Genomic DNA, 144,179 nt, shown 5'->3' with positions numbered 1-144,179 from the left:
TCCGTTGTACTTTCCCATTCGCTTAGTACAGTACTCTGCACAGAGTAAGTGTTGGGTAAATACCGGTGATTAACTGAAGTTGGCTCTTGCATTTGGCAAAAAGGGATCATGGAAATGGTGTCTGATTCGACTGTCCTGTATTTTATGTCACCTTAAAGCATCATGCTTTAGTTAAATAAATTACCACTAAAGATAACTTGCCTGCCCTGGAAGACGTTTGGAATCAAATAATTCAAAACTTTGCCGAGTTGATGTCATTCAAAGGATGAGCAGTGTAGTCTAATGGAAAGAACAAGGGCCTGGGAATCGGAGGACCTGGGTTCTAATCCCCACTCTACCACTTGCTTATTTTGTGACCTGGGGCAGACCACTTAATTTCTCTGTGCTGCAGTTTCCTCACCTGTAAAATGGGGATTCAATATGAGCTCTCCCTCCTTAGTAGACCGTGAGCCCCCGTTTGGATAGGGAATATGTTCATTCAGCACCTATATTCAGTTCATTCAGTAACTGTACTACTGCTTGGTCTACGATATAAGCTCCTCTACACTGTAAACTTGCTGCGGGCGGGGAATGTGTCTGTTTATTGTCATATTGTACTCTCCCAAGTGCTTGGATTGAAGGTTGAATGACTGAATGAATAAGCACTGAATACATTTCACAATTACCATTATTATCCAGAGGCTCCTAATAGGGCTTGCAAAGACCCCTGAATCTATCTTACTTTTTCTATTGGTTCCCCAACTCAGCTCTGAAAGCTGGTAAGGATTTCTGCTCCTTATGAGTCTCCATTTAGCCAGTTTTTTGTTTTTTTAAATGGCATTTGTTAAGTGCTCACTATGTGCCAAGCACTGCTCTAAGCTCTGGGGTAGATACAAGTTAATTAGGTCGGACACGGTCCCCGTCCCACACGGTGCTCCCAGTCTCAATCCCCATTTTACGGATGAAGTAACTGAAGCACGAAAAAGGGAAGTGACTGGCTCAAGGTCACCCAGCAGACAAGTGGCAGGGGTGGGATTAGAATCCAGGTCCTTCTGACGTCCAGGCGGGTGCTCTATCCACTGGACCATGCTGCTTCTCCAGTTAACGCTGGTATGATGCTCCAAGGAAGGTACTGTCGAAAAGGCGGTTTGCAGTCGAGTTCTCCAGCCCAGCAATGAGCTAAAATGCCCTTGCATGTATCAACAAGACTCTCTGTTACATTCACGCAGTTGCACCTGGCCACAATTATTTACCCCAGGAGCAGGCAGGACGCCTTCGGCGCGAGTCCTCCGCAGGGGTGGGATTTGCAAAAGAGACTTAGGAAGTTCCCCGGATGACCCATCGACTCCACCAATTCGACGTCACTTTCAGCCACAAGGGCAGCACTGGGACACGGCCTAGTGGGTAGAGCACGGGCCTGGGAGTCAGGAGTCTCCGTCACGCGGCTGCTGCATGATCTTGAGCAAGTCTCTTAACATCTCGGTGCCTCAGTTATCTCATCTATAAAATGGGGATAATGACTGTGAGCCCTGTGTGGGACAAGGATTATGTCCAACCTGATTATCTTGTGTCTACCCCAGCTCTTAGTACAGTGCCTGGTACCGAGTAAGCGTTTTGCAAACGCCATTAAAAAGGTAAAATAAATTCTGCTCCCCCCTTCAGGCACGTTATCAGATCCTGACCTTCACTAGTTCCAAATAAGAATGTATTTGTGCAAATTAGCAAGTAACAGGTGATATTTCACCCAGGGCTGTCATGCCAGAACACCCACAGAAAATTCTTAGGATTCTAATATTTGCATAATGCAATTGTTAGGTTTCCTAATTAGTTAATGATGGGGAACTTGCATTAGGACTTTGAAACAGCCCCTCAAGGCACACTTGATTTTGTTCCTAACAGCAAATTTCATCCAACAGGCACTGATCAAGCAGAAAACCTGCCGGGGATTCTGCAAACCTCCACAGATGGGTCTTCCCTAATGGGAGCCTCCCAAGCACCCTGAATTCGGCCAGATGTGGTGGTCTACAGTAAGCCCCATCGCCCCAGTACCCAAGCCCTGAAAAGGGGAGGGGTTGGAGAGACAGAGTAACGGGATGACGATGATGATTTATTGCTATTACTGTTGCTATACTTAGCGGGTCATGCTGCTTCTCTATATCACAGCCAATGTATGTCTGTTGCTCCTGGGTTGGAAAAAGTCCCTGGTCTTTGAGTTCTGGCCCTGGCTTTGGTCTAGCAAGATAAGGGTGGAGAAAGCAGAGTGAAGTCCATGGTTAAAAGCCCTCCGTAATTTTAATCCAGAGATTTAGTATTTAACAATCTACCAGGAAAGAGAGAAAAGATGTAAACGTGGACATTGCCATAATTACATAGTCTTCGAAACACAAACTTCCACAATTACACAAGCAAACTTTCACGAATGCACAAAGTTCTGTAAACGCCCCCACAGACTTTCCTAGGCCTGAGCAAGCCTAAATCTGTCACACGGTTAGAGAAACTGCAGAGGATATGAGGTCTCGGGGTAGCTAAAGCAGACGGGAGAGAGGTTAGGAAGAGAGACAGACGGACGGAGAGAGATGGGGGGGAGGAGGGAGAGAGAGAGAGAGGAAGAGTGAAAAGGGGAGGGATAGGAGGGGAATGAGGGAGGGGGAAGGGAGGAAGTGGAGGAAGAGAGAGAGTGAGAAAGAGAAAGCAAGAGAGAGAGGGAAAGGAGAGGAAAGGGAGAGATACAGGGAGAAAGGCAGAGAGAAAAGCAGAGAAAGAGAGTGGGGGAAATAAGAGGAAGGGAGAGAGATAGAGAGAATGGCAGAGAGATAGAGAGAGAGATCTCTTCCCCTCCTGAACATAAAATCTATTCTTGCCTTGGAGTTTGGGAACAAGAATATTCCAATCTCCCAGAGCTCAATGATGAAAAATGTCACTGAAACTCTGGGAAATGTAGTTCCCAAAAGTAGGGAGCTGTCAGCGTAGGCTTTCTGTTCTCCCTGTAGTTTCCCCTGACTTTAAATCGGTCTCTAACCAGGTTCTCTTAAGTCATTCTTTATTAAAATAATTTATTTCATTCTCCTGATGCTACCCTGGAAAAAGTCCATCTGCAAAGCACTAAACTGTTTTAAACAAAATTCCCTTACTAATCTACCTAACAGGAAATTCTTCTTTGGAATTGGATAAAACTTTCTGAAATGGGGATCCTAAGGCAATTCAAGCTGTGAATGAGAGCAAAATCCTGGTTTTCTAGGGGGATTTGTCACTTCTACGGGATGAGAATTCAGTATGTTTGGAAGTGAAGGTGACCATCATTATGTCCCCAAAGTTATTTTAGACTCAGATCGTAATCAGGTTGACTGCACATTTTCACATGTTCTTCACAGTGTCACTGTTCGAATGAGAACGAAAGTCGGGGTAAAAATCCACGCTAAATCTCTCTTATTCGACCAAAGTCACTTTGTCATTTTTAGCTGCAGGATTGTAATTCAATTTTTTCTATTCTCTACTTTTATAAAGCAAAATGAAGCTGGATCTGGCACAGTGTTCTCCGCTGTAAAGTGCTACTGGATATTCTGCACGAATTCTGAAAACAAGACCAGCTGTTTGGTTTATACTCGTTACTTGTTGATATGAATGTTTCAGTGACATCGTCACCAAACAGTTGAAGGCTTTATAGTACTTGGCAGCTCATATGCCTCTGTGTAAATATTTCATTTTTTCAAGATGCTTCAACTCTGTAATTAACCTTTATGCTTCGTGAACTATCAGACCTCGAGTTTTCAAATAAAAAGCCAAAATCGCTGCAGTCAGTTTACTGTACTCTCAGCCCATCACAAGTTGAATTAATTCATAAACGTATTACACTGGGTACAAGAGAACATTCCTAAAATTGTCATCTCATTAAACCTCTCACGGCACGTCTCATAAGAAGCAGCGTGACCTAACGGATACAGCACCGGCACGAGAGTCAGAAGGGGCTGGGTTCTAATTCCGGCTCTATCACTTGCCTTCTGTGTGACCTTGGGCAAGTAACTTCACTTTCTGTGCCTCGGTTACCTCATCTGTAAAATGGGGATTAATGTTGTGAGCCCCATGTGCGACATGGGCTGTGTCCAACTTGATTGCTTTGTATCTACCCCAGTGTTTAGAACAATGCCAGGCACATAGTAAGTGCTTAACAACTACCATAAAAAAGGTAGAATGTTTCATCTTGAAATGTTATGATGGCAAAAAGGCAAAGCCTTGAGTGAGAAGCGTAAAAGTGTGTCCACTGAACACTGACTGCCATGTTCACCCAAAGACGTAATTTGGAATTCATCAATAAGCCCACGAGACCCTTTTTACACCATAGGGAAGCAGTGTGGCCCTGGAGACCTGGGTTCTAATCCCAGCTCTGCCAACTGCTTGCTGTTTGACCTTGGGAAAGTAACTTAACTTCTCTGTGCCTCAGTTTCTTCAACTTTAAAATGATGACTAAATATCTGTTCTCCCTCCTACTTAGACTGTGAGCCCCCTACGGAGCAGGGTCTGTGTCCGACATGATTAACTCGTATCGGCCCTAGTGTTTAGAACAGTGCTTGACACAGAGTAAGCGCTTGACAAATACCATAACAAATACTTTTTCAGGAGCCGAGAAAGAGTTCAAAGAAGCGAATTCTTCCTGGAAATATTAGAGTTCTGGGAAAGCAGATGGTTCTCCAAGAACCCTAGCAAAAAATACAAACTAACTGTGCCATAGGGAGATATCGACTTCAAATATCTGTAGGTTGCACAGTTAACGGTTTAGACAGAAGTACCACCAAAGAGTTCCTTCTCTCTAGACTTCCTGCTTTATTCAAGGATTTAAATCCCTTCATTGCAACCATCTTATTCAGTCACCCCTTAATGCTCTCTTCATGCTACAGAACTAACCCAATGCAGGGTAACATGCCCCAGCTTGGAATCTGTAAGGGAGGCAGGTATCTTTCACTAATACTCCCTTATCCCTACTTTTCTCTCTCTCTGTCACTCTCCCCCCCCCCCGCACACACACACAAAGGTGTTTCATTTGAGATGAAAAAGGATGACATTCCTGACAGAGTAAGGTTTTTCTTATCAACATGGGCAGGTGGGATTAAAACCAATATATTAAGTGACAGTTCTTCCCACATCAGTTAAAGAAGCATCATGGCTTAGTGGATAGAGCGCGGACCTGGTCCTCAGAAGGACCTGGGTTCTAATCCCGGCTCTGCCACCTGTCTGCTGTGTGACTTTGGGCCAGTCATTTAATTTCTCCGTGCCTCAGTTACTTCAACTGTAAAATAAGGATTAAAACTGTGAGCCCCACGTGGGACGGGGGCTATGTCCCACCTGATAAGCTTGTATCTACCCCAGTGCTCAGAACTGTGCTTGACACATAGTAAGTGCTTAATGAAAACCATCATCGATATTATTGTTACTATTGGAAGAACAGCAAATGGATGTCTGATTCCTGTTTCTTGGTAATCCAGCACACTATTCACTCAACTCCTGCCTTTTCCACTCTCCTCCCCACCAAGTAAGCATAGGGCCAATAGCAGATACCCAAAAGTAGAAATGTCACATGGAGGAATTTCAGGTACGACTGCCCTGATACTTAAAACAAAAATGCCCTTTGTAAATAAGATATAAAGCGTTTGTCGGGAATAATTTTACCACCCAGAATACTTTTTGGTTTTAATTCAGAACCACCAATCGATCCTACCATCGATTTTTCCCTAAAAATGTAGGAGGAAGCTTGTGAAGCCTTATTAGAGGAACAACCATGTTAAAACTAAATATATAGTGCATAAACGAAAGGAGAGAAATTCCACTCCCTTTTATGAGACTAAATATTTATGTCAGAAAACGTTTACGTTTTGCTAGCTTTCCATATCAGAAGGGAATTAAATGATACACATGTAGACACATAATGTGTTTATGGGCATGCTCCAGACACTAGACTTGTAGACATTTGGTGATAACTAAATTTTGGCTCAGAAGGACGATTTATCGTCCAGTGAGCTATTGCAGTGTTTGGTCGATGGAGCTTTGGATTCTAAGCCTTGTTCAGAATTCTGGGCCTTGTTGAAATCTCTTCTACCATTGACCTCTTGCTCCCACCCTCCCGCTTGCTCGGAATTCGCTTCCCTTCTTGTCTGCTGGACTCCCCAGATTGAACGAATGAAAAGACTGCAAACTCTCTGTGGGCAGAGAACATGTCTACTCTTTAGCACAGGACTGTGTCTTTGAAGACTTCTATATTCTCCCAACTGCTTAGTACGGTTCCCCCCACTATAGAATCACAGAATAAATGCCACACAACTTCAAAGATGCCACAATAATCATGATCTTCAAGAAGAAAGAAGGGAGTTGTCCGTGTGGAAGCTCCATGGAAATTTCCCCGCTTGTCATTCGCAAACAAGATTGTTTGCCCAGATCTTTCTGAAAAGACTCTAGAAGAACAGTTCACCGTCCCTTACCTGAACCACAGTATGGGTTCAGATCACGGTACCGCAGATGTAACCTTTACAACACAACAGATCAAAATAATTGCGGTATCTGTGAAGTGCTTACTAGTCCTCGGCACTGGGGTAGGTACGCTAAAAGCAGATCGGAAACAGTTCCCGGGCCATTTAAGGTTCACAGTCCAAGAGGGAGGGAGAACAGGCATTTGATCCCATTTTACAGGTGAGGAAACTTGAGTCACAGAAAAGGTAAGTGATTCACCCCAGGCCACGAGGCCCACAAACGGGGCAGCCAGGATTTGAACCCGAGTCTGTGTTCTCTCCACGGGACTATGCTGCTTCTAGATCCAGGAATAGGGCAGAAATAAGCCCATGACCTTTATAGTGTGCTTGTTGATCTTACAGAGGTCGATGTGCTGTCTCAGTAGGATGAAAAGGGCAAAATTCAGATTGCAGGGGGTTAAGAGAGCTGGCAGAAAGGAAACTAAGTCAGTGGGTGTACCCCGATTCACCGAAGGGGTTTGGGGTGGGATGGGAACGGGGAGATAGGGTGATAAATGAACATTGTATTCCTCATATAAAACAATGCGAATAAATGCATGGCTTGGCTATTTTTGCTTGTGTGGAATGACTCATGAGATATTTATCTAACATCTAGGATGATATCAAAGACGGCTGTGACATAACTTTAGTCAGACCGACTTCAATTCAATCCAAACAATGTAACACAGAACACTTGGTTTTAAAATAGAAGGCTGTAACAATGAGCAGCGTGCAAATTCAATCCGTTTTTCGTTGACCAAGTTAAAATAAGATATGAAAGGGACTCTGAAACCAAATCGGGAACCTGTCGACTTCAGAAGGACGGGGAGAGGAGGCACTGTACGGACACGTGGAAGTTAGGTCACAGTTGGTTATACGCTCACTGTTGGGAAACTTTGGGTTATTCTGTTTTCTTCACTAGATGGTAAGCTAGCAAAACAGCCGTGGTCTAGGGGAAAGAGCATTGGCCTGTGAATCGGAAGAACCTGGGTACTAATCCCAGTGACTTGGGCAAGTTACTTCACTTCCATGCGCCTCAGTTACTTCATCTGTAAAATGGGGATTAGGACGTGAGCCCTCTGTGGGACAGGGACTGTGTCCAACACAACTCAGTCACCTCGCTCCCTCCCACATCACCTCACCACTCTCCTACTACAACATCGTCCACACACTTTGCTCCTCTAATGCTAACATTCTCACTGTACCTCAGTCTGGGCTATCTCGCCGCCGCCGTCTTGCCCACGTCCTGCCCGGGGCCTGGAATGCCACCCCTCCTCAAATCCAACAGACGATTACTCTTCCCCCTCTTCAAAGCCTTAATGAAGGCACTTCTCCGCTTCTCCGTCTCTTCACCAAATCCCTCCTGCACCAACCGACTCATATCCTCTTCCAAGCCCCACAGCACTTATGTATATATCTGTAATTTGTTTACTTAGATTAATATCTGTCTCCCGCCTAGACTGTAAACTCACTGTGGGCAGGGAATGTGCCTGTTTATTGTTGTACTCTCCCAAGAGCTTAGTACAATGCTCTGTATACAATAAGCGCTCGATAAATACGATTGACTGAATCGGATTAACTTGTATCTTCCCTAGCGCTTAATACAGTGTCTGACACATAGTACGCACTCGATGAATATCATTTAACAAAAAAAGCTTTTAGAGTGCAAAGATTGTATCTTTTCTCCTTTATAGTTCCTCACGATTCTCAGTGCTTAATAAATACTACTTTCAGCTGAATTAATAATCAATTCATTTCTCCCGGTGACCTCTTACTCATCCTTTCCTTTCTGCCTGGAATTCCCCTCCCTCTTTACATCCAGCAGTCAGATGATCGAAGTTATCATCTATTTATTATTTAGCTATGCATTTATTCTTTCTTCATGAAATTTATTTATGATTTATTAAATCTATCCCTTTATTGCACATTGAATCTGTTGAGTTTTTTTAATTCGCTATTTATTTTTTGAGCACTTACTGTGCGTAGCCCCTCTCAGGGTCACACCTGGAGAGTTTCCAGTACTCTACCAGTCTCAGATACTGGAGGGAGAGTCAAGCAGAGGACTACCCGTTCCTAGCTCGGTCAGTGGCTAGAGAGTGGAAGACAATCTGCTACAAGTCAAAACTCAGCCATGCTGGGCAGCAGTGGCATGGGAGAGAGTTTACTGCGCGGAAGGAGGCAATGGTAAACCAGTTCCGTATTTTTAGCAGGAAAACTCTACGGGTCCACTACCGGAAAGATTGCAGATGTAGAGTTGGGGGGGTCTGGGAGACATGCGTCCGTGGTGTCTCTATGGGTCGGAAATGACTCGACAGCATAAGACAAGACAAAACTATGCGTAGAACACCGTATGACAGAGTTGGCAGATGAGAACCCTGAACACAAGGAGCTTATGATCTACAGGAGGTGAGGGACATTGAAATAAATTACAGGTAGGGGCAATGGAAGAGTAAAAGGATATATTCAAATGTACTGTTGAGTGGGGTGAATATCAAGTGCTTAAAGGGAACAGATCCAAGTTATTCGGAAGAGGGAGAGTAGAGGAAACGATGGCTTCGATCAAGAAGGCCTCTTGGAGGAGGTGGGATTTAGGATGACCTAGAGGGTAGGGAGAGTTGCGGACTATCCTATATGAAGAGGGAGGCAGTTGCGGTTCAGGGAGTGAGGATGTTGCTGTCAAGATAGACGAGAGCGAGGTCCAGGGAGTAGGTTGGCATTTGATGAACCAAGTGTGCGGTTTGGGTCGTTGTAGGTCACCAAAGTAAAGCAGAAGGGTAAGAGCTGATCGGGCGCTCTACCAATCTTCCAAGTTCTTCTGAAATCACACCTCCTCCAGAGACCTTCCCTGAGGTCATCTCCCCACCCACTTTCCCCCACTCACTTCCAGTTTAGAACTTCTGAGTCAGCCCGGAACTTGAGTATTTACCTTCCAGCCCCCCACAGACTATACCACTTATGCACATATCTTTTAAAGATTCCCAATTTGTGGGCAGGGAATGTATCTGTTTACTGTTGTATCGTACTCTCCCGAGTACTTAGTACAGTGGTCTGCACCCATTAAGGGCTCAATAAATATGACCGACTGACACACTTCAGCCCCCATCTCTCTGCCGTCTCACATTTCCTCTTGCCTTCAGGACACCTCTCCTTGGATGTCCCGCCCGACACCTCAAATTTAACATATCCAAAACAGAGCTCCTTATCTTCCCTCCCAAACCCTGTCTTCCCCCTGACTTTCCCATCACTGTAGACTAAACCACCATCCTCCCTCTTTCACAAGTCCACAACCTTAGCATTGTCCTTGACTCATAATCATGATGGGATTTATTAGGTCCTAACTGTGTGTCAAGTACTGTTCTAAGCACTGGGGTAGATAGAAGCTAATCAGGTTGGACATAGTTTCTGTCCCACATGAGGCTTCTGTCTTAATGCCCATTTTTACAGATGAGGTAACAGGCACAGAGAAGTGAGGTGACTTGCCCAAGGTCACACAGCAAACGATGGAGGCAGGATTAGAACCCAGATCCTTCTGACTCCCAAGCCCGTGCCTAGGACGTGCCACTTCCCTAAGAGACTCATCTCTCTCATTCAACTCTCATGCTCAGTCAATCACCTAATCCATTTCTACCTTCACACCATTTCTAGAATCCTCCTCTTCCTCTCCATCCAACCTGCTGCTGTGTCGGTTCAAGCGCTTGACATATCCCATCTCATTCATTCATTCAGTCGTATTTATCGAGCACTTGCTGTGTGCAGAGCACTGTACTAAGTGCTCGGGAGAGCTCTCCACTACTACATCAGCTTCCTCGCTGATTTTCCTGTCTCCTGACTCTCCCCTCTCCAGGCTACGCTTCACTTTGCTCTCCAGATGAATTTTCTAAAAAAAAATCAGTCTGCATAAATAAAAATAAATGGTGGCATTTGTTAAGCGCTTTACTATGTGCAAAGCACCGTTCTAAGCGCTGGGGGATACAAGGTGATCGGGTTGTCCCACGTGGGGCTCACAGTTTTAATCTCCATTTTACAGATGGGGTAAATGAGGCACCGAGAAGTTAAGTGACTTGCCCGAAGTCACACAGCTGGCAAGCGGCAGAGCCGGGATTAGAACTCACGACCTCTGACTCCCAAGCCCAGGCTCTTCTGACTGAGCCACGCATCTCCCCGCTCCTTAAATACATCTAATAGTTGCCCAAACATCTTCTCATCAACCAGAAATTCCTCGCCATCGGTTTGAAAGCACTCAGTCAGCTCTTGCCTCACTCCGCTGTCATTATAACCCAGTTCACGCACTTAGCACTTCCCCAAACTATTTTCTCTATCTCATCTCACTGCCAGCCCCTTTGTATCTGTCAGACACCCCTCTCCATCGTCAATACCCTACTGAAATCATATCTCCTCCAGGAAGCCTTCCCTGATTAACCTCTCATCTCCCCACTGTATTCTCCCTCCCTTCTGTCTCACCTACGCACTTGAGTTTATACCTCACGCACTTTTCTACTCACCTCATCTCCATTCCCACAGCAGCTATTTACATATCCTTATAATCTATTGTTTCCTCTTTGTGTATTTTATTTTATTGTCTGCCTCCTCCACTAGAACGGAAGCTCTCTGAGGGCGGGGATCATGTTTAACCAGTGTACTGAACTTTTCCGAATACTTAGTACAGTGCTCTGCACACAGTAAGTGCTCAGTAAATACCACTAACTAATTGATTGTCGCTTCCTGTATCTGTAATTTATTTCAGCATCTGCCTCTCCTGCTAGAGAGTAAACCCTCGAGAGGGCAGTCACCATGTCTACCGATTCTACTGCATTCTCCTAAATGCTTAGTTCAGTGCTCTGCACAGAGTGAGAGTTCAATAAATACTACTGACTGATTGATTCAACTTGAATTTATTTCTATCATGATCAGTCAATCACACATATTTATTGAGTTTCTAGACCGTGAGCTTGTTATGGCAGGGAAAGTCTGTTTATTATTGTATTCCTGCTGCACTGTTGTCTTAATGATACAATAGTATTGTTGTATTCATAGTAATAATAATGATGGTATTTGTTAAATTCACATTTCTAAGCACTGGGGTAGATACAAGGTAATTGGGTTGTTCCACCTGGGGCTCAAAGTCTTCATCCCCATTTTACAGATGATGTAACTGAGGCACAGAGAAGTTAAGTGGATCGCCCAAGATCACACAGCAGACAAGTGGCGGAACCGGGATTGGAACCCATGTCTTCTGACTCCCAAGCCCGTGCTCTTTCCGCTAAGCCCTCCCAAGCGCTTAGAACAGTGTTTGGCACACAGTAAGCACTCAATAAATACCACTGAATGAGTGAATGGAGTGCTTGCCGTGTGCAGAGCACCGTACTAAGAGCTCGGGAGAGGATGATAGAACAGAATTGGCAGATACGTTCCCTGCCCACGGGGAGTTTACAGTCTAGGGTTATTCAACACATAGGACTTCTAACTTTTACTACTGAAAGAACAATATTTACTTCGATGTATTTCCTTCAAGAGATACTTTCCATGTTGAAACAAATTGCGTTAGACAGTAAGGCACTACCGGAGCGAGGCACTCGTGCTGATCTATTTTCCAACAACTCAAACTTGAAAGCACATAGGGAAAACATGGTGCACTGGTGCTATCTTGGGTGTCTGTTTTCTGTTAACGGAAAGAAGGATTTAAGAACATTTTCCTTCTGGCATCTCCCATTGCAATTCATCTACTTGTGAAAGGGTCTTGATCTTCCGCAAATAAAACAGGGACCTTTTCAGCACTCCTGTTAGAGCTATAAGCAGGAAAACAAAAACAGCCCTCAGAGACCATATTGAGTGTGAATCTCTGGAGGTTGGAAAAGAAGACATTGCCCGTTTTCCTTAAGGCAGAAACGCTCTCAGAGCCCAGGACTGAATTTGCCGAGAATTTTATTGCTTTCTGGAATTATAATCTTTGGCGCTCATATCCGTTCTTATTGAAGAAAGGAAATATAAAAGCCCTGAATTCTACTCAGCATTTCTGGGAAGAATAGTGCTAAACTCATTTGGTCATGCCCACTTCCTGTTTTCCTGCAAAATGCACAGAAATGGTTTCCTGGTGCCTTGAGACTATTCTTTTGAAAGCACCAACTAAATAAAAAAGTCAAATAAAGAAAAATAAATAAGTAAGTAAATCCTTGAATCCACTCAAATCTTTATTTTATGTGGCATCCTAGGCACTGGTCCCAAATTATGACAGCTAAGATACATAAAAAAGGGAAGAGAACGTATGTCTAGTCGCTCGTAACCAAGTACATCAAAACATTTCTCTGCACTGCAAGCGGCAACCCCACTTTGAAATTTGAATTAGTGTCATAGCCTTATATCCAAAACAATTTGTGGCTGGGGTATCAATTTCCAAGGTTTTACCTAGTTTCATGCAATTCTTCCCCCACTTTAAAAAAAGCTCCTCATTTAATATTGTTATACAAAAAGTAACAATAATTGTTATTGTTATACAATATTTGTTAAGCACTTAGTACGTACCAAACACCGTACTAAGCGGTGGGGTAGATGCAAGATAATCAGGTCCCACATGCGGCCTGCAGTCTAAATAGCAGGGAGTACAGGAATTGAATCCCCATTTTGCAGATGAGGAAACTGAGGCACAGAAAAATGAAGTCACTTGCCCAAGGTCAACACAGCAGACAGGTGACAGAGGTGGGATTAGAACCTAGATCTTCTGATTCTCAGGCCTGTGCTCTTTCCTCTAGGCCGCCTGGTTTTTATATCCAATTTATCTTAACATTTTCATTGACAAAGGGAATTTAAACCTATTTTCTAATTCCTCCTACTAATTACAGTATTTGTCAAAAGTTTTTTATGTGCCAAACACGGAACTAAGCACTGGGGTAGATACAAGACAATCAGATCGGACACGATCCCTGCCTGTGCCACATGAAGTCTAAAGAGAAGGGAGAAGAGATATTGGTTTCCCGTTTTACAGATATTGAGCTCTCTGGGAGGTGGTTGAAACTTTAGACAAAGCCAGAGAAATCAGAATTATAAAAGTTATGCCAATTTATGACTTTGAAACTTGGGCCATTTTGAAGCTGGATTTCACTTCTTTCCATCTGTCTTCTCAGTGATGAGGCTAATGCAGTAGACGCTCCCAGATTCTCTTCGTAAAAAGGACCGTGGGCTTAAGATTCCCGCTGGCGTTTCTCCCCTGGTCATGTTTGATCCTCCCTGCCCTGTCTTTCGGTCTCTTTTTAGATATTTAGGACTCGAATCCAGGGGACAGGAATGCACTACCTGGATCCCGCCCTGGATCCCCAGGTCAGGATTTTCCCAGTTTGGGCCAGTTTGGCCCTGGGTCCACCCTCAGAGTTGCAATGCTGCCACCCAAAATTCAACCAGGCTTCATTCTTATGTTCTCCACCGCCTTCCATTGTTGTCCAAGAAACACAAGCCTACGGCAGGCTAAGAAAACCCAAGACCACAGCAAAGTGTCAGGATTTCCCTGAAAATCAAAGGGAAAAAGAAACCCCTTTCTCAACAGCATTTACTAGCCACCTACTGTGTGAAGAGCACACTGCTCCACCTCGGGAACAAGAAGCACTCGACCCCTGTTTGGAAAATAAAAAGAAGGGGTGTGTGTTTTACAGTAGGTATCTGATTCTCTTTCCCATTTTGATCTCATTTCTTATCCGTACATTTGGGCCCAGGTTTACCATAAATGATAGCGTGGTTTGAAAAGGAGATTACGATGCAGAAGAAATATGGAAACGTAAGCTCCTTGTGACCAGAGAACGTTATATGCTACTCACCCAAGAGCTTAGTACAGTGCCGTGTCCAGAGTAGGTGCTCAATAAATACCGATGACTTATTGACTGAGTGAAACAGCGTTGGGGTTGAAAGAAAACTTCAGACTTAATACTCTGTAAACATTCGGAGAGGAAATAGGTGCTTCAGGGGAGAAGTGCTGGACCCCAAGTTACTTTTCCTTTTCTGCTAAATGAACCAGCTTAAAGGTTTGACGGAAAAGATTTTCAGAAGCATTAGGCCCAGCGATGTGATACTAATGAGGGATACCATACCAAGCAGTTATTTGGTCAGATGCCATGGTTAATGTTCTGATTTCATTTTAAATCAATACCACTCACTTTGCTTTCTTCAGGACAATGCCTTCCAGTAAAACAGCAGGCAGAGATGGGGAGCGGTAGCGGGGAGATGAATCAGCCATTTCCTGCCTCAATTATTTCCATCTTATTTTGCTCTTGAAGAAATCCACCAAGGAACGAGATCGTTGCCTTTAAGTCACGGGATAGCCTACCGCATAGACACGCTAGAAATGAGTTTGGGGCTCAGCAGTCAGTTCCTGAGGAAATCTGTCTCTCTCTCCTTTTGGAATCATCAGGATCTAAAATAGGGGGCTTAGGCCAGGGGCCAGAGGGGTGCTTTTGGGAGAGGGGAGGTAAACTCATGAGCTTCAAAACCTCCCAGGCCGATGCGTGATTTGAGGCATGCTCCATTACTATTCCAACTAGTCTTCTCCTTCATGAAATGCATAACTAATTTTATTTTCTACTTAAGCGCTTACTATGTGCCAGGCACTGTTCAAGACACTGGGGAAGATACATGCTAATCAGGTTGGACACAATCCATTTCCCACAGGGGGTTCACAGTCTTCATCCCCATTATTGGGATGTGGCAACTGAGGACCAGAAAAGCAAAGTGACTGGCCCAAGGTCACACAATTGATAAGTGGCACAGCTGGGATAAGAACCCAGGTCCTCCCAGGTCAGTGCTCTATTCACTAAGCAACAGTGCTTCTCTAGTTCCAAGAAGGATGTCAAATCCATCCTCTAAAGGACCCAAGCCAGTGGCCAATCTGGCTATCGCTGACTTCAGCTCCTTTGCCTTAAATGGTTCTAGAAACTGGTCTTGGAACAATTTTCCCTGAAAGTAGAATCTTACGTTTAATTTTGAGGTCAGCACACGTGCAGCCACAAAGTCCTAAATCTAGTTTAATTTTAACTGAACCATTTAAATCAGAGCGTGCTCAAACAATATCATTTTCCCCGCTTTATGCCCTATAATTCCTCCACTGATATCCCTTTTCCAAATTTTGAAATGTCAGGATTTGTGGCGGGAAGATCATTTTGATGGCCTAATGGGATCTGATGAATGAAATCAACAGAGGCGACACTGCGATGTGCAGAATCGTGCAATTCAGAGCCAAGCTTTCACAATTCCCTGCATCCCAATTCCATTTTCCCATTTCCATTTATTATTGTCTTCATAATTGAGGCCCTGCACTGATGCAAAATGTTCCAACTGCTGCTTATTCTTTTGTCTTTAAAAGCTAGCCTCCGGCTCTGAAGTAAGGTAGGTGGTGTTTGTATGTGTGTGTGGTTTTTTTTCCTCACAACAGATAGCACCAGCACATTTCTCTTTCACTAAGTGCCCTATTAGGAGGGCTTAAGACAGGTACAATTTCATTGCTGGCCTTCATGTTCCAAGATCCTGCTACTGACTGGCGAAGGGAAATGATTTAGGCACGAGGTTGAGATCTTGGATTCCCTTATCTGAATATTGTCCTCGCACCACTTAACTGTGAAGTATCAGTCACCAGAAAAATCTGCCGGAAGGCTCTTTGTGAAAATGCATCCTCTTTTTTTAACAGTCACGCCCACAGAATAGAAGTCATCTAAGTTATAGGGAACATCAGGGTTGAGGGGGAAAAAAGGGAAGAATCTGAATTTGAAGGTTTCTATCTAGAAATACACCCACTGTACTCTGAAGCCTGTAAATCCAGTGATGTTTTCTGGAGAAAATTCATTCATTCATTCAGTTCAATTGTATTTACTGAGCACCTACTGCATGCGGACCACTGTACCAAGCGCTTGGGAGGGTACAATAGAACATTAAAGAGATACAGTCCCTGCCCACAATGAGTTTACAGTCTATAGAAATGGAAAACAGACTCCATGTTTTCAAAGCAGATGACTTTTCTCTCACTGTGGCTCATTTTGGCTAACATCATCCTTCACTAAGGGACACGTCTTCTGAGGAACAGTGATAGTTGTCTGTATTCCCAGCGTTTAGTGGCGTTCAGTAGGTTGTACCAGAATAAAAAAAGGTCATAATAATGGTGATGAGGGCAAGGATCCCAAGCACTTAGTGCCGTGCTCTGCACAAAATAAACGTTCGATAAATGCCATCGATCGATACTGTTTTAGTGCTTGGCACTGGGGTTGATGCCACGTTAAGTAGACGAGAAACAGTCCTTCTCCCACAGTCCGAGAAGGGGGCAACCGGTGTTCTAGCCTGATTTTACAGATGAGGTAACTGAGGCATAGAGAATTTAAGTAACTGGCCCAACATCACACAGCAGACAAGTGGCAGAGGCTGGATTAGACCGCAGCTCCTTCTGACTCCCAGGCCCATTCTCTAACCACGAGACCACCCTGTCTCTTACGCATTTGCCCTTTTCATCCACTTCGGCCTAGTTGGTTCTTTTTGTTCCTCTAAAAGTAATCTAACTCTGCCTCCATCTCAGTTCTTCTGCATCTCTCTGTAAGCGCCCTTTAGACTGTAAGTTTGATATGGGCAGGGAATGGGTCTGTTAATTCTGTTGCGTCGTACTCTCCCCAGTGCTTAGTACAGTGCTGTGCACGTAGTAAATGTTTAATAAATGCCATCGATTGATTGATCTGAGTATTTTCTCATGCCTAAACCAAAACTTCCAAGGAAAGATGCTTGCACCCTGAAGCTTTTTTAAGGTCACACCTCTTCCCAGAGGCCTTCTCCAATTAAACCCTCTTTTCCCCAGCTCCTTTCCTTTCTACGTCGTCTCTGCACTTGGATCTTTGTCCTCTGAATATTTACCATTCACCACCCCCCTCAGCCCCGCACCACTTAATCCATAAGTTATATAATCATAAATTCCGTATTCATAGTAATTTGTCTCCTCCTCTAGACTGCAAGCTCCCTGTAGGCGGGGAACGTGTCTACTATCGTATTGTACTCGCCCACGTGTTTAGTACAGTGCTCGGCGCACGGCACAGCACCCGGCACCCCATTGATACCGATGATGATGAAATAGGGCAGATAGTAGGGACTTGGGAGAAGCTTTCCTCAAATGCACAGGGTGAGAATTGATTGAGAATCTGAGTAAGTAGACACTCGAACAAAATGCCTCTGGCTACTTACCGGCCTTTGCTTCTGAAAGTATCTATTCAGCTTTCATTTCAGACCTTTCGCTGGGGTCAGAGGGGAAAACACACAGTTGTGTAGCACCAAACAGTACCTTTCACTGAAGGAGGAGTGTACACACTCTGCTTCCTCTGTTTAGGCGATGCATTCTGGGACTGAGAAAAGAAAACGGAAAAGGACGCCACAGTCATTCATTCATTCAATCTTATTTACTGAGCGCTTACTGTGTACAAGAGCACCATACTAGGTTCTTGGGAGGGTACAATAAAAAATAAACAGACACATTCCCTACCCACAGTGAGCTCACAATCTAGAGGGGGAGACAGACGTTAATATCCATACCTAAAAAAGTGGTAGGTTTATGCGTAAGTGCCATGGGGACTCAATATACCTGTTTAGCTTCTAATTCCAGGAGGCAGTGGGGAAAAGTGAACGATCGATGATTTCACAGAGCTTTGATTTCCCTCTGTCTGGACCTAGGGAAAGTATTGGCTAGTGGCCAGAGAAGTGGGTCATCCCAGATGCCACTTGGAAACGTCCTTCCAGCGCTTGGAACAGTGCTCGGCACATAGTAAGCGCTTAACAAATACCAACATTATTATTATTATTATCCCTCATATCTGCGAGGGAGACGGTCCCTTATAATGTGTTAACTAGGTCGCAGGCGGGGAAGCATCTACCCTACTGAGATTATGCAAGCTGGCTTTCTAATAACGATAATGATGATATTTGTTAAGCGCTTACTATGTGCCAGGCATTGTACTAAGCACTGGGGTGGATACAGGCAATTAACCCCGGTTCCACCACTTATCAGCTGTGTGACTTTGGGCAAGTCACTTCACTTCTCGGTGTCTGGGTTACCTCATCTGTAAAATGGGGATTAAGACCATGAGCCCCACGGGACAACCTAATTGCCTTGTATCTATCCCAGAGCTTAAAACAGCGCTTGGCACATAGTAAGCGCTTAACAAATACCATTATTATTATTATTATTATGTGGCACAGGGACTGTATCCAACTTGATTATCTTGCATCTACCGCAGTGTTTAGAAGTGTGCTTGGCACATAGTAAGTGGTTAACAAGTACCATAATTATCATTATTATTACTGGTAGACTTCCGTCGAGGGAACCGGAGAACTTGAGTTCTAATTCTGTATTGCCCACTTGTATGCTGTGTGAGTTTGGGTAATAATAATAATAATAATAATGTTGGTATTTGTTAAGCGCTTACTATGTGCCGAGCACTGTTCTAAGCGCTGGGTTAGACATAGGGGAATCAGGTTGTCCCACGTGGGGCTCACAGTCTTAATCCCCATTTTACAGATGAGGGAACTGAGGCACAGAGAAGTTAAGTGATTTGCCCACAGTCACACAGCCGACAAGTGGCAGAGCTGGGATTCGAACTCATGAGCCCTGACTCCAAAGCCCGTGCTCTTTCCACTGAGCCACGCTGCTTCTGTGCCTCAGTTCCCTCATCTGCAAAATGAGGATTCAATCCTTTTACTCGCTCCTCCTTAGGCTGTGAGTCCCATGTGGGACCTGACTGTCTGATATCTATCCTAAGAGTACATTGTTTGGCACATAATAAGAGCTTAACAAATAACGCAATTATAATTATTACTATTTCAGAATCTAACCCCTCCACCTGTGCCTCTGATTCCTTCACCTTCTAAAGAACAGTTATTTCCAATCTTCTCTCCCTGACTGCCATCTTAAGCTCTCTCATGGCTCATTCCCCTCTTGCCTTCAAACACCCCCATCCTAACTTCTCTGGATCCCATCTGACCCTCCAGCTAGGCATTTCTAACTACAGATATAAAACATTTATTTCATATTCACTTTCATGGGATTCAAAGTGAGTTTTACTCCAAATAAAATGAATGTCAAACAGAGATCAAATGCTAGCAAAAATTGTATTGTTCCCCTACTTACTTCTCCTTGTGAGCTGGTGACTATCTTCTCATCGATTTCTATAAGAGGAGGAAAAGGTAAAATTAGAAAGGAAGAGTTTTTTTTAAAGAATACATTAAATAATTGAAGGTTCGCCTCTCTCATGCCTCCAAAACAAATAACAACTCTCCTGGCAGTTATCAGGCAATCAATCCATAGCATTTGCTGAGTACTTACTGCGTGAAGCATCCTGTATTAAGTTTTGAGGAACGTACAATAGTAGAAGACAGTCTTTCCCTACAAGGAGTCTACAAATACCCTCATTATTATTATTATTACAATAAAACAGAGTTGGTGGGCACATTCTCTGCCCACAATGAGTGTATACGCTAGAGGAGGAGACACACATTACTAGGAATAAATTATGGATACGTACATATGTGCTCTCATCTTAGAAACATATTTAAACTGTACAATTTCAATGACTAGTCACTAGATTGGGTTTTAAAACCAGATACTTGGTTCCGACACCTAGAGTTCAACGCAGTGCAACAGAAAATCATTCCACGGGCGTAGAAAAATCCACCGAGAAATGAGCACAATCTAGGGCCAAGGCTACAGAAGACCAAGCCACTTTAGTACTCAAAAACACATTGGTTTCTTATTTTTTTAAATTTAATTTACTTAAAATATTCAGTCCGCATCTCAAGAATCTCCAGGGGTTGCACATTCACTTCTGGATCCAACAGAAATTCCTTTCCATCAGCTTTAAACACTCAGTCAGCTCCATCCTGTCCTACTTTACTTCGCTGATTTCCTACCGCGACCTCACCGCACAAGTTATTCTTCTAGCACCAACTTACTCACCGTTTCTTGATCTCGTCTACCTTTTCGCTCACCCCTTGACCACATCCTCCCTCCGGCCTGAAACTCCCCCCTCTCTTAGGACAGACCACCCTTTTCTCCACCTTCACAGTCTTAATGAAATCACAGGAGGCCTTCCCTGATTAACCCTTCCTCCTCCCCCTGACTTCTGTGTTATCCATGTACTTGGCTCTGTCCTCTTAAAGCATCTGTTATTCACCCCATCCTCAGTCCCACAGCATTTATGCACATATCGGTACTGTATTTATGATAATGGTATTTATTTTAATGTCTGACTCCCCCTTCAGACTGTGAGCTCCTTGGGAGCGGGGAGCATGTCCACCAACTCTGTTATACTGTACTCTCTCGAGCACTTAGTACCGCAGTCTGCGCACTGTAAGCTCTCAATAAATACTATTGCTTGATCAGATAGGACACAGTCCCTGTCTCACATGGGGCTCCCACCTGAGTAATCCGCTCCAATCCCAACCAATCCAGTCCTCATCTAGACTGCAAACTTTCTGTGGGCAGGCAACTTGTTTCTTGTTATATTGTACTTTCCCAAGCTTTTACTATAGTGCTCTGCACACAGAAAGCACTCAATCAATATGATGGAATGAATGAAGTAGGAGGGAGAACAGGTAGTGAATGCCCATTATATAGCTGAAAAAACTGGGGTACAGAGAAATAAAGGGACTTGCCCAAAGTGACACAGCAGCCAAGTAACAGAGCTGGGATTAAAAGCCAGGTCCTCTCTCTCCCAAGCCTGCGCTCTTTCCAACGAGCTGCTTCCCAATACTCGCAGGTGAGATTGATTACAAAATTCTCAATTAGCATTTCTGCCACCGGATTCTGCCACCCTTCTCCTTAGCCAGCAGTCTTTTCTGGGAAACGATGCTGTGTTTTGCTTCACTTCTCAGGCTCCGGACACCCTTAAAAACTCATTTTCTGGGATTCCAACTGTGTGAGCATTTATGCTCTAGATGTGTTCTAAATCCAGATCCAAGCAGAAGCCTCAAATTCATGAACTCATGAAGTAAAGAGAGGAAAAACGCAGGGCAGAGTTAATTACGGCTAGTGATCACAGCTGTATCGTTAAAGTATCGATACTGAAAGTTTCCATGCCTGATTGATGACCCTGGGGGATATTGTCCTAATTATCCCATAGTTTCATCTCTCCCTGTTCCCTTCAAATATTTGTTGGGTTTTTTTTGTGGGGGCAGCCAATACCAGGTGCAAAGTAATATATCTAGAAATAATTAAAAGAGGAAGGAGCAAAAGGCCGCGCCATTCAAGACAGATCATGTTTACCTACTGAGAGAGAGAACTCTCAAATGCAAACTCTTCTTGAGGAACTCTACTAAAAAGCAGCAGGGCCGAGCGAATAGAGCATGGGCCTGGGAGTTAGAAGTCCTGGCTTCTAATCCCGGCTCTGCCAGCTGCCTGCTGTGTGACCTTGGTTAAGTCACTTCTCGGTGCCTCAGTAGCCTCATCTGTAAAATAAGGATGGAATACTTATGCTCCTTACTACTGTGAGTCCCATGCGGGACACGGACTGTGTCACACCTGACTGACTCATCGCTACCCCAGGGCTTAGAACACATAGCAGCTTGGCTCAGTGGAAAGAGCCAGGGCTTGGGAGGCAGAGGTCGTGGGTTCGAATCCCGGCTCTGCCACTCGTCAGCTGTGTGACTGTGGGCGAGTCACTTAACTTCTCTGTGCCTCAGTGACCTCATCTGTAAAAGGGGGATTAACCGTGAGCCTCACGTGGGACAACCCGATTACCCTGTATCTACCCCAGCGCTTAGAACAGTGCTCGGCACATAGTGGGCGCTTAACAAACATTATTATTAATAGCTACAGCCCGGGCTTGGGAGTCAGAAGGTCATGGCTTCTAATCCCGGCTCTGCCACTCGTCTGCTGTGCAGCCTTGGGCAAGTCACTTCACCTCTCTGGGCCTCAGTTACTTCAACTGTAAAATGGGGATCGAGACTCTGTATATCTCAAGCCCCCGTGGTATATGGGCATCTAGATAATTTCCATTCAGAAGTAACTCTCGATAATTCTGGTTACTACGGTGTGCTTTCCTACAGTAAATGTTTTCCCATTTTGACTGGTATGCCGAAAGTAACTATCCATTCAATAATATTTATTGAGCACTTGTGCAAGGCACTGTACTAAGCGCTTGGAATGTACAATCCGGAATGGACACGGAGGAAGCAAGTGTGATATTCAAAGGGACTTTATTTTAAAAATAATGTAGTGGACAGCTTGCTCTCTGTTTAAGATCTGTGCATTCGCATGTGTATGTGATCTACATATGATGTACATATTGCATATATTCTATATAATTCAGCTACTGTAGAAAACAAATAGATAGGGAGAGAATGTTGCCTTTCAAATATTTTGGAAATCGATATTAATGATGGTGGGAGCCTGGCCATTTGATGAAGATGATGATGGCATTTGTTAAGTGTTTACCATGTGTCAAGCGCTGTCCCAAGTGCCGGGGTAGATACGAGACAATCAGGTTGGACACGGTTCCTGTCCCACATAAGGCTCACGATCTTAATTCTCATTTTACAAACGAGGTGACTGAGGCACAGAGAAGTGAAGTGACTTGCCCACGGTCACCCAGCAGACAAGTGGCAGAGGTGGGATTGGAATCCGGGTCCTTCTGACTTCCCGGCCCGTGTTCTACCCCCTGGGCCGTACTGGTTCCCAATACGGTGAAACGAAAAATATGGTGTTCTACTGACACTCGCTACCTCATAGTTTGTGCATCAGGATAGATTCTTGCAGCACCAACAAACTTGTCCCACACATAGCCTGGGTCTATTTTCGGCCTGCTTCATGCTACGTGATCTTTGAGACAGTTTTGCTTAAGGAGAGCTGGCTGCCAAACTGGTCTGTCAGCGGTTCCGACTTACACCTGCCCCCCCTCGCCCCCCCATTGAGCCGATAGTACACTGGCATCCCTTCGGTGCTTCTATTTCCCTCACATTTCCTTCCGTGCAAAGCTGTGGATATTGTTCCAATGCTAATGAGCTGGATGCATTCCACGACCTCGTTAGAGATAATCTTGTCTCTCCATCTGATATTATTATGACTCATAACTGACCCCGGTGAAACCCCTCAAGAAGACGGATGTGTCTTTTGTAGCATCTCCAGGTCTCACAGGCATCGTTGAGACTGTGAGCCCGTCACTGGGCAGGGCTCGTCTCTATCTGTTGCCCAATTGTACATTCCAAGCGCTTAGTACAGCGCTCCGCACGTCGTAAGCGCTCAATAAATACTATTGAATGAATATAGTAGGAGTTAGGACACCACAAAAGCTTCGACTTTGAATGGAACTTGATGACTATTGCCACCCTCTGCTTCGCAGCCTGCTGAAAGCCGTGTTGACCTCTCTGGGTTTTTTCTTCTCGCTTCTCTGTTCACCGCACATCGTTGACTGATAGACTGCCTAAGTAGCAGAATCGGGGGATAACGTGACATTCTGCATTGCCATTGAAAGTTTAATCTCTTTCATTCATTCGTTCGATAGTATTTATCGAGCGCTTACTAGGTGCAGAGCACTGTACTAAGCGCTTGGCGTGAACAAGTCGGCCACAGAGACAGTCCCTGCCGTTTGACGGGCTTACGGTCTAATCTCTCTTCAGTTAGGACTCTTTTGGATGAAGGGCAGGGAATGGGCCTTTTTATTGTTATGTTATATTCTCCCAAGCGCTCAGTGCAGTGCTTTGCACACAGTAAGAGCACAATAAGTACAATTGAATGCACGAGTGAAACAAGGCACACCCTTCTCTAGGTTTGAGCTTCGCTAACAATCTGTTTATTCAAAAACCACAAGGTGTCACTCTATACAGCAAATATATTTTGGGGCCGTCATTATTTTTAATAGCTTTATCTCCTGAAAACAGATGCTCACCTTCGAGGCGTGGTATTTTTCCTAAAGTGAACAGAAGGAGAAGTCAACTGAACCATCTCCTCTGAGATCACTACCCAGTCCTGGCAGGCCTCTTCACCATCCCGGCTCTGCCACTTGTCAGCCGTGTGACTGTAGGCAGGTCACTTCACTTCTCTGTGCCTCGGTGACCTCATCTGGAAAATGGGGATTAAGACTGTGAGCCTCACGTGGGACAACCTGATGACCCTGTATCTCCCCCAGCGCTTAGAACAGTGCTCCGCACGTAGGAAGCGCTTAACAAATACCAACATCATCACTGCCGACACTTCCCTTAAAAGAAGGGAAGAAACCCGGTTCTACGCGAGGGAAAACCACCAGCGTAGCAAGGATCTACCCTTGCAGGTGAACGAGGCAAGAGGGAGTGGTAATCTATTTTTTTTAATGGTATTTGTTAAGCGCCTACTATGTGCAGGCACTGTTCTAAGCACTGGGGTAGATAAAAAGTAATCCGGTTGGACACGGTCTATGTCCCACATGGGGCTCACCGTCTTAATTTCCATGAATAATAATGATGATGTTGGTATTTGTTAAGCGCTTACTATGTGCCGAGCACTGTTCTAAGCGCTGGGGTAGACACAGGGGAATCAGGACGTCCCCCGTGGGGCTCGCGGTCTTAATCCCCATTTTGCAGATGAGGGAACTGAGGCCCAGAGAAGTGAAGTGACTTGCCCACAGTCCCACGGCTGACAAGTGGCAGAGCTGGGATTCGAACCCGTGACCTCTGTCTCCAAAGCCCGCGCTCTTTCCACTGAGCCACGCTGCTTCTCTGAAGGATTAAGGAACTGCGGAACGGAGAGTGAAGTGACTTGCCCAAGGTCACACAGCCGATAAGTGGCGGAGTCAAGAATAGAACACAGGTCCTTCGGACTCCCAGGCCAGTGCTCGATGCACTAGGCCACGCTGCTTCTCTACGTCCATCATTAAAGCCACACTCACACGCAGGAATTTGTCCCCGATAAATTCGTCTTCCAGAATAAAGGCTAGCCGTGTTTATGTGCCTGAAGGTAGATTGAATTGTTAATCGGGGACTGAATTCCACCTGATATCTACCCCAACGTTTAATACAGTGATTGGCACATAGCACATGCTTAATAAATACCATCATCGATTAATTCATTAATTGCCTCAACACTACTGGATTACCTTCAACCCGGAATAAGGGAAGTGGATGGTTCGGTTGTTTCCGACAGTTCAAACGATTCCTCTAGCTAGAGCTCCATCCCACTGACAAGGAAGAATCCTTTGGATTATTTCATTGACTACTCCACGTTCCTCTTGATCCCGAGGCAGCGCAGGGCTGACACCGCATCTGCCAGGAAACTGAGGACTCAGAGGGCCGACCGCGGGCTCCCCGAAAGATATGAAACTCGGTGACGCTTGTGTAAGCAAGCCCATTTTTTTTGCCTAAACTAAACTGAAACGTGAGATTTAACCAACCACCAGAAAAACCACAAATCATTAACCTGAGAAGGCCCTGGCCCAGTTCTGATCTTTGTAAGTAATCTTCGCTTGGTTCCAACACACACAAGGATAACGGTTAAACGTCGGTAGAAAAGGCAAAAACTTTCTGAACCCCTCTATATTACGGGGAGGATTGGATTGCCGGCTCCTAGCGGGGAGACTTAACCCGTCCCCAGAGGGAACGGCTTCAGGACGTGGCGTCGACAAGGCAGGGCTTTGTGGGAATTGCCCTCTGGAGAAGCGGCACGGTCTGGTGGATGGAGCTCAGGCCCGGGAGCCAGAAGGACCTGGGTTCTTATCCTGGCTCCGCCACTTGTCTGCTGTATGACCTTGGGCAAGTCATTTCACTTCCTCTGAGCCTCCGTTACCTCAGCTGGAAAATAGGGATGAAGAAATGAATAGGGAAAACGGGGCATAGGAAGACAGCAACTCAACCCGGGGCAGAGGCCTAGAGATAGGCTTCAGGGACTGGCAGGTTGACTATTTGTGACACGCAGGAAAGTGAACCCTCCTTAATCCACGTGGGACAGCGATCTGTTCAAGCCGATTTGCTCGTAATAACAACGATAACAATGTTGGTATTTGTTAAGCGCTTACTATGTGCCAAGCATTGTTCTAGGCTCTGGGGTAGATACCCGGGAATCAGGTTGTCCCACGAAGGGCTCGCGGTCTTCATCCTCATTTTACAGGTGAGGTAACTGAGGCAACTGAGAAATGAAGTGACTTGCCCAGGGTCACACAGCTGACAAGCGGCGGAGTGGGGATTAGAACCCATAACCTCTGACTCCCAAGCCCGGGCTCTTTCCACTAAACCACGCTGCTTCTCTAGCAGCACGTATCGGGCTTCGGAGTCAGAGGTCATGGGATCGAATCCCCGCTCGGCCACTTGTCAGCCGTGTGACTTTGGGCGAGTCACTTCACTTCTCGGTGCCTCAGTGACCTCATCTGTAAAATGGGGATTAAGACTGTGAGCCCCACGTGGGACAACCCGATTCCCCTGTGTCTACCCCAGCGCTTAGAACAGTGCTGGGCACATAGTAAGCGCTTAACAAATACCAACATTGTATCCACCTCACCCCGGCGCTTAGTACAGGGTCCGGCACGTAGTAAGTGCCGAATAAATACCACAGTTATTATTATGAGCCCACGGTCGCCATTCTCCCCTGGCACCCGACCCCTTCCGGGCTTAGTCTTCCCCAGTAGCCACCTCCTCCTCCCTTACTCCACTTTTCTTCCTTCGGCCCTCCCCTAACTCAGTCTGTCGCTCCTACGGTTTTTGGAGACAGTAGCCCGTTTCTGAGCTGAAGCGCTACGAAGCAGTCTGGCCTAGGGTAAAGCGCATGGGTCTGGGAGTCAGAGGACCTGGGTTCTCATCCTGGCTCTGCCCACTGTCTGCTGTGTGACCTTGGGCAAGTCACTTCAGTTCTCTGGGCCTCAGTCACTTCATCTGGAAAATGGGAGTTAAGACTGTGAGCCCCTCGTAGGACAGGGACTGTGTCCAACCTGATAATGTCGTATCTACCCCGGGATTACACCTCCAACAGTAACACCTACCATTATTATGATTACTATTATTATTATCATTATTAATACATTCTCTGGGCCTCAGTTTCCTCATTGGTACAATGGGGATCAAATGCTACTGCTGCTCCTTCCAACCCAGTGCTTAAAACAGTGCCTGCCTTGCTAGGATTACATCTCCTACACTCAGAGAAGCAGCGTGGCTCAGTGGCAAGAGCCCGGGCTTGGGAGTCAGAGGTCAAAGGTTCGAGTCCCGGCTCTGCCACTTGTCAGCTGTGTGACTGTGGGCAAGTCACTTCACTTCTCTGGGCCTCAGTTACCTCATCTGTAAAATGGCGATTAAGACTGTGAGCCTCACGTGGGACAACCTGATGACCCTGTATCTACCCCAGTGCTTAGAACAGTGCTCTGCACATAGTAAGCGCTTAACAAATGCCAACTTTATTATTATTATCTCCAACAGTGGCCAACCATTGGTGCAGAGGTAAGCTAGAGGCAGAATTTGTTTTTTCATTTGTTTTTTAGTGGTATTTTTTAAGCCTCTATTATGCGTCAGGTTCTGCAGTAAGCACTGGGGTAGATACAAGCTAATCGGTTTGAACACAGTCCATGCCCCACATGGGGCTCACTGTCTTAATCTCCACTTTCCAGATGAGGTAGCTGAAGCACAGAGAAGTGAAGTGACTTGCCCAGGGTCACACGGCAGACAAGTGGCAGAGCTGGGATTAGAACCCCGGTCCTTCTGACTCCCAGGCCCTGTGCTCTTTCCATTAGGCCTTGCTGCTTCTCTTGGTAGTTGAAGCCACGGTGGGTGAGGTGAGGGCTTGGCAACAGTGGAAACTGGGAATCCACCACTCTTCAACTGGACATCTCCCCAACCACCCAGATCTGAACGTCCGTTTGATTCAGGACTTAGGCCCAAATGGCCAGCCGGCAAATCCAAATCTGACTCTTTTAGGGCGGGCACTTCGGGGCGCTTGGACTGCTCCAGTTAGTGTTCAAAGGTTTGAGCCTTCGCCAAACACGAAATGCATTTTGTCAACCACTTTACGTTCAAAGCCCTGAGGGTTTGGAAGAAAATGCGATCCATGTGTTCGTGAATCATTTATCCTACACCCATCCAGATGTCTTCAATAAGAACTCTTGAGTGTACAAGGAGTTTCATGAGAGAACCCAAAAAGAAATCACCATTTTTTTTCCCGGGCACCTCACCCCCAAATTGGAAATATCTTTTTTTTTTTTTTTTGGTAATGATATTTGTTCAAGCTTTTACTATGTTCTCAGCTCTGGGTTAGATTCAAGATAATCAGAGATTTGCCCAAGGTCACACAGAAGCCAAGATTTAGAGCTGGGATTAGAACCCAGTTTCTCCGACTCCCAGGCCCATGATCTAACCACTAGACCATGCTGCTTCTCGGTCATTACAAACAAATCTAAGCCTAGAGAGGCTTTGCTTAACCAGACCATTCAATCAATCGGTCAGTGGTATTCATTGAGCGTTTACTCTGTGCAGAGCCCTGTGCTAAGAGCATGGGAGAGTACAATATGGCAGCTCATAAATGAGTACAGTTTTCTATCCCTTCCAGTGTTGGTTCATTCATTTGTATTTATTGAGCGCTTACTGCGTGCAGAGCACTGTACTAAGCACTTGGGAAGTGCAATTCAGCAACAAATAGAGACAATCCTTGCCCTCAGTGGGTTCACAGCAAACTCTTTGGGCCAATTTAGCTCTCAATTTCACTTTGAAAACTGGAATTGGATCACCTCAGGTACACTTAGGCTCTTTCCTTTTGGGAAATAAGTGGAAACTTGTCATGTAATTAGCCAGTTAAAACTGTAGCAAAGTGTCCAAAAACCTGCTGTTAGTAAAGTACAGGCATAAAAAGTGGCATCAAAATACAGATCTGCAATCTTCAGCCTTAAAAGATTATGACAGTAAACAAGTTAAAGTGCATTTCAATAATACCTGAACGGGTATTTGCTCACGCAGTAATGTGAAGCAATTTCTTGGCCAGACATTTGTATCCGATTCACCCTCTTGGAGGCAATGTGGGAATGGCAAATGTCATTATATTGGGCATCAATTTCATGTCACAAAAATGTCCCATGTTGGCGTTGGAACAATAAAACACCTAGAGCTGAAACTTCCCAGACAGAATTATCTCACAGATCAAGTAGGAGGGAGAAGAGGCTTTGAATTTCTATTCTACAGTGGAGGAAATTGAGGCCAAGAGAAGTTAAGTGACTTTCCTGAGGTCACACAGCAGGCAACTGGCAGAGCCAGATTAGAATTCAAATCCTCTGACCCCCCAAACCATGGTCTTTCCACTGAGCCGCACTGCTCAAGTAAATGAGAAACTTCCTTTTTTCCCAGTCTTATCACTTTAGTCCACCTTGACCACACCTGACTGAAAAGTTTGGTGAAACTCAAATTTCTCCACCTTTTATGTTGACACATAAATTCAGAAGAAGCTGAATTTATCGAAGAAGCTGAATTTATCTCAGTTCTGAGTTTGAGATATAAGCATAGACATTTCTCATATTTCCAGAGGGATAGAAATTATTCCTTATTATGGGATTATGGGATAGAAATATTTCTTGAGAAATAGATAGGAGCTGTTTTTCAGTTTTATTAACATCAGTCTCTGGGTACATCGTACTTGGAAAGTCTTCCTTGTCATTATCATTATCTTGGTTTCAGGAGTAATTAGGCTTCTTACCAGGATATTTTCCCTAAAATTCTCACCCTGAGAAACTTGAATATTCATATAGATATCAGCTGGAGAGGCCTCTCTTCCATCTTGAGACATCAATTTTTCCCATGCCATTCTCTGGAATTTCTGATGTTCTGACTTCCCAAGATCATCTGGACGATATTTGGGTACGTGATTTTCATCACTTATTTCTGTAGTCAAAAATCCCACCCTGAGTCATAGCTAGCACTGATCTATTCTTAGATTTATCTTAGACTACGAACCCCTTATGGGACAAGGATTGTGTCCAATCCGACTAATTTGTATCTTGCATCTACTCCAGGGCTTAGAACAGAACCCGTAGTAAGCACTGAACAATTATACCAATAATAATAATGATAATAATCGTCATTGCTAAGAAGAAAAAGTACTGATGCAAAATTCCATCACAATGTGGATTCTGATAGGTAATGACTTTCCATCTGGAGACAAAGCTTTTTGCCTCGAAGAAATTGCCCTGAAGAAGTGGGATTATCCAGGGAGACACACGCATTTTCAAATTTCCTAAGCATTCCATTCATGAGGTGATATTTTACTAGCGAGAGGGTATGATAATAAAAATTTATTACTCACTAGGCAACAATTCGCAATCTAAACACCTCTCTAGCAAGAAGTAAGAATCAGTCCATCAGTGGTATTTATTGAGTGCTTACTGTGTGCAGAGCACTGTACTAAGCGCCCGGGAGAGTACAATACAACCGAGTTGGTAGACAAGCTTCCTGCCCACAAAGAATTTCCAGTAGGACTAATGTAAACATGCAGACATCTCCTTGGCTTTTTCATCAAGTATTTGCTAGACATAATAAAAACGATTGTAATCACATTGATTCATTAAGCGCACTGAGATGTTTAGCTTTTTAGAGGAAATTTCTGGATCCATGACAGGAGAGAGTGAGTTTAGAGAAAGGTTGTGACTCAAGGTGTGAAGAAGCAAGAATCCAGATTCTGCCTTTTCAATCTAGCATATTCATTGAGTTCTTACTGCAATGAAAGCATTGTACTAAGTGCTTGGGAGAGTACAAAGTAACAATATAATAATAATAATCTCGATTCTACTATCTCGATTCTATTTATTGCTATTGTTCTTGTCTTTCCGTCTGCCCCGATTAGACTGTAAGCCCGTCAAAAGGCAGGGACTGTCTCTGTTACCGATTTGTACAGTCCAAGCGCTTAGTACAGTGCTCTGCACATAGTAAGCGCTCAATAAATACTATCGAATGAATAATAATAATATCTGTTAAGCGCTTACTATGTTCCAGGAACTTTTCTAAGCACTGGGGTAGAGACAAGGTAATGAGGTTGTCCCACATAGGGCTCACAGTCTTAATCCCCACTTCTACAGATGAGGTAACTGAGGCACAGAGAAGTTAAGTGACTTGTCCAAAGTCACACAGCAGACAAGTGGAGGAGCCGGGATGCAAACCCACGTCTTCTGACTCCCAATCCCATGCTCTTGCCACTAGGCCAAGCTGCTTCTCTAACAGAGTTGAGGATACTTTCCCGGGCCACAGTGAGTTTGCAGTCAAGGAAGTTCTTCCATTTCCTGTGGCCAACTAGAATTTTGCATCTTAGTTAGTTACAGTAGTAGTTTTTAAGGAGAGCACTGTGCTGAGCACTGGGAAAGAGACCAGATGATCAGATCAGACACAACCCCCTGTGGGACTCACAGTCTAAATTTTTTAACTGAGCTCCTTGTCTCTCCACTTTAATTCTACCACGCTCCCATAATAAAAATATTAATAAATCATCATATTCACATCTTTCTAATTTCATTTTAAAGAGATTTGATTGCTATTTAAAATTTAGAGCTTCATTTTAGAGAAGCAGCGTGGCTTAGTGGAAAGAGCGTGGGCTTGGGAGTCAGAGGTCATGGGTTCTAATTCCGACTCCAGCACTTATCAGTTGTGTGACTTTGGGCAAGTCACTTCACTTCTCTGTGCCTCAGTCATCTGTAAAATGGGGACGAAGATTGTGAGCCCCACGTGGGACAACCTGATTAACTTGTATCTAACCCAGTGCTTAGAACAGTGCTTGGCGCGTAGTAAGAGCTTAACAAATACCATTATAAAAAACATAAATTAAAGAGTCTTTGTCCCAAAATGCTTGCTGGGTTTAAGTTTAGTTGAGACGATAGAGATTTCATTTTCAAAGATTTCCACTGGCAGTGAAATCCTAGGTGTGTATGTGACTGTTGTGTTGTATAACTGGGATTCCATTCCCTTTTAGGAGCCCATACAATACTTTTCGCGTTGACGTTTTTGCTCCATCCGCTCCCCGTTTTTAAACTTTCCTTTCGGTCTGCCAATCTTCCCCAGATTCTGATCGCAAAGACCAATCCCCATCTACTGAGGCTGCCCCTCAGCGTGGCCTTTTTAATGCAACGGAGCCCCAGGAAGCATTGTTAGAGAATGTGCTCCTCTGAGTCTCTCCAGACATTTTTTTTCTGCCTCTCTAAATCATCGTCTTCCGCTTCAGGGTAGATTTGGTTGGTCCGATTGGAAATCTACTGCCTGCAAAATAGAATCTTTTCGTATTAAGATGGATGCCTGTAGTAAACAAATTAAAAACAAAGTTTTATATCTGTCTCTTTCTTTTAGAGATGCTGATGACTGTGGCATTTGTTAAGCCTTTACTCTATGCCAAATGCTGTGGTAGTGACAAGATAATCAGGCTAGTACCAGTCCCCGTCCCACAAGTTACCTACTTCCCACTAGATCATGCTGCTTCCCACTCTTCTCTGCTCCTTGCTTTCCCATTCCTAAATGAGGAATCATAATATGCCATCTACTTGCTCAGAAATGTCATATGAGGATTGATGATCCGCTTTAAAAAATCCTCTAAATAGCTACCAAAAGACAACATAACATTATTTCCATCCAACGAAGCCGGTAAGTGGGATTTACCTTGATGTCACAAAATCTGCTTTCTACTCTGTTTTAGCTTGCACTGTATTTTAGCGAAGATGTTTTCTAGTGAGATTTCTACCTGAAACATCAAGCATCTACCTTACTTCAGCTAGTTTCAACATGCGCTTATGTCCAGGGAACCGATTTCTTCACTGTTCTCATTAACTCTATTTTTATCTTGCGATCTCAATTTGCCACCAGAGACATGGATTTCTATTCCTCTGCCCACTTTCCAGAAAAGAACTCCATCAAATTTGAGTTTTAGTTCCAAGAATGAACTCTGTGAGTAGCTGTCTTGAAAGGTAATGTTATCTGGTGGCTTTTCGACTTAAACCGCTGAATATTTATTATTCTTCTACTAAGGAAATAAATCTACTGTAGGTATATCGCTCTTCTAATACCGACCAACTGTCTGTACTTTGATCCCATCTGTGTCACCACCAGCACCTTGCCGACGTTTTCCTGCGGGGCTACAATTCTCCTCCTGAAATCCCATCTCCTCCAAGAGAACATTCCAGTCAAAAACTTATATTTACCCTATCTGCCCTCCCCTTGTGTTGACTATGAACCTGACTGTCACCCTGTCCAATATAAACTCCATCTACCAGTTCTCTTACATTGTACTTTCCCAAAAGCTTAGTACAGTGCTCTGCACCCAGCAAGTTCTCAGTAAATGCTACTGACTGACTGAAACGCATACTGACACAGAAACAAGTCTCAAGTTCTTCCCTAGTTAAAAGAGGGGTTATAGTTCATTCTTATGATAAATTTAATGTCTCAGTTTATCGTCAGCTTGCTCTTGTGGGGATCTACAATGGAGAATGTAGATAAGTCACTTAACTTCTCTGTGCCTCAGTTCCCTCATCTATAAAATGGGGATTAAGACTGTGAGCCCCACGTGGGACAACCTGATTCCCCTATGTTTACCCCAGCGCTTAGAACAGTGCTCTGCACATAGTAAGCGCTCAACAAATACCAACATTATTATTATTATTATATGAAACTATCGCTTTTTTCCACTGATGTTTATTTAACTTTAGATCGGCATAATTGCATCCTCTAATGACGGAGTTCAAAGAACTCAGTACCGGGGGTGCAGACTGATCCGTCTAACTCTGATCTGTCTAACGTTTTGTTTCAAAATTAGAGTAGCCAGGTCACCGAAACTCCTGTGCTCTCACCATCCATTAGTGAAGGGTAAGGATCCTTCGCTGACATCAAGGGTACTGTTCTTTTGTACAGAGAAGCAAATGAGCCTGAGCTGGATTTTGCCTTGTTGACTGGCTTGTTTCAGAAATCTAAACCCACAGTGGGAGCTCCATTTTTGAGGATGGAAAGGCTTACAGTGAATAATTACGGAACGGCTTCTATAGAAATCCAGCTGGTCTATAAGGCAATAAATGGGACAGATGAAAGCTTATTGTCCAAGAGAGCTCCTTGAACTCATGAGCTTCTACTCTGCCCTTTGTTTTCGGAAGGCACTTGGATTTACCAGTTGCAGGAAATGATTAATCTCTTTAGATTGGCTGAACAAAGCTGCTTAAAACCCAGGCTGAAACACTGTGTAGCCCCTTAATTTACTTGTTGGCCTAATCCCTTACTAGACAAACAATCAAACTGCTATTTGACTCATGAAGTACTGCTAAAGGAGACACGGGACAGTTCCTGATACCACAGTCCTAAATTCCAGATCTGAATGATCATATTTTATTGATTGGGATGGATCTGAGGGTTTCAGTCAAAAGTACTTCCTCAGCTAATGCCATGGGTGCTTGGAAGAATGGATGGGAGATTTGATTATCCATCTTTTGATCCATTCTCCTTTGGACCTTCAGTGCAAACTGACTGGAGTTGGAGAAGCTGAGTTGTTTGTCAATGTGAAGAGTCGTGCCTTGGATCTCTATCTTTATGGAATCAATACCCTGTGCTTAAATTAGTCAGTTGTATTCACTGAGTGCTTACTGGGTGCAGAGTGCTATACTAAGCTCTTGGGAGAGCACGATACACAAATATAACGGTCACAATCCCTGCCCAGAACAAACTTACAGCCTAGAGGGGGAGAGAGACATTAATATAAATAAATACATAAATATATATATATATATATATATATATATATATATATATATATAAGTGCTGTGGGGTTGGAAAGGGGATGAATACAAGGAGCAATTAAGTCAAGGTGACACAGAAGGGAGTGGGAGAAGAGGAAAGGAGAGCTTAGTCAGGGAAGACCTCTTGGAGGAGATGGGCCTTCAGTAAGGCTTTGAAGTGGGAGAGAGGAATTGTCAGATATGAAGAGGGAGGGTGTTTCAGGCCAGAGGGTGTGAGGTCGGCAGACAAGATTGAGATACAGTGAGAAGGTTGGCATTAAAGGAGCGAAGTGCGCAGGCTGCGTTGGAGTAGGAGAGTAGTAAGGTGAGATAGGAGGGGTGAAGGCGATTGAATGCTTTAAAGGAGTTTTCATTTGATGCAGAGGTGGACGGGCAACAACTGGAGGTTCTTGAGATGTGGGGAAACATGGCCTGAATGTTTCTGTAGAAAAATGATCCCAGCAGCGGAGTGAGGTTTGGACTGGAGCGGGGAGAGACAGGAGTCAGGGAGATCAGCGCAAAGACCTCCGCAAGGGTCTCTCCACTAGTTTGTTCCTGACTTCCATTGAATTTCTCTCTTAAATACAATATTTTTTCTCATTTTCATGTATGTGAAACAACTATACTCATGAAAAGCAATAACTCCAAAAAAGGGTCTGTTGATCCTTTTAAAACCACTAACTTCAGTGGAAAATTTGACATTAAATGGTCCTGAAGGGTCATTGACCATGATTTCCAACAAAGCTTCCTACTTGACTCAAACCCGCCGGGCTTCTGAAATGGCAGAAAGTTATTCTGTTTAGAGGAGAGATAAAGGTAGGATTAAAACTTCAGTTCTATAATTGGAAGTTTGGCGATGAATCACACGGCATAATTGTATGAGGGTTTTCACCTCAAATCACCGATGAGATAAGAATTTAGTAGATGCCAGTAAAACAGGAAAATAGCAGCAAAAAAATGTAGTGTGTAATCTGACTAGCTCTAGATGACTGATGATTTAATACAGGGGTATATAAACTGGGTCGGATATTCATTTATCCATTCGTTCGATCTTATTTACTGAGGGCTTGCTGTGTGCAAAGCATTGTTCTAAGCACTTGGCCCTTCAAGCTTATTTTCAGGAACAACAATTTAGATGTGTTTTAGTCTTCATTTTTCTCTATTCTTTGGGGAAAAATTGAAAAATCATTTGGATCAGACCCTAGGACCATGGTCGATTCCTCCACTAGTTTTCGGTACCGTGGACTGATTGGAAACCCCTCAGGCCTGGGAGCCAGAGGACCTGGGTTTTAATCACAGCTCTGTCACTTACCTGCTGCTGGACTTTGGGCAGATCACCTAGTTTCCTCATCTCTAAAATGGAGATTCGATATCTGTCTGCTCTCCACCTTACACTGTGAACTCCAAGAGGGACAGGGAAAGTGTCCCACCTACCTATCTTGTATCTGGCTCAGTGGGAAGAGCACGGGCTTGGGAATCGGAGGTCACGGGTTCAAATCCCGGCTCTGCCACTTGGCAGCTGTGTGACTGTGGGCAAGTCGCCAGCTTCTCTGTGCCTCAGTGACCTCATCTGTAAAATGGGGATTAAAACTGTGAGCCTCATGTGGGACAACCTGATTACCCTGTATACCCCAGTGCTTAGAGCAGTGCTCTGCACGTTGTAAGTGCTTAACATATACTATCATTATTGAGAAGCAGCGTGGCTCAGTGGAAAGAGCACGGGCTTTGGAATCAGAGGTCGTGGGTTCGAATCCCCGCTCGGCCACTTGTCAGCTGGGTGACTTTGGGAAAGTCACTTAACTTCTCGGTGCCTCAGTCACCTCATCTGTAAAATGGGGATGAAGACTGTGAGCCCCACGTGGGACAACCTGATTCCCCTGTGTCTACCCCAGCGCTTAGAACAATGCTCGGCACATAGTAAGCGCTTAACAAATACCAACATTATTATTATTATTATTATTATTACTCTTCTAGTCTGTAAACTTGTTGTGGGCAGGGAATGTGTCTATTTATTGTTGTATTTTACTCTCCAAAGCCCTTAGTACAGTGCCACCCCTGTGCTTGGCACCTAATAAATACTTAACGAACACCACAATTATCACTTAGCCTCTCAGCCTCAATTTCTCCCCATTTTAAATGCTTAAAATGGTAAGAGAAATGTCAAAGCCAAGCCAGGCAACTCCAGTTTCAGTGTTTTCACTCTAAGACAGAACCTTTTTTCATGGTCTTTTTTATGGTCTTAGTATGTGCCGGGCACTATTCTAAGTGCTGGGGTAGATACAAAGTAATCAGGTTGGACACAGTCCCTTTCCCGCATGGGACTCAGAGTCTTCATCCCCATTTTACAGATGAGGTAACTGAGGCACAGAGAAGCGACGTCCAAGGTCACATAGCAGACGAGTGCCAGAGTCAGCTTTCGAACCCACATCCTCTGACACTCAGGCCTGTGATCTGTCCATAAAGCCCTGGGCAAAGCCCCTGTTGAATCCCTGCTCAATACTGGAATTGAATCAATTACTGCCTTCAATGTGCAGTCACTTTAAATATTCTCAAGAACCTTTCCAGTAATCTCAATTTAACCTCAAAACAGCTTTGAGAGAGAACCCAATATTACCCCCCCCCCCCCCCATTTTCAGAAGCAAAGGAAGCTGCACATCCTGCCTCTGCCCTGGAACCCTCCCCCCACACTTCATATCCCAAAGACTATTACTCTCCCCACCTTCAAAGCCTTATTTATGGAGGGCACATCTCCTCCACGATGCCTTCCCTGACTTCTGTGTCACTCTGATTTGCCCTCTTTATCACCACCCCTCCACCCATCGCCCCACAACGCTTATGTAATAGCCATAATTTATGTATTTATTTGTTTATTTATTTATATTAACATCTGTCTCCCCCTCTAGATTGTAAACTCATTGCGGGCGGGGAATGTGTCTGTTTTATTGTCATATTGTACACTCCAAAGTGTTTATTACAGTGCTTTGCACACAGTAAGTCCACAATAAACACGACCTATTGATTGGCTAAAAATATTGCAAACCTGGTGTGGGCAGGGATTGTCTCTTTAGCTGAATTGTAGTTCCCAAGCACTTAGTACAGTGCTCTGCACACAGTAAATGCTCAAGAAATACGATTGAATGAATTGCATTTAAGATATGCGATTCCAATCTAGCGGCAGTGGAGAAACAATTATAGATATAGCCGTAACTTAGTTTACAGCTAGTCCAAGATGTAACCACACCAGGGATTCAATTTATGTGGTTTAGTGAATCCCCAACCAACCTCAAAACTCACAACCGAGGGCTACAGATAAGAAAATCCCTCCTCAACCCTCTCCCACTTGGGCCGAGATGAAATAATCAACCGCAAATAGATTTCAGATGAAACTCTGCTCTCTGTCTGTGCCAGATTTTCGAGGTATTGAAGAAAACCCCTGAGTGGATAACGAAGGAAGCTTTGGCAATAGTCAACCTTATTTAGAAATGAATGATGCCGACATCGATGAGATAATTACACGTCGTTCAGACGGATCATTTTCCAACGGGGAGTGTATCGGATTTCACCGATTTAATTCATGATCGCCGGATTCTGAAAATGAGGAAGAAGTTATGACTACTCTAATCTCATTCTGTGATCTTTGGTTTAAAAATTGCCGTAATTTCAAGAAAGCAGCTGAGTTTATAAATATGACTGGAGATAAGACCTTACCGGAGAGAAGAGGTCAAAAGTCTACAGAGGTGTTCAGAAGCAGCAGGGGATCCTGTCCACCAGCTGTAGACCTCGCTGTACCTTGATCTCGTCTATTTTGCCGCAGACCTCTCGCCCACGTCCTGCCTCTGGCCTGGAACGTCCTCCCTCCTCATATCCGACAGACTCTCCCCACCCTCAAAGCCTTATTGAAGGCACATCTCTTCCGAGAGGTCTTCCCGGACTAAGCCTTCCTTTCCTCTTCTCCCATTCCCTTCTGTGTCCCCCTGAATTGCTCCCTTTATTCATCCCCCGTCCCAGCTCCACCGCACTTAGGTACATATCCGTAATTTATTTATTTATATTCATGTCTGTCTCTCCCTCTAGAATGTACGTTCACTGTAGGTAGGGAATGAGTCTGTTGTTGTAGGGTACTCTCTCAGAACTCAGTACAGTGCTCCGCACTCAGTAAGAGCTCAATAAAAAGATTGGCTGACTAAATGACAAGCCATCAGAGGTCACCACGTGTTGGCCATTCATTCAATAGTATTTATTGAGCGCTTACTATGTGCAGAGTACTGTACTAAGCGATTGGAATATACAAATCGGTAACAGATAGAGACAGTACACCCCTTCAACCACAGCCCAGAGCCCCCAGACCAAGTCTTCCACCCCCGTCAGGGCGGATTAGTGGGATGGAGTGGATCCTTCCTAAGCACCTGAGGACCTCTAAACTGTAAGTTTCTCAAGGGCAGGGAACATGCCTCCCAACTCTGTTACACTGTACCAGTAATAATAATAATAATGATTGTGACATTTGTTAAGCGCTTACTCTGTGCCAGGCACTGTACTTCCTTTCCTCTTCTCCCATTCCCTTCTGTGTCCCCCTGAATTGCTCCCTTTATTCATCCCCCGCCCCAGCTCCACCGCACTTATGTACATATCCGTAATTTATTTATTTATATTCACGTCTGTCTCTCCCTCTTATATCCCTAGGTGGATATAAGCAAATCAGGTGGGACAGAGTCCCTGTCTCATGAGGATCACAGTTTGAATCCTCATTTTCCAGATGAGGTAACTGAGGCCCAGAGAAGTGAAGTGACTCACCCAGGGTCACCCAGGGTATTCTTTCATTCAGTAGTATTTATTGAGCACTTACTGTGTGCCAAGCACTGTAGTAAGTGCCGGGGAGAGTACAATATAACAATAAACAGGTACGTTCTCTGCCCGCGAGAAGCAGCGTGGCCTAGTTGATAGAGCCCAGGCCGGAGAGTCAGAAGGACCCAGCGTCTGATCGTGGCTCCTCCACAAAGTCTGCTGTGTGACTTTGGTCAAGTCGCTTCACTGCTCTGTGCCTCAGTTATCTCGTCTGTAAAATAATGATATTGTCGGTATTTGTTAAGCGCTTCCTATGTGCAGAGCACTGTTCTAAGCGCTGGGGTAGATATAGGGTAATCAGGTTGTCCCACGGGAGGCTCACAGTTAATCCCCCTTTTACAGACGAGGTAACTGAGGCACAGAGAAGTGAAGTGACTCGCCCACAGTCACACAGCTGACAAGTGGCAGAGCCGGGAGTCGAACCCATGCCCTCTGCCTCCCAAGCCCAGGCTCTTTTCACTGAGCCACGCTGCTTAATGGAGGTTAAGACTGTGAGTCCTGTGTAGGACAGGGGCTGCGTCCAACCTGATTAACTTGTATCTATCTCGGCACTTAGGAAAGAGCCTGGCACACAGTAAGCACTAAAGAAGTACCATAAAAAATAAAGAAAAGAGGGAGGAGGGTCAAGGTGCAGGATTCAACCATCCTCCATTCTCCTTCCTCCTGGCCTGAGGGGTCCAACCTCACGGGAAGGATGCAGAACTTCCCCCGTGGCACGGAGCTCCCATCAACGCCAGCTCCAGCCCAGGGAAGGATTGGACCGGCGGCAGCGTGAGGACTTGGCAACCTCTTGACGTAGAAAAGGTCACCCCTGAAGTCAGACCAGTGACTCCTGGAGCTGTTGATCCGAGAGTAATAATGTTGGTATTTGTTAAGCGCTTACTATGTGCAGGGCACCGTTCTAAGCGCTGGGGTAGATACAGGGGAATCAGGTCGTCCCACGTGAGGCTCACAGTTGATCCCCATTTTACAGATGAGGTAACAGCATGACCTAACAGAATAGATCACAAGACCTGGGTTCTAATCTCAACTCTGTCACTTACCTCCTGTGTGACCTTGGGCAAGTCTTTTTCTTCTCTGTTCCTCAGAGTCCTCATCTGTGAGGTGAGGATTCAACACGGATTTTCCCGCCTTTCACTGTGAACTCCATGTGGAATAGGGACTGCATCTGATCTAATTATTTTGTATCTACCCCAGTGGTTAGCACATAGCACTTGAAAAAGTCCACAATTATTGAACTGTGAGGAGCTGAAATCTGGCTGCTCCTTTTATATTTGTGGTCATTTATGTCTTGCATTTTTGTTTGCTTTTCATTCATTCATTCAATGATATTTATGGAGCACTTACTCTGTGCAAAGCACTGTACCCAGTGCTTGGGAGAACATCATACAACAATAAACAGACACATTCCCTGCCCACAAAAATCTCACAGTCTAGACTGGTCTGTCACCACCCTAGTGCCCCTCTTCTCCCTTAGATTGCGAGCCACGATCGGGTTCTACCTCATCGTTGTACTTTTTTCCTCTGGTATTTGCTAAGCACTTACTACATGCGAGGTACTATAGTAAGCACTGGGGTATCTACAAGCTTATCAGGTAGGACATGGTTCCTGTCCCACATGGGGCTCACAGTCTTCATCCCCATTTTACAGATGAGGTAAATGAGGCACAGTAAGTGAAGTGACTTGCCCAAAGTCACACACAGCAGACAAGTGGCAAAACTGTGATTGGAACCCAGGTCCTCTGACTTAATAATAATAATAATGTTGGTATCTGTTAAGCGCTTACTATGTGCCGAGCACTGTTCTAAGCGCTGGGGTAGACACAGGGGAATCAGGTTGTCCCACGTGGGGCTCACGGTCTTCATCCCCATTTTACAGATGAGGGAACCGAGGCGCAGAGAAGTTAAGTAACTTGCCCAAGGTCACACAGCAGACGAGGGGCGGAGCTGGGATTCGAACTCATGACCTCGGACTCCAAAGCCCGTGCTCTTTCCACTGAGCCACGCTGCTTCTCCAGCTGCTTTTCCAACTTCTGACCCCCAGGCCCGCGCTGTTAGTACGATGCTCTGCTCACAGTCCAGGCTCGGTAAATACTATTCATCGATCGACAGACCAGTGCACGGTGGCTTAATGACGTGGCTTGTCACATCAAATAATCCTCGAGTCATACAGACCATGAGATTCTTGATCTGGCCCCGGTTACATAGCAGGTAAAATAATTCTTATGCTTCTAGAGGTTCTGTAACAGTACCTCATTTAATAGCTTGCAAATCTCTGAGGAAACATGCCTTAGGTTACAACCATGCATGCTACGACTTCATTTTCCGGGAACATACACTAGTTATATTGTGGGATGTCTTGGAAGAGACTAGGCACGGCCTTATCAATTATCTGACCGTGCAGTAATGCCAAAAAAAAAAGCCATTTATATAATTGAGGCTCATAAACTACTTTTCTCTAAAATAAAAGTGCTGATGACTGATTATGGTTTGACTGAAGGTAGACTCTAGACCTCGCAGGTTACCACAGAGCGACGACGCGTGGTTCCCGCTGGAAGCAGAGAGCTCATTGTGGGAGTGCAAGCTAGCAAACTAAACCCCTGACATAACAACTTTTATTTGGCCAAGGATTTGGGCTTTGATCATTCCTCAAGCCTTTAAGCTCCTCGCTTTTTCATAATACCGCAGATATTTCGGTTGAAGGTTCCCCGCCAGCTTGTATCTCCCTTTATATGGCAGCTGGCTTCTATGCATGTTTCAACACATCTGGCTGGGATGATCTGCCCTATTCAGGTCTGGAGGCCTGCTGAATCAAAAGGAGAGAAGTGGCCAAGAGCTAAGGCTATCGCTCATGAGTCAAATGACCTGGGTAGCCTGGGCGAATTTACACCCAAATCCTGACTTCTCCATCGGTCACACGACTTCTAAGCGGCCCGCTTCGCTCTTCTTTGGGGAGCCCACACGTATATGAGAGGGGAGGCTAGGGCTAGAGTCGGATGGCTTCCCGGGGGAGAGAAAACACACAAAGAGGCAGGTGGGTAAGAAGCGATCCCCCAAACTACAACTGGGTCTAAACCAGCTCAACGGCGAGCAAAACCCCGCCTATAAAAGCTGATGTTTAACGGTGGTCTGAAAGTGATTTCTACTGGTCAAAAAGGATGTTAAAACGGTGGACACTGAGGTCAAGGCCACACCAACCAGATGAGATTTTTTTACAGCAAACTGCTGAGGGGTTTTCGCAGCCCACACTGCTTATCCGCCTGGAAGCGGTATAATGGAAATATCTCGGGCCAAACTAGACAGTTAGGAAACAAATATCCTCATTCTCCCCTGGTGCCGCCGTCCTGGGGAGACAGCTGTGTGGCCGAGGCAAGAGAGGGACCCAGAGAGAGCCTCCAGCTGTCCCGGATGCTGGTTGCGGTCCTGGGGTGGATGCTTAGCATCAAATTCGGTCACCTTGGCGACGGTTGCTTCCCGGAATCCCTAGAACAGGACTGAGGCACGAGGATGTAGCCCCGACAGCCGGCCGACAGATCGTCTTGTCTGGAAACGGTACGTAAAGGAACAGTTTGACTGGAAATCCACGGTTCTGGCAGAGGCGGCCAGGAGGAAAGAACACTTTGTTTCACTCACTCGAGAGGCACCAGTTGAATCTAATGGAGGGGTTATTCAATATTCTTTCTCCCCCTCACTTAGGCTGTGAGTCCCGTGTGAGACAGGGACTGTGTCTGATTATCCTGTATCTACCCTACTGCTTCGTGCAAGCGCTTGCTGCATGGTAAGCACTTAGCAATTATTATGATTAGTAGCAGTTGTAATACGATGTTTGAAAATACACAACGGCTAGATATATAAAATTACAGAGTACAATGACTACAACATTTCTATTTGAAGGGTCAGGTTCAACTCGTATGTAGAAAAAGCCTAGAATAATAATAGCCATCATAATAATGGCTATTAATCATGATAATCATAATAATAGAGAAGCAGCGTGGCTTGGTGGAAAGAGCCCGGGCTTGGGAGTCAGAGGTCATGAGTTCGAATCCCAGCTCTGCCAACTTGTCAGCTGTGTGACTGCGGGCAAGTCACCTAACTTCTCTGTGCCTCAGTTACCTCATCTGTAAAATGAGGATTAACTGTGAGCCTCACGTGGGACAACCTCATTACCCTGTATCTACCCCAGCGCTTAGAACAGTGCTCTGCACATAGTAAGCGCTTAACAAATAACAAAATTATTAAAATTATTAATAATAGTGGTGTCCGTTAAGCTTGAATGTGCCATTCACTGCGCCGAGCGCTGGGATAGATACAATACCATCAGATCTGACCGGATTCCTGTTCTACATAGAACTTAAGGCTATGGAGAGCGAGAACAGGTATGCAATCCCCATTTTACAGTTGAGGAAACTGAGGCTCAGAGAAGTTAGTTAAGTGATTTACCCAAGGTCCCCCAACAGGCAAGTGGCAGAGCTGGGATTAGAACCCAGGCCTGCTCACTCCCAATCCTGAACTCTTTCCACTAGGGCTTGTTGTTTCTCTTTACAAGCATTTAAACTGTAAGCCCGTCAAAGGGCAGGGACCGTCTCTATCTGTTGCCGACTTGTTCATTCCAAGCGCTTAGTACAGTGCTCTGCACATAGTAAGCGCTCAATAAATACTACTGAATGAATTTAAAGAGGAACTATTCAGATGGTTTACCTAAGGTAACAGGCTTAAAGACAATTAGATCCAAACTCAGCGTCAGACTTTGCCAAATTTGCAAAACAAAGGGTTTCCTTGGCTTGCTCTTCCACTCGTGAATCTTAGCAGAAATGTTGCAACTCGGTGTCGACTGATCCAGAAACATGGCAAATTAGACTGATGGTTTATCAGTGACTTAATTTACACTACTAACGTCAGCATTGCACAATGGCCGTGAGCAACACTGTGATTATCCAACCAGATTATCCCTGCCATCCTTTAGGTTCATTCATTCATTCAATCGTATTTATTGAGCGCTTACTACGTGCAGAGCACTGTACTAAGCGTTTGGAATGTACAAATCGGCAACAGATAGAGACAGTCCCCGCCCTTTTATGGGTTTACAGTCTATTCGGGGGAATAAGCACCTAAAGAATAACAGAAATAAATAGATCTCAAGCCTCTCGAGCAAACAAAATCGTGGAGCAGTTGGACTGTTGTAATGCAAAACCAGATATATTAATAATGGAATTTGTTAAGCGCTTACTAAGAGCCAGGGGTGGATACAAACAAATCAGGTAGGACCCAGTTCCTGTCCCACCTGGGGCTCACGGTCTCAACCTCCATTTTACAGATGAGGTAACTGAGGCACAGAGGAAGTGAAGTGACTTGCCCAAGTTAACACAGCAGACAAGTGGCGGAGCAGAGATTAGAACCCGTGACCTTCTGACTCTTAGACCTGTTCTCTGTCACTACTCCCTGTTGGGAGACAGGTAAATAAATGTTCCTGTAAGGTAGTTTCTATGGTGTCCCGGGATAGGATTAAGGAAAACATGGAGGGAGAACAAGGTTCACATCTAAAATTATTTTCTCCACATTCACGGTCACCCTGTTTACACATGCCACCAATCAGACGCAATACATTAGACCATGGCATTGTTTAACTGGAAACGTTTGTCCTTTATGTTGCTATTTGTTAAGCGCTTACTATGTGCCGAGCACTGTTCTAAGCGCTGGTGTAGACACAGGGGAATCAGGTTATCCCACGTGGGGCTCACAGTCTTAATCCCCATTTTTTCCAGATGAGGTAACTGAGGCACCGAGAAGTTAAGTGACTTGCCCAAAGTCACACAGCTGACAAGTGGCAGAGCCGGGGTTCGAACTCATGACCTCTGACTCCAAAGCCCGTGCTCTTTCCAGTGAGCCACGCTTTGTGGGGAGTGGTCGATATATGATCTCGATGGCAAAGTTTCTAACTAGCCCCAGATAGTTGATTGCTTTATAGAAGGAAGCAAGCTAAAGATGTGTTCCTACTGGATAAACTTTTCTTTTAAAACCCAAAGGAAAGTAAATATGGAAATATGGTCCCCACTTAGATTCTGAGCCCCATGTGGGAGAAGAACTACCCGTTACTCCAATCTGATTAATTTGTGTCTACTCCAGAGTTTAGAACAGTGCTTGACACAAAGTAAGCTCTTAACAGATACCGTTAAAAATATAATGGTGACAATAATAATGATAATAATAAGTTCACCATAACGATATATAGTTATTGCTAATTGAGAATTTTGAATGGAAGAACTGAACCTCTATTTTTCAGTTAAGAAAGCAATGAAATCAATCATATGATCTCCTGTGGTGCCAAATCCACCGTTTGACTGACTTTTTAGGCCAGGGAGTCAGAAGGACCTGGGTTCTAATCCCAACTCCACCACTTGTCTGCTGGATGACTTTGGGAAAGTCACTTCACTTCTCTGTGCCTCAGTTACCTCATTCATAAAATGGGGATTAATATTACGAGCCTTATGTGGGACAGGGACTGATTAGCTTGAATCTTCTCCAGCACTTAGGACAGTCCCTGAACATAGTAAGTGCTTAACAAATACCACCATTATTAAATACCCCAATCATTTTAACTGACTTGTACTGCTGCATTTGATGTTAATCATATTATTATTATTATTAATTGTTATGCAGTCCTCTAGACCGTAAGCTTACTGTGGGTAGGGTCCAGGTTTTCCAACTCTGTTGTATGGTACTCACCCAAGCAGTATAGTGCTCCACACACGGTAAGTGATCAATAAATGTCATTGACTGATTGAATATTGCATTTGTTAAGAGCTTACTATGTGCCAAGCACTGTCCTACACATTGGAACACGGTCCCTGCCCCATATGGGCTCATAATCTGTGCTTCTGCTGTTGTTTTTATTCATTTTTGTAATACGTTCTTCTCTTGTATATGTTTCTAGTTCTCCCAATTTTAGACTGTGAGCATCTAATGGCCAGGGAGGATCATTATCCTTGTTTCTCCCGCCCTCCTCGTGATCGTATGGCCCTGAGGCCAAGCCACCTGAGTGCTACAGCAAGGAGTGAACAAGGGAAATGTATAGATGTCCTGGGAGCTATTGGTACCCAGCAGAGCCTCAATAACTTGGATTCTTTTTCTTTAGTGATCTGGATAATCACTTTAATTCTTCAAGGATCTCTGGTAGAGTTGAATTCATCCAGGCATAGTGAGGTTGCCTTGAATTTCTACCAGAACCCGACAAGTTCTTCAAGTGGGAAAATTCCCAATGGAAGTATAAAAAGAGTGGTATATTTAAATTTGCCCGGGGTCGTCATCTTCCAAAAGAGAACCAATGGAGGAGAAAATATCAACTGATAAGGTGGACAAATATTTTCTCTCATTTATGCTCCTCCCTTCCTTCAGTGACTGATTAATGTCCTTTCAAATATTTTAAGTAAATAATGAGTGAGAGCAGATCTTGGGCAGTACTCATATAGGGGTAACTGGGAAGGCAATGAATTGTTATAAAATGGAATCAGAGACGGCGGATTTAATTAAAATCCAGATTTTGATCAAATATATTAGGGGTCTATGTAGGATCACCTTATCTAGAAGTAGATTACGGGTTTGGAATTAAGATCTAAGATAATCACTTAGAAGTATTCAACTTCTACATTTAATTAGCAGCTGTATAATTACATTATATAAAATCTACTAATCAAATAAGAGAGGGAAAATCTTGTCTTAGACCAGTCAGTTAAATTACCTTAATGTCAAAGCTCACTTGCAATACCTGTTCCGATTAACTCTCCAAACTGGATCCTATCAGAAATCTGCTCTTTCATCTACTCAGCAACTGCACTCTGTTCATTTTTGGCTTCTCTTCTTGTAAATAGTTTTAAGCTGACCTCCCCCTAAGAATGCAATAATAAGGATGATGATGATGGTATTTGTTAAGCGCTTACTATGTGCCAGGCAATGTCCTAAGCCCTGGGGTGGATACAAGCAAATCAGACTGGACACAGTTTCTGACCCATGAGGGGCTCACAGTCTCACTCCCCATTTTACAGATGAGGTAACAGAGGCCCGAAGAAGTAAAGTGACTTGTCCGAGGTCACACAGCAGACAAGCGGTAGAGTGGGGATTATTAGAACCCGTGACTTTCTGACTCCCAGGCCCGTGCTCTATCCACTATGCTATGCTGTTTCTCATTGTAAGACCCTTGTGGGAAAGGGAGTGTGCTTTTATTGTAATGTACTTTCCAAGATGCTTGTACATTGAGATAATTCCTGCTATTACTTTTACTAATATCGCTATAGTTAGGTAACTGATTTCAAAATGTATTTAGGGACTTGCCTAAATGATCCTGATGGTTGACCTGACCCTGTCTGTAGATATCTGTGAGGACTACTATCCAAACGGCTTTCTGCTAGAGAAGCAGTCTAACTTACACATTTCTAGAGAGACCAACCCAAGGGAACATGCAATTTTTGTTACCCCCAAAGAAACTGAAATTTCTTCAAAGTTACTTAAAAACCGAAGGAAGAAAGATAAAGTAACTTCTAAATCTTCCTCCTGTGATGGCAGCGCTCCAGCCTCTTGATCAAACACTCAGAGTGCTTTGCTAATTATTTCTCTGGAATAGGGGGAATGCAATTTCCTCTCTTCCGTGATTGGCCATAATAAAGGCTCGTTTCCAGTGAATTGCTCTTTAAGTAGCAGACCATAGCAGACAATTCCAAGAACAAATTATTGACCGTGCAATTTCAGGTGAATTAAAGAGATTATTTTTATCTGAATTTAATTCTGCAGCTAAAAGACACGTAACGATTATCCTTAGTAACCAGTAAAGACCAACTTCCTAGGAGAGTTCGTTGAAGCCTATTTATCCCTGTAACGATGAATGCTACTGTGTGTATATGTGTGTGAGATCATATCTATCTGGACCAGATTTGACTGCATTGAACGTATTTTTTACATTTATCTCTCCCATTAGAGAATAAGCACCTTCTGGTTAGGGAAAATGTGACTTTATTCTGTAGTTCCCAAGTGCCTTGTGTAAAATGCACCACACCATTACGAAAATATTACTACTGTGTTGAAGTGAAGAAATGATGCCCAGGCAGAATTTGTTCCCCTCACGCATCCTAATAGCTAATAATAATGATGATAGTATGTGTTAAGTACTTACTATGTGCCAAGCACTATTCAAATCACCAGGGTAGACACCCGATAATCAGGTCGGACACAATGCCTGGCCCCATTTCACAGATGAGGAAACTGCAGCCCATAGAAGGTAAGTGACTTGCCCACGGTCACACAGAGGGAGAGGCAGAGGCAGGATTAGAACTCAGGGCCTCTGATTCTCAGACTACGTTGCCTCCCAGTCTAATCCTGCCCAGCCTATTTAAGGTTTTACTGGGCTGGTTGTGGTTCCTTTAATGGTAAAGAAAACCTCACTTCCTCTCCCTCGTTCCCTTCCCAGGGGCTCTGACAATCCTGCAAGCGTATCTGTCCAAAACGTCAGGGTGTGACATAGCACCTTCCCCTTCCTCTTGGGACTTCTGTGGTAATCAGCAGAACTATTATTATTAATAATTAGATTAAGAACAATTAATTAAAATAATTAAGAAGTAAAATAATTTTTGAACTTGTTGAGCGCTTACTATGTGCCAAGCATACCTCTAAGAGGTGGGGTAGATACAAGTTAAACAGATCAGACACAGTCCCTGTCCCACGTGGGGCTCACAGTCTTCATCCCCACTTTACAGATGAGGCAACTGAGGCACAAAGGTCACACCACAGACAAGTGACAGAGCCTGGATTAAGACCCGGGTCCTTCTGACTCCCAGGTGCGGGCCCTCTCTGCTAGGTCACTCTGCTTGTCTATTCTAAATTCTAAATGGTTACAATTTTAAAATACACGAGATCAATCAGTGGTATTTACTGAGCGCTTACTGTACAGGGCACCGTACTAAGATCAACCAGAGCGGCAAGCTACGGAATAGCATCGTAGTAATCCTAACAGTGATATTTGCGCCATTTGTTAAATACTTAATATATGCCAACCACCGGAGTAGGATGCAAGGGAATTAGTCTGGACACAGTCTCTGTCTCACACAGAGCTCACAGTCTAACGGGGAGGGACAACAGCGATCGAATCCCCATTTTTCAGGGGAGGGAATTTAGGCACAGAGTTTAAATGACTTGACCAAGGTCACCCAGCAAGCATGTGGTGGAGCTGGGATTAGAACCCAAGTCCTCGGACTCCAGATGATAATGTTACAGTACCATAGAGTCGTGTAGACACGTTCCCTGCCCAAAATGAGCTCACGGTCTAGTCAGTCAGTCCATCTCCCAAGCACTTGGGAGAGTACAATATAACAATTTACACACATTCTCTGCCCATAATTAGCTTACAGTCTAGAGGGAGCTTACAGTCTATCTAATCTTCAAAGATCACAGATCCATATGAATCTCAGTTACCCACCCCACAGTCTATTTTCTTGTGTCAGCCCGAAATGACAGCCACCGCTAAAATATTGCCTTCCTCTTTTCCTTCTGCATCTGATTGGACAAATCCACCAAAAATATGTCCGAAGGGAGAACCATTCAACATTTCAGGACCGCGTCGAGTATCGTGTGCTGTTTCAGACCCCTGATTCACCTTCCTGCCCACTTGCCCACACGCAGCCTCATTGAAAACGTAAAGTTCAGTCAGAATTTTACAGAATTTACGGTTAGTGCTGAGACTTTGTAGTCCAAATTGCTACATTTAAACACACTAATTGCTTCTCCAGGCCCACAGCACTTAACGTATATATCCTCTTTCTGAATTTTATTTTAATGTCTGTCTTCCCTACTAAGCTGCAATCTCCTTGAGGGCAGGGGTCATGTCTACCAGTTCTGCTATAGTGTACTCCCAAGTGCGTAGTTCAGTGCTCTGAACCCGGTAAGTGCTAAATAAATACTGTTGACTGATTGATCGACAGGCACTGGCTTTACAGAAATGGCGGATTAAAACGTGAAATCCCAATTTCCCTCATGCACGGCCCTCAGAAATTTTATTTTCCGGGGCACACACCTGCTAGAAATTATGGTTCTTCTCACCAGAACCCCGAGGGATTTCAGTATTTTATCTGCATCTGCCCCATGAAAATTCACCGAATCCTTTTCGGTAAAACGCCGACTCAAGCATAAAAGAGAGACTTTCTTCCTTTAAGATTAGGTGAGAGAATACATCTGAGCTAATTGGATAAACAGAGAAGGGTAGTGAAGGGCAGCTATCACCATAATCTATCAGCAGGAGTAATGCAGCATTACATTTTACAGGAAATGGAAGGTAAAAACCTCAACAAATGGCACGGGCTTTGTGAGAGGGCTTTGAAACGGGCCGGTGCTGAAAATTGATCTGGTTGCTTGTCAATTGCATTATGGGGCTGTGACGTCAACGGATAGATGCAGCCGATCTTGGCCCCTTGCCCGACTCTTGGACGGGCGGTTTTAAGCGCGAGGCCTGCCCTGTGAAGCTATAGATCTCTCTGGGGCATACGGCTCAGCTCTGAAACCTCATTAAACAGCTCTCTGCCGGCCCTTGTTCATCAGCATTGAATCAAACCCACTTGGTCACCTGAATTTGTGACAGTAGGAGTTCATATGTTCCATTTCCCAGCAGATAATAATAAATAATGACATTTGTTAAGCGCTTACTATATGCCAGACACTGTACTAAGATCTGGCGTAGACCTCTCCTCCCTTCTCTCTTTCCACCGCCCACCCCGCACACTCACTCCACTCCTCCGCCGCCCACCTCCTCGCCGTCCCTCGGTCTCGCCCATCCCGCCGTCGACCCCCGGGCCACGTCCTCCCGCGGTCCTGGAACGCCCTCCCTCCTCACCTCCGTCAATCTAATTCTCTTCCCCTCTTCAAAACCCTACTTAAAGCTCACCTCCTCCAAGAGGCCTTCCCACACTGAGCTCCCCCCTTTTTCCCTCTGCTCCCTCTCCCCCCTTTCCCTCTCCTCCTCCCCCTCTCCCGACTCATCCCCTCAGCACTGTACTCGTCCGCTCAGCAGCGTGGCTCAGTGGAAAGAGCACGGGCTTTGGAGTCAGGGCTCATGAGTTCGAATCCCAGCTCTGCCACTTGTCGGCTGTGTGACTGTGGGCGAGTCACTTAACTTCTCTGTGCCTCAGTTCCCTCATCTGTAAAATGGGGATTAAGACTGTGAGCCCCATGTGGGACAACCTGATTCCCCTATGTCTACCCCAGCGCTTAGAACAGTGCTCGGCACATAGTAAGCGCTTAACAAATACCAACATTATTATTATTATTATTATTATATCTTCATCACCCTATTTATTTTGTTTATTTTGTTTAATGAGATGTACATCACCATGATTCTATTTATTTACCATTGTTTTTATGAGATGTTCTTCCCCTTGACTCTATTTATTGCCATTGTTCTTGTCTGCCCGTCTCCCCCGATTAGACTGCGCGCCCGTCAGAGGGCAGGGACTGTCTCTATCTGTTGCCGATTTGTACATTCCAAGCTCTTAGTACAGTGCTCTGCACATAGTAAGCGCTCAATAAATACTATTGAATGAATAAATGAATACAAGCTAATTGGGTTGGACACAGTCCCATCCCACATAGGGTTCACAGTCTTCATCTCTATTTTACAGATGAGGTAACTGAGGCACGGAGAAATGAAATGACTTGCCCATGGTCACACAGCAGATGGAGCCGAGATTAGAACCCAGGTCCTTCTGGCTCCCAGGCTGGTGCTCTAACCACTAGGCACACTGCTTCTCACAGGCCACACTGGTGCCTATAAACCCTTGCCAAATAATCTGCCTCACATGAAACTTTTCCAGCACTACCTTCCTTCAGTGCTTTATACAGATTACTCCAAAGAGCAGTTATTAATTCCCTTCTCCTTAATCCATTTATGAGGGTCACCAAGGTCTCTGGACCCGACTGAGTAATTTCACTCAGTTTTGACGGTTTGGCAGGCATGGAGTATGGTCTAGTGGGTAAAGCACGGGCCTGGGAGTCAGAAGGACCTGGTTTCTAATCCCGGCTCCGCCAGTCGTCTGCCGTGTGACCTCGGGTAAGTCATTTCACTTCTCTGTGCCTCTGTTCCCTCATCTGCAAAATGGGGATTAAGACTGTGAGCCCCATGTGGGACAGGGACCGTGTCCAACCTCACTACCTTCTACCTACCGAGCGCTTAGAACAGTGCTTGACACATAGTAAGTGCCGAACAAATACCAACACTTGGAATTTCTTACCTGGGGAAGAGTGTTCGTTCAGAATCACCAGGGAGGCCGGGGTGGGCCTACGTTTCCGGATCTGTGGAGAGCAAAGACCCGCCATTATCACTGAGCTTTCGGAAATGGGAATGCGTAGGCCCAGCTGCTTGGTGGCAGCTGGCTGAGCTCTGGAGATGACTGGATGTGGGGAGTTTCCAGACCGTGGGTGGACGGGAGTGGTCTTGGGGGGCACTGAGGCTGTGTTCATTGAAGGGAGGGCCCCAGACTTCTAAAGGACTATGAGAAATTGGTATCCCTTGTAACTCCCCAAATTCACAGACACGGGACCAGCCCGGAATGTCCTCCCTCCTCGTATCCAACAGACAATTACTCTTCCCTCTCATCAAAGCCGTATTGAAGACACATCTCCTCCAAGACGTCTTCCCTGACTAAGTCCTCTTTTCCTCTTCTCGCTCTCCCTTCTGCGTTGTCCTGATTTGCTCCCTTCATTCATCCTTCCTCCCATCCCCACAGCACATATATATATTTATATATATTATTGTCTGTGCTTCATTCATGTATATTAATTATTGTATATTGTGGGAGCACTTAGAACAGTACCTGACACATAGCGTGCATTTACCAAATACTACAATTATTACTATTGTACTTTCCCAAGTGCTTAGTAAAGTGCTCCAACAATAACCACTCAATAAATACGATGAATCGATTAGCATGAGCACAGTCTGTCAAGCAATAGTCTAAGCCTTGGAGAATATACAAGTTAATCAGGTCAGACACAGTCCCTGCCCCCCATGGGGATGACAGTCTAACTAAGAGGGAGAATTACTAGCAACTGTTGGAATATCACCCCAGTTCATTATTATAATTATTAATTGTATTCTTATTTCTATCAGTATCCTTTCTTCTTCCTCCCCATGCACTTCCCTCAAACCTGAAGCAAATTTAAAAAGAATTTAATGCAATTTGAAAAGAGCTGGACCATAAGGACATATGTATATCTTAGTTGAAATTTGGATTCTTTTTTTTAGGCACTGTACTAAGCACTTGGGTAAATAAAGGTAGTCAGGTTTGACACAGTCCATGTCCCATATGGGGCTCATAGTCTCGGTCTCCATTTTACAGATGAGCTAACAGAACCAGAGGAATTAAGTGACTTGCCCAAGGTCAGACAACGGACAAGTGGCATTTGGTTGATTCTTGAAGCACCAGCTGATTAAAGTCTCTTAGCAAAATCCACCTTTTTAAACCTGTTTAAACTTGTCAGTGCTTGGGTTTCACTAAAGGTTTTTGGAATATTTATCTAACAACAGATAAGTCAAGGGGGAAAGCACGATAAGAAATAAAAGATGTGCTACACTGTAACGGCTGCGATTTAACCTGCCTAGACAGACCTGTTCAAGATTCGTCTAGCAAACTAGAAATCGTACTGAACTGCAAGTTCAAAATGAAAGGTCAAATGGATCAGGCTAAAGCTTCACGGGGTCCTAAATTTTGAAAAGTTTTCCTGGGAAATAAAATTTTAACAGCATCTGAGATCCTGATAGACTCCTCACTTCCATTTTTCTCCCTTCTCCATTTTAGATTTTATAGCACAGTCAATGTCTTCTCGAAGGGAAGATGGTATCAGAAAGATGGATGAAACAAAATATCATTGACAAACTGCTTTGAGTGACACGCCTGCTAATGACTTGGATGACAGACTGTGGCTGAGGAAGAGGGATAGATGCGGAGAGAAAAACGAGGCGTAAATAACATGGAGTTTCTACAATGGAACAAAAAAGGTTCTCTTGGCCCCTAGAGTCATGTGCATAATTTATGAGATTAGAAGTTCCATCTAGTTTTTATTTCATAGACGTAGGGCTTATTAGGGATGGTTCTAAATATTAAATTCTGATTACAACATTAAACGTGCACTTACAGAGGGCTTTGGGCAAGTCAGTCCTGGGGCAAGGGGGTGGTGCGGGGAGATGCTCATTTAAAAAATCTCAAATTTCCAGGATTTTAAAGAGTCTTTAAAAACCTTTCCCCCTGCTCAGTAGTAAAAGTAAAAGCAGAAACACCCTAGTGTTCCCCCGAGGGAACTAGGGATAGAGCTGCGACCTGCATTTTTCTAACAGATACGACTTTTTCTCTTGGTCTATACAATATGAGTGATCCGTTGACCCCCCCTCCAATGAAAATTACAAAGCCAACGGATGTGAGAAGAAACGTTGGATCCTGACAGCCACACCGTGAAAAGAATAAAGGCAGGCAGTGGTCTCCAGTTCCCGGTAGGTTCCGTAAACCAGACCCACCCTTCACGCCCGACCCTCGCCCCAGGGGCTCACCTCCCACCCTTACCTGTTCGGCCGCCTCAGGTGCTATCTGACTCTGAAATAAGGGCACCGCGAACTGTATCTTTTTGGGGCTGTTGGGCTCCATGATGGCCGAGGTGATAGCGAGAGCAGGGAAGAGCCGGGCCGAGGCGAGGCCGGGGAGAAAAGATCCTGGGAGGGGGTCTTCCCTCTGGCTCGCTCCTCAAAGCCGGCCGGCGCTTCTCGACGAACGGCTGTAATTCCAGAGGCTTCGAGCGACTGGCGCCCTCTCCGACGACCGTGGCGATGCCCGTCTGTCTTTCCGCAGCTCCTCGGACCCGGTCGGCGCACCGCCGAAAGGAACAATAAGCTAATTGTGGGCCTCTGCCCTGATCCACATGCCAAGCATTCGCTCAGCGGCTAATTGAAAATGCGATACTCCGTCTTCAACGGCCTTATGCCCTGGTTCTCTCCACTTCACATTACCAGCAGGGTTGCTCCAAACTGCAACGCAAGCTCCCTCTGAGGATTGCTGATGGACCATTCATTATTGATGAACACAATCAGGAAGTTTGGGAGGCGGGGGTAGGGACGGCGCAGAGAGACGTTTCATTTCTTCTGCAGCGGCTGGCCCGTCGAAAACCCGTACGGTTTCTTTCTCGCATTCTGCCAGACGAGCGAAAAATAGCGAGGGACGGGAAGCCAGAGCCTCCAGTCCCTTGGCTGCTCGACTCAGAGGAAGCAGCGTGGCCTAGTAGAGAGAGACCCCCGACCTGGGAATCGGAAAACCTGGGTTTTAATCCCGGTTCCACCACTTGCCTGATGCGTGACCTCGGGCAAGTCATTTCACTTCTCTGGGCCTTGGTTTCCTCATCTATAAAATGGAAATGAAATACCTGTTCTCCCTCTGCCATAGGCCGTGAGTCCCGTGGGGGGTAGAGACCGTATCCAACCTGGCAATCTCGTATCCAAACCCTTGTTTAGTACAGTGTTTGAAACGTTGTAAGCATTTAACAAATATCACAATTTTATTACTCACAGGATTGAGAGGTTGAGAAGGTCCATGACTTGGAGAGGGGAGAGGATGTGGTAACCAAGAACAAAAGAATGACTCTGGGACTCACAAGTGCATGAAACGTTTGGAATTGAATAGTTGTCATCTGTGCATTTGGATCTGTGACCTTTGGTCATTTGATACTCGCCAGACCCTCAGTCCCACAGCACTTATGTGCATATCTATAAATTATTCATATTAACGTCTGTCTCCCTTTCTACACTGTAAGCTCGCTGTGGGCAGGGTACTTCTTTACCAACTCTGTTGCATTATACTCTCCCAAGCACTTAGTACGGTGCTCTGCGCACAGTAAGTGCTTAACAAATATGACTGATCGATTAAGCGCTCAATAAATACCACCGATGATAATGATGATGTTGACCCAGAGAAGGATTGGTCCAACTGACCTGGTCTAAAGAGAGAACGAGTCAGAGTAATAATGATAAAAATGATAATAACAATTGTGTTTTTTCTTAAGTGCTTGCTATGTGCCAGGCACTGTACCAAGCACTGGGGTAGATATCAGTTCATCGGGATGGACACTCATTGTGGGAAGGGAATGTGCCTGTTATATTGTTGTATATTAAGCTTCCAAGCCTGGGAATCAGAGGACGGGGGTTCTAATCCCGGCTCCGCCGCCCGTCTGCTGTGTGGCCTTGGGCAAGTCACTTCATTTCTCCGTGCCTCAGTGACCACATCTGTAGAATGGAAATAGAAATTGTGAACCCCATGTGGGACAGGGCCTGTGTCCAACCCGATTTGCTTTCATCCACCCCAGAACATAGTACAGTGCCTGACATACAGTAAGTGCTTAACAAATAGCACATGTTATTATTGTTGTTATTAGTACTGATTGATTGCTTGACTGATGATAACATCACCCAGAATGCTGTAAGCTCGCTGTGGTCAGGGAATGTGTCTGTTTATTCTTATATTGTAGTCTCCCTAGTGCTTAGTACAGTGCTCTGCACCTAGTAAATGTTCAAGAAGTACGACTGACTGGCTCGCAGCGTGATATAATGGCTCATTGCAGAATGCTGTGTGTGCATGTAGTGTGTTATAACCGCCTCCGACATCAACCTACAGCGGGTTGATGTCATGTGACATAGGCCATAGATTTTCCACGCCTCAGGGAAGCCAAAAGCCCGAGGTCGCCCCTGGGTTGAAGGGTGAGGTTTCCCTGAACAGATTAAGATCTCCGATTGAGTCTCCCATAGAAAATCCCTTTCCAAAATGGCATCCCTGCCTATGGGTAATAATAATTATAATAAGAAATGTGGCATTTGTTAAGTGCTTACTTTGTGCCGGGCACTGTAATAATAATAATAATGATGTTGGTATTTGTTAAGTGCTTACTATGTGCCAAGCACTGTTCTAAGCGCTGGGGGGTGGGGTACAAGGTCATCAGGTTGTCCCACGTGGGGCTCACATCATTCTACTCCAGCTCTGTACTAAGAGCTGGAGTAGACGCAAAGTAATCGGGTTGGACACAGTCCCTGTCCCACATGGGGCTGACAGCCTTCATCTCCGTTCAACAGATGGTTCACACAGCAGACAGGTGGCGGAGCCAGGATCGGAACCCAGGCCCGCGATCTACCCACTAAACCACTCTACCGTGGGGGGTTCCACATTCCCACCCTCTCCCCGCCTGGGTGATTCATCGCCACAGGTTGCCGCCTTTCCGAGAATGCTCCCGAAACTCAAACGACTGTTCGGATGCACCCGGCAACCTCTCGCTTCCCCGGCTTTCCCCGGGCAGCCTTCGGGGCCCTTGGCCGGGGCCACGGTCTGAGCAGGCGTCTGCCCTGGCAGTGGGGCGGACCTGACCGGGCTGCTGAGCCATTAAATATATAAGTCGCAGCGGGTGACTCACCTCCATAAAGTGTGGGAGCGGAGAACCTCCTCCCTTAATCCAGCAATGTCACCCGACGATTGGCAGGTGGCAAGATCCAGAGCGGACTCTTTCGGGGGAATGGGACAGGGACTGTGTCCAACCCAATTTGCTTTTATCCATCCCAGCGCTTGGCCCACTGTGTCCAACCCAATTTGCTTTTATCCATCCCAGCGCTTGGCCCAGTGTCTGGCAGGTAACAAGCGCTTAACACATACTATCATTATTATTATCACTGTGATGATCTCTGAGCCCCAATCCGATCCCCTGCCTTTCCCTTGAACAAATACCACCATTCTCACTCATTCAATCGCATTTATCTAGCGCTTACTGTGTGCAAAGTGCTCGGGAGAGTACAATACAACAATAAACTGACACTTTCCCTGTCTATAGCGGGTTTACGGTCTAGAGTGGGGGAGACAGACATTAATACGAATAAAGAAATGACAGATATGGACATAAGTGCTGTGGGGCTGGGACGGGGGTAAAGAACAAAGGGAGCAGGTCAGGGTGACGCCGAAGGGAGTGGGAGAAGAGGAAAGGAGGGTTTAGTCAGGGAAGGCCTCTTGGAGGAGTTGGGCCTTTAATAAGGCTTTGAATGGTAGGAGAGTAACTGTCAGTCAAGTTTGAGGAGGGAAGGCATTCCAGGGCAGAGGCCGGACGTGAACTAAGCGTCAGTGGTGAGAAAGGTTAGATCAGAGGCACGGTGAGAAGGTTAGCGCTTTTTAAGCGCTTAATGTGTGCAGAGTTGGCAAGAATACACAGATGGGAATTAGACAAGGTCCCTGGGGGTTTTTGACGGGTGTTAGGCATATCTTGCCATCTTATGAATCAGGGAAGGCTTTCAGACTGTAAGGTCTTTGCGGGCAGGGATCATGTCTTCCAACTCTATTATATTCTCCCAAGTGTTTAATACAGAGCGCTGCACAAAATCAGCACTCAGTACACACTACTGACTGATTGATGCCTCGTGGTTTTGGCTTGTTGGGGCAATTAGGAATGAAGGGAAGGAAGTGGAGATCTGACAGTCGGGAGGTAGAAGGACAAGAGAGAGAGGGAAACAATAAAAGATGAAGAAAAAAGTCTGCTCAATTGATCAGAGAGAGAGAGAATGAGGGAAAAGAAAGAGAATCTGTGCAGGTAGAGAATGGCAAAAACCCAAGGACAACTGGAACAGACAGCAGGGGAGAGCTGGTTTTGGGGAAAAGGAATGAGGTCATTGTGGACACGGGGAAAATCCAGTGCTTTGGACTCTTCGTGAAGCAGATTGGAAAAGAGGGACAAATATCTCAAAAGTATATTCTTTCTGGAATTGGCGGGGGAGACATTTTAGAGAGTGAGAATTATGTAGTGGGGCAATTTTGCTAAAGGGGTGAATATTCATGCCCATATGCAACAGAAAGGATTGACTCTAATGTGGGAATAAACCTAGAAGTGGGGTGGCATCCATATTACCACAAACGGCGCGTTCAGAAAACTCGTCGTTCAAACGCACCCAATCGCAGAGATTAGCATTCAGGGGCATTTCCCCGCATATCTTTAAACTCCACTGCAACCCCTACATCTGTAATTTATTTTAGTGAGTTTCTCCCCCCCCCAGATTGTAAATTCCTCCGAGGCAGAATCGGGTCTACTGCATTCTCCCACGTACTTAGTACGGTGCTCTGCACCAAGTGCTCAAAAAACCCAGTAATATATGAAGTATTAGTTATGCTTACTACGTGCCGGGCACTGTACTAAGTCCTGGGGCAGATATGAGATAATCAGGTCAGACACAGTCCACATCCCACGTGGGGTTCAAAGTCTTAACCTCTATTATATAGATGAGGAAACTGAGGCCCAGAGAGGTGAAGCGACTTGCCCAAGGTCACACAGCGGACCGACTCCCAGGCCCGTGCTCTTTCCACTAGGCAACACTGCTTCCCTGATCGATGGGTCAACTGAGCCTCAGAACTCCATGCCGATAGTGGGTCGATCGCGTATAATTTTCCATTCCCATTTGAGGATGTTATTGAGCTAAATCTCAAAACTGAAAGGGGCTAAGCTTATAGGGAAGAAAATGATCTCCTGAAGGGAGTGAACAATTTCCTCAGTTAGTCACTTTGGGCGACCTTAATGGAGTTCAAAGGAAGGAAGGCTGCATAATACAGCCATCCACTTTTTAATGTTCCCATAAACAAGGATGACAGAGAAAAGGATCGCTCGCTACAATTTTTCCATTTCATCCCGTGAGGTTCTCTCTCTGGAAAACATCAACAGAGCCTGGGTCTGGCACCACAGGTGGAGATGAGGTGGTTTAAAAAGGGATGCAATCGGACGAGCGTTTAATTCTGGCCGACAGAACCAACTTGCGGGCACATCAGAAAGCACGCTCCTCACAAAGACCGAACCAATTCCAAATCTGTGCCTGTTTCAACATAAGCTTCCACTCGTAAAATGTGGGCGGAGCATAGTTTTTTCAACTACCTTTTGGACACGGACTTTACACGGCAATCGTTTCTTCCAATTGAAAGTTGCTCAGGTGACTACAAGGAAGTCAGATGAAATAATCTTACTTCCTTATTCTAAGAGGAATTTGCCAATATTCGTTTGTATTGATGTGTTGGTTCCCAGTCTTGATCTACTTCTTTCCCAGTCAACAGACTACTCATATATAAATATTATATATATATATATGTTAATATATATGTATGGATATATAAATAGATATATAAATATATATCTATACATATATATTAACATGTATATATATACATATACATACACATGTTAATTCCCTTAAAGCAATTTTATTACCATCACATTGGATCAACTTTCCTAACAAAGTAGCCCTCGGCTACTTTGGAGCTAAAGATGAGGAGGAACTAGATACCTTTCATTGGTGATTTAGGACAGAAGATATTTACATTTTTCTCTCCTTAACTATATCCGTGTTTCTCTTCTTACTCTGAATTCTATTTCAAAGATGCAATGTGACAGTGTAAAGAGCACAGGCCTCTGGAAGTTAGGAGATGGGGGTTTTAGATCCGGCTCTGCCACCTTCCTGCTGCGAGACCTTGGACAAGTCACTTAACCTCTTTGTGCCTCGGTTTCCTCTTCTGTAAAACGGGTAAAAAATACCAGTTCTCCCCACCACGGACTGTGAATCCTGGGAGGGCTCTGATGATCTTGTATCTATCCCGGCATCTGAACATAGTAAGTGCTTGATAGATACCGTCATTATGAGAAGCAGCACGATCTAGTGGCAAGAGCACGGGCTTGGGTGTCAGAGGATGAGGGTTCTAATCCGGTTCCAGCACTTGTCAGCTGTGTGACCTTGGGCCAGTCACTTCATTTCTCTCTGCCTCAGTTCCCTCATCTGTAAAATGGGGATTAAGACTGTGAGCCCCATGTGGGACATGGAATGTGTCCAACCATATTACCCTGTATCTACCCCAGGACTTAGAACATCGCTTGGCACATAGCACACGCCTAACAAATACCATAATTATTATTATTATTACTCAGTCCACCGAAGGGACTGTAATTCTTTGGTTCTTTCCTACAGAAGCCCAGCAACCCCTAGACGACAGAACTATAATAATGACAATGATAATCATAATAACAAAAATGGTACTTGTCAAGCACTTGCTAGGTGTCAAGGACTGTTCTACACACTGGGCTGAATAAAAGATAATCAGGTGTGATGCAGCTTGTTGTGGGCAGGGAATGTCACTGTTTATTGTTGTATCGCACTTTCTCAAGTGCTTAGCACAGTGCTTCGCACACAGTATGCGCTCAATAAATACGACTGAATGAATGCAGTCCCTGTTCCATAGGGGACTATATGGAAGACCCAATTCCTCTTCGCAGAGGGGAGGACACATGGGGAAAATGAGGGCGTAGTCAGGGATGGCATCTTGGAGGAGATGTGATTTTCATAAGCAGCGTGGCTCAGCGGAAAAAGCCCGGGCTTTGGAGTCAGAGGTCATGGGTTCGAATCCCAGCTCTGCCACTTGTCAGCTGTGTGACGGTGGGCAAGTCACTTCACTTCTCCCTGCCTCGGTTCCCTCATCTGTAAAATGGAGATGAAGACTGTGAGCCTCACGTGGGACAACCTGATGACCCTGTACCTACCCCAGCGCTTACAACAGTGCTCTGCACACAGTAAGTGCTTAACAAATACCAACATTATTACCCTAGGGGAGTGAGTACACTGCAATACCTCCTTCCTAAAGGAACTTATTCCAGTCCGTACCCCAAAGCTAGGGCTACGTCCACCAACTCCCAGACTCCCATTCTGCTCCTAATTCCCTCTGTTACCCAGAATCCTCTATCCCCTAATGCTCACAAACTCTAGTGCAAACCAAAGAGGACTGGGAATCAAGAGACTGGAATTCTTACCTGAGATGCACCTGCCTTGGGCAAGTCACTGTGTCTCTTTACCTCTTTTTCTCTCTCTAGGAAGGTCAGCAGTTGAGGTGGAAATAGAGTCACCTATCATGTCATTAAAATCCCCATTTTAGTATTCGGATCCAGTGATTCAAGGTCTTTTTGGTCAAAAAAAAATCTCTCCTACTTTTTTTTTTAATGATATTTCTTAAAGCGCTTACTATGTGTCAGACCTTGTACTAAGTGCAGGTTGGACACAGTCCGAGTCCTATATGACCCATGTTCCATATGTCACAGATGAGGTAACTGAGGCACGGAATAGTTAGGTGACTTCCCCAAGGTCACGCAGCAGATGGCCTAAATTCTTCTCGTATTTTTAGTAAAGAAAATCACTAAAAGTGGACTTAGGCAAAATAAATACTTTATTGTTTTAATATATAATATATATTTTAGAAATCAGCCCTTGTGTATATAGTCCAAACACATTTATAAATGTTTAAAGTACATTTCTTTCCAAGAATATTGTTATTTCTTCAATTATTTTTGATTAAGAACTCAATTCAACAGATGAGCTGGAAGCCGTTAACCCTTAAAGACAAATCCCAAGAACACTTAAATGGCACTTTACACATCTATTGGAGCACATACAAAGCCAAATAAAAAAAGAGGCCCTTTTTGTTCCAATATTTCTATTGTAACAAATACATTTTCCCTAGACTTGACTAAAATAAATCCACCGTGAGGGGAAAAAAAAATCTAAATTACTTTCATTTCCCCTACGATACAGCACAGATGTCCATCCATTTAAAGTCACACAAGGCTCACAACTTCGACAACATGAATCCATTTATTTTATCTGAGACAGAAGAGGAAGCTTCTCTTAATATAATAGAGAAGTATAACCAAGGCACAAGATATATAGTGTTTAAAATAAGGCACATTTCCAGGAAAAAAAACACAGAACAAGCATAATAAAATTAGTCTTAATTGTCTTGTGCACAGAGCTAAGGTTTACAGTGTAAGAACTTTAAGTAGTTTTACATACTGCCACGCTGTTATACGTCACTTCCCCAAGAATCGACAGCAATTTTTACAACAGAATTATTTCCTTTTTCTCGGAGGTGACATTTAGTAACAGCCATGGAAAGATCATTGATTGTTTCAAGCTCTCCAAAAAGAAAAAAAAAATCAGTTATTGCACAGTAAATACCTCATAGAGGTCAGTGTTTTAAGAAGCCAGGCTGAAGAAGTATGTTATTCATAAGTTGGTTAGGTCTGGACGTCTTCAAGTTTGAAAACATATCTCGACAAGAAAACATGAAAAACATCGACATACAAATAAATATTAGGGTTTCAAATTGCCACAGTTCTCTTGATAGTTTAGAAAAGCAATAATATGAGAAAGGTGCCTAAAATGTTATGAAGAGTTAAAAAAATAAAATAAGATACGCATCGTAGGAATCAACATTGTATACAGTAGCCCATCGTAGGAATCAACATTGTATACAGTAGCCCATCTTAGCAGCAATAGTGAGTGTCTCGAAGCCAAAGAAACGACAACTTGACGGTTTGGTCAGTTCTCCACATCTCCATTCCGACATTCCACAGTTCCTCTGGACCACATTACATCCTTTAAGAAAATCATTTCCATCAATCAGTGGAATTTACTGAGCGTCCCCCCAGTGCAGAGCACTGTACTGAGCGCCTGAGAGAAAACCACACCATCAAGACCCACGCCCCTTGCTCCTAAGGAAGTTTTGATTGGTATCTTCCTTCCCCAATGTTTCAGCAAAAAAGGGTGGAAATGCTCTCTGCCCGAACAAAAAAAAAGTTCAAGAAACAGTCCCATAGAGACCTATTCTGATCTCTGGATTATAGGTCACTGGCTGTCTCCTATTCCATCCTACGCTCGCCTACATAGAGGAAGTGCAGTGGTAATTTATAAGTTCTTGGAACCCACGTGCTTTTAATGGTGGGAGCGGTACCCAGCCACGTTAGCTAACCAGGGATAGGGTGATTTGCTGTCGGTGGACCAGGAAGACCAGGCTGAAATACAGGGTGGGATCATGTAGGCAAGGCAGTTTGCCTTAGAACACCATCCTGTGCCTGCCTCCTAATTAATCTAGGCAACAGGAATACTGACAGTCCTGCTTTCCACCCACCCCCTTCCTTCCTCTCTCTCTCCCTCCCTCTCAGCCTTCCTTTCTTCCCTTCCTCTTCCCATCAACCCTTCCTCTCTCTTTCTCCCTTCCTCCTTTTCTTTCTCCCTCCCTTCTTTTCTTTCTCCCTCCCTACCTTCCTCTCCCTCCCTCCCTCCCTCTTACTCCCTCTCCCCTTCCCTTGCTCTCTCTTCCTTCCAGCCTCTCTGCCTTCCTCTCTCCCTCTTTCTCTCCCTCCATTCCCCTTCTCCTCCCCCTCCTTTCCTCCCTTACTCCCTCTCTCCATTTCCCCTCTCCAGCCCATCAGGGCTCAGGAGTCTCAGCTGAGACCCCAAGGTGATTTCTCCCTGCCAGTCAAGCAGATATGCTGACATAAGAGTTCCTGGAATAGGTTGAGGGAGGGATCCAAGTTATGTGGATCTGAAAACGTTCATCATTTTCCTGCCCCGTTCAATCGCTGCTAACCCTTGCCTGGCACAGAGGCTCAACGTGACCCGTGCTGTCAAAGCCCGATTTTTCTATTGAAAAACAATCTTTACAAAACAGACTTGACCTGTGCAGACAAGACTCATCTTCTGGAGGTCAGCAACAACAATTACAAGGATGATGTCACGGTTGCTTGCATCAGAACACTAGACTCAGGACCTTGTTCATGAATTGTTATTATGTTGCATCCTCTCGTGTGCTCCATATGGGGCTTTGCACCCAGTAAGTGCTCAATAAATACGCTTGAATTAACAAGTTCTGCTAGACGCTGAGGTCTCTGTAACTCATTTCCAAAGGCTGGACCCAAAACGACCTAGGCTTGCTTCTCCTGGAATGTGGAGACTAAGTACCTGATGAACCCTGCGTTTATTTACTTATTTATTCATCTATTTATTTATATTAATGTCTGTCTCCTCTCCAGACTGAGAGCTCATTGTGGGCAGGAATATGTCTGTTTATTGTTATACTGTACTGTCCCAAGTGCTCAGTACAGTGCTTCGCACATGGTAAGCGCTTAATAAACACAATTTAATTAATTAATTCATGAATAAACGACCACTCAGGTTATTGTAAACGGTTCTCAATCCATGCCTGCGGACAAGCGTTTCTTCCAACACTGCATCGTGTTCTACCGAGATCAATGTGCACTGTCAGAATATCCCTGAGTCCTTACAGAACCTATGCAGTTTTTTGGTTTGTTTCTTTGTTTTGCATAGGGATTTGATAATTGACAATTGATAGAAATTCAACTCTTTGGGAGATTCTCAATTATCATTTGAATGATAATGTTATTACAAGCAAGGTCATCAGGACTTTGACATCACCGTACACTATTTTTCCCTTTCGCAAATTATTCCGAATGCAAGCCGATGAGACCAGAAACATGCTATCAAAATCTGCCACTTGAAAATGGTAACATTAAACATTTAATGCTGTAAAGTCCATAAAGTACTGATTAGGTAAAGAAATGACTGTACACCCCAGACATGTCAAAACATAAACTACATGGAAAAAAATGAAAAGATGCAGGGAATTGGTTTATCCCTGCCTACCAGTAATTATATTCCAAATAATTCGTTATGATGGTAAACTACATGAGGGCAAGTCCCCTTTTTTATAATTCCCGGTGACTCCCCAAACACGTCCATCATTTATTTCAGTAAAGAAGAACAATACAGGCCTTAAAAATAAGCCCGGAGACCAGAAACTCAATTGTATCAAACTGTGGAACAGGGAATGTCTGGTTCTTGTTGCACTGTACTCTCCCAAGCGCACAGTAGAGTTCTTCGCATACAGTTAAGTGCTCAACCAATTCGATTGAATGAATGAATGAACGAAAGATCCGTTAAAAAAAAAAAATTACCTGTTCAACCAATTTCATGGCTTTGGGTCCTGCTTAGCACTAGTAGTTCTACTTGGGGAAGAAACAGCTGCTAAAAGTCCACTGACAATTTCCCGTCTGATCTCCCCTACAATAGAATCTTTAATCTAGAAGAGAGAGAGAGAGAGACAAGGATCAGAACCATCAGATCCTAAAATAACTTATTTTTAACAAGTCCAAAGAATGATTTCAAACACAGGCTTTCTGATCAAGTATCCTTAAAAGTTAGACCCACTAGACCCACTATTTACAAATGCCATTATTTGCCAGATGCCATTATTTACAGATTTTCTAATCCAGAGAATTAAAGTCGTCAGAGCTGACCCTTCCCCGTAGCACGGTCCTGGAAATGCACATCTTTTTTTAAAACAGCAAGTTAAAACATCAGAGTCTCCTGAGGATTTTTTATTATTGTACATCGTAGCTATCTATGTGATCTTTAAAAAGGCATGTGAAACCCAATCTCAGACAGTGAGGCATCGCCATAGGGAGCTGGGAAAGAAGAGGAGACATCAGACCAGCCTGGTGTGTACCAGTCAAGATTTGGAATAACTCTTTCAAGACTAGGATGCCAGATGACTATGATACCAAGAGATAACAATAATAATAATAATTATGGCATTTGTTAAGCGCTTACTATGTGCAAAGCACTGTTCTAAGCGCTGGGGGGGGGATTCAAGGTGATCAGGTTGTCCCACGTGGGGCTCACAGTCTAATCTCTATTTTACAGATGAGGTAACCAAGGCCCAGAGAATTAAGTGATTTGCCCAAAGTCACACAGCTGCCAAGCGGCAGATGTGGGATTAGAACCCATAACCTCTGACTCCCAAGCCCATGCTCTTTCCACTAAGCCACGCAGCTGGTTCTACTGGTGACCAACGCAGCAGCGTACAAGGGGTGAACAGTGTCCTTGACTGTAAACTCCTTGTGGGCAGGGAATGTGTCTACTTACTCTGCTGCTCTGTACTCTGCTAAGCGCTTGGTTCATTCATTTATTCATTCATTCACATTTATTGAGCGCTCACTGTTTGCAGAGCACTATACTAAGTGCTTCAAAGAGTACAATATAACAATAAACCGACACATTCTCCATCCACAAGGAGTGCTCTGCATCTACTTTAAGAGCTCAATAAATACCATTGATTGACTGATTGAACATTATAAATGAACAGGGTGGAAAGGATTATTCATTCATTCATTCAATAGTATTAATTGAGCGTTTACTATGTGCAGAGCACTGTACTAAGTGCTTAGAATGTACAAATCGGTAACAGATAGAGACAGTCCCTGCCATTTGACGGGCTTACGGTCTAATCGGGGGAGACGGACAGACAAGAACAATCGCAATAAAGGGCCACTGGTCTTTTAGCCAAACTACACACAGACAGGCTCTCACCATCCTGTATATATGCGTTTGGTCATGTTGTTTACTCAATTTCAATTACAGATCTCAATTCATCCGTACTTTGAGTATGTTTCACCTTGACGATGAAAACGGTCTCTGTTACACGCTTACTTTGCATTAAGCATTGTATAAAACACTGGGGTAGATGCAAGATGCAACTCCTGTGGGACTGTATGCTATAAATACTCACACGTTACACTTGACCCCTGGTTTATGGCTTCTTTTGTGTCACACAACCCTAAATCTAAGAATCAATATGCTTTTCAAACTGTGTCTGACTACACTCTCTTTTCCTCCAAATTCAGGTTCCAAGTACATAAAATACAATTAACTGCTTTCTGATTAGAATCTGCTGTGGTCTGTAGTAGGAAAAAAACCAAAAAACAAACTCAAATGGCTTTTTAATTAAATATTTTGACTAAAAGACAGTGAAGAATTTATGAAGAGATTAGAGTTTTACATCCTTCAACGCCTTCCATTGTCTTGGTGAACTGTCCTACATTCCTTTGTGTTTACATAACCAAGTGATAATGTAAGGCAACTGAAGCAAGACAATCAACAGAGAATTTACCCTTTGCTTTTACTGAGAGATCATTTAAGCTCTAAACCATTAGCGGCAAAAGAGTCTCAACTCGGTTAACTGTTTATAACCCAGAACTGAAGATATACCTAATCGGGTCATCTATTGATTGGTGTGAGATAACCATCCTCTGTGTTTTTTAATAGAGGTGATAAAACACTATCATTCACTCGATAAACTATAAAGACATGCTCCAAAGATACAATTATAAATATCAGAGGGGGAAAATAAGAATCGTTGTGTGGTGGGGGAAGATGTACTTGCCATTATTAAAAGAAAAACTGAACAATCTGGTTGAATACACATCTCCTTTATCATTGGAAAGGATAGATATCCCCAGTGTTCTTCTTGAACAGATCAAATGATGGATAGGTTTATCAAGCCCTTCCTCCCCAAGATATAGCATCACCTTCTAAATGCCCCTTTGCAAACATTTAGAAATGTCCACTTCCTAAAATAGACTGATAGTGCTTTCCCAAATTAGCACCGGAGATACCACTCTCATCTAGCTTTTAAAAATTCTAACATTTCCATGCCTTCCTGTCGGCCCTAACCATTTCCTAAAATGATCCTAAGTACATCCTGAGTACATTACAATTGAAGTATTTCCAAAAATGACCTTTTATTCTTCGGTAATAAGTCGGAGAGGGACAAAGTTACACAGATGCAGTACAGGACCCTAGATATTTGATAGAACGGATACTGTCGCCGCCTATATTCATAAATCAATCACATTTATTGAGCACTTGCTATGTACAGAGCATTGTACTAGGCCCTTGGAGAGTACAATACGAGAGACTCGGTAGACACGTTCCCTGTCCACCATGATATTAGTGAAACAGATTCGAGCACGCCAATAATTTCATTTCTCTTCTTCTAAATTTCAAATTGTACACACACAGCTCCTTTGAGCTTTCAAATGTTTCAGAAATTCATTTGAAAACTCAGGAAGCAGTGGGGTCTAGAGGAGGGAGCCCGAGCCTGGGAATTGGAGGACTTGGCTTCTAATCCCGACTCCATCACTTGCCCGCTGTGTGACCCTGGCCAAGTCCCTTAACTTGTCTGGGCTTCAGTTTCCTCATCTGTAAAATGGCAATTTTAATACCCGTTCTTCCTCCTTTTTAGACTCGGAACTCCAAGAGGGACGGCGACTGTGTCCAACCTGATTGTCCTTTAACTATCCCAGTACTTAGTGTAGGCCTCGGCACCCAGAGAACGCTTAACAAATACCACATTTAGGACTATTTTTCAAATGCATTTGTTATGGACTTGATTATCATAGAGCCCAGAAGCTTTCAGTTGGCCCCATAACACACATGTGAAAACACGTCGACATGTTTTTCTACAAAAACGTCAGGCCATGCTTCCCTCTCCTCAAGAACCTCCAGTGGTTGCCCATCTGATTCTGCAAAGAGAAACAGCTCGACATTGGCTTTAAGACATTCAATCACCTTGTCCCCTCCTACCTCACCTCGCTAGCTACTCTCTTACTACAATCCAGCCGGCACAATTTGCTCCTCTAGTGCTAACCTTCTCACTGAACCTCGATCTCATCTTTCTCGCCGCCGACCTCTTGCCCACATCCTGCCTCTGGCCTGGAACGCCCTCCCTCCTCATATTCGACAGACAGTGACTCTCCCTCTCCCTTCAAAGACTTATTGAAGACGCATCCCCTCTCAAGAGACCTTCCCTGAGTAATTGCTCCATTCCTCTTCTCCTTCTCCCTTCTGCGTCACTCTGACTTGCTCCCTTTATTCATCCTCCCTCTCAGCCCTACGACACTTATGTCCATATCTATAATTCATTTCTTTATATTAACGCCGGTCTCCCCCTTCTAGACTGTAAGTCGTTGTAGGCAGGGAATGTGACTGCTATATTGTACCCTCCCAAGCGCTTTATTACAGTGCTCTGCACACAGTGTGTAACAGTGTTCCCTAGTGGAAAGAGCCCAGGCCTGGGAGTCACAGGACCTGGGTTCTAATCCCGGCTTTGCCACTTGTCTGCTGAGTGACCTTGGTCAAGTCCCTTCACTGGGCCTCGGTTACCTCATCTGGAAAATGGAGATTCAGACTGTGTGTGCCACATGGGACACAGACAGTGACCAACATGATTACCTTGTACCTACTCCAGCGCTAGAACAGTGCCTGGCATAGAGTAAGTCCTTATCAGTGCTTAACAAATATCACTGATTTATGGATTAGTAACATCTTTTTATTTTTAAAAATAACAAAAATGTGGGATTTCAGAGAAAAGGTTGCCTGAATCTCACTGCCATCTCCTTGTAGGATAACGTCCCTCAGTCAATCCATGGTATTTACTGGGGACTTACTGTGTGCAGAGCACTGGGCTTAGTGCTTGGGAGAGTGCAATACAATAGAGCTGCTAAACATGGTCTTTGCCCACATGGAGCTTACCCTCCACAGCCCCTTCACGAGATACAAAATAATTTCTTCGGTGGTGTGAATGAAATTCCAGTCCAGTTTAGGCAAACCATGCCATTTTATAAAGCAAAACAAAGTGTCTTCTACCGGGCTGCACAAGTAAATCAAAAGTCACAGACCCCGCATCGATAACTCAATGAGGCAAAGAAGAATTCCCTTCCAACAATGCAACTAGTGTTCAGCATCTTGACATTCAACACTGCGGTTATTCTCTTGTGGGGGGAAAAGGTCCACTTATCCTAAATAGCCTTTTTTATACCAGCATAAAGTTTCTGACCAGCGTTAGATATGTCATAATCCATCCAAACATATTCTGAGACACTATGTGCTCTTTTTTTCCCCTCTCAACATAAGGTCAGGCAGATCTAGAGAGGGGGTGGAATTTTCGGTCTAATAAAGGCTCAGTGACTGTGACCAATGCATCAAAAATGCATTCTAAAAGCGCATCTTTTAATGCTCTGTCCCGGAAATTGAATTCCTCTGCATTAATGCAATGCTAAGCATGAAATCACTTTTTTTTTTTTCAGTTTAGCCCATGTGACGTTACTTCTGCATATAAAAGCATGCCAGACACGGTGTACCTGGCAGGTATTCATTAAGAAAACTTCCCCAAATATTTCTGCCAAAGGTCTTAATCCTCACCTGCAGACCTGTTCCCCTTTCAGGCTTGAATCTCCCTCCCTGAATGGAGCCTTTGTTAAGCAGGATAAATGGCCAGTAAACACTGGGAGGGTGGGATAAGTGGAATTTGCTTAATAGCTGATTCATAGCATTAAGAGTCCTACACATTTTTATGCCAAAGGAACAGAAAAGGCCCTTATATGGCCACTCTAGAACAGTGGATTTAAAATTGGGTAAATTATCAACGAAGCAAAGGTATATATTGAGCGCTTAATGTCTATCAGGTGGACTCTGTTGAGAACTTTCCCTTGCATTCTTGCATTCAGGGAAGCAGTGTGGCCTAGTGGAAAGAGCCCGGGCCTGAGAATCAGAAGACTTGTGTTCCAATCCCAGCTTCGCCATGAACCTGCTGTGTGACCTGGGGCAAATCACTTAACTTCTCTCTGTTTCAGGTTCCATATTAGACTGTATTAGATTAGACTGTAAGCCCGTCAAAGGGCAGGGACTGCCTCTGTTGCCGACTTGTCCATTCCAAGCGCTTAGTACAGTGCTCTGCACATAGTAAGTGCTCAATAAATACTATTGAATGAATGTCAGCAGAAGGAGGATTCAATTCCCCCTCTCCCTCTTACTTAGACTGTGAGCCCATGTGGGACCCAATTATCTCGTATCTACCCCAGTGCTTAGGAGAGGGCTTGGCACCCAGTTGAGCACCTCACTACTACTAATAATAATAATGTTGGTATTTGTTAAGCGCTTGCTATGTGCAGAGCACTGTTCTAAGTGCTGGGGTAGATACGGGGTAATCAGGTTGTCCCACGTGAGGCTCACAGTTAATCCCCATTTTACAGATGAGGTAACTGAGGCCCAGAGAAATGAAGTGACTTGCCCACAGTCACACAGCTGACAAGTGGCAGAGCCGGGAGTCGAACTCATGACCTCTGACTCCGAAGCCCAGGCCCTTTCCACTGAGCCACGCCGCTCTACAATTCAACAGATTAATTTGTACATACAGACTTTCCAATAATATGCAATTCCCATTTTTACCCAGCACTGTGGTCATGACTTCCCCAGATGTGAAAGATCAAAAGTACCGAAAGGTCTAGTTCTATAAGCTTGTTTTGAATACTTTTGTGGATTCTACAGAAAAATACAACAAGCTGAATCCTTTAAGATTTGGTAAGCTCTGTCTTCAAAGTCAGTTTACCTAAGTCACAGCTCATTTCACATGGCCTGTGGTAAAATGTACTCTGTCAGATATCTAATGTGCAGTATTTAGAACTGGATGAATCAGCTGCATTGAAAACAACGATGGGTTCAATGATCTGACACCTTATTTAGAAAAAAGAAAATACCACCCTTCATCTTTAAAGGAGCAATACTCGGAGAGAGAAACTATTTAGTCAATGAAGACACAGCCTGAAAATCTTCTAAGAAGTGTTCCCACGTGTGCTGACTGAAGACTTCCCTCAGCAAGAGGAGGTTAAAAACACAAATAATAGTTTCCCGACTGCTCACGTTACTCCCGACTAGAAGCGACGACAGCAAAATTATACCGTGAAGACGCAGATGTACTCACTTCCCGTATGACTTGTTGCAACTCATCTTGCTCGATGCTTTTCTGGATTTCCTCAGCCATTGGCGTCAAAGAGACCTTTGCTCGTTTTTGTTCCATCTCAGATTTAGACTCCGCGGATCCTGCCGCCGCCTCAGCTCCTCCTGTTCCCTCGGAATTTTCGGGATCCTGAGCGGATTGTCCGGGGCTTGCCCGGGAAGGGGCAGTTGGCGTTAGGGCCACGGAGGCTCGGAATACCTTCTTGCCTGGCACCGAATGGGTCTTGGTCTTGCCAGGTGAATCGACACAAGTCACGCCACCTCTTCTATTCGGCTGAGACGGACCAGAACAGACTGAAGAAGAATCCGAGGTTGCTTGGGAGAAAACGGATTCCGAACCTTCGGCCGGAGGGATTTCGATCCCCAGCTCTCCCAGACCCAAACCGAGTTCGGACCTCAAAAATGACTGCTCTCGCATCAGTTCGGTGACCTAGAGATTCAGAGAAATCAAATCATTCTTCTCTTCTGAAATTATGCTTGCCACTCTGTGATTATCACCTTAAAAGAACAAAGGTGGGGAGGGGGGGCAAAGATCCCTAACAGTGCAGAATCACATGCACATCTGTAGTAGGCATATCTGTGAATGATTATACATCATTTTCTTTATGAGATAAATGAAGTGTTCACAATTCAATAAAAGCTGACAAAGGCAAAATAAAGCCAGTAAAATATAGCATTATGAATATCATGTCTCATGGGATTTGTCTTCGGATTGGATACACGCATCCTGAAATATGATTTGAAAAACGCAACACCTCCACCTTCAGACTGTTTCCTTCTTCGCAATGAATGCAAGATTTCAAAGGAAAATCAGATTATTCATGAGATGGGTAATTCTTTGAATTCCACACCCACTCTAAGGTAGATCCAGCTCTAGACTAAACTTATTCTTTATTAATCCCTCTTTCATTGAGGATAAATTACTTCTCTACCAAACCGAGAGGGCTAACATACCTTCCAAAGTGCCTCACTTGAAACCTAAAAAGATTTTTCACTCACTGACAGAATTTAGTTATGTATATTTTAATGACTATTTCATCGACATTCTAAAAGCTCTAAATTGAAAATATCATCGTCTTGAATCATCCCCTTCCCCAATGATTTAAAAGCAGACTCTTACTGGTTCCATTACATTCAATGGAGAAGGGCATGACAAGTTATCGGTGCTTCTACTTCCATACATTCCCTGGAAGAGTAAGAAAAATTAAAAGGTTTTTTTTTTAAAAAAAAATTTAGACAGTCTATAAAATTTTAAAATCAATTGGCTAAGTAACATTCTCCAGCAGCCTTATCTGTCAAAGATGACACCCTCAACTTCCATAGACTTGCAACAAACTGGTGCAGTTTGTGACAGAAAATGCATGTTAGATATCATTTTGATTGTACTGATATGGATGAACCTATGCTTCTCAACAGATCAGGGTCCCTTCCATTAATAATGAAAGAAAATTGGACATGCAAATGGACTTAGATATGAGACACAACAAATGTGAATGCTATATTATCCTGCTTTCTTTACATTTATCAAATTCCTAGTAATACACAGGGAGACACTTGACCTTTTCTCCCACAGTACTGAGAATATTACGTTACTGAGTGAATTAGAGGTGCTGGTTAGAATCAGAGTGAATCCAATGATATCCAACTACCTCTAAGATATGGATCACTGTAAGCTTGGACAGTGAGAAATATAAAGACAAAGAAGCAGTTCATTGCTTTTCCACGGCGTCGCCTACGTACATGCAGTAGACATCAAGTTTTAGTGGGATTGTATGGCATGACAAAGCATTTCTGAAGTTGAACAACAAAAGAAAAAATTAGTCTTTGATGACGGAAAATAGGAGTGAGAGCAGAGAAAAAGGTCTGAAAAGTTTCATCTCTTGAACAAGGTCCACTTAGACAACTAAGGAGAGAACCAACAGGCTCCACGATGAATGATATTCTGGCAGTTCTGAAGGCAACAGGAGAAAGTTGTTGCATTGCAAACGACAGGGAGAGGAATGAACAAAATGTAAAAATGTGAAGCAAAAATAAGAGGACTCAAGGTTAGTACAGAGGAAGTGAACAAATGAGGAGACTCACTAAAGAGTAAGTAAAAACTGAACGAAATATCGGTTCCTGGGGCTCACCATAATTACATACAAAATTTACTTATATCGCAGTTCATTTCTCCATTTTTTGAGGTTTGAATCCGGGTAATGGAGAACAAGAATTGAGCCTCCTGCCCCATTGTCTCCCCCTCTAGACTGTAAACTCACTGTGAGCAGTAAACACATCTACCAATTCTGTTGCAGTATCTTCTCCTAAGTACAGTGCTCTGCACACAGTGAATACTCAATAAGTACCACTGGTGATTGTTTCAACTTTCAAAAGAGAAAGTGGGATAGGAAGAATTTCTGATAAAATCGACTAACATCTGCAAAGGAATTCCACATCTCAGTGCAGCTAGACATCTGACGCAAATCAAAGAAAATGCAATACACACCATCAGAGTGGGAGACCGGTAGGGCGAAGATACACGCACAGTACGGAGTTGCTCCTCCAGACCGAGTAAACGCTCTTCTAACTGCAGTTCTAGGTCCTGGAGCTCCATGCGGACTGAATTCCTCAAGCTCTGGAGTTGATCAACTTCATATCTAGAAGCAATTATGAGGGAGCGGGGTGGAGAGAGGGGAGTTTGCAGGTTACGCTGGTTTGCAGCACCCTCGTGCAACAGTATGACAAGAAGCAGCACGGTGTAGTGGATAGAGCACGGGCCTGGAAGTTATGAGGACCTGGGTTCTAATCCTGGCTATGGCACTTGTCTGCTGTGTAACCTTGGGTGACTCACTTAACTTCACTGTCCCTCAGTTATCTTATTTGCAAAATGCGGATTGAAAATGTGAGGCCCATTTGGGATGTGGACTGTGTCATTCATATTAATTCAGCACTTCATTCACATTTATTGAGTGCTTACTGTGTGCAGAGCACTGTACTAAGCACTTGGGAGAGTACCACAGAACAATAAACCGACACATTCCCTGCCCACAACGAGCTTAGGGTCAATTTGATTAGCTTGTAGCTACACCAACGCTTCGTACGGTGTCTGAACATAGTGAGTGGCTAACAGATACCCTAAAAAAAGATCTTCTGACCACCACAAGATTTTAGGGCAAAGTATTCTAAGTAAGAATGGGCAAAGGAAACTTCAGCCAAAGTTCAAGTCAGGGCAAGAGAGGCTAGGCTGCAGTGCCAGGTAAGGTGAAAGCGAAATCTTACTCAATTCTTCCCTTCACTAAAACCCTGAAAGAGAAGAAGCACGGCGACCTACCCACTGGGCTTCACCCTCACCTCTCTTGCCAGTTGGCTTCTTGCCTACACCCTCTATTATGCCTGGAGCTCCCTCTGCCTCCGCATTCAGCAGCCCGCGCGACTCACTCTCTTCAAAGCCCCACCTAAAAACCACATCTCCTTCGGGAAGCCTTCTCCGACTAATCTCTAATCTCTCCCTACCATTTTCCTCCCTACTGGGTCATGCACGTACTTGAGTCCTTACCCCTTAAGCACTCAGGTACTCGCCCCGTAACGATTGTGGAATTTGTTAAACGCGTACTATGTGTCAAAGACTGTTTCGAGCACCGGGGTGGATAGAAGATAATTGGGTTGGACGCATCACCGGGGGCTCGCAGTCTAAGGAGGAGGGAGTAGGATTTGATTCCCCATTTTACAGATGAGAAAACTGAGGCAGAGAAGTAAAGTGACTTGGCCGAGGTAACATAGCAGACAGGTGACGGAGCGACTTACCTCAGTCTCATCTATGTCACTGCCGACTTCTCATCTACACCTTGCCTTTGGCCTGGAAAGCCCTCCTTTGTGTTTTTTTTTTTTACTATGTGCCAGACACTAGTCTAAGCACTGGAGTAGATGCAAAACTAATCAATTTGGACACTATCCATGCCCCATATGAGCCTCGCGGTCTTAATTCCCATTTCCCACATGAGGTAACTGAGGCCCAGAGAAGTGAAGTGCCTTGCCCAAGGTCACACAGCGGACAAGTGGAGGAGCCGGAATTAAAACCCAGGTCCTTCTGACCCCCAGTTCTGTGCTCAATCCATAGGCCATCCTGCTTCCCATATTGCTTATATCCAATGGACAATCAATATCCTCACCTTCAGAGCCTTACTGAAGGCACACCTCCTCCAAGAGGCCTTCCCCGACTAAGCCCTCCTTTCCTCTTCTCCCACACCCTTCTGCTTCACCTTTGCACTTGGATTTGCTCCCTTTATTCACTCCTCCCTTAGCCCCACGCCAAAGATTGTAAACTCCCTGAAGTCAACGATTATGTCTATTAACCCTAATTTACTCTCCCAAGAGCTTAGTACCGGGTTCTGCACAGATATAAGTGATCAGTAAGTACTACTGCTTGATTTTTTCCACTTATTTTTCTGGGGGAAGAAATTTTGAACAGCCCAAGAAAAAGAAGTCGGTAGGGTGTCTTTATCCTTCAAGTAAACGCATTTTGCTTTCCTAGGTAAGTTTTAAAATGTGTCTGACAAGGCAGTCTAGATCCAAAGTTATATATTATCATTCTGTCTATTTAATATCACTAAAAAAACTCAAATATGTTTGTTGCTTAAATAAACCAGGACCCTACACCATGGCTCTAGGATATAAATTTTTGTCGTATCTGTTCCAGGTTAAATAGGCTGATTTAAACACGTTAGAATGAAAAGCATTTAAATAATTCACATTCTTTAATCGAGCTGATAGTCAAAGAATGTCAATTTTTAGGGAATTTTCCCAAATTGGCAGCCAAAATTAAAATAGGCCACTACAAAGAGAGACTTCTGAATCCATAACCGGAAGCTTAAATAAAAAGCTTAGTTCCAACGGTGGACCCCTCAGATCCAGGATTCAAATTTTCATTTAATTACCACCCATTTAAAGTTGGAGACTTCTTCTTCGCAGATCTGTAATGCATAACCATTGCTTCTCATAAAAAAACCCCAAAAACAAAAGACAAAATTCCTGAGTGCTGGCTTCAAGGCTCTCCTCTGGCTGAATCCTTCTTTCCCATCCACCCTTCTCTCCCGCTACACTCCAGCTTACACTCTTCACTCCTCCCAAGGAAATCTCCTCAGCCTCTGACTCCTCTTTACCTCTAACCGATAACCTCTACCTCAGACCATCCCACTTGCCAAAAACGCTCTCGCATCTCTGCTCTCCCAAATCACATTCCTCCCATCCTTCTGTAGGAACATTCCCTGACGAATCCACTACCTTCCTAATCTCTCCAGCTCATTAGTCACCTCAGCCCTCAAATATTTATATAGTGTTAGACACAGCAAGTTTTTCTTCAAGGGGCTGAGAGGGAGCCCTCTAACACCAAGCCAGGACTTAAACTGACCATCCAATATTCAGAGTAATCCAAGGGACGATCCATGATGACAAACTCATCGGGAGCCCAGATTCATCTGTGAAGGGCCCCAGTAATCGGGACCAAACTAGCTTCCCAAAATAGAATCATGGCCCAAACCAAGATTTAACCAATATTACAAATGGGAAAGCATGTCAAAAAAAGATATAAAGACTGAGGTTTTCGGAAAGATATTTAGAGCCACTGAGGTTGCAAGCTGTATATGCAAAGCTTGATTGTCTGCAGAAACCACGCTGCAAATATTTAATCTCATGGGCACCATAAGGCCTTGCTTGGGGGAAATGGACAAAATAACTGCCAATTAGTTCTTCCTAGTTTCCTTTTTACCTCAATACCTCACCACATGAAATTCTTTTTCTGCTGAGCTCCAGAGAATCAACAGGCAGGAAAAGGAGTCCAGAAGAAGCAGCAGCATGGCCCAGTGGATAGAACATAGGCCTGAAATCAGTTCTAAACCCTGTTTTGCCACTTGTTTGCTATCTGACATTGGGCAAGTCTCTTCACTTCTCTGTGCCTCAGTTACCTCATCTGGAAAATGGGGATTAAGACTGTGAGCCCGATATGGGACACGGACTGTGTCCATCCTGATGAGCTTGTATCCACTCAGTGCTTAATACAGTGTCTGGCACATTGTAAGGGCTTAACAGATACCATTTTTCAAAACAAGTAACTCCCAAGAAGTAAAAGCATTGCCACTATGCCAGCATATTCCCTGCTCTGATGCTCCTGCTAGTTTCCATTTCCAGTCTGATTTTCAATCTATCTAGCTTAAGACATACATGCGCCTGTATTTTTGTTGTGGCAATTGTGTATGGAGGAGGGGTTGGTTCTTAATTTTCCATTTACCTTGATTTTTACCAGAAAGTGAATAGACACCCCCAGAGGCCACTTCGGAGTTTGATGCTCAACCAAGCTCATTAAAGAAGGCAAAAGTAAAGCATGTTCTGCTGCTGCTGAGGTCACAGAAGTTTTCCTGTTTTCCTTACTTGCTGCCTCACAACGAGGGCTACCGGGCATATGGGAACTGTGGGAGAGTGTGGATGGTACAATGCAAAGCATCACCACTATTGCAAAAAACAAGAATGTGTCTTTCTGGCAGTAGGATATATACTTCCCCCCCTTAATCGTTACATCCTGAGCAACGCTCAGGCTGAATGACAAGGGGCCAGAATCAATTAGTGGAATTTATCGTGCGCTTATTATATGCAGAGCACTGTTCTCAGTGCTTGGGAGAGGACACAGTGCACGAGAAATTAGCAGGAACGTTCCCTGCCCATATTTATTCATATTATTGTCTGTCTCCTCCTCTAGACTCTAAGCTCAAAATGAGCTTACTTGAAGGTTATTTATTATAAATTACTTATTCATATTAATGTCTGCCTCTCCCGCTAGACTGTAAGCTCATTACGGACAGTGAACAGGTCCGCTAATTCTCTTGCGTTGTACTCTCCCAAGTGCTTAGAACAATTCTTTGAACACAGGAAATGCTCAATAAATACCATTGATTGGCTGATTGTATACTAAATTTTCATGGATAAAGTATGCGAGTCTATAAGAGATTTTTCTCTCAACAACACTCATACCTTCTTAGTAGAAAGAGCACAGGCTTGGGAGTTAGAGGTCGTAGGCTCTAATTCCGGGTCCACCACTTATCAGCTGTGTGACTTTGGGCAAGTCACTTCACTTCTCGGTGCCTCAGTTACCTCATTTGTAAAATGGGGATTAAGACTGATGTGGGACAACCTGATCACCTTGTATCTACTCCAATGTTTAGAACGCTGCTTGGCACATAGTAAATACTTAACAAATACCACCATCGTCATCTATGGATATAATCTCCCAGTCACCAGTATCACATTCCAACCAAATGACAGTTCTCCTCCACTAAAATGTTCCGTAGGTAAATTAGTTAACACTAGCAAAGTGCGTTTCGAAGGAAAGGACTGGAGATGGAGACGGAAAGAGATGGAGACAATAGTGAAGACAGTCAAAAATGGCCTAAGGTAAAAGTTTTTTGGCAAAAAGGGACAGGAAATTAAATGGAAAAGAAAAATGTATTAGTGAGATGCAAAAAGCCTATATATCTGATAAAGAGAAAGGAATATACAATCGTAGAAACAATCCAATAACTAATCGTTTCTAAGTTTTTGTGGGGTAAAAATACTTCTTTAAATTACAAAATAAAGGCAAATTTACTTTTACCTTTCCTCTTCAGTCATGTGGTGATAAACCATTGTTTGCTGCCGTAGCATAGTTAATTCTAAATCCATCATTTGCGTTCTAAACAAATTCAGACTCCGCCTCATTACTTGTAATTCCTGAAAAGTATTCTAGAAAAAAAATAGCACAAAGTTGCACTTATGAACTTCAAAATCGATTCTATTTTTGGGTAAATCTCAGTTGGGTTTGTGAGTCACTTACTTCATAAAGAGGTAGAAGAGAGGATCTCTGAGTATTATATGGAGGAGAAGAAAGATCATGTCCTCTTATCACTGGATACTACAAAAAAATTCAGAGGATAATTAGTTACAAACTTTCCAATTCCACTAAATTCTGAGTATTTCATTTTTTGAATTTGGTATACTTTTTATCTTACCCTATTTGTCTCTTTTGGCAATATGGATTCTTTGAAAGTTTTGTCTATTTTCCCAAAGTATCCCAGCTCTAATAATTGTAGGATATGGTAAGCACTCACTAAGTTATACAAGAACTGTACTAAGTGATGGGGTTAACTACAATATAAGCAGATCGGACATAGTTCCTGCCCCACTCTGAAAGGGAGGGAGAGCAGAGATTTTATGTCTATTTTACACAGGAGAAAACAGGCCCAGAGGGGCTGTGACTTGTGCAAGGTCATAGGTTAAGTAACCTAGAGAAGCCGTGTGGGCTAGTGGATAGAGCTTGGGCCTGGGAGTCAGAAGACCTGGGTTCTAATCCCAGATCCACCATGTCTTCAGTGTGAACTTCTCTGTGCCTCAGTAACCTCATCTGTAAAATAGGGATTAAAGCTGTGAGCCCCATGTGGGACAGGGACTGTGTTCAACCCCATTAGCTTGTATCTACCCCAGTGCTTAGAACAGTGCTTGACATATAGCAAGCACTTAAATACTATCACTATTATTATTATTATTATTATCTGGATCTGGAGGCTTCCATACAGACTTAGGTCAAAATCCTGACAAGCTCAGAGTCCCACTGTAATCTACAGCCATGCAATTTTTTAATATCGTACTCTCTCAGTCATTTAGCACAGCGCTCTGCACCCAGTAAGCGCTCAATCGAAACCATCGATTGAGTCTTCATCATCAAAGTTTTATTCATTCTGTTGTATTGTATCTTCTCGATCGTTTAGGACGGTGCTCTTCACCTAGGAAGCACTCAATGAATACTATTAATTGATGCTTCAGCATCTACATTTTATTCATCTGTAGTATCATAGTCCCTTGATCGTTTAATACAGTGCTCTTCACATAGTAAGCACTCAATAAATACCATTGATTTATTCATCCCCTATAACATATGCCACCCTGTGGTAGCTACCCTGATTCTGGTCCAGCCGCTTCAGAAACTAAGTGAACTTGCACCCTTGAGATGGTAAACTTGTGGGCAGGGAATGTTCACTGTAGTACTGTACTTCTCCAAGCACTTATTACAGTCCTCTGCACACAGTAAATGCTCAAAAAATACGATTGAATTAATCTTGCATGATTCAGTTGCAAGAATCATGGAGGAATCCAGATTATTCACATTTTCAAAAGAAAAATCTAAGCAAAAAGACACCATCGCATCCGATTTCTATTTCTGCTTCCAAAGTAGATTCTCCCTCTTGTTTTAATGGTACTTGTTTGGCACTTACTACATGCTAAGAATTGGGCTAGATACAAGATAATCAGTCAGACACAATCCATGTCCCACTTGGGGCTTACAGTCTTAATGCCCATGTCACAAATGTGGGAAATGAGGCACAGAGAAATGAAGTGACTCACCCAAGGTCACACAGCAGACACGTGGCAGGACTGGGATCGGAGCCCCAGTCTTCTGACTCTCAGGCCCGTGCTCTTTCCACTTTGCAGCTCTACTTCTCTTTCCTTTCAATCAATTGCACTTATTGAGCGCTTACTGTGAGCAGAGCACTATATTAAGCGCTTGAGAGAGTACAACAAAATTAGCAGACAAGTTCCCTGTCCATAACGAGCTAACAGTCAAGAGACAGGGCTTAATGTTCTTAATATTCATAAAAACGTTCAATGCAAAATAATCTAATTTTCAAGGACACAGAACCAATATTTACAAAGGAGGCAAAGAATAATGCCTTTCAATTGTGGACCTGGCACTCATAAATATAGCATAAGCTGAGAAAGACTTGATTCAATTAAAATTCACCACTGACAAAAATAATACGCATATTGTTATGAAATCGGCAGACTTTAGTTTGACAAAATCCTCTGCCTCAGAAGACGGAACTTGGAATGTGGGACATTCACGATACAATTGCACTCAATAAGAAAAATAAGAGCTATCGGTACCTCTGACCTAGAATACCCTCCCTCCTCAAATCCAACAATCACTCTCCCCCACTTCAAAGCCTTAATGAAGGCACATCTCCTCCAAGAGGTCTTTCTTGACCAAACCCTCCTTTCCTCTTCTCCCACTCCCTTCCGCATCGACCTTACTTGTTCTCCTTGCTCTTCCCGCTTCCCATCCCCATAGCATTTGTTTGCAAACCTCTAATTTTATTTGTATCGAAGGTTGTCTCCCCCCTCCAGATTGTAAGCTCATTGAGGGCAGGAAATGTGTCTGTTCATTGTTATATCATACTCTCCCAAGCAATTAGTTCAGTGCTCTGCACACAGTTAGCGCTCAATACAGACGATTGAATGTATTAGAAGCGTAGGATCGAAACACCTAGAGTTTAACCACTGTGAATTCTAAAATCAATCAGTGGTATTTATTGAGTGTTTACTATGGGCAGAGCACAGTACTCAAGCGCTGGGGAGCATATGGTGCAAAAGACTCAGCAGAAACGTTTCCTGCCCCCGAAGACCTCACTGACTCTAGACTGTAAGCTTGCTATGGGCAGGGAGCGTGTCTGCTAATTCTGTTGTACTGAACTCTCCCTAGCGCTTAGAGCGTGGGCCCGGGAGTCAGAAGGATCTGGGTTCTAATCCCAGGTCCACCCCTTGTCTGCGTGTGACCTTGGGAAGTCATCTCACTTCTCTGGGCCTCAGTTCCCTCATCTGTAAAAAGGGGATTAAGGCTGTGAGCCCCATGTGGGGCAGGGACTGTGTCCAACCTGATTTGCTTGTATCCACCCCAGCGCTCAGTACAGTGCCTGGCATGTAGTCAGTGCTTAACCAATACCATAATTTATATTATTATAAAATGACGAAAAATGGCCCAGAAGATAGGAACGTACCTGAGAAAGATTCTGCAGGGAGTTTCTGATGTCATGCAGCACTCTCCGCAGCTGCATTTCTATGGCCGAAGGAGGGTTCACGGTGGCCACGCGATAAGGGAAACAGCCGTGTCTGTGCGAGTAGGGACACCCGAATGGGGAAGCCAACGCGGCGCAGGAATTGGCCGACATACTGGGGACGCTGTGGGAGCTCAGCGTTCTCATGTGTTCACACAGAGGCCTCTCTTGCCAGTCCAAGTGGGCGGAAGGGAGCGAGCAGGTGGACTGAGAGATACACGCCGGGACAAACTGAGGAGCCCGGCGCGGACCGGCTTCTGCCGGCGGCCGACCGGATTCGGTCTGCGCGCCCTCTTTCCTCACAGGCGGAGAGATGAAGAGGGTCGATTTGACCGTGGACTGCTGGATTTGCTTCCGGGCCTGACTGTCCAGCTCCTTCTCTTCCTCAGATGCGAACTTATAGGTGAAAGACGGTGGGCTGCACCTGGTCTCTCTCCCGGGAGCCAGTCGGACGTTGACGGAAGACACGACCCTTACCGGACTCAGCAAGGTGGTCGGTAAAGACTGAGATCTCCTCAGCGGGTAGCCCGACTTGGCAAACTGGTACCTCTGTTTCAGCAGGTCTTTCGATTTCACTAAGTTCCGCCCAACCCTGGGATTGGAGAGGCTGCAGACTTTCATTTCGGCCCTCTGCAGAGCGATGTTGACCCTATCTATGGAAGAGGCAGGTACGATCACATCTTCGGGGCCCAGAACGGCACATTTATCCTCGATGGAAGCCAAGGATTTGAGAATGTGATGCGTCGTGTATTCCGCGAATTCGTACTCGCTGCCTTTATCCGGCTCGCTCTCGGCACTATCTTCCCGAGGTAATTCAAACTCCTCTCCTGGAGATGACTCGTCTTCGCTCTGGGAAACAAGGCCCTCTTGTCCGCTCTCTGATGGTTTACTTCCTTTACCGAGCTCAGTCTCCCGCTTCAGGATGTCCTCTCTAGTTGGCCTTCCTCGGTCAGGAACTATTCCTGTCTTTTGGGCTTCTTCTGGGGGAGGGGTGAGGGGCTCCTCTTCAGACTCATTAAAGTAAGGCTGTCCGCTAGCCGTCGGGGTGGCGAGCCCTTCAACCAGCGAGGTCACTGTTATTTCGCTGTCGCAGCTGTCGGCGCTGCTGCCCATGGCTTGCAAAGGATCGTGGACCTGGAGGGGGGGACGGATCGGAAGGGAGAACGGAGAGGGGTCACAGGGCCTGGAACAGCTAGAAAAATCACCCAAACTCAGCCAATGCCAGTGGAGTCTAGGTGAATTACTGCTTCTGAACTATTTGGCCATTTTCCTGGGGCTCCCATACACTTCCTCATCCCACCCCTCCTCTGGAGCTAGTGCCATAAAGAAGGCTCGTGTTGGAAAGTCAAGCTGATGTGTTGTAAAGGGGAGACGGTGTAAATTGAAAACACTAAGTGCCACCCCAGTGCTAGAATAATGTTTGGCACATAGTAAGCGTTTAATAAATACCATGATTATTATTACTATTATTGTTAATAACTCAATGTCTTGAGTGGAGGACTGCCTACGAATGAATACCTATAAACATGCTTTAAGCAAATGAGCCATGAGGTAAATGGAGCTTAAAAATGATCTGAGAAATTGTCCATGTAACTGTCACTACATCAATAAATACACATCTAGAAATAGCTGACTAAAAACTGACCATCACAATACACAAAATACAGACTTTTCTTAGAATCTTAAATGATGGGATTTTCAGAGAAAGGTGCTATTAACAGAAGCAAATGGTAAGGGCACACGCTTGGGAGTCAGAGGACCTGGGTTGTAATACAGACTCTGCCGACTGTTGTGGGACCTTGGGCAAGTCGCTTCACTACTCTGTGCCTCAGTTTCCTCGGGTATAAAATAGGGATTTAATCAATCGATTGTATTTATTGAGTGCTTACTGTGCATTTGGGCGAGAACAACACAACAGAATAGCAGACAAATTCCCTGCCCACAACGAGCATACAATCTAGAGGCTATACCTGTTCCACGTGGGACAGTAACTCTTTCCTACCTAATTACTCGTTTCTACCCCGAAGCTTAGAACAGCGCTTGACACGTATGAAGCGCTTAACAGATACCGTAACAATAGCTGTACTCTTTTCTCTAATACATTTACCACCACAGGGATTACCTGGTGTGAATAATAATCTACAGAATTAACCGCTTGACGTACTTGACAGATAATACGTGGGAAAGTTTGTGAGAACGCTAGATATGCAAAAATGTTTTCGATTTCAGTTACAAGCTGTTCTTATTTTACACCTATTGTCTAACTCTCCCTCGGCAGTGTAAACTCTCCTCGTAACAGTCCAACATAAAGTGTGATATTTTCACTTCATTTGCTCAAATTCGTCAGTTTCTCAAAAGCTAAATCGAGAAAAGTGAGGTGAAAAGCAAATATTCACTGTCTTATGCTTAGCACAGACAGAGCTCACAGAAATTTCTAAGTCATTGCATTTTGATCAACTCATGTTATTTTGCAATATAACTCTATCTGTACCAATTCTTTGTGGGCAGGGAATGTGACTGTTCATTGTTATATTGTACTCTCCCAAGAGCTTAGTACAGTGTTTTGCACACAGCAAGAGATCAATAAATATGACTGATTGAATGACTGACTGAATGAATTAGGTAACCCTTTGAAATGTAAAGTACTTAACAATAACACTTTGGAAAGCAGCGTGGTTTAATGGTTAGAGCAAGGGCCTGGGAGTCAGAAGAACCTGGGTTCTCATCGTGGCTCGGCCACACGCCTACTGTGTGACCTCGTGCAAGTCGCTTTGCTTCTCTGGACCTCAGTTACCTCATCTGTAAAATGGGGATTAAGAGTGTGAACCCCAAGTGGCACAGGGACCGTGTCCAATCTACTTAACTTGCATCTACCCCAGCACTTAGAACAGTGTTTAGCATATAATAAGTGCTTAACAAGTATCATAGTTATTATTATTATTGCAATGGATGGCACTAGCTGACCATAATTTTTATTTTTAAAAATCAGATATCTAATTTTGAAATTCAAAGGATTTAATTTACACTCCTTTCCCTCAAGTTTCACTTTTTCCTTTCTCAGATTCACTTTTTTCAGTTTGGTTGCAGTGAAGGGGAAGCATGACGATTTTCTGTTAATGAATTCTGCAGCGCAAAGTGAGTGCCCCGCCACCCACCTCAGAGGATCGAGGACAGAGAAGTTGCTAATTATGTATATCCAACAAACAAGGATCTGATCTCTTGACCATTTTTTTGAAAAAAAAAAATACTTTCAATGACAGGAAGCTAAGGAATAAATGCCTTCCTTTTGGTGAAAAGTAAGACTTCAAATAATGTTGCCTGATTTTGTGTCTTAATGGAAAGGAAATGGATTTTGGGTCTTATATATTGTAGTTAGGATGAACAGGCTAATATAGGACATCAGTGGCTCACAGTGCAATTTTTCTAAGTAGCTATTTCATATTTCACTAAAGAATAGTGTGATGGTTAGCTAAACCAGACCAGATTCAGCATGACCTCGAGAAGCAGCGTGCCTAGCGGCTGGAGCACGGGCTTGGGATTCAGGAGGTCATGGGTTTGAATCCCGGCTCTGCCACTTGTCTGCCGTGGGACCTTAGGCAACTCAATTCACTTCTCTGGGCCTCAGTTACTTCATCTGGAAAATGGCCATTAAGACTGTGAACCCTATGTGGGATTAGCTTGTCTCTGCTCATTTTCTATTCACCACCTTTTTATCCTTGTTTGAAGGATAAATATTTCACCAAAATTACGGCATTTTTTGCTTATGTATCATCATCTATCGTCAGCAGGAGACATAGAAATGACACACAGCTTCATATGGCTAGTACTAAAAGGGGCTCTATGTTTGGAAATGAGCTTTTACCACAATAACACAATTGTAGTGAGGGGCAGCAACTCTTAAATAATTCATTTCGTCAACCACTAGCAATGCAACTGCTGATCGGTGTGGAAACTTCATAAAAAGCCACGTTTCTCCAAGCAACATAACCTTCAAATTTTCGCAACGTAAGTTCCTTCAAGGGGAGGGGAAGCAGCAGCGGATCAAAAGGACAATCTAGGAGACGACTAAAAATAATCAATATCAATGCGAATGATCGGATCCTAAGTGATCAGAGTTATCAATTAACTACTGGAAAGGGAGGAGTTTTAAATCTGAGCCAAGAAATAATGATTTCAAAGATAGGTTAGTGAGTCAGAACCATCAAAACAGGGTGCCAAGAGAGCTTGGATTCTATCATCTGAGTGCCAGAGATGGATTAATTCCTACTGATACATCAGAAAGCAAGACTGGAGAGGCCCAATCCCGAAATAGAAAACTCTCGCTGGCAACTTCTGAATCGCGATACAGGCTTCTGTACGAGAAATTTACCTGGAGGTGATTAAGCGACAGGCAGTCCGCAGAAGTATCTTCGGCAAAACCACTGCTATCTGAATGCTGACTTGCAGTTCGTAGTAACTGATCTACAAAAACAACACACAAAACAAGTGGCCTTAGTGAACTCGTGACATCAGCGGTGCACGGCAATGCCGTTCCAACATTTCAATCATCCATACCCACTCCAAACTGCCTGGAAACAAGTTTCTGGAATTTTCTCCTCCTTCACACAAGCCAGACGACCACTCTCCCCACCTTCAAAGCTTTATTAAGGTCACATCTCCTCCAAGAGGCTACTTAGATTATGCTCTGTTTCCCTTCTAATAATAACGTTGGTATTTGTTAAGCGCTTATTATGTGCAGAACACTGTTCTAAGCGCTGGGGTAGACACAGGGTGATCAGGTTGCCCCACGTGGGGCTCACAGTCTTCATCCCCATTTTACAGATGAGGTAACTGAGGCACAGAGAAGTGAAGTGACTTGCACACAGTCACACAGCTGACAAGTGGCAGAGCTGGGAATCGAACCCATGACCTCTGACTCCCAAGCCCGTGCTCTTTCCAGTGAACCACGCCTTCTGTATCATCTATGTGCCTGGATCTGCAACCTTGAGCATTTGAAATTCACCCCTCTCACAGCTCCGTAGCACTTTGCTACACATCTGCAATTTCTTTATTTATATTAATGTCTGTTTCCCCTTTAGTTGATAAGTTTGCTGTGCACAGGGAATGTGTCTACCAACTCTGCTGTATTGGACTTTCCCAAACGCTTAGTACGGTGCTCTGCATAATTGCAGCACTCAATAAATATTAATTGATTTACTGATAGGTCTGGTTAAATTATGCACTGCTTATTCAGAAATCAATGATATTTACTGAGTGTTTATTTTGTGTAGAGCACTGTACTAAGCATTTGGGAAAGTATGATACAAAAGACAAGGAGCTTACAGCCTCCTTCTGACTTTCACATTGGTTTCCAAGCACATTTTTACCACCCAAACTGAGAAGCAAATTCTAGTTTACATTTTTTACCAAATGCCCTAAGGGATCAGCTTGCTAATTATTCTCAAGTATTTATTTTTAATACCCTGCTGCATTCCCATTAGTATTTCTATAAATATTATGTTTCTTATTAAATTACAGCCTTAGGGAGAGTTGGTTAAAAATAGAAATAGCTCATCATAAATGTCAAAAAAAAAAAAACCCAGAAAAACATTTTGGAACTTTTTTTACACCACTTTAGAACTTTTGTTTAACAACCCAGGTTAAAGCTATATACACTGCCAAACTACAAATATGTAGCATAATTCTTTGACAGTCGAGGCAGGGTAATCTTGACTGTGTCCAAGCCAATTACCTTGTATCTATCCCAGCGTTCAGTACTGTGCCTGATATATAGTAATTGCTTAACAAATACCGCAAGTATAATTATTATTATTACTGGGTAAAGAGCAAGAGAACTGGGAAATAGGAACCAGAATCTGGTCCCAGCTCTATCACTGGTTTGTTGTGTGACCTTGGCCAAGTCATTTAATCTCCCTGTACCTGTAAAATGAATATAAAATGGCTGCTCTCTCTGTCAGTTAAGATTATGAATGTGGCACATAAACTGGGTCATATCTGATTAACCTGTATTTACCCCATAACCTTGACACAATGTTGGGCACACAGTGATAATAACAACAATAATAATAATTATAATAATGATAACATAGGATGTGTGAAGCAGTTCCCAAGTGACAAGAACTGTGCTTAACTCTGGGGTAGTTACTAGTCCTCTAGACTGTAAGCTTATTGTGGGCAGGGAATGTCTACCTATTGTTGCAAAGTTCTTGCCTAAGCGCTTACTACAGTGCTCTGCACACAGTAAACCCTCAATAAATATGAATGAATTAATGAAAGGCAATTACATCAGACACAATACCTTTCCCACATGGGGCTCACAGTCAAAGGGGGAGGGAGAATAAGGTATTTAATATCTACTTTACAGATGAGGATACTGAGGCACAGAGAAGTTAAAGTGACTTGTCCAAGGTCATACAGCGGGCATGCAGCAGAGCCGGGATTAGAACTCAGGTCTCCTGACTCTCAGTACTGTGTTATTTCCACTAGGACATGCTGCTCTTAAAAGCACAGGCCTGGGAGTCAGAAGGCCTTGGGTTCTAATCCCAGCTCTGCCACTTGGCTGCGTGACCTTGGACAAGTCACGTCACTTCTCTGGGCCTCAGTTACCTCATCTGCAAAATGGGGATTAAGATTGAGCCCCATAAGGGACAGGGACTACGTCCAACCTGATCTACTTTTATCCTCCCCAGTGCTTAGTACAGCGCCCGGCACATCTTAACTGCTTAAAAAATACTCCAATTATTACTCTTATTATTGCTCCTCTAGGCAGTGGGACTAAAGGCACTCAATAAATACCACTGACTCCTTGATCCTGCCGACTACGGATTTCCTCTTCAAGCGCTTAGTACAGTGCTCTGCACATAGTAAGCGCTCAATAAATACTATTGAATGATCAATAACACCACCTCCCTTGGGGAAATCACAGACTGCCCTCAGTTCTGTCATTTCTGATATACAGCGAACACTAAATATCCTAAATATTCTGATTATTACCAGTGGCCAAGTCCTCTGACGTGATAAGCTGAATTCAAAAAGAATAACAAGTTTAAGGTGTAAACCTAAAACTATTTACACTGTTGGCTCAAAATATTTATAAGACTCGGGGAACTGTATGTAAACTTGAATGGCGTGATAAATCAGCAAGGCTGAAAGGAAGTTCATCATATGAAGTAAGAAAAAGCTGTACAAAATAGTCCGATCAAATACCAAAGCAAACGAGTTTTAAAGCAAACCAGAAACTGGGATCGGGTACGGTGACTTTTTGCAAACTGAAGCCAATATATAGACGAGGGCTGAAAAGCAGGTGACCATTCATTGGTCATTCATTCAATCGTATTGTTTGAGTGCTTACTGTGTGCAGGGCACTGTACTAAGCGCTTGGACAGTAGCCCAGCATTTTAAGAGCAGAGTCATTCCCAGGATTTAGCTTAATATTTTGAATTTATGCAAACTCTAAATTAACCACAACTAATGGAAAATTCACACTAGCCACAGCCACGGAAGTCAATTTTCCCGGGGAATGCATTATAAGAAATATGGTTTATTTGAATTCCTTTGCTATTAAATGGCCATTGCAAGGTCAAACATTAAAATTCGGGTTAAATGGAAGAATTGCACATAAAATGAGGAGCCAATTTCATCATTATTTGTAGAGTACATAAGACCCGTTCATAGACCAGGGTGGGGCAAAGGTAGCATTCTAGAATGAATTTAAGAGCTTTATGCAATACCTATTTTGGAACGATAAAATCCTTCGGTCATTTGCTCCTCTTAGATTTTTTTGGTAGAACTAAGTACCACGGTACATTCTAGTCTCACACAATGATAATCCAACGATGGTTTTCCTAGAGCACTTACTGTGTGCAGAGCACAGTACTAAGCGCTTGGGAGAGTACAACATAATAGATTTGGTAAAAAGGTATGGTTTCTGGTATGTACCAGTTTGGGAGTCAGAGGTCATGGGTTCTAATCCCGGCTCCGCCACCTGTCAGCTGTGTGACTTTGGGCAAGTCACTTCACTTCTCTGTGCCTCAGTTACCTCTTCTGGAAAATGAGGATGAAGACTGTGATCCCCATGTGGGACAACCTGATCACCTTGAATCCCCCCCAGCGCTTAGACCAGTGCTTGGCACATAGTAAGCGCTGAACAAAAAAAAAAATACCAGTTCATCTTTCTTCCCCCATTTGCTTCAGTCCTGCCTCGCCACCGATTGCCTATTTTATAGAGAAGAATGTACTATATAACAGATGCAAATAACATGAGTCTTTTCCTCAAGGAGCTTACAATGTTTTAGGGGAAGCAGGAAGACATACACGATTTATATTACTTTAGTCATTATTTTGGATCTTGGAAATGCATTTCATTGTTTCACCGCCCGCTTCAGTCTCACAGCACTTTTGTAGATATCTGTATTATTTTTATATATATACAAGTCAGACTCCCCCTCTAGACTGTAAGTTCCTTGTGGGCAGGGAAGGTGTCTAATGTGTCTGAGAAGCAGTGAGGCCTAGTGGAAAGAGAACGGGCCTAGGAGTCACAGGTCCGCTCCGCCACTTCTCTACTGTGTGATCTTGGTCACGTAACAACTTCTCTGTGCCTCAGCTACCTCCTCCCTAAAATGGGGATTAAATCCTCCTCCCTCCAACTTTGAATGTGAGCCCCATGTAGGACAGGGACTGTGTCCACCCTGATTATCTCCTATCTACCGCAGCGCTTAGAACTGTGCCGGGCACATAGTAAGAGCTTTAACAAGTACCATTAAGAAAAACAAAGGAAAAAAACACTCTATTATATTATACTCTCCCAAACCTGGCACATAATAAATGCTCAACAAGAAAGGTTTGTTAAAAAAAACCCAGAAGAAACAACAACTCTATTAGATTGCACTCTCCCAAGGGTTTAGTACAATGCTCTGCACATGGGACAGGCTCAATAAATTCCACTGATTATTCCCAATGGAGAATTACATTTAGTTTAGTGAGTTGTGGTTTAACACTATTCTCATGGAGCAAATTAAAAGCAGTGATTGATTATTGTATAGTGCACACCCAAAATCATAAGCATCCTACCCTTTCCTTTTCAGCATGAATGCCACTATAATTAACCCCGTTCGGATGAAGAAAGCCTTTCTGGAAACACCAGATTCATCAACTTGACAAATGTCCCTTTAGCTCGCACTGCAGAGAGAAGGAATTCACTGAGGACCGCATTTTCAAAAATCTGACACTGAGTGATGATTGGTGATCACTCCATCGTATTTATTGAGCACCTACTGTGAGCAGAACACTGTACTGATCGCCTGGGAGAATCCAAATGAAGTGAGAAGATGAGCCAACAGAAACGCTAACCCAAGGGGTGGTCGAGTACCCTGGATAGGGTGGTGCTGCTATTGTCGTTCAATGGTACCAACGCTTAAGCGAAAGAAAAATGTACACAAATTCCTTGCGTGCTGTAATTTCATAGAGATCAGGAAGTAGCAAACATGTCATTTCCTTTTCCAGGAATCTACATACCCATTAGAAAAAATGGATGGTTAAGTGGATGAAAGGTCTTAAAAATAAACAGTCCCCCTTCTTTTCCACTTCTACTTCTGCGCTTGCCTTTTCGCTTCCCGGCAGCTCAGAGAATTTCAAAAGCAACTAATAGATTGGCTTTTGCTGTCATTAACTGTCACATGCCATGGATTGAAAACTTGAAAATCCTTTAAGACATCAATGTTTACAAATCAAGGTATCCTGACAATCACAGAGAAGAGCATGGAATAGAATTGTGGGCATATTCAATTACTCCTTTCAATCTGCTGGGATTTTTCTTAGCTTGATTTCTCTTAACCAGACAGATATTGCCACTAGAAGTCCCGCACCGAAAAATGCTCACATGCCATTTAATTACACAAAAGTGGAATTGAAAATAGACTTTGAAAGGTATTTTTTTTTGCCCACGGGATCATATTTCTCCCAGACTGCTAACCCCTTGAGGGAAGGGATCTCATCTACTATTATTATTCTACTATATTCTCCCAAACAGCTCTGCACAGAGTAAGCGCTCAATAATTACTAGTCTTATTGACACTGTACGTTCAGGTACTTACTAAAGTTTACAAAATAAAAAGAATTGCAGTGGCCTCCTGGGAAATTCTTAGTCTACGTGTTCATTCATTCCAACATATTTATTAAACGTTTACTATGTACAGAGCTCTGTACTAAGTGCTTGGGAAAGTACAATGCGACAATAAACGGTGACATTCCCTGTATACAACGAGCTCGCGGTTTGGGTTGCGGGGGGAGCCAGACATCAGTACAAATAAACAGACGTCAATACAAATAAATAAAATTAAAGATACTGGTAGCAGAGGGAACAGAGAAGTGGGAGGACATTAGATTGGATTGGCTCTTGAAGGCAGAGATATCTACCAATGCTGTAATATAGTACTCTCCCAAGAGCTCAGTACAGTGCTCTGCTCAGTAAGCGCTCAATAAATACTGTCAATTAGTATAGATAAACACACGCCCAAATAATATATGTCCCATACTTTAGAAGAGGACATCCATGATGGTAAGATTCCATCCATGTACGAGAGCATTGCTGAACGGGTTGAGGTGAAACATATCCTGTACAGGTTTGCATATAAAGAGCACCCTTTTCTGCACTGATAATAATAACTGTGGTCTCTGTTAAACGTTTACTATGTGCCAGGGAGGAGAAAGCATAGAAATAGATACAAGTTCTCCCTGTCCTACATGGGGCTCACAGTCTCGATCCCCATTTTATGGATGAGATGACTGAGGTACAGAGAAGTGAAGTGACTGGTCTAAGGTCACGGAACAGATAAGTGGCGGAGCTGGGATCAGAACCCTTTGATCTTCTGACTCCCAGGTCTGTGTTCTATCCCCTACGCCTGCTTTTCACGGATTTGTCCCTCGCAGGACTTATTTACCAGCCTGACCTTTGGCATACCGCTCTTGGGTAATGCTGATCAATCTGGGGCAGGGGCGTCGTCCAAATCTATGCTTTTTTTCCCACTGTTCTAGCCTATGTTTCTCTATGACTTTAAGTTATTTATTCTGCCCTCCGGGCTTATGGGTTATCACACAGCAGCAGCTCAGGGACAATATAAAAAGGCAACGATGGAGGGAAAGGCAGTTTCTAGCTCTCCCTCCTCCATCTTCTCTTCTACCTTTATACCCTGAAATGCCAGTTCCGGATCCTACAGCGTGCACGGCTGTGGGCTCAGAGGAGGATCCAGAGAGGGAGGGTGGAAGAACGGCATCATGGCCTAGTGGATAGAGCACGGGCCTAGCAGCCAAAAGGTCACTGGTTCTAATCCTGGCTATGCCACTTATCTGCTGTGTGACCTTAGACAAGTCATTTCACTTCTCTGTGTCTCAGTTGCCTCATCTGTAAAATGGGGATTAAGACTGTGAGCCCCATGTAGGATAGGGCCTGGGTCCAAACCGATTTTCTTGTATTCCCCACTCTTCTCCTCCAGCACTTAGTAGAGTTCCTGGCACATAGAAAGCACTTAAATACCACAATTGTTTTATTAAAGTATGATAAGGGGAAATTATTTCACAGTGTGGCTTTAGGGTCTCGCATCACAAGTTGTCATCACAAGGAGAGAAAGGCCCAAGATGGTATAAGCCCACTGTCTCCACAGAGACTGATTAATAAATCACCCAACCAATATTTACCGTGTGCAGTGTACTAAATGCCTTGAAGGGTATTCAGTAGTATTTATTGAGTACTTACTATGTGCGGAGCACTGTACTAAGCACTTGGAATGTACAAATCGATAACAGAGACAGTCCCTGCCCTTTGATGGGCTTACAGTCTAATCGGGGGAGACAGACAGACAAAAACAATAGCAATAAATAGAATCAAGGGGATGAACATCTCATTGAAACGATAGCAATTAATAGAATCAAGGTGAGGTACATCTCATTAACAAAATAAATAGGGTAATGAAAATATATACAGTTGAGCGGACGAGCACAGTGCTGAGGGGAGGGGAAGGGAGAGGGGGAGGAGCAGAGGGAAGGGGGGGAAAAGAGGGCTTAGCTGAGGGGAGGTGAAGGGGGGGGGTAGAGAGGGAGCAGAGGGAGCAGAGGGAAAAGGGGAAGCTCAGTCTGGGAAGGCCTCTTGGAGGAGGTAAGCTCTAAGTAGGGTTTTGAAGAGGGGAAGAGAATTAGTTTGGCGGAGGTGAGGAGGGAGGGCGTTCCGGGACCGCGGGAGGACGTGGCCCAGGAGTCGACGGCGGCATAGGCGAGAACGGGGGATCGTGAGGAGGTGGGCAGCAGAGGAGCGGAGCGTGCGGGGTGGGCGGTAGAAAGAGAGAAGGGAGGAGAGGTAGGAGGGGGCAAGGTGCAAGAGAGTCAACAGACATGACCCCTGTCCACAGGGAGCTTACTGCCTGGAGTGAGGAGCTTACAGATTGGAGGGTTTTTCAACTCTGGGGAGATCTTTCCTGCCAAATTCACCATATGCATTGGATTTTGCCATCAGCCACTTCATGTTTTTCCCAAAGTACTGAATCCAAGGTCACCCACTCCAAAAGAGCTCAGCAAAAACTGTTCTGATGACATTTGGCTTTCAAGTGAGAGAATCAGCGTGGCCTAGTGGAGAGCACATGGGCCCGGGAGTCAGTGGACCTGGGTTCTAATTCCAGCTCTGCCCCTCGTCTGCCATGTGACACTGAGCAAGACATTTCACTTCTCCGTGCCTCATTTGCTTCATCTGAAAAATGGGGATTAAGATTATGTGGGACAGGGACTGTGTCCAACCTCATTAAGTTGTATCTGGCCCAGTGATTAGTACAGTGCCAGGCACATAGTTAGTGTTTAACAAATACCACTAAAAAAATTAACATCAATTGGTATTATCTTGGAAGAGTACAGTTCAAATGCTGCTCCTGGAATGCTTCTTCCAGGGCTCAGTAAAGGTTGATGCCCCCCCAGCAGTCAAAAAACACCTTCGCTTCCGCTACTATTACAACTGTTAGAATGGATACAATTTTTGCTCACCTTTTCTTGATTTGGCAAGGCCTAGCTGGTAAGTTGTTGGAATATGTGGTGCTTCTCCTTCGGTACTCTGAACCTGCAGAAAAGATATGAGCAGTTAGAGCAAAGCTGCTTTACTAGATACAAGAGTAACAGTTGCTTATCACAGCACAGAATTCTATTTTCATTCATTCATTCATTCAATAGTATTTATTGAGCGCTTACTATGTGCAGAGCACTGGACTAAGTGCTTGGAATGTACAAATCGGTAACAGATAGAGACAGTCCCTGCCCTTTGACGGGCTTACGGTCTAATCGGGGGAGACGGACGGACGAGAACAATGGCAATAAATAGAATCAAGGGGAAGAACATCTCATTAAAACAATAGCAAATAAATAGAATCAGGGTGATGTACATCTCATTAACAAAATAAATAGGGTAATGAAGATATGTACAGTTGAGCGGACGAAGCGGCATGGCCTAATGGACAGACCCTGGGTCTGGGAGTCAGAAGGACCTGGGTTCTAATCCCACTCCGCTACTTGTCTGCTATGTGACCTTGGACAAGTCGCTTCATTTCTCTGGGCTTCAGCTATTTCATCTGTAATATAGGGATTCCTAGACCATATTGTATTGCATAGTGCATAAACAATATAATGTAAATATATACATAGAAAATATAAAGAGAAGGGAAATGAGACACCGAATACCCATTTTACAGATGAGGTCATTTAGGGCAAAGTCGTGAAGTGGTTTGCCCAAGGACGCACAGCAGGCAAGTGGCGGAGCTGAGGTTAGAAGCCAGATCCGCTGATTCCCAGCCCCGCGCTCTAACCATTAGACAACCCTGCTTCTCTGGAGAGGTCACCGGAGTCCTGCTTTCCCCCACGCCTCCCTCACCCACTGTCATTCTCTCCACTCTGCCAGCCTAGCTCTCTTTGGGGCATGAAATGCAATAAGAAGGCAGGGATGCAGCATATTGCAAAGTGCACATACGTCCAAGAGTACGGTAAATGAAAATACAGAAACAGCTTGAGCGTGCATACTAACGTTTTTATCCCATACAACTTTCAAGGCCCAAACTTATGATTCTAAATCGTTAAAACTATCAGCTCTGGACTGCATATTCAAAATCGTATAACATGGAAAAGTAATCTCATTAACCATTCTTTAGCAAGCTCCCAATGTTGGATAAGCATGTCTTTTAACATCACATAAAGGGAAAAAGTCAACAGGAAAGGTTTTGTTTTATTTCAAAGGTACTAAGATGCATTTTTTTATATTCAACAAAAGATCTACTATTTGTCTTCAAGCAAGTTTAGACTACTAAAAAACTTGGCTATAAAGTAGCGGACTAAGAATACGCTTAAATTCAGAAGAGCAATTCAAGTACCTTGTTCAATTCTTGAAAACTCAGTTTTAGATTCATTTTAATAAAACAGCTTGCAGAAAAATTACATTAGAATGGTTCAGCAGTCACTCTAATGAGGCCATGATAATAAATGAGATTTTCTCTTTTAAAAATAATACAAAAATGGAACATGAACATCAATTCCTCTGCTGCTATAGGGCAGTTTTGGTAATATGAAATATAATTTAAATTACTGGAAACTGTGGAGTACCATGCTATCCGATTTTCTAAACTAGCTATATCCCTTCCTTTCTTACAAATGGCACAAGGTAAGAAGTAGTAACTTGGCCTAATGAAATGAGTATGGCTCTGACAGCTGGAAGACCTGGGTTATAATCCACCACCACTTTTCTGCTGAGTGACCGTGAGCAAGTCACTTGACTTTTCTGTGACTCCATTTCCTCACCTGTAAAACGGGGGTTTCAATATCTGGTCTGCCTCTCTCTTAGACTGTGAGCCCCCACGTGAGCCAGGGATTGTGTCCGATCTACATATACAATTTCTACCCCAAGACTATGTACGGTGCTTGGCACAGAGTATATGCTTAACAAATACCCTCATTATTATTGGTAGTATTACTACACAATTATTATTGTTGGATTGTTTCCTCAACATATGGAACGAGATGTCAGAGTTTCCACAATCATCACCATCTAAGAGAAAGGTGAAAATTCAAATCTGTGGCAATTTTCAAGGCATCTTCTTATTTGCCACTTTTTAAATGGTATTTGTTAAGTGCTTTCTATGTGCCAGCCACAGTCCCTGACCCTTATGGGGCTCACAGTCTTAATCCCCATTTAAAGATGAAGTAACTGAGGCACAGAGACGTGAAGTGACTTGCCCAAGGTCACACAGCAGACAAGTGGTAGAGCCGGGATTAGAATCCAGGTCCTTCTGATTCCCAGGCTCATGCTCTATCCATTAGGCCATGCTCCTTCTCCATCTCCTGCTATTAAAGAATATTGTTGACCTCGCACCCGGAACCACAATGTCCTTCTCTAGCCTGTAAGCTTGTTAATAATAATAATTATGGCATTTGTTTGGCGCTATGTGTCAGGCACCAAGTGCTGGGGTAGATACAAGATAAACAGGTTGGACACAGTCTCTGTCCCACATAGGGCTCAGAGTCTTAGCAGCGTGGCTCAGTGGAAAGACCATGGGCTTTGGAGTCAGGGCTCATGAGTTCGAATCCCAGCTCTGCCACTTGTCGGCTGTGTGACTGTGGGCAAGTCACTTAACTTCTCTGTGCCTCAGTTCCCTCATCTGTAAAATGGGGATTAAGACTGTGAGCCTCACGTAGGACAACCTGATTCCCCTATGTCTACCCCAGCGCTTAGAACAGTGCTCGGCACATAGTAAGCGCTTAACAAATATCAACATTATTATTATTATTACTCTTCCAACAGCTTAGTACAGTGCTCTGCACATAGTACGCGCTCGGTGAATACCACCAGTTGATGGATTGATTCAGATCACAGGGGCTCCTAGAGGTGCTGGATGGCTAGGCCTCAGTCAGACTCTGGTACGAGGGTGAGTGACTTCAATAATAATACTAATGCTGGTATTTGTTAAGCGCTTACTATGTGCAGAGCACTGTTCTAAGCGCTGGGGTAGATACAGGGTAATGAGGTTGTCCCACATGAGGCTCACAGTTAATCCCCATTTTACAGATGAGGTCACCGAGGCACGGAGAAGGGAAGTGACTTGCCCACAGTCACCCAGCTGACAAGTGGCAGAGCCGGGAGTCGAACTCATGACCTCCGACTCCGAAGCCCAGGCTCTTTTCTACTGAGCCACGCTGCTTCAAACCCTCCAGAGATCAGGTGGAAAGCTGGCAAGGGCATTGTAGGGAAGGAGAGAGGCCAAAAAAAAAACAAACCCCAAAACCTACATTTCTCACGAAGCAGAGGAGCTGGTTGCTTTCGTGTCCCAGAGCCTTTTGCCTTCACTGTCCGAGGAGGAAAGATACACCCATCTCTGGGGGGGGAGCTGAGTCTTCATTATTAGCGAGCGCTCAGACTTCATAACCCTCCCTGCTCTCTACTGCTGCCTACTTAGACCAAAACAGTTCTGTCGACGCTTTTCGGATAGAAGAGCTGGTGTTGGAATCCCGGGCGAGTCACTTCACTTCTCTGGGCCTCAGTTCCCTCATCTGTAAAAGGGGGATGAAGACTGTGAGCCCCACGTGGGACAACCTGATGACCCTGCATCTCCCCCAGTGCTTAGAACAGTGCTCTGCACATAGTAAGCGCTTAAGAAATACCAACATTATTATTATTATTGCAACTTTTCTCCCTCACAGGGGAAAACAGGCTCCAGACCTAGGACTTTTGTGCTTTCAATTCCAATCCTTTTCCAGACAAAAGCCTTTGAGGAAAAGTGCACATATGATTTGGAGACCTGGTTTGAACACAGAGTACGCTGTATTTTTTTTTCCTAGTATTAAGTGCTTACCACGTTACAGGCGCTGTAATAAGCGCTGGGTTAGATTCAAGATAATCGGATTGGATAAAGTCCATATCCCATATGGGGCTCGCAGTCTTAATCCCCATTTTACAGATGAGGTAGCTGAGGCCCAGAGAAGAACTCTCCCAAGTGCTTAGTACAGTGCTCAGCACAGAGTAAGGACTCAATAAATACAACTGAATGAATAATGAAAAGTAAAGTGACACAAGGCCACAGAGCAGAAAAGTGGAAGAGCCGGCATTAGAACCCAGGTCCTTCAGACTACAGCCCGTGGTCTATCCATTAGGTCACACTGCCGCTCTGTGTAATTTTGAATATCAGTTAGTGGATCTCCACTTGAGATCTAATTTGGTCCTCCTTTCGCATTCTCTATCCCTTTTACTCTTTTTCACTATTCTAGGGTCAGAAATAAGGGTAATTAATAAAGACTAATCAAATAATGCATGTCTTGACCCTAGGCCAAGCGCCGTATAAAGGCTGGGGTAGATACAATCTTTAGTCTGTAAGCTTGTTGTGGGCGGGAACCATGTCTATCAACTCTGTTGTATGGTTCCCTCCCAAATGCTCAGTACAGTGCTCTGCTCATAGTAAGAGCTCAATAAATAACTTTGATGACAATCGAAGTCGACAGTCTCTGTTCTCCATGAGGTTCAAAGTCTTAGGTATTTAACCTCCACTTTACAGGTGAGGAAACTGCCACAAAGTCAAATGCTTTGTGGAGAAGGTCACAGGGCAGGCAGTGGTGTAGAACAGAAGGGTAATGAGCATAATAATGCCTCGAAGCAGCGTGGTTCAGTGGAAAGAGCACGGGCTTTGGAGTCAGAGGTCATGGGTTCGAATCCCGTTCTTCCGCTTGTCAGCTGTGTGACTGTGGGCAGGTCACTTCACTTCTCTGTGCCTCAGTGACCTCATCTGTAAAATGGGGATGAAGACTGTGAGCCCCACGTGGGACAACCTGATTCCCCTGTGTCTACCCCAGCGCTTAGAACGGTGCTCTGCACATAGTAAGCGCTTAACAAATACCAACATTATTAATTCTTCTCCGGTCCAAGTCAGTGAGAAGACTCCAGGCTCACAAATCCTGTGAGTCCAAGAAATAATAACAATACTTTTTCAACGGGATTTGTTAAGCACATACTATGTGCCAGCCACTGTACTGAGCACTGGGGTAGATACACGTTAATCAGGTTGGACACAGTTCATGTCCCACAGTGGGCTCACAGTCTTAATCCCCATTTGACAGATGAGGTAAATGAGGCAATGAGGTAAACCTCAGTTATCTCAGGTGCAAAATGGGGATTAAAGCTGTGAGCCCCTTGAGGGACATGGACTGTGTCCAACCTGATTGCCCGGTATCTACCCCAGGGCTTAGCACAGTGCCTGGCACATACTAAGCGCTTAACAAATACCTTTAAAACAAGATTCTAAGGCTATATAACCGACCTCATCAGAATCAAGGAGGCCCCGCCTAATTCATTCGCCACTGAGAATAGGGTAAAAGAGCAAGATGTTGACAATCCTGATCTCCATAGAAATATAAGCTCCAGGCTCATTGGTCGTTATTCCTTCATTCAATCATATTTATTGAGTGCTTACTGTATGCAGAGCACTGTACTAAACACTTGGGAGAGAATGATATAACAATAAACATACACATTCCCTGCCCACAACGAGCTTACAGTCCAGAAGGGGAGACAGACATTAATGTAAATAAATCAATTACAGATATGTACATGAGTGCATCGCTCCGGTCAGAGGGACATTAAAATCAAGCCCTAGGACGAAAGTATAATAAAATACAGTTATTTAATTGTTCTCACACACTTGTGATTATTTATTTAGCCTCTAAAATATTAGGAACTTTCAATCCTGACATTGTTGTGGCAACATTCTGACAGACGTAAGAAACACTCTCACGGTGCCAGGATGAGATGATTAAAAGCAACGCCATCCAAAAAAGGAAGCAAGTGCTTATCTAATTTCTTAGTTTATGTTGACTCAATTTGTTGACGTTGGATTAATTACAGATAAACTACAAAACTGACTTTAAAAAAAAAAAATCCACATGCTGCAAAAGGGTAATTTCCATCTTTAAAAAACAAAGAAATCTTTGTTGGCTAATGCCACTATACATTTTCCTACGATGATGGTATTTGTTAAGCACTTATTATATACCAGGCAGTGTACTAAGCGCTGCGGTGGACACAAGCAAATCGAGTCGGACAGAGTCCCTGTTCCGCGTGGAGCGTACAGATAAGGGAACTGAGGCATAGAGAAGTGAAGGGACTTACCCAAGGTCAAACAGAAGGCATGTGGCAGAGTCAGGACTAGAACCCATGACCTTCTGACTCCCAGACCCATGCTCTACCCACTACGTCATCCTGCTTCTCTATCTGCCAATAGCTTCTTAATCTTGAAGGCAAAGAAAAGAGATGAAGGAAATTTTCCATTTTCGGTAATGGTATTTGTGAAGCTCTTACTATGTTGCGGACACCATACCAAATGCTGGGGTAGATACAACCTAATCAGGTTGGACTCATTCCGTGCCCCACGCGGGGCTCGCAGTCTTACCTCCCATTTAACGGATGAGGTAACTGAGGCACAGAGAAGTGTATAATTGGTCAAACGGTAGACAAGAAGTGAAACTGGGATTAGAACCCAGGTCCTCTGACTCCCATGCCTGGGCTCTATCCATTAGGCCACGATGCTTCTCGTGCTGTATTCTCCCTCCCTACTTGCTTATTGATCTCTGTCCCACCTGAAGGACCCCGGCTACCAAAGATGAGAATATCTGAGTGCCACTGCCCTAAACACTGTCACTTATATCACTTCATTATCCCCTCCTGGAAGGCCTCCCTGAATAATATCTCATCTCCCCTTCCCATTTTCACTTCTTTCTGTGATACATATGCTTAAGTCTGTATACCCTAATAATAATAATGATAATTGTGGTATTTGTTAAGTGCTTACTATGTGCCAGACACTGTACTAAGCTCTGGGATGGATACAACCAAATCGGGTTGGACGCAGTCCCCGTCCCATGTGGGGCTCACAGTCTCAATCCCCATTTTCCAGATCAGGTAACTGAGGCACAGCAAAGTGAATTGACTTGTCCAAGGTCACACAGCAGACAAGGGGCTGAGCCGGGATGAGACCCATGATCTTCTGACTCCCAGGCCCAGGCTCTATCCACTACACCATGCTGCTTCTCATCACTTAATATTCATTTTATCCTAATATCCTAATCACTTTAATACCCACCCCAGCACCACAGCCCTTATGTATATAACCTTATACCCTACTGTGTCCCCAAACTCAAAGTTATTTTCATGTCTGTTTCCTATTCTTTATTGTATACTCTTTGCAGGCTAAGACTGTGTCCACTAACTATCATAGTCTCCCATGTGCTTAGTACAGTGTTCTGCACACAGTAAATGCCCAATAAATATCCCTGATTAATAGGCGCTCAGGTGGAGCTCATCCACATTCTCTGGGACTGAAGAAATTCTTGAAATGTTGTGAGATGAATTATGAAAAACAAACTTGATAGACAATACCAGGGGAACAGCACTTCCTAGTGGAAAGGCCACAGGCCTAGGAGTCAGAAGACCTGGTTCTTAATCTCGGCTCCGCCACCAACCTGCTGCATGACCTTGGGGAAGTCACTTCACTTCTCTCGGCCTCAGTTCCCTCAACGGCAAAATGGGGATCCGAAATCTATTCTCCCTCCTACTTAGGCTGTGAGCCCCATATGGGACCCGATTATCTTGTCTCTAACCCAGCACATAGCATAGTGCTTAGCACATAGCGCTTAAACAAATACCACCATTTTGCTTGGTCTTTCACTGTGAATGTGTGTACTCGGGGTATATCGAGGGCCTTGATTTTGGTTGGTCTCCTCTCTACACACTTCCTGTGCGAGCTGTTTGATGGGAGTGGGGCTATTAACTAGTTTAAATAACACACCCGAGACCAGATATGAGTTTCCTGGATTGTTAACTTTACGCTCCCTTCAAGGAAAATATACCTTGTGACTTAAAGAAAAGTGTCCCAGATGAAGGGAAAAAAACAGTGACTGCACTCCACCAATAAGAACGTCAACCGTAAATCCATTAACACGTCTCTTATACACTTCTAGGCTGTAAACCCATGTCTACCAACTCTGTCAGGGTCTCTCCCAAGCTCTTAGTATGGTGCTCTGCACACAGTAAGCGTTGGGTAAATAGCACTGATGAGGATTATACACATATTCCCCTCCCTAATGCCTAAGGCCCCTTGAAAGGCAAATTGGGGCCATTACAGGTTAGGGAAACAATTTTCGATTCACCATAACCTTTTGGCGTTTTGTGCGAGGCTTCAGTTTTTGTTGGAACTGCTGATCCCACTTAGAAAGCAGAACAAAAATGTCAAAATTACACACCTTGCAAGGAGTTTAAAACAACAAAAATGTTTAAAACCACCAAATTATGGGCCTAGGAAGCTTAAAAAAATGTTCTTTTCACTATTTTCAGCATGTTAACTCTTCAGCCAATGTGGTTTCCTTAAATCTCTGAACTGTTCCTTTTACCTTCTGGCCACAGAACACCATGCCTATAATCTGATTTGCTTTTTCGATCCTACTTCAGCTAGCCTGCAGACAGGATAGGATCGTGGATGGGTTTCTGATTTCTTTATATTTTGTTTCACGGGCTATTAGTGTCGAGAAGGACAATTGAATGACTTAAAAACAATCCATCTGTCACATAAGAAGTGATGATGCTTTTTTTTAAATGCCCAGAGAGTCATGTACTTAAAAAAAAAAATTCCCAACACTTATTTCAATAGGGTTTTTTTGCCATCCCTCTAAACTGTTTGTGTCAGGCTGCAATGACCAGACTTCAAAATTAATAATAATAATAATAATAATAATGTTGGTATTTGTTAAGCGCTTACTATGTGCAGAGCACTGTTCTAAGCGCTGGGGTAAACACAGGGGAATCAGGTTGTCCCACGTGGGGCTCACAGTCTTAATCCCCATTTTACAGATGAGGGAACTGAGGCCCAGAGAAGTTAAGTGACTTGCCCACAGTCACACAGCTGACAAGTGGCAGAGCTGGGATTCGAACTCATGAGCCCTGACTCCAAAGCCCGTGCTCCGGGCTTTATTAATTATTAATTTATTTATTAATGGACTAAAGCCCTCAAAATAAAGTAAAGCAAAGAAATTGTTGAGAACTCTCATTTTATTGATAGCACACAACCATAGCCTTAACTACTCAGAAAAAAGTGACTAAAAACGATAAGAAGTTCATAGAATTAAATTATCTCCCAATAAATGTTAAACACTATCTCAATTAGCTGCATAAATCTCCAGTAAAAAGGCAGAAGATTGCTTTGCCAATGCAGACAGTACTAGAGTTCAACTTTTAAACTCTGCCCTTTCCGCAGATCGGCAAAGAATAAAGATACCATTTAATGGTTCTTGTGAAAAGGCAAGGCTAACTTTCCCAAACTTGGCAATTCTTCCAACTCTCAGATTGAAGGATACTGTAGGCTAGTTTTAACAGAGCTTAACTTTCAAAACCTTACTACCACATCAAAACATTTTACCATTTGTTCTTTGGAAATATGATGTTTATTTAATTGAAACTGTTATTTTCCTCTAACTCAAGCATTTCTGTTAGTTAACTCATCAATATTTAAGCAGAAAGCAATGGCTCGACATTTCACAAGCTTTTATTGCACAACTCCACTAAATCCCTAATAGAGAGCATTGAGATTTTAAAAATAATTCCAAGTAGTTCATGATAGCATGTAAAAATTGCTGTAAACAGGCAGTCTTCAAACAATGCTCTTCATTTGGCTGGCACTAATACCTAAACATTATTGATCTATTGTTTGATTATATTAAAATGTAGAGTGGTCACCAATTCAAAACGAGGATCCGATACCTATTCTCCCTCCTACTTAGACTGTGAGTCCTATAAGGAACCTGATTATATTGTATCTAACTCAGCGCTTTGTACAGCGCTTGGCACGTAGCGCTTAAACAAATACCACCATTTTGCTTGGTCGCCAATTCAAACGTAAAAATGGAAAATATTATTTCTTCAGAATGCACCATCCAAGTACACTGACTGGGAATCAAGTTAGAAGCATAGGTTTTATGTACCTATTTTATATATTTCTTCCTCCTATCTGGGATTTATTTCTCTTTCTCATTTGAAGGATCCTTGAGGTAGAAATATGTTTATTAATTCTATTACACTCTCCCAAGGGCTTAGTACACAGTGGACACTCAAAAACAATATTGACTAGGCAAAAAAAAAAGTTTAATGAACCCAATAGATGAACACATCAATTACAAAAGTTCCGTTAAAATGATGAAGATGCGGCAACTGAAATGGATTCCTTGGGCACATAAAAAACAGTAGACCAAAACTCAGTAAATACTAAGCGTTATAAAGATGGTTAAACAGCAAACAGCCGCAAACTTTGGAAATTTTCATTCCTAAAATGAGTTGGCTCGGATACTGTATTGTGGTCCCAGTTCTAATTAAGTGGAGCAAGGCATTAATCGATCAATGGTATTTAAGTAATCAATGCATCATATTCACTGAGCACTTACTGTGTGCCGAGCACTAGACAGGGAGCTTGGGGGAAAACAATCTAACAGTTCTGGTGGACTCTTTAAGCATTTTTATCTAAATTAGTGATTTAAAGAGGTTTAAATTAGTAGTTTCCAGTGAAAGATACAATTTACACTCAGTTGCCGGAGTGCTCCATTTAGGAAGAGTGTTTGTTTCAAGTGAATAACTCTGTGAAAGCAATTACAGTGGTCATATCACATCATCGCTGGATTTCAGGCACACCGATATCCTGAACAGATGTCTAACCGCCAGCGATGGCGTAGTTCAGTTTGAACCGAAACATCATGAAAACTAGGAAACAACAAAAATAACGCACGGGCACACAAAATAACCCCTAAAAACAACAGAAGCACCAACAGAACACGTAAACAGTGGTCAGTGCTACTAACTCTTACAGATAATATCTGGCAATGATTTTATGTGCAGTCTTGATGTAAGCCCTCCAAGTCATGTATCTGTATTGTTGAGCACATTATACACAAAAATAATTCCACTATTAGCTACATCATCTTAAGAAGTAAGAAGGCCATAAGAGATGAAAAACCAACAAAAGATTTCTTTTCAAGAGCACCTAATTCACTAATTGTATATATCAATCTTACAATTGATATATACAGTTGATATTGTATATGATTACTACCTAATACACGGGAGAAAATGTACCTTCATTTTCCTTAGGAAGAGCTACTAAGTAGGATTCTTTATCAAATTTAGATTGGAGACAGAACTAATTTCTACTCAGTAGCCTGAAAATGACGTTGCAATAAGATCCTCAGGATAAACCAGAGAGATCTTAAAAACTGAAGAAAACAGTCTAATCACAAGGAAGAATACAATCCAGTAAGCTTAAGGGTTGGGGTTTTTTTCCCCCAAAGCATTAAAGTCACTCAGCATAGTCCTCAAATACTGGCAAATCACTTTACTGTTTAAACAAAAAGACCATTCGATTAAAATAGTGTCCGGCCACACGTTCTAATATAATTCTTCAAAGAAATGGCTTATCAATTGCCTTACTGGTTCGGTCTCCTTGGCTTTCTGACTCGCCTGTTTCAGATTCCTTCTTTTGGCTCCCGGAAGTTCGTTTCTCAGGATTGGAACATTTTTCGCTTGCTGCCGGGGCTGACCGGCTCTGGCCTTAGGCTACCCGAATTTGTAGTAGGCATAGCGTGGGCTCTAAAATACAAAGCCCCTCAGGACAACTCACCAGCCTCTTTTCCCCTCCACTGGTCATCAGTTCACCCACCAAATGAAACGGGCTTCTTGAAATAAAGGGCCTTGTGAGAGAAACCTTACTCACACTTGCTGGCTGTTTTTACAGGAAGCCAATTCCCAATAGGACTCAAACCTCAAAGGAAAGAGACAGACTGCCCAGAAAAGTTCCAACCTGTTTTTCAAATGAGATCTGAACGTTGCTGTTTGTGGCTTTCCCTCCTTTTCGTTTCTGTGAAAATATCCCAAATCTTACTGTTGAGGTGGAGGAAATTGAGGCAACATGGTATTTCCCTCCTTTATCCATTGTTTTAAACCCTCTTTAAAAGTCCCAAGAGAGGGAGGAGATTTTGTGGAAGCATAACACTAGTTTAAACCTTTTTTTTTTAAGACTATTTGGAAGAGAAATTACTCCCATCTGTGCCCACAGCCTTCTAATGCAGTCAGATGAACTCAGTTGCTCTTTAAGGTGATAGTATTTGGAATTTTTGTACACCTCAAAAGCCTCACTTTGCTAAACCTTTCTTAACAATATGTCCAAGGAAGTACCAGCATCTTCGGGCTTTGTCATTACAGCCCTGAAGAAAGAGATGAGGAGCTTATCAAGTAACTATTGCAGCCAGCTGAGGCGATGAAGCAATTTGGAAATCGAATTTTCCCTGCTATGGAGGAGAATAAAAATAATTGTGGTATTTGTTAAGCATTTACTAAATGCTCATCACTAAGTACTGGGGTGAATACAAGCAAATCAGGTTGGACACAGTCCCTGTCCCACATGGGACTCACAGTCTTAAGCCCCATTTTCCTGATGAGGTAACTGAGGCACAGAGAAGTGAAGCAACTTGCTCAAAGTCACCCAGCAGACAAGTGGTGGAGCCAGGAATAGAAACCAGGACCTTCTGACTTCCAAGCCCTGCTCTATCCACCAGGCCATACTGCTTCAGGCTTATTGCCCAAGAGTTTATGTGGGATGACAAGAATAATCCCTGCATCCATCTACAAATAAAGCAGCTCCATTAGGCACAGCAAAGTACTTCTTCATTCAATTCTTTCGATCATATTTATTGAGCGCTTACTGTGTGCAGAACACTGTACTAAACACCTGGGGGAGTACAATACAACTATAAAGAGACGCATTCTGATTTGCTTCTGATTTGCCCCACACACAGATATGCAGCTTTGATCTGTGTCAATGAAGGCAGGGATGTGGAAGACACAGATTTCCAATTCTTCTCCTAATAATAATAATAATGTTGGTATTTGTCGAGCGCTTACTATGTGCAGAGCACTGTTCTAAGCACTGGGGTAGATACAGGGTCATCAGGTTGTCCCACGTGAGGCTCACAGTTAATCCCCATTTTACAGATGAGGTAACTGAGGCCCAGAGAAGTGAAGTGACTTGCCCACAGTCACACAGCTGACAAATGGCAGAGTCGGAATTCAAACCCATGACCTCTGACTCCCAGGCCCGGGTTCTTTCTACTGAGCCACGCTGCTTCGAGGCAGACCACTCTTCCTACATCTACTTCTAAATGCTCCTGACAGATTCATCTGCGAAAAGCCACTTGATCCAGAGATTCATTCCATCCAAGACTGTAAACTCATCCTCTAGAGTGAAAGCTCCTTGTGGGCGGGGACTGTGCCTGCCACCTCTGTTATACTGTCCTATTGTATCCTCTCAAGAGCTTAGTACAGTGTTCTGCACATGATAAGCGCTCAATAAATGTGGTTGATTGATTGACTGACTGAAAAAAATACCATTGATGATGAATTCCTGCAGGCATATGCCTAATTCCACCAGGTGGTATGTTGGAAAGGCAAAGGGAAGGAGGAAAAAAAAAAATAAGAGGGGGATAGAGAAGCTCTCAAAACTGCACAGAATTGGACCAGGAGCTTCAGAAGGGAAGAAAGGTCTGATTGCCTAATACAGAAAGGTCCATTATCTTTAAATAGCATCAACTTGACCACAGTGCTGTAAAAAAAAGCTCTAATACCACAGGTTTCTTTTTTAAAGAATGACTATTGTGAAACTGAAAATACACTTACATGATATCTTCGTTCCTGGAATATCAAAATATTTCCATTAGCCAGGGTATTTTGTTTCATTTTGGACACTTTTGGCAGAATCCCAAAAGCAATCTGATTAAATTCCATGTAGGACTGATTTGGGATTTTTAAAAAAATACCCATATGCATACTGGACTCACACTGTGGCATCTTCCTTGAGTAAGAAGGACAATCATCATTATTATGATACATTATCATTATATAACTGTGGCACTGTTAAGTGCTCACTGTGTGCCAAACACTGAACTAAACTCTGGGGTATTTGCACTGTGAGCCACCTGGGGCTCACAGTCTAAGAAGGAGAACGGGTATTGAATCCCTCTTTTGCAGATGAGGAAAATGAAGCACAGACAAATTAAGTGGCTAGCCCACGGTCAAACAGCAGACAAGTAGCAGGGCCGGGATTAGAATTCAAATCCTCCGACTACCAGGATCACGTTCTTTCCTCTAGAACAGGCTGTTTCCCTACAAAAATTCACATATTTTAAAAAGTAAACTTACCTATATGATCTGACAAAGCCCTACTTTATAGTATCCAAGCAGTGGACCATGATTCAATCCATCAATGGTATTTATTGAGCACTTAATGGGTGTGGAGCACTGTACTAAACTCTTTGGAGAGTACAATACAACAGAGATGGTAGACCTGTTCCCTGCCCACACGGAGCTCACAGCCTAGAGAGGGAGACAGGCATTAATATAAAGTTTGGATATGCACATATTGTACATAATTGTTAATCAACTATCATTATCATTACTATATTCGTTAAATGCTTACGAGCACTGTTCTAAATGCTGGGGTAGAGACAAGTTAATCGGGTTGGACACAGTCCCCGTCCCACATGGGGTTCTGTTCAATTTCCTAGTAATCCTGAGATCACAATAAAATCAAATGTGGAGATAGCAAGTACTCAGTAAAGATCAGTGTCAATAAAACTGAGAAATAGCTTGGCCTAAGGGAAAGAGCCCGGGCCTGGGTTCTAATCCTACTTCCCCACTTGTCTGCTGCGTGACCTTGGGCACATGATTTAACATTGTGCCCGAGTCACTTCATCTGCAAAATGGGGATTGACTGGGAGCCCCAATTAAGACATGGACTGTGTCCAACCCAACTTAGATTCAACCCAGCACTTAATGCAGTGCCTAGCACGTAGTAAGGCAATGCAAACCCAATATTTTTTAATGGTATTTAAGTGCTTACAATGTGCCAGACATTGTTTACTAAGCTCTGGGGTAGATACAAGCTAATCAGGCCTGTGCTCTATCTACTAAGCCATACTGCTTCTCAGAGTTCTTAGCCTAGCGGATAGAGCATGGGCCGGGGAGTCAGAAGGTCATGTGTTCTAATTCCGCCTGTACCGCGCATCTGCTGAGTGACCTTAGGCGAGTCACTTCACTTCTCCGTACCTCAGTTCCCTCATCTGTAAAGCGGAGATTAAGACTATGAGCCCTATGTGGAGTAGGAAATGGGTCCCACCTGATTACCTTGTTTCTGCCCCAGCGCTTAGAACTGTGCCTGGCACATAGTACGTGCTTAACAAATACCATAATTATTCTTTGGTGCTTTTATAGCCAAAGCACCTTACATCAATTATTTTAATTTGCTCCCTACAATCCCCGCCCTGTGAGGTAGGGTTCAGGTATGTTACGCCCATTTTACAGATGGAGAAACTGAGGCATGGGGCAGTTAATTGACTTGCCCAAGGCCAGGCAGCAGAAAGATGGCAGAGCCAGGGCTAGAACCCAGGACCTCTGATTTCTAGGGTCGTAGCTCTTCTACTGAGCCACACCACCTTCCTAAAAGTGTGTAAGAACCTCCTTTCTGCCTTTCCCCAGCCTGTGGACTAGAAGAAATGAAGGCCTGCCACAGTCTCCTTTAATCTTCAGTTCACTTAGGAAGTTAGAGGGCCCTGCTCCAGAGAAGCAGCGTGGCCTAGTGAGTAGAGCAAGGACTTGGAGTCGGACGGACTTGGGTTCCGATCCCATCCCCGCCACTTGTCTGCTGTGGGACTTCGGGCAAGCCGCTTCACCTCTCTGTGCCTCAGTTACCTCATCTGGAAAATGGGGATTAAGACTGTGGGCCCGACATGGGACAGGGACCGGGTCCAACCTGATTAGCTTCTATCTACCTCAGTGCTTAGTATAGTGCCTGGCACATAGACAGCACTTAACAAATACCACAATTATTATTATTGGTAGTAATAGTTGCTGTATCCTCTGTCACAGCAGAGTAAAAACTAAAATTGTAAACTTCTGAGGGGCAGCTTCAGTATTTTACTGAAACACTGTAACCCCACTGATTTGGGAAGACAAGGGATGGGTGAAGGAAAAAAGGACTAAATCCTATGTGGGTGACAGGTGAGTCTCAGGTATGTTCATCAGTTAGAGGATTCCCAGCTGTGAAGTGTTACATTTAAAATATATTCAGCAGTGGGCTCAGAAACAACATGAAGTGAGATTCATTTTGGATTGAAGGACTCTCAGAAAAGTATTTCAGTTTAGGCCAAATTCATTTTCTCTATTCAGGTAAACCTAGGTAGTAATGAAGAGTATATAGTTCGACCTCGGTTATTTGTCACGATCATTCCAGGTATATGAAAATGCAGATGGTCAGGGAAATAACCTGGATTTACTTAACATGCCATGCAAATCAGGCTAGCCATTTACTAAGGCTTGCAATTGATTCCAGCTCAAAATACATACGAAATGACAAAAAAGAGGGAAAAAACCCCCACTCCCAGTGGACAAAACTGAACACTAAATTAACAAGCCAGGTAAACTGGACATCCAAGTAAGTAGGGATTGGATAAACAAACGTGAACTGTAGTTTTCAAAGGGAGACTAATTAAAATGTCGGTATGTACTGCAAATCACCAATATGATCAAATACATAAACTCAAATGCCACTGTGCGAGGATGTATTTAGCTGCCATTAAGTTACCTCTTTTGGTAATTTCTACGTTATAAGCTCTACTGGTCTGCTTAAACGAGAGCCCTTTGACAATTTCCAACACCGGCTTTGATCGTACCTGCACACAAGTTAAAAGAATAAAAGCAGAATAAGAGCACCGTTTTCTTTTCACCTACCTCTTCCATCTCAAAGGAGTCCTTCTGCTGTGTTATTATATTCCTTATGGATGGATTTGGAATCGGTACGCATGGTTCTTTATCTGGTGTAGACGTTTGGACATATAGGATTTCACTGTTGTTCCCTGGCTCACTATTGGTAGACATGTCGAAATCCCTACAGAAGTCAGAGGAACTTGCAAGAGCAGATTCTTCACTCGGTTTATTCTCCCAGCTCTGTGATTCCTTAATTTCTTTATCTTCAGCATCTTCAGCTCCTTGGTTGGTATTACTATTTAATTCATCAGAAAGTTTTGCAGCATTACAAGTATCCATGTTTGCTGAGTTTCCCGATACCTCTTCCTTTACTGTAGCCAACACTGAAGGCGAATCTTTCTTTTTAAAAGGCTTTTGCAATTTCTGTTCATTCTTCACCTCACTTTCTTCAGTTCCTGGAGAAGTTGTAATTTTTCCCTTTTCGACACCTGATGAAGGACAGTTCTCCCCTCCCTGTTGACTCCCACATAAATTCAGTTTGGATAATGTTTTCATCAAACGACTTGCAGTGTTACTGCGAGTTAAAGGAGGAGGAGAGTCTGTTTCCTTAGTAGAGGCCACAGAGGAGACACTGCCAATTCTTTGCAAAGGAGTTCCAGAAACTTGGGAATATAAGGAAGAAAAGGCATTCGCCACAGTAGTAAGCACTTCAATCTGACGAAAACGACCTATGAAAAGGTAAAAAAAAAAAGTATATACACAATAAACACGTTATGGGCAGGGAACATGTCCACTAATTCTGTTATACTGTACTCTCCCTAGCGCTTAGTCCAGTGATCTTGCATAGTAAGTGCTCAATAAATACAATCGATTGATTGATGCATATATGTGTATATATATATATATATATATATATATAAATATATATCAGCCTTTCCTCGTGTGTGGCATTAATGCTACCATTCCCTAAGTGAGGCTCAAAAGAAAATTGTGCCTGATTTTCTTAAACCAGTACTGAGACTGCAGATTTCCCGATCCTCATGAAAAAAGTTCATCTTCCTTTACTAGCCCACCTGCTTTTTAAAGATCAGCTATAGATGCTGATCGTATTACGATGATTTTTTAAAAGGACACACTGAACTAGATTTTTACTATTAAATGTTCCAAAGCACATAAAAACTGAAATACATACAATAGGAATGTAAGCATTTAAGACTAGTGCATAGGCTGAAAGTATGAAGCCATATAATGTGAACTGACTTGCTTTAAATACTATTTAAAGAGCTCAGGAAAACACCTGAAATTGTAGACTCTGACTTCATTATTGTTGACAAGGGCAACTACCCCTGCCTCTCTGCCTTTCTACTTCTGGAAGTAAAGCACGCTAGTGAGTTTTTCTGACTATTACTAAGAATAAACTTCAGCAGTTGATAATACCCAAATAGCTCCTAAGTACAACAATACCCAAAATACCACCCACGGATGAGTCTTTTTAAAGAACTATGATAAGTATGTTTATCCAAAAATAAGAGAAATACAGTTATTCGCTCTCTAGTCTATGATTCACTGTAAAGGAACAGCTCAAAGCCTTTTAATGGACTACTCAGTGTATTCTTATTAATTTAAAAATGCAAAAATAGAGAACAGGGGTGCATATAATTTTTGCTATGGTAGCAGAAGTGTTCAATCGCTATGCCAGTGCTATTCCATTTTTTTAAAAAAACTTACTTGTTAGAGCAAAATTTGGATTTTCCACTTCCATCCGTTGCATTTGGGCACTCAGAAACACCTTAATATCGATCCCTCTGGCAAATGATGAAGAATTAAAGAATCTTGATGGAATTTTTGAAGCGATATCTGGTTCATCTCTTCCAAAGCCAAGATTGTACAGAATTTCTTCAGGATCTTCTTCATAAAGTTCCAGCAATTCAGACACACTACAGAAAAGAACAACCACACCGCATAGTAACTGCAATAAATTAGCTTAAAGGACTCCTTAACTAATAAGTTACAAGGTCATCATTCATCCTAGATTTCTTTTTCTACAGAAGAAGCACAGTTTAAAATCAACCTTCCCCAGTTATTCTCCTCGTAAGCCACATGTCTCATCAGGCCTATTGTTCCACATTCATTGTTATACTGTACCCTCCCAAGCATTTAGTACAGTGCTCTGCACACAGTAAGCGCTCAATAAAAATGACTGAATGAAATGATGACTGAGATATGCAATGTACAAGCCAATCACCCTTAAAGAACTACACCCCAAACTGACCCAAGCACAAATTGCATTAGATCCTGCACCTTATCTTTTTGTTCATGGTAGGAAAGTGAAGAAGAGATCACTCCAGAGTCTTACAGCCCCAGATAAAGGACTGAAATCTGGGAAATTGGAGGAGTCAGGTAGCAAAACCGGAGAAAAAATGAAAATGGAAAAAAAAAGAAATATCCTATAACGTCACCCTTTCTAGCATGAGGAGCTCAAGAGCTCTAGTTTTCCTGCTGTCACTTGGTTTCAGGGGTACTTTGCACAGATACCACATGATCTTGGGGAGGAGGAAAAGGGGGTGGAGCTTGGTCCTGCTTTGATCCCTTTTTCCAGTGCGCAATCAAATAGGAAAAGATGATGGTGTTTTCTGCCTTCCTTTCACGGGAGATAGAGCATTCAACTCATACCTCTCGCCCATTAGAGTTTGTCCACCCAAGGTGAGGAGTCCCTAAATCATATTCCACAACCCTCTAGATTGGAAAGGTCGTCGTGGGCAGGGTACGTGTCTATCCACTCTGTTGTACTGTACCTTTCCAGGTGCTTAGTAGGGTGCTTAGCACACAATAAGTGCTCAATAAATCCCATTGATTGATCGATTCCATTGCTAGGAATACCTTGAGGTTGGATCCAGAAGGGTCTGGTGGCCTCCAATCTTGAGCTAGCACCCCACCCCCCACCCCCCATCACCCCACAGTTTAAGCTCTGTCCTCCAATCTCTAAAAGGTTTCAGTTTTCCTCAGGTTGCCAGCTGGGCTCACCAATAACTCTCGAATGGATTCCACCCATGACATACAACTTCTTCTAGGTTAATTTATTTCAAACACCATAAGTAAAAGGAAAAGGAACATCCATTTTCCTTTCACATAAATCAGTGTTCAAAATTCTCCTGGTTTTGTTAAGATTGAGCCAGGAATTCAAAAATCAAACCAAGAATACTTATGCTCTGAAAGGGCAACTAAATTCCCCAGAGAATGGAATGAACAGGGGTAAAAATCAGAGGACAAAGATCCGACGGATTCGTCTTAAAAACATGTCCATTACCTTGACACCGTTCCACTACTTTTTCCAGAACCAGTGGAGTTCATGCTTCTAGCTTTCTGATGAAACTGAAGTCTCTTCTCTTTAGCCAACATGCTACTGCTGTGAACACAAACAAGCCAAGTGAAATTTATTGTCACAATATTTCCTTCCTTCAGCTGTTAGTTGTTAATTCTACAGTAAGTCAAAAGACACAAAGCTACACACCAAGTTTCTGTTGGAGCGTCATCTTCATGGAGGTGGTTAGCTGGAGATTAAAAAAAAAAGCCACGTGATAAATGCTTCGGTAATCTATTACATAAGAAAAATACTAATGATATTCAGCAGTGGGATCCTAGCCCCAAATCCTGCTATAATATCCTTATATATTTATTTGAAACTTATCTCTAACCCAAGAGAACAATTATAGTCAATGGCTTCTTTAGTTTGCTTTTCAATCTAACATTTTATTTCCATTTGAGCCTTTCAAGTTAAAAAACTAGAATTAAGCAGTCCAATTAATTGCTGAATAAAAACAGATATTAAGCAAATGATATGTTATGTTTTTGTTCACTAATGAGAAATTGAAAAGTTTAGAGAAAGCTTTAAATGGAAAACAAAGAAGAGCTGATTAAGTGAAAAACTGTCGCTTTACTTAACTGGCTGGATGTATAACAACATGCCCAAAATCAATAAAAATTTTATGGTGTGTAAAAAGCATAGAGATAACAATTACTGTCATTAATCACATGACTATACAGTTTTTTTCTTATCAAGTTGTATTCAACTCTGATAGGTGGATTCATTTTGTATCTGAAACTTAAAACTGGCAGAAAAATGGTGTTGATATTAATCACAAAGTCGACATTGACTGTCCTGCCTAGTCTGCACTATTTATATTCCCTAGAACATATTTTACCGAACTGTTCAATTTCCATTCAAACTCTGTGTAAAGGGGCTAAAAAGCAAACAAAAAGGCGCAAGAATCAAGGAAGTAGGACCAGAGAAAGACAGGTTACTATTGTTAGCATGGCAAAACTAATGCTCTACTCCCCAAACTCGTTTCAATGGGGACGTCTCATTTCCAAAGAGTTTTAACTTGCTTCTGGTTCCCCTCTTCTCTCATTTGTTCCTCGATTTATTTTGTTTCAGATCACAAGCTAAAGGGACATGTGAGGTCAAGAAAATCCCTTGCTTCACCCCTATCATTCCTGATCTAACTTCCTGCCCTCTGATGCTACCAGCACCAGAGAATGCACGAAACTGATGGGTCAGATGGGATCGAGCCATCACCAAGATGAACTTTCTGACGACTAGGATTCGTTCCCATTTTTGTTTCCATTTCTTAAAACGAATCATTCTTGTTCCAGTGATCCGTAAGGTTTGAAGGTAAAACTATTAAAAGAAAATAATAAGGTTGCCAAGTCTACCTTCGGCTCCCAAAGATAAATCGTCTTCAAAACTTCCTCCATTTTTCAAATGCACACCTGCAAATTAAAATTTGAGAAGTTAGAAAAAAACAAACCCTACAGATCTTACTCTTTTCTTTTCCAAATGTGACAGCAAGATTTTAGTTCGAGCGACAGATTGTTTGTGTAACGGATTTAACGTGAACCTGTACGCTTTTCCTATAAGCATCGTAACGGACAACGGAGACTGAAAACCTTGAAAAATTTCTATCAAGATTACCTAGAGCCTTTTTAACACAAAAACAAAACCAGGATGATAGTAATTCAGCCACAGTTCAGGGCTGGGAAGGTTTTCATAAATCAAGTTTGGTGCCTTTTTCTATCTCCAACACACTTGCTCATGGTGAAATTGAATGAAGGTATTGTTAAAGAGCTTACCTTACCTAGAAGTTTCATTGAAAACCAAAGTTGGAGCGTTTCTCCTACCCTTTTCTATTAGGAGGTAAGAGGTGCTCTGACTAGATCTACAGATACTGTAAATGCTTTTATATACCTTGCCACTACCTGTACATTCTTGTTGTACTTTGAACTTTGAGATTCGGTCTTAAACAGGTGGCAAGTTCTTGTTGTACTTTGAACGCTGGGGTTCAGTCTTACACCGGTGGTAAATTTTCAGGTGTGTCAATTTCAGTTTGTATAGGCACATTACGATTATGGCAAGACTAACTCTGTAATTGTCCTGTCTCTTGGAAAGGAGTCTCACAAAGTCACGGCTTATGGATTTCAAAAGACGACGAGCAGGGAATGTGTATGTTGACTGTTGTGCCGTAATCTCCCAAACGCTTAGTTCTGAACATGGTAAGCGCTCAATAAATGCGACTGATGGATTGATCACTTACCGGGAACTCATCTCTGCGCTTATGTCTTAAAAATAACAGGATCCTTCCCCTTGGGCTGGCAGATAAAACTACACTGGGAAGAAATCTTGGCAGCCTTAGCCTACCTTTTACATCTGCAACTGATTTAAAGTATAGGCTCCCGACCCAAAACACACTGAAGCAGAAGACGTGTTTAAAAAAGCAGATTGTCCAGATGAAGCGGATCATTTTATCTTACCTTTCGGTGCTGGATTGTTTTGCTCGTCCAGAGAGGCTCCCAGGGGTGTCCTGAAATCACATAACAAACATCACCTCTCCAAGTATTTAAATTATTGTTCCTTCACAAAAACCACTTACAGGACAAAACTTATAATCACCACAGTCATACTCGACTGCCCAAACCCACCCAGGGTAAGCAAGTAGACTTCAAAACCAGTACCCGGCTACCTACACAAATAACTGAGGAGAGGTCTATAATTCTATAGAATTCTATAATTTGAGACTTCTAGACCTCTGAAGTCTGCCAGAAACCAGTTTTCAACTATGAATGATCCAGTCTGATGTTCACTTTAAAAGTCTACTGCTTAGAAAAAAGCAAAATGCCCCTATCTAGAAAGTTAACAAAACTGAAAAGTTAAACCCCGATGCTGATGGATTTAAGAATGTTTAAGGAAGAAACTCTCACTATTTGGAAACCCAATTTCAAGGGATTCTTTAGATCTCATTTGTTTTTCCAGCTTGACCCATTTGGGGGAGAGTTTCAAAAAACGGAGTTTCTGCACTACAGTTATTTATATTTGCTAAAGACAGGAAGTGAAAACACAAGTGTTTCCAGAGGAATGGATAGGGCCCATTTGTTCTTAAAAATATATGCAAAATAGAGCTGATAAAATCCTCAACAGAACAGAGGCATTGTTAGAGAAGCCTGGTCTCCCAAACCACACCGATTATCAGATTAAAACAACAACATTCTGACATTCAGAATAAGAAGTTAACACTTTAAAGTTCATCCTAATTTAAAGTTAGCTCAAACAGATTTGGGAAAATTACCTCTGTGATGTTTTTAAAAGCTTTAAAGACCCTTCAAGAACAGAATGGAGTGCATTTCTTCCAGTTTCAAGGCTAACTTAGAATGACTGACTTGTTTTGTTGTCTCCCGGCACTTTTATTTTATAATACAAACTCTTATCTTAGAATAGTTTACAGGAACTACCCGTCCACATTAAACAAGGGACTAACCACTAACTTCTGACAACAAAAAGCTTAATGAAAGACCAATTAAACATTGAAATGTTTTCATTATGGGAATATCCAGCAAGCAACAACAGTCCTTTGGGGTTTGGGTATTCCTGGCAGTTAAATAACTGTTGCATTAAAAGACACTGTCATTTCATATGCTGGCAAATGGCATTATCATAGGATACTTTGGTAAAGCGAGCTTGTTTTTTCTTTTGAATTCGAAAGGACATCTATTTTTACATCCTTCTTTTCCTCAGCCCTGTTTCTGTTCTTCTTTCCCAGTGGCTACTTAAACGCCCCAACCGTCTTTACTCTTCAGTTAGATGAAGGTGCGGACGCAGATGGTTCCAGTACCGTTGAATAAACTGGCTCGCGGAAGACCAGTAAGAGGGAAGGTTCGATAGCCTCTACGGCATGTTTAATATCTACCAGAGACCTTGCCTCTGGAGATATCTTGGCCAGGGTATGTTCGGTTAAACACACGATTTCCACGTTTTAAAATATGGTTATTTAAAGCAAGGAAAAAAAATAATAAATGAAACTGGCAAGAACAATACTCGCAGAATGGGATGTTTGTAGGGGGAAACATCCTACATAGCCACATATATGAGCCTATCAGATCGAATAAAATCTATTAAGACATTACGGCCTTAAAACGCGTCAGTGTCTGTGATTCAGTCATAGAAGAGGTCGCTTCAGGGACTTTTCAAGAACTGCTCGTTCAAACGGGGAAGCTCCTGTGGGCACCAAGCAGCTAAATCTGAGGTGCTACAGCCTACTTTATAGAAGCTGCTTCTTCCCACTTTCACCTTCATAAATGAATGCCCGGTCTGGAGAACAGGTGGATTTGTAAAGCAGGAGGAGGCTGCGATCTAAGAATTCATCTCCAACGAAGAGCGGCATGGCCACACTAACAAACCCCGAGAGTTTGATTCCCAGAGTCTCACCTGTGACGACACCTTTACCTTAAGCATTTCTCCCCGGTGCCTGTACGAAGCCTGCAATTCTACAAGCAAAACTGTAACTGCCATACATGCCACCCAACGCCTGGAAATCGAAAGCTCCCTCAAAAAATTCTGCCCAAAGAGGTGGGTAAGCAAACAGACTTGAAAACCAATACCCGGCTACCTAAACAAATAACTATGATAAGAAGTTAGTTTACCGAGAATTCTATACTTCGAGAATTCTATACCTCTGAAGGCCGCCAGAAACCAGTTTCTGCGATCTGTGTTTCTGCGATCTACTTCAATTCTGCAGCAGTGCTGATCAAAATGTACCTCCAAAACACACGTTTATGTTCAGACAATGCCGCTATTGTTCACAGCTTTTGAAAACCTAAACCTCTGTTGAGACTCGAAAGGGAATCCGGAGATCCAAGTCTAATAATATCGGAAGCAAAGGTAAGACAGCAAGGGTTTAAAAAGATGAGTAGGCATGCTAAAATAGCCGATCTAAGGTATATTTTTCTGTGGCTTTTCACTATAAAAATTACTTTCGGAGACACTCTAAAGACTATGCTAAGATACCTACTCAAATTGCATTCCCAATTATATTTTCTTTGTATGATTTAACCCAACGTTTAAGGACTTTTCCACTTCAGGAAATTATACCTCCAAAATCTCCAAGGGTCATCATTATGTCATCCGGACAACAAAGTTACCAGAAAGTTTGCAGACTGCTGAAAATTAAGGCCACATGATTATTTCCGTCACTATTCTATCAAAATACTGGGGTTTCTTTTTGTTGTTGTTGGGCAAGTCAGTTCACTTCTCTGGCCCTCAGTTCCCTCATCTGGAAAATGGGGATTAAGGCTGTGAACCCTAGGTTGTCCCACAGGGACAGGGACTGTGTCCAACTCAATTATCTCGTTTCTGCCCCGGCGCTGAGAACAGTGTCTGGCACATAGTAAGAGCTTAGCACTTACCACACATTATTATTATTGCTGTTGCTTTTCCTTTTAACCACTTGCCATGGAAAATAATTCAGTAGAATGATGACTAGCCCCAGATGCCCTGTAGGCTATATTTCCCTCCTTGGAATCTAGGACCAACCAGAAACCTAGGGAAATTCATACCTTCCAAGTATAAAACTGGATCAATTTAACAAGGATCCCAAATAAGGGTGACGTGAAATGATTTAAAGCCGAACATAAAACTTGTGCATTTTGGTAACAAGTAGATGTTAAGCTTGGATAAAGAAGAAACCTGTAGCCAAAGAATCTAAGAGTTCCTTCTACATAAAAGCAGTTCAGACCTATAAAGTATTTTAAAGCTTTATGGTCCCCTTTAGAACTCACGTAATGGATTTATGGCTTCTTTATGGCTTCTGATGTCAGTGTTTGCAGGCGGATGATGTCAGTAGCCAACACGATTATGGCTACTCAAGTCAAGATGATGGCCCAGCAGTTGTGTTGGAGCATGATTGATATTCTGGTCATTTAAAGGAGGAGGGCATTCGGTTCGTATATTCTCAATCCTTAGAGCTTTAAATTCTCAAATCCCCAGAGAAAACCCCACTGACAACTGCATTTGAATCATTAACCACCAGTCCGTTTTGGAACTCTGCAAAACAATCGAGAATCACCCCCTAGCGCGGTTGGGCGTTCCGCTGGTCTCCACCCGACGTCAAAGTTTGAAAAGGGAACTTACCGACAATCTTTAAGCCATATTGCGATTTTCTCATTCGGGATGTTTCCTAGGAGAGGAAGAGAAGACGGGGAGGCAGCAGACCCCCAAGCACACACATTTAGTTCCCAGCTACGACAAAGATGAAAGTGAGTCAGGACAGACTGCTCGACCACTTGCAGGGCAGAGAGGGTGTGTGCAGAAGGCAAGTTTGGCATTGGTACCCACCCACCCTAGGAATCTGGGCCGATGCCTGAGCCTACGGGCTGACACTGTCTCGGCGGGGGGTGGAGGGGTGTCTCTCGGAAATGGATCGTTGCATCCATCGACGGTATTTATTGGGCGTTTACTGTGGGCTGAGCACCGACCCGAGGCCTCTCCCAAGAGTTGGTAGATACGTTCGGGGGTAAAAATCTGTTGTGGCCAGGGAAAGTGTCTATGTGTTGTCGAAGGGCACGCTCCCGAGCGTTCAGTACAGTGCTCCGCACACGGTGAGCGCTCTAGAAATAGGATCGAAAGGCGATCCTTTGCCCCGAAGGCCATCGCAGGACCTCTGTTCTGGTAAAATCTGTTGTGGGCTGGGAAAATATCTGTTTATTGTCGAGGCGTGTCCCTACCCGCCCTCAGCCTGGGGCACCCCCCGGCTTGCGCCCCTCCACACTGACCTCCCTCAGCGGCCGGGGGTAGTTTCCCAGTGTGGGGGTCTTCCTCCTCCTCCTCCTCCTGATGGTCGTTGTCGTCGTCGTCCTGCGTGGCTTCGGTAGAGAGATCCTCGGTCTCCTGCCAAGACTCCCGGCTCTTGGCCCAGGCCTTCCTCCGCTGGCTCGCCCCTGGCCAGTCCAGCTCGTCCGCCCCCGCCGCCGCCCCCGGGGGCTCCTCCATCAGGGCCGGGGGCTTCACTCCGCCGGGCCGGGGAGGCGACTCAACCTGCAAGATCGCCGGGCCGAGACCCCGGCCCACCGGTCAGGGCCCGAGACCCACGGACGAGCTCCGCGCGCCCCCGGCCTGGGCACAGCGCTCGCCCCTCGAGGCCACTGCGGTCTCTCCCGCTTGGGGCTATCGCTCGCCCCGAAGGCCACCGCGGGCCCCCGGACCGGGGAAGCTCTCTGTGGGCGGGGAATGTGTCTGTTTATTATTATAGTGTCACTCTCCCAAGACTTAGTACACAGTAAGCGCTCAGTAAATACGATCGAACGATGGTCGGCTCAACCCCGGAGGCCACTGCAGGACCTCGGCCCGGGTAAGCGCTCTGCGGGCAAGGAATGTGTCTGTTTTCTGTTACAGTGTACTCTCCCAAGTGCTTAGAACAGGGCTCTGCACACAGGAAGCGGTCAATAAAGATGATTGAATGACAACGGCTTGTCCCCGGGAGCTACTGCGAGACCTCTGCTCTGGTAAAATTTGTTGTGGGCAGGGAAAGTGTCTGTTTATTGTTGAAGGGCACGCTCCCGAGCGCTCGGTACAGTGCTCTGCACGCACTAAGCGCTCAATACCTACGATGAAATAGCGATCACTCGCCCCTGGAAGCCACTGCGGGCCCTCTGCCCAGTAAGCTCTTTACAGGCGGGGAAAGTGTCTTTTTATTGCGGAAGGGTACGGTCCCAAGCGCTTAGCACAGTGCTATGCACACGCTAAGCGCTCAAGACGTACGATTAAACGGCGACCACTCATCCCTGGAGACCACTGCGGGACCTCCCCCCCCCCGGTAAGCTCTTTATAGGCGGGGAAAGTGTCCGTTTACTGTTGAAGTGTAATAATAATGTTGGTATTTGTTAAGCGCTTACTACGTGCAGAGCACTGTTCTAAGCGCTGGGGTAGACAGAAGGGAATCAGGTCGTCCCACGTGGGGCTCACAGTCTTAATCCCCATTTTACAGATGAGGTCACTGAGGCCCAGCGAAGTGAAGTGACTCGCCCACAGTCACACAGCTGACAAGTGGAGGAGCCGGGATTCGAACCCATGATCTCTGACTCCTAAGCCCGGGCTCTTTCCAAAGTGTATGCTCCCAAGCGCTCAGTACAGCGTTCTGCACACAGTAAGCACTCTGTAAATATGATCGAATGGCGACGGCTCGCCCCCGGAGGACACCGCAGGACCTCTGCTCTGGTAAAAATCTGTTGTGGGCAGGGAAAGTGTCTATGTATTGTCGAAGGGTACGCTCCCGAGCGTTTAGCACAGTGCTCCGCACACGGTAAGCGATCTGTAAATGTCATCGAGAGGCGATCCTTTGCCCCGGATGCCCCCGCGGGTCCTCTGCTGGGGTAAAATCGGTTGTGGGCAGGGGAAGGTGTCTGTTTAGGGTCGAAGGGTGCCTCCCGAGCGCTTAGCACAGGGCTCCGCACACGGTAAGCGCGCCCTAAGTAGGAGCGAATGGCGATTTGCCGGGGGTGCGGGCGGATGGATGGGTCACCCCCGGCCCGGCCGCCGCTCCCGCTCCTCCAACTGGGCCCGGGCCCGTTCCGGGCCAGTCCTGGTCCCGGCCCGGTCCTTGTCCGGTCCTGGGCCCTTCCTGGACTGGTCCCGGGCCGGTCCTAGATTGGTCCTGGCCCGGTCCTTGTCCGGTTCTAGGCCGGTCCTGGGCCGTTCCTGGATCGGTCCTGGGACGGTCCTAGATTGGTCTTGGCCCGGTCCTGGGACCGTCCTGGATTGGTCCTGGGCCGTTCCTAGACTGGTCCTGGCCCGGTCCTGGACTGGTCCTGGGACGGTCCTAGATTGGTCCCGGCCCGGTCCTTGTCCGGTTCTAGGCCAGTCCTGGGCCGTTCCTGGACTGCTCCTGGGCCGGTCCCGGGACGGTCCTAGATTGGTCTTGGCCCGGTCCTGGGCCGGTCCTGGATCGGTCCTGGGCCGGTCCTGGACTGGTACTGGGACGGTCCTAGATTGGTCCTGGGCCAGTCCTGGACTGGTCCTGGCCCGGTCCTTGCCCGGTCCTGGGCCAGTCCTGGGCCGTTCCTGGACTCGTCCTGGGCCGGTCCTTGTCCGGTCCTGGGCCGGTCCTAGATTGGTCCCGGGACGGTCCCGGTCCTGGGACGGTCCCGGGCCAGTTCTGGGCCGGTCCCGATCCTGGGCCGGTCCGTGGGGTCTTTGGGGGGGGGGGGGGAGGGGGAACGGGGACACTCACATTGCTGGCGGCGGCGGCGGCGGCGTCCCCTGCCCGGAGGACGAGGACGAGCAGGAGGAGGAGGTGGAGGAGGAGGAGAAGGAGGAGCATAGCCCAGGCTGCCCTCGCCCACTTCCTCATACCGGCAGGGAGGGGGCGGGGAGCTCCTAGCAGAGCCCCAAATTCCTCCCGCCCACGTGACAACGCCCCCCTCCCTCTCCCCGGGGGTCCCCACCCCGGACCCGGGGGGGCTCCTCCCTCCCCGACCCCCCCCCATCGTCCCACCGCCCCCAGCCCGGCCTTCCTGAGAGTCCTCTGCCCTCCCTTCCTGCACCCATCAATCAATCAATCGATCCCTCCATCCCTTCCTCCCTCCATCCATCGATTGCCGAATGCACGTGCGGGGACACAGGACTTGTCGCTTGCCTGCACCGGAGGGAACGGACGCGTTCTCTGCCCAGAACCAGATCGCAGGCTAGAGAGGTATTAAGCTGCATAAAGAAGTGATGATCTGGCATTCGAAGATAGGGATTTAAGGGCTGTACGTTAGGGGCGGGGAGGAGAGCAAGTGTCCGAGAGTCGGACACCGAGGGGCAGAGGCGACGGAGAAGGGAGAGGTTGCCGGGGAAAAGGGGACTTGATCCGGGACGCTGAACATTACCGCCACCCGCGCTGTAAGATCGTTCATCGATTCATTATACTACTTGGTGAAACCATGCGCCCGGTACCGTTCTGATCGCTCGGTCCCTGCCCCGCGTGGGGCTCGCCGTTTCGGTGAGAGTGACGACGACGACGATAACGGTGATGATATTTATTTAGCGCTTACGTGCCGGACGCTATATCAAGCCCCGGGGTGGATACCAGTAAATGGGGTCGGACGCGGTCCCCGTCTCTCGTGGGGCTGACGGTCTTAATCCTCACTTTACAGATGAGGTGACCGAGGCCCAGAGAAGTGAAGTGGTTCGCCCAAGCTCCCACCGCAGGCAAGGCCCGGAGCGGGGATTAGAACCCAGGTCCTCTGACTCCCTCCGGGGCCCGGGGTCTTTACGTAAGGCCGCGCTCTTCTCCGGACGGGGAGTGTGTCTAGCGACTCTGTCGTACTGTGCTTTCCCAGGTGCTTACTACAGTGCTCTGCACGTAAGCACTCAATAATATTCATTCGATAGTATTTATGGAGCGCTTACTATGTGCAGAGCGCTGTACTAAGCGTTTGGAATGTACAAATCGGTAACGGATAGAGACAGTCCCTGCCCTTCGACGGGCTTACGGTCTCATCGGGGGAGACGGACAGACGAGAACAGTGGCGATAAATGGGATCGAGATATAATAATGGTGCTCGTTAGGCGTTTACTATGTATGTGCCAAACACGGTTCTAAGCGTTGGGGTCGATCCAGGGTAATCAGGACAGACGTGGACCCTGTCCCACGTGGGGCTCACAGTCTTGATCCCCATTTTACAGAAGAGGGAACTGAGGCCCAGAGAAGTGAAGTGACTTGCCCAAGGTCACGAGTGGCAGAGACGGGATCAGAACCCACACTCTCTGACTCCTGGGCTCTTGCTCTTTCCACTAGACCACGCGGCTTCCCCGATGACGATGATCAGTCCATCGATGTTACGTGTCCGGGCGTGCCAGGTGGCAGAGGGCCCAGGGTGGGTGAAGAACCTGGGGGAGGGGGCTGTCACCGCCAAACCCCCTCCTCATCCAGTTGGGTGGGGTCTCTGCTGCCCGGACCGAGGCCCAAGGAGTAATAATAATAATGTTGGTATTTGTTAAGCGCTTACCATGTGCAGAGCGCTATTCTAAGCGCTGGGGTAGATACAGGGTGATCAGGTTGTCCCACGTGAGGCTCACAGTCTTAATCCCCATTTTACAGATGAGGTCACTGAGGCACCGAAAAGTGAAGTGACCCACCCACAGTCACACAGCTGATGAGTGGCAGAGCCGGGTTTCGAACCCCTGACCGACTCCCAAGCCGGGGCTCTTTCCACTGAGCCACGTTGCTTCTCAAGAGATGCCCAGGGCACCCACTGCAGCCCAGATGGGGGCCTGGGATGGGAGAGGAGAAACCTTGTTTCTTGCCAGGAGGATAATAAAAATAGTCATCTAAATATCAATAAATAGCAATATTAATAAAGATAGTACTTGTTAAGTGCTTACTGTGTCCCATGCACTAAGTGCTGGGGTAGGCACAAGTTAATCATTCTGGACACCGTCCCTTGAGCTACATGGGGCTCGCGGTTTTAAGTACCTATCTCAATTTTACAGTTGAGGAGACTGAGGCCCAAAGAAATGAAGTGATTTGCCCAAGGTCACACAGCAGACCTGGGATTAGAACCCTGGGCCTCCCAGGCCCGAGCTCTTTCCGCTAGGCCTCGTCGCTTCCCAAGAACGGGCTGACCTTAGGCTGAGTCCGGAAAGGGGGGAGGGGCTCTGCGCCACAGCAAAATCCGAACGCGGTACCTCGAGCCTAGGTCTGCTCCAACAGCATCTTGTCTGGCCAGTCTCTGGAGCCGGGATCCTGGGCTCGCCGGGGTCCAGGATCTGCCGGGGCGGGGTGGAGCGGGGGCAGTTTCAAGGCAGGATTGGGGGTTGGAGTTAGGCAAGGCCGAGCAAAGAGAAAGCGTTCAGAATTCTATTTATTTGCTCTTGATTCTATTCAGTTGCTATTATCTTAATGAGATGTTCATCCCCTCGAGTCTATTTATTGCCACTGTTCTTGTCTGTCCGTCTCCCCGATTAGACTTTAAGCCCGTCAAAGGGCGGGGACTGTCTCTGTTACCGATTTGTACATTCCAAGCACAGAGTACAGTGCTCTGCACATAGTAAGCGCTCAATAAATACTATTGAATGAATGAAAGGAGCAGCGTGGCCTAGTGGATAGAGAATGGACCTGGGTTCTCATTCCATATCCGCCTCGTGTCTGTTGTGTGACCTTGGCCGAGTCACTTTCCTTCTCGGCGCCTTTTACCTCATAGAAGGTAAACCCAATATGGGACAGGGCCTATGTCCAACCTGATTCGCTTATATTTACCCCAGCTCTTAGAGCAGTGCTTGACACACAGTAATCCCTTCACAAGTACCATCGTTATAATTCTTAGGGGACGACAAGGAGAATGGAAATCCGGTACTTTTCGTTCATCCGATTTAGATGTGTTGTTAGACATTTATATTTTAAAACTACCAAAACACCGTCGAGATCGAGAGTCAGACCAGAGTTTAAGGGATTTATTCCCAGCTCTGCAACTGCAGGGTGGCCTTGAAGAAGTTTCTTTCCGAGTCAGTCTCCTCCACTGCTTGTCGTACTCCTCGTGGAGTAAATTAGGCATTTGGAAATTGAATAAACCTTCAGGCCTCTGCCTTCCTATTTGATAGATGTCGAATGGACTTGGCGATATAAGTGTCCCATGACCCGAAAAACTCCGTTATACTGTACTCTCCCAAGCGTTTACTACAGTGCTCTGCCCACGGTAAGAGCTCAATAAATACCATGCCGTACCACACCATTTTGGAGAAGCAGCAAGGCCTAGTGGATAGAGCACGGGGCTGGGAGTCAGAAGGATCTGGATTCTAATCCCAGCTCCGCCACTCGTCTGCTGTTGGGGCAAGTCGCTTCACTGTGACTCAGTTTCCTCATCTGTAAAACGGAGTTTACGACTGCGAGCCCCACGAGGAACAGGAGCTGGGGCCAACCCAGTTTGCCCCAGCGCTTGATACGGTGCCGGTCACATAGTAAGCGCGTAACAAATACCACACCTGTTATTAGTATTATTATTATTACCATTGATCGATCGATTGCATGCAGCCTCCAACCTGGATAGCAAGAGATTTGGACAGGGGAGAGGCATTATTATATTTCATTTAGTGCCAACAGACTTTAAGTCTATTGCTGTGGGAGACTGTAAGTAAACTTCCCTTCACTGGTGGTGGTCTTTAAAAAGACTGACGACTATCTTATCCCAAATCCATTCCGTGGGGTCTGGCTTAAATTTCTCCTAGCCCCGCATTGCTATGAGACTTTAAGCACTCTTAGCCTCTAGAAAATCGATCCTATAACTGCGTGGGGCCATTATCACGTTTCATTTCCCGTTTTAATACTATTTCTGCTCTCTGTTTTCACAGGCTTATTAGAGTCATGTCGCGATTATGTACACTAAAGGGTCTGTTTGATTTTCATTACTTCCAGCCGTCTTTTAACACATCATTAGATCTTCTAAAATTGAATTATGATTTCTCATTCAAATTAAATAGTGTAAATTTTTAGGAGGCTACACATTTGGGTTGCAGATGTGGCAAACACTGTGATTCTGGCACCCAAATCTAGCCCCTTGCCCAGATACAGTTTTTATTGTTCCTGTGCCCGGCCTCACCTACAAAGAGACGATAGTCCTTTGGCGAGTATTGTTTTGAAGAGTTGGTAAAAGGTACGATTAAAACCTTGGGTGTCATTGACTTCATCATTTATTTCCCTCATAAAGCAGTTAGCGTGGTTCAGTGGAAAGAGCCCGGGCTGGGGAGTCAGAGGTCGTGGGTTCAAATCCCAGCTCCAGCACCTGTCAGCTGTGTGACTTTGGGCAAGTCACTTAACTTCTCTGTGTCTCAGTTACATCATCTGCAAAATGGGGATGAAGACTGTGAGCCCCACGTGAGACAACCTGTTTACCTTCTATCTACCCCAGAGCTTAGAACAGCGCTTGGCACATAGTAAGCCCTTAACAAATGCCATCATAATAATAATAATAATAATTAGGAGTCACTGTTTAACCCAAGCCAGAAATATATACATATATATATATATATATATATTGCTAATTCACCAGTTTCCCCTCTCCATCTCCCTTCTCTCTCTTTCACCCGCTCCTACTGAATTCCAGCTCACAACAAAGAATAATTTATATTCGAAATGGGGCAGTGTGAAAGAAGAGATTTTTCGTGAGTCATTGGAAAGGGCCCCAAATCTCTGCTCACCACTGATGCACTTTAAAATGAAGCCAAAATGACAGAGGCTTGGCAAGTCTGAGGGTGGACAGAGATGGGGGAGATGGGTGTGATTGTGAGACTCTGGCCGTAAGCCCGGTAGACAATACACCTCCCGGAGTCTGGATCCATTCCAGGCCCTCACCAACTCCGGCTAAGAAGGCACACCTTGCGTACCCCAACCGAAAGGGTGGGTTGCCCTTCGAATCGAGAGGACTTCATCCCCTTGACTGGTATAATTTTGAGTTAAAAAGTAGGTCACATTCCAAGCAGCATTAGAGCCCCATCTGGCCACAACTGATGTTTTAAAAGATGCCTGCACTTTCCAAAAGGTAAAAAAAAAAAAAAGTCTAGTAATCCACTCCCTGAGATTTAGCCAGTACTCAGATAAGGAAATTCCAACAATCCCCAACAAACCTTTTTAAAGTCTTATTTAAATTCACTATAATCCTTTAAACCTGATTAAAGCAAATGGAGTTCCATGAGAGCACTTCAAATCATATAATCCCAGAGAGAACAGAGTAGCAGGGACTGAAGAAATATTCGCTTAGAGGGAATAAAAAGCAGATCCTACTTAATAGCTTCGGAAACCTGGATGCTTAATGTTTAAGTCAAGTGCTTTTTCTCCTTTGTTTTCTTTCTCTTGTCCCTTTGTGTGTATGTTGGGACTAGGAGGTTTAGGGGGGTAGAGGAGAAACATTCTAGTTTTCAGCTGAGAATACTTAAAGAAGGGGTGACATGCACGCTCGCTCTACAGCCAGGATCTCTCATGAGACAGACTGATGGTCTGCCTTTTCATTCCATGTTTCAAAAGCAGGAGGGAGCAAAGAGTTAATCAGTAGTATTTGTTGCGCGCTTACTGTGTGCAGAGCACTTTACTAAGCTCTTGGGAGAGTTCGATATAACAGATATGTTCCCTGACCACCACGACCTTACAGTCCAGAGGCTGAGACGGGCATAATATAAATAAATACATTACGGCTAGAACGAGTTAGGGAATACATTTCGGAGTTGGGAAAATAGCTCAGCCTATCTGGGCAGATAAGCACTGCTGAAAGACACCCACTTCCTTTTTAGAGCTCAGTGTGGATGTGAGCGCAACAGCAATTTACTTAACTGCCAATCCCCAGTAATTCAGGCCAGAACTATTTGGGAAATAACTCTTGAGACCAATATTATTCCAGGCCGGAAAAACCATCGCTTCATTTTTGAGTCCAGATTCTTAGAGTCGGGGGTACCGAAGAAGCTTGCAAGGCCTGATTTTGAGTCACAGATCCTCAGATTCTCCACTTCCCTTTTGGGAGGGGGTAGCCAAGGCGGGGGTGGAGATGGGAGGAGTCATCTCGGCGGGCTGGGCTACTTCCCTTTTCAGCCTGGCTTTGGTGGCTTCCACAGGGCTTGGGAAAGAGGGTTTAGGGAGAGAAGTGCTGCTGGTGGGAGAAAAGGACCCATTCCCAACACCATCGGGGGTGGAAACTAAAGGGGTGGGGGTGAAGAAAGGCGATTCCTTTAGGAAAATACCCGCATGACTCTGAAATGGGTTTTTAACTCATAGCGTGAGGTTATAGTATGCTGGCAAGACAATAATCAATACACTTAGGGTTGGAATAAATTTCAAGGTAAGTAGGGTGGCCAGTATTATTATTATTTTCATCATTATGCTTGTTAAGCACTTGCTATGTCTCAAACCCTGTAAGCTCGTTGTGGGCAGAGAATGCAACTGTTAATCGTTATATTGTACTCTCCCAAGTTCTTACTAAAGTGCTCTGCACAGAGTAAGCGCTCAATAAATACGATCGAATGAATGAAAGCACTGTTCTAAGATCTCGGGTAGATACGAGTTAATCGGTTTGGACACAGCCCCTGTACCACAAGGGGCTCACTGGCTAAAGAGAAGGGAGAAGAGATATTTAATCCCCACTTTACAGTCACGGAAACTGAGACAAAGAGAAGATAAGTGATTCGCCCAAGGACACACCAAAAACAATTGACAGAGAGAGGATTAATAATGTTGGTATTTGATAAGCGCTTACTATGTGCAGTGCACTGTTCTAAGTGCTGGGGTAGATACAGGGTGATCAGGTTGTCCCATGTAGGGCTCACAGTTTTAATCCCCATTTTACAGATGAGGTAACTGAGGCACAGAGAAGTTAAGTGACTTGCCCACAGTCACACAGCTGACAAGTGGCAGATACAGAATTCGAACCCATGACCTCTGACTCCCAAGCCCGGGCTCCTTCCACTGAGACATGCCAGTGGATTAGAACCCAGGTCCTCTGATCCCCAGGCCGGGGCCCTTTCCTCTAGGCCACACTGCTTCAATTTAGCTCAGAAGAGTCAGTCTGCAAAGCGTAGACTAATCAGAGAACTCACAGTTGGGTTAAAGGAATGCTTTAAAGGAAACAAACGACAACAGGTTCAAAGCAAAGCTGTTTGCTTTACTTTATTAAAAGCACACTGGGCTAATGTTATCCCAAACATATTTAAAAAATGAATCAGCCTAAATTGGCACCTTGAAACCCTTGCTGTTTGTGAAGCCATTCTTTTGTTTAGCAAGGAAGAATTGGCAGTAAGAAATGAGTAACTTCAATGGGACTAAGAAAATCCTAATAGATTTTCCCAGAAAATCTCTCTCTCTGTAAATCAATTCAGACTCAGGGAATACTTATCTCACAGATAAAACAGTCCTATCATTGCTTTCCTCTTGTGACACGACAAAGTCTAAAGGCATCAGATGGTTTTTTTTTTGGCTTATGGTATTAGTTAAATGCTTACTATGTGCCAGGCACTGTAGTGAGCGCTGAGGTATACAAAAAATCAGATTGGACACAGTCCCCGTCCCACTTAGGGTTCACAGTTTTAATCCCCATTTTACAGATGTGGTAACTGAGGCACAAGAGACACAGCATGCCCTAGTGGAAAGAGCGCTGGGCCTGGAAGTCAGAGAAGCTGGCTTCTAATCGTGGCTCTGCCGATCGCTTGCAGTGTGACCTCCGGCAAGTCACTTCATTTCTCTGTGCCTCAGTTCTCTCAGCTGTAAAATGGGGATTAAATCCCTATTCTCCCTCCTACTTAGACTGTGAGCCCCACGTAGGACAGGGACTGTGCCCGACCTAATTAACTTGTACCTGTCAAGTACAAGTTTAGAACAATATTTAGCTAATCAAGCTAATGTTCTAATTAATGTTCTAATCAAGCTTAGAACAATATTTGACACAAAGTAAGTACCAAACAGGTTAAATGAGTTGCCCAAGGTCTCACGAAAACAAATGTCGGAGACAGGCCCAGGTCTTCTGAACCCCAAGTCTGTGCCCTTTCCACTAGGCCAGACTGCTTCGCAGATCTGCAAAGAACAAACGCAACGGACCCAGTTTGCTTCTAACAACGAGTTAATACATAAACTCCTTGGCCTTTCGAGGTAGGTACAGAAGGGAGCGCTCCGAAGCGTCAGACAATCGGCTACGGCTCAGTATCCATGAAGCACATGGCAAAGTCCAGGAAGCCTGGGAATACCGAAACCAAACTGCTGTGGAGAACAGTGGATGACATTATCTGCAGCTTTCTAAAATAGGGCTACACCCCATGGCCAAATGGAATACGGGCCTGAGTCAGAATATTATATGCAGATCTGCTCATTCATCAGGTGATATCCACACGTCTGACTATTCTTCCGTATTTAGACTCCTCTTCTATAGAAATAAGCAATACCTAGGGGAAAGAACACAGGTCTGGGAGTTAGAGACCTGGGTTCCAATCCCACTCCACCATCTGTCCGCTGTGTGACCTTGGGCAACTCACAGCAGAGTTACCTAGTGGATAGAGAAGGGGCCTGGGAGTTGGAAGGACCTGGGTTCTAATTCCAGCTCTGCCTCTTGTTTGCTAGGTGACGTTGGGCAAGTCATTTCACTTCTCTGTGCCTCATTTACCTCGTCAGGACAATGAGATTTAAAACTGTGAGCCCTTTCTGGGAAAGGGACTACATCCAACCAGATTAGCTTCTATCTACCCCCGTGCATGGTTCAGTGCCTGGCACGGAGTAAGCACTCAACGAGTACCACAAATAGTGTTATTATTGCTACGTAGCTTCTCTGTGCCTCACTTATCTCTTTTGCAAAATGAGGATTAAGACTCTGGGTCCTTTGTGGGACAGGGGCTGGGTCCAACCTGATTATTTTGTATCTATCCCAGTGCTTGGCACATAGTAAGCCCTTAAATACCATACCACAACAACAACAACAACAAAAATCCTCTTCCTTTTGCTCATTCCCACTTCTTAGTTCATCGTCACTCCCTTCTCTCCGTCGTCCCTTTGTTCTCCCTTCTCATCGGCAACCAGAAAACAGAACTAGGGGACAGTCTACTCTCATCATTAGAAATAACTCACACTTCAATCCTGGCCTAAAGACTTTTCCTCATTGTGTCCCAGGGTCGATGGAGAGGAAGAAAGAGTGACCATCATCTCGCTTGAAATCATTTATTTTTGTTGTGACCAGCACTGCAGTTGCCGCCCTCACGGGGCTTATATTCCAAAAGCGAAGAGAGATAGGTGCCGCCCTCACAGGGCTTATATTCCAAAAGCGAAGAGAGATAGATCTGTGCGTATGGAAACAGAAACCCATATATGCTCAGTGTCTAGAAAATATTAACTCAGACTCTATTGTTGAAGTGTTTCTATATAGCAAACACTGTGAGGAAAAAGAATTGCTTTAATCACCGGGGAAATCATTTGCTATTCTTTCAAACCGACTTTTCTAAGTCAAAAAAAAATAAACTATGTTATTTCTAGGGCCTCCCGCAAGAAGAGGAAGAAAAAAAAAAAAGAACCACTTCCGTCCGGACATTTAAAAGACTTGTTTAAAACCTTGTTTGAAGAGGAAGTTTTTAAAGGACGAGTGGGAAATGTGTGTTCAGGTGGATTACGGCTCACTACTAGTGTAGGAATTTGTAATAAAAATTTGACAAAATGGCAAATATGAACTTCTGAAACTGAACCTTCCCAAGTCTCAAATAACAAGCGCCTTAGCCGGTCAAAGCCATAGCTGAGAACAACTACATCTGGTGAGAGCCAGAAGTTACAGGTTTGAGTCCCGGCTCTGTCACTGGCTTTCCTTGTAAGCTCGGGTAAGTCACTGAATCCCTCCAGGCCTTAATTTCTTCACTCTCTCACGTTTTTATTCACTTGCTGCCTATTTTCAATTAAATTTTAATCGTGCTTCTTTCTCCAAGCCATCAGTGATATTGAGAGCTTACTATGTGCAGAGCGCTCTACTAAGTGCTTGGGAAAGTACAATCCAACCGAGTTGGTAGATATGATGCCTGCCAGGAGCTTACAGTCTACAGGGGTAGACGGGCATTAACTTCAATCCTCTGATGTGTCTTCCATCCCTCTCTGCACTCTCTGTTCAGTACGCTTTCTTGGGGTTCATCATCACCATGCATTTGAATATGTCCTTCCAGTAATAAAGCAGAACCTTTATTGCAGAGTAACACTGTCAACCCTAGCTATATATCCCCAGATGGTCGGAGAATCCCTTTTAGAAAGGCAAAGCAAATGTTACTCCACAGAATTTATTTCCTCAGAGTACACATAGAATGAGGAAAAACAATCGGAATTTAGTTTTTAAAATCTTAATCGCTAACGATGTATAGTGTCCTATACCACCTTTCGCAAATCTGGCATGTATAAATCATGTAGATCAGATGAATAATAATAGTAATAATGTTGGTATTTGTTAAGCGCTTACTATGTGCAGAGCACTGTTCTAAGCGCGGGGGGAGATACAGGGTAATCAGGTTGTCCCTCGTGAGGCTCACAGTCTTAATCCCCATTTGACAGCTGAGGTAACTGAGGCACCGAGAAGTGAAGTGATTTGCCCACAGTTACACAGCTGGCAAGTGGCAGAGGCGGGATTTGAACCCATAACCTCTGACTCCCAAGCCCGGGCTCTTTCCACTGAACCACGCTGCTTCTGATATGATGAATATATATGATGAACATATATGAACCCACATATATGTTTGGGAGTCAATTCACGTGTGTCACATACACACAGGCCGACTACAAAACTTATTCATTCACAAATTTCTGGTATTATTCCCCAGAAAATGTGATGGACTTCCCCCCAGAATCCAATTGGATAGCACAGTGAAAAGGTAAAATAACTTCAGGTACAAAATTTTAAAGATGGTAAACCACTTCCAGATTTTTACCAAGAAAACTCTATGGATACACCACTAAAACAATTGCATATGGAGGTGGGGGGTTTTGGAGAGACGTGTCCATGGAGTCGCTATGGGTCGGAGATTACTCGACAGCATAAGACACATGCACACATACACAGTAACAGTAATAATGATGGTATTTGTTAAGTGCTTACTATGTGTCAAGCACTCTTCTAATAATAATAATAATGTTGGTATTTGTTAAGCGCTAACTATGGGCAGAGCACTGTTCTAAGCGCTGGGGTAGATACAGGGTGATCAGGTTGTCCCACGTGAGGCTCACAGTTAATCCCCATTTTACAGATGAGGTAACTGAGGCACAGAGAAGTTAAGTGACTTGCCCACAGTCACCCAACTGACAAATGGCAGAGTTGGGATTCGAACCCATGGGCTCTTTCCACTGAGCCACGCTGCTTCTCTAAGTGATGGGGGTAGATACAAGCTAATCAGGTTGGACCCATGGGGCTCTCAGTCTTAATCCCCATTTCACAGATGAGGAAACTGAGGCAAGGAGAAGTTAAGTAACTTGCCCAAAATCACACGGCAGACGAGTGGCAGAGTCAGAATTAGAACCCAGGTCCTTCTGAATCCCAGGCCATGCTCTATTCACGAGTCCATGAGCATATACACTGTATTCCTTCTTTCTCCTCATCACTTTCCCTATAATTGATCCGGTCCCATCATCAGTCCCTGCCCCTGCTTCCTCCCCAGAAACTCTCACCCCCTCCCCCCGGGGGTCAATTCTTCTACTCTCCTGAAATTATACCATATGCCTAGGTCCTAGCCTGGCCCTCCTGCTTTCCAACTCTAACTCCTCTCTTTCCCCCCTTCTTTAATGATACTTATTTCCCTTGGAAGAAGAAGGGTTTTGTGTGGAACCAACTCCAAGTGGACATGTGGACAGCAAGAAATGAATGTTTGAAGAGAAGATAAGTGGCCATCACTGCATTTTCATCCAACACCCAAAATCAGTGTGGCCTACTAGAAAAAGCCTTGGCCTGGAAGTCAAGAGGACCTGGGTTCTAATCCCTGAACCAGTGGGGGTTTGTTTCTTACAAATGGGTTCACATCATGGGGTACATGTTCTGATAGACTTACATTTTTTAAGTTGGGATCCATCCCAGAAGTGATCATTTCTACTCATCTTGTATCTGTCTCTCCCTCTACACTGTAAGTTCGTTGTCGGCAGGGAACGCGTCTGCTCTCCCAAGCGCTTAGACCAGGGTTCTGTGCACAGTGAGCACTCGGTAAATATAACCGATCGACACGGTGCTTAGCCCTCGTAAATGCTTAACCAATACCGCGATTATTATTATTAGAAGCTTGGAAAAACTAAACATGAAATTCTTTTATGTCCTATCTCTAAACTCTGGTTTAATACTTATCAAAGTGATTCAGAGCATCACAACATTAATGAAATAAGAAGTTCCGTAGTATGTTTACGAATCTTTGCAGGAGGCTGAAGAAGTAGTTTGTTCTGCTGACTGTGGCAATATGGTTTTCAAATATAGAAGAAGTTGTTCAAATCTAGTTGAACAATAGCCGTCTTCTTCTCTACAGAAAGTTACTTGTAGCAGAGCAACTCCTTCTGAATATTTCTGCACATATTTGAATTCCTCTCTCCAGCTGGTCTTCAAGGATTCTTACAGTTCATCCGCTTCCTTGGAACTAATGTAAGACTTCTTAACCCTCAAATTTGAGCTAAAGGTGGAGATCCCATAACTACCGCTTTATTTCAGCATCTTGCTGAAATACATATCATTTGTACATATTATGAAATTATGAAATAAATCCGTATTTAATAAGGTTCTGGTTGAGCAGCAGTTCTTTAGATTGAGCTGCAGTTCATTCACCCGCATCTGGATCTCCCACTTCTAAATTCAATTGGGTTGTTTTATGGTATCTGTTAAATGCTTACGCTGTGCCAGGCACCGTAGTTAGTGCTGGGGTAGATACGAGGTAATCGGGTCGGACACCGTCTCACATAGGGCTCGCAGTCTTAATCCCCCAGATTTCAGGTGAGGGAATGGAGGTACAGAGAAGTGAAAAGACTCGCCCAAGGTCACACAACTTGCAAGCGGCAGAGTCGGGATTATAACCCAGGTCCTCTGACCCCCCAGGCCTGTTTTCTTTCCTCTAGGCCATGCTGCTTTTCGTGGTTGCCTTCCTAATTCAATAATGTATTTGGTATTCCTCCCAGTGCTCTCATTTACACCTTGAAAATGGGACATAAACTAGGGACAGAGTTTCCTCCAAGAGCCGTTCATTGTTGATCGCTTAATCTCATCCCAGGTCAAGAGGAGGTTAGAAGGGATTTCCTTACCTGGAGCGCTAGACTGAAACATCAGAACCAACAGTTGGGCTCTTGAATAAGGAACCTTAGAATAAAATATAGGTTGTGTCCCTGGGTTGGTTATTTTGATATTGTGTGGATCATGTGGTGCCGTAATCTGTATTAATTTCTCAGATACATTAATAGTTATTATGGTATTTGTTAAGCAGGCACTATGGGCCAAGCACGGTACTAATCGCTGGGGTAGAAACAAAATTATCATGTTGGACGCAGTCCCTGTCCCACAAAGGGCTCACAGTCGAAGTAGGAGAGAGAGCAGATATTTAGTCCCCATTTTATCGATGGTCACGTTGAGGCACAGAGAACTCAAGTGACCCGCTCAAGGTCACCCAGCAGGCAAGGGATGAAGCCAGGATGACAAACTAGGTCCCCTGATTCCCCAGACCCGCGCCCTTTCCCCTTAGGGCACTACGCTAGTGTTCGGGGAGAGCTCTTAGGTGATAGAAAGGTATCCTGAGGACACTCAGGAGACCAGACCTCTGCCCTGCTGTGTGTGAATGACAGGTGGTCTTGTCAACGTCTCTCCCACACCTTTCCTCTCTCTCCAGCTCAGGAGGCCGCTCTACTTCCTGAATCGCTCTCTCAGAACCACATTATTTGGCCTCACCTCATTTCTGGCAGGACTTCTCCTTTTCGTTATCCTGTGAAAGAAATTATTTTTTTTAAGTGTGACGATGGATAGTATTTGGTCAGTCAGTCAATCGTATTTAGCGAGTGCTTACTGTAGGTAGAGGGTCGGAGTGCTGTCCTAAGTGCTTGGGAGAGTGCAGTCTAATGAAAAGCAGACACATTCCCTGCCCACAGTGAGCTTACAGTCTAGAGGGGGAGACCTCAATCAATAAATCAATCGATCGTATTTATTGGGTGCTTACTATGTGTACGAGCACTTTACTAAGCGCTTGGGAAAGAACATTATAAGAGTTGGTAGACACGTTTCCATCCCATAAGGGGAAGCAGTGTGGCCTAGTGGATAAAGAATGGTCCTGGGGGTCAGAAGGACCTGGGTCAGAGAAGCAGCGTGGCTCAGGGGAAAGAGCCCGGGCTTGGGAGTCAGAGGTCGTGGGTTCGAATCCCGGCTCTGCCACTTGTCAGCTGTGTGACTGTGGGCAAGCCACTTAACTTCTCTGGGCCTCAGTCACCTCATCTGTAAAATGGGGATTAACTGTGAGCCTCACGTGGGACGACCCGATGACCCTGTATCTACCCCAGCGCTTAGAACTGTGCTCTGCACATAGTAAGCGCTTAACAAATAGCAACATTATTAATTCCGGCTCCACCACTTGTCTACCAGGTGACCTCGGGCAAGTCGCTTCTCTTCTCTGTGCCTCAGTTACCTCACCTATAAAATGGGGATTAAGACGGTGAGTTCCAGGTGGGACATGGACTGCGTCCAACCTCATTAGCTTGTATCTACCCGAGCACTTAGAACAGTGCCTGGCACACAGCACTTCACCAATATTGTAAAAAAGAAACAAACAAGCTTAATCCCTTACCCCTTCTAAGACCCGACTGAGATTTGACTTTGAAGAGAATAATAATAATAACTGTGGTATTCGTTCAGCACTTACTGTGAGCCAGACAGTATTCTAAGCTGCTGGGGTGGATACAAGCAATTTGAGTTGGACACAGTCCCTGCCCTACATCGGGCTCATAGTTTCAATCCCCATTTGACAGATGAGGTAACTGAGGCTCAGAGAAGTGAAGTGACTTGTCCAAGCTCACACACCACACAAGCGGCGGAGTCAGGATTAAAACCCACGACCCGACGCTCGGACCCATGCTCTATCCACTACGGCACGCTGTTTTTCTAACAGAGAACAATGTCGACCCCTCAGGAGTTGTTATGAAAGGTCTTCTGGTTTCAAGTGTGTTTGCTTCTGGGGCTAGGTTAGGGTGATGGATTGAATACGAGGGTTGAATGAGAGAGAGGAGTCAAGGATAACACCAAGGTTACGGGCTTGAGAGGCAGGAAGGATGGTCGTGACATCTGTGGTGATGGGATAGTCAGGGTAAGGACTGGGTTTGGGTGGGAAGATAGAGAGATTTGTTTTAGACACGTTTGAGGTGTCATCCAAGTAGAGATGTCTTGAAGGCAGGAGGAAAGGCAAGACTGCAGAGTGAGAGAGAGATCAGGGGCTGGAGATGGAGACCGGGGAATCATCCACATAGAGGTGGAAGTTGAAGCCATGTGAGCGAATGAGTTCTGCAAGGCAGTGGGCAAAGATGGAGAATAGAAGGGGACCCAGAACTGAACCTTGAGAGGTCAGAGAGATGGGAGGGGAACCAGAAGAGGTTGGTCAGTGTTTCCCGAAGGGGATAGTCGACAGTGTCATAGGCAGCTGAGAAGTCGAGGAGGATTAGGATGGAGTAGAGGCCGTTGGATTTGGCAAGAAGGAGCTCATTTGTGACCTTTGAGAGGGCAAATTGACCATGTGTGATTGTGCCAAACACAACCTAAGAAGCCTTTCTTTATATGCCAGGGATTGTTTGGAGTGTGAAAAAATAAAATCAAGTGACGCAAATTCGTTCTCAGTTGCCGTATTGTTTGCTTTAGCTATGGGTTGGATTCAGTCCAATAGTATCTTTAACGTAGGCTCTTTTTTAAAAGCACCTACACCTTTGGAAAGAAAGTGGCTGAGGACTGTTTGTGTTAATTTATTCAAATTGGCAGTGTATTTTTAAGATGAGCTAGCTCCTGACCTTCATCCTATTTGACTCTGATTAGGTAGAATGCAATATTTTTTCAGGATCACAGATTTTCTCTTTTTAAAACACTTTGCAAATGAGACTGGGAAACATCTTAAATCTATCAGAAAGCTTTTATTTTTAACAGTTTCACTCAGTGAAACATTTCAGGTCATTGAATAATTTCCTGGATTTTAGCTAATGGACCTGTGTTTTGAAATTTCAGAGCTTACTTGGGCTGAAGAAAATCTGAATGAGTTCTATAATAGTTTGGGTAAAATAGAATACACCTATTTGGATATCTGGAAAGAATTTACAAATCATGTTCTTTTCACATAATTGATAGCAGCCTTCGATAACAATTATTTGAAACAAAAATCTGCACGTCGAGAACCGAGGTGGTCTGAGAAAGGTGTTTAGAAGTGATATAAACAAAAATTTTCTTATTTTGAGATGTGGCACGGTATGAATTGTGTTCTGGTGCATAGCCTCCCAAAGCTTCATGGGAAATGTGCTGATGATAATGGCCTGTGCTCTCTTTCCAGGTTCTCTGGAAAGCTTACATCACAAAAAAATCCCTTACCAAGAAGATTGGGCCACCTCCAATCTGCATTCAAGAATTGCTAAGACTGCCTCTTGCCCATGTGACCTCGGACAAGTCATTTCATGCCTCTGTGCCTCAATTTCCTCATCTATAAAATGGGAATTGAAAACCTGTTCTCCCTCCTACTTCAACTGTGAGCCCCATATGGGACAGGAACTTTGTCCTACCTGATTATCTTGTACTGCTCTAGTGATCCAGTCCTCATTTCCTCTTCTCCCACTCCCTCTGCGTTGCCCTGACTCGCTCCCTTTATTCATCCTCCTTGCCCACCAGCCCCATAGCACTTATGCACATATCTGTGATTTATTTATATTAATGTCTGTTTCCCCCTCTAGTCAGAAAGCTTGTTGTGGGAAGGGAATGTGTCGGTTTTATTGTACTCTCCCAAGGGCTAAGTATACTCTGCACACAGTGACTTCTTGATAAAAAATTGATTGATCTTTACTTCCATTCTCCAACCTCTGACCGAGTGATTGCTCTTAGATCCTTTTCCCTACCCAGAAGACACTCTTTGTTCCATTTCACTAAACTGCAGCCATCGCTGCTCTTCAGAGCTCTCCTTACATC

General features: G+C 44.2%; 2 protein-coding genes and 1 long non-coding RNA gene across 5 annotated transcripts in view; 1 reads left to right on the top strand and 2 right to left on the bottom strand.

The window, feature by feature from the left end:
* Window positions 1–55,753, bottom strand: part of PPP1R1C (protein phosphatase 1 regulatory inhibitor subunit 1C) — a 57,664-nt gene extending 1,911 nt beyond the window's left edge. Inside the window, exons 1-4 of the mRNA XM_007671299.3 lie at window positions 55,555–55,753; window positions 53,230–53,290; window positions 19,600–19,637; window positions 17,761–17,821 (exon numbers count right to left, since the gene is read on the bottom strand). Coding sequence (XP_007669489.1) covers window positions 17,761–17,821; window positions 19,600–19,637; window positions 53,230–53,290; window positions 55,555–55,635 — 241 coding nt within the window. The 5' untranslated portion in view covers window positions 55,636–55,753. The remainder of the gene's footprint in view (window positions 1–17,760; window positions 17,822–19,599; window positions 19,638–53,229; window positions 53,291–55,554) is intronic.
* Window positions 43,461–55,121, top strand: LOC120638613. The gene is made up of 2 exons (XR_005660360.1): window positions 43,461–43,522; window positions 54,796–55,121. It is a non-coding gene; the product is annotated as an uncharacterized LOC120638613 (long non-coding RNA).
* Window positions 55,754–63,228: 7,475 nt separating the features above from the next.
* Window positions 63,229–124,596, bottom strand: ITPRID2 (ITPR interacting domain containing 2). 3 transcript variants are annotated; one of them, XM_001515763.5, is made up of 18 exons: window positions 124,341–124,596; window positions 123,700–123,745; window positions 120,051–120,100; window positions 118,956–119,012; window positions 117,754–117,793; window positions 117,550–117,648; window positions 115,971–116,179; window positions 114,267–114,970; window positions 97,421–97,493; window positions 88,770–88,861; window positions 84,344–85,534; window positions 81,349–81,426; window positions 81,130–81,257; window positions 75,997–76,147; window positions 74,632–74,697; window positions 73,477–73,941; window positions 66,833–66,957; window positions 63,229–64,454 (listed from the first exon to the last, which is right to left on the bottom strand). In XM_001515763.5, exons 1-17 carry the CDS (start codon window positions 124,555–124,557, stop codon window positions 66,847–66,849), a joined length of 3,777 nt encoding a protein of 1,258 aa, XP_001515813.2. In that variant the 5' UTR covers window positions 124,558–124,596; the 3' UTR covers window positions 63,229–64,454; window positions 66,833–66,846. The 3 variants fall into 3 exon arrangements, with proteins under 3 accessions (XP_001515813.2, XP_007669490.1, XP_028927881.1); XM_007671300.3 differs by lacking the exon at window positions 74,632–74,697; XM_029072048.2 differs by lacking the exons at window positions 123,700–123,745; window positions 124,341–124,596 and adding an exon at window positions 120,863–120,917.
* Between the last annotated feature and the right edge of the window lie 19,583 nt (window positions 124,597–144,179).

Source organism: Ornithorhynchus anatinus, chromosome 9 (assembly GCF_004115215.2).
Source record: "Ornithorhynchus anatinus isolate Pmale09 chromosome 9, mOrnAna1.pri.v4, whole genome shotgun sequence".
Lineage (NCBI taxonomy): Eukaryota > Metazoa > Chordata > Mammalia > Monotremata > Ornithorhynchidae > Ornithorhynchus > Ornithorhynchus anatinus.
The sequence above is the reverse complement of the archived record's forward strand: the minus strand, read 5'-3'. Positions and strand labels throughout refer to the sequence as shown.

Coding starts and splice junctions, on each gene's coding strand:
- ITPRID2 (XM_001515763.5), bottom strand. CDS start 124,557: ATGGAGGAGCCCCCGGGGGCGGCGGCGGGGGCGGACGAGCTGGACTGG. Junction 81,258..81,348: donor CTCTTCTACCTCTTTATGAA/GTAAGTGACTCA, acceptor TTTTTTTTCTAG/AATACTTTTCAGGAATTACA. Junction 76,148..81,129: donor CACATGACTGAAGAGGAAAG/GTAAAAGTAAAT, acceptor AATTGCTTCTAG/ATATGAAGTTGATCAACTCC.